Source organism: Giraffa tippelskirchi, chromosome 4 (assembly GCF_054371585.1).
Source record: "Giraffa tippelskirchi isolate mGirTip1 chromosome 4, T2T-mGirTip1v1.2.pri, whole genome shotgun sequence".
Taxonomy (NCBI): Eukaryota; Metazoa; Chordata; class Mammalia; order Artiodactyla; family Giraffidae; genus Giraffa; species Giraffa tippelskirchi.
This window is the reverse complement of record NC_137278.1, coordinates 109,067,452-109,174,627: the sequence shown is the minus strand read 5'-3', so window position 1 is coordinate 109,174,627 and position 107,176 is coordinate 109,067,452. Positions and strand designations below refer to the sequence as shown.

The window sequence follows — 107,176 nt, the reverse complement described above, 5'->3', positions numbered from 1 at the left end:
TAGATTTCTTCCAGCTTTTTTGGCTATTGTGAATAATGCTCCTAGCTGCTATGAACATGGGTGTACAAATATCTGTTTAAGTCCTTGCTTTCAATTCTTTGGGGTACATACCAAGAAGTGAAATTGCTGGATCATATAGTAATTTTATTTTTAATATTTTGAGAAACTGCCATATTCTTTTCCACAGTGGCTGCAACATTTTATGTTCCCAACAGCAACACACAAGGGTTACAATTTCTCCATATCCCTATGGACACATGTTATGTTCTGGATCTTTTATAATGACCAATCTAATGGGTGTGAAGTGATATCTTACTGTGATTTTCATTTGCATTTCTCTAATTATTAGTGATGTTGAGCATCTTCCATGTGTGTATAGGTTATTAGTAACTCTTATTTGGAGAAATGCCTACTTAAGTTATTTGTCTGTTTCTTAATCGGGCTGTTTGCTTTCTGTTGCTGAGTTGTAATGGTTTTTCATATATTCTGAATATTAATACCTTAATCAGATATATGACTTGCAGGTACATTTTTCCCACTCTTTGGGTTGCATTTTCACTCTGTTGATGTGCAAAAACCTTTAATTTTGATGAAGTCCAATTTATTTATTTTGTCTTTTGTTGCCTGTGCTTTTTGGTATAATTTTTACAAAACTATTGCCAAATCCAATGTTATGAAGCTTTTCTTCTATGCCTTCTTCTAAGTGTTTTAAAGTTTTGAGTCTTATGGGTCTTTGATTCATTTTTTTGTTAATGTTTATGGTAAAAGAGTATAAGGTCAAACTTCATTCTTTTGCAGGTACATATCCACTTTTCCCAATACCATTTGTTGAAAACACTGTCCTTTCTCCATTGAATGGTCTTGGCACCCTTGTCAAACATTATTTGACCATTTAAGCAAGAGTTTATTTCTGTCTCTATTCTTTCCCATTGGCTCAGATGGTAATCTGCCTGCAATGCAGGAGACTTGGGTTCAATTCCTGGGTCGGGAAGATCCCCTGGAGATGGGAATGGCAACCCACTCCAGTATTCTTGCCTGGAAAATTCCATGAACAGAGGAGCCTAGTGGGCTGTAGTCCATGGAGTCTCAGAGTTGGACATGACTGAGCGACTAACACTTCCATTGCACTTCACTGTGCTAGTACCACACTATTTTTACCTTAGTTATGCAGTAAGTTTTGAGACCAGGAAGTGTGAGACTTCCAACTTTGTTTTTCTTTTTCAAGATTATTTTGACTATTCGAGGTCCTTTGAGACTACATACAAATTTTAAGATAAACTGACATTCTTATAATTCAATGTGTGATCAAGTCTTTGTTGACTCAGAAAAATCAGCTCTTCGTGTGTGTGTTGGTGACTCAGTCATGTTCAACTCTTTGTGACCCTATGGACTGTGCCCATCAGGCTCCTCTGTCCGTGGGATTTCCCAGGATAAAACACTGGAGTGAGTAGCCATTTCCTTCTCCAGGGGATCTTCCTGACCCAGGGATAGAACCCAAGTCTCTTGCACTGTAGGCAGATTCTTTACCATCTGAGTCACCAGGGAAGCCTTTTTCCCAAAATTCTCTCTAATACTGATGTTCTCTTTCAAAGGAATTTGTTCATATAAAATTTCAGTTTATGTATATCACATTCTTTCAGTGTCTGCTATATACCAGTGAAAGGTTTTTCCTTTAAATTTATGATTCCCTTTGCAATCCAGTAGCATTATGCAATATTCAAATTTTTTCTAAGTTATTACTTCCCGGTGAAAAAGAAATCCATTAACTGAAGTTTTAAAGAAGTTTGCCATTACCATTATATGCACTAGCAGCAATGTTGTTGATATATATGTTATCATGCTAAACCAGAATATAATTTCCATAAATAGTTCTTGTTTATGTACTAACTGACTCCAGGAAATATCTAGACCTTTCCAGATGCAGTATCAAAGCAACACAGGGGAATAATCATTATCATCACTCCCAGCCTTCTCTGTCTCAATAATGGCACTTCAGTCCACCAGTTACTTAAACCAGAAACCTGGGAATCATCCTTGACATCTCTTTTTTCTTCATCCCTACATTCAATTTATCAATGAGTTCTGTCCACTCTGTCTTTATAATACATCCCAGGTCTTTCCCCTTCTCTCCATTTACACTGTCAACTCTAAATGGAAGTCCACTACCATTGTTGTCAGCTGGACAATGTATTAAGTGTGTTAATTGGTCTGCCTGTTTCCTCTTGTCTCCCTTCAATCCATTCTCCACACAGCAGCCTGAAGGCTCAGTCTCCCTCCTCATCTAAAACTCAGTGGCTGCCCATGTCTCTTACAATAAAATCCAATCCCCTGAGCATGACTGAGGTTTGAGAGGCCCGGAACTGAACTAAGCTTCTCAGACCTAAGACAGTCTATGACCATGCTCCACTTGTTTCTTAAGCTACAAGCACATCAACTTCCTCTAGGTGCCTCAAACATGCCACATCCTCTCCCACAAGGGCCTCTAGAGGTGTTGGGTCCTTGTCTTGGCCCAGCCTTCCCCCTTTCTTCTCTTGAAATTGGCCATCTCCTATTCAGTCTTCAAATCTCTGCTCAAATGTCACTTCCCCAGAGAGACTTTTCTAACCAGCAAAGCCAGGATTGGTTTGCCATCAGCCCCCTGGTTCTCCCTCAAAGCATCCTGTTGTTGTTGGTTGTTTCTGTTTAGGCACTGAGTTGTGTCTGACTCTTTTGTGACCCCATGGAGTATGGCTTGAAAGTGAAAGTCGCTCAGTCGTGTCCAACTGTTTGTGACTCCATGGACTGTAACCTGCCAGGCTCCTCTGTCCATGGAATTCTCCAGGCAAGAATACTGGAGTAGGTAGCTGTTCCCTTCTCCAGGGGATCTTCCCAACACAGGGATTGAACACAGATCTCCCACATTGCAAGCGAATTCTTTACCGTCTGAGCCACCAGGGAAGACTGTAGCTTGTCAGGCTCCTCTGTTCATGGAGTTATTTTCCTCCAAAAATCTTCTGCAGTCTGATACATTTTTGTTTATTTCTTTCTCCCCCATTATATAAATTCTAATAAGGCAGACTGTTTCTGATTTCATCACTTTATAACCATGCCTAACACACTGTTGTTTAATCGTTCAGTCATGTCTGGCTCTTTGCAACCTCATGGACTGTAGCCCACCAGGTTCCTCTGTCCATGGGATTTCCCAGGCAAGAATATTGGTGTGGGTTGCCATTTTCTTCTCCAGGGGATCTTCCTAACCCAAGGATTGAATCTGCATCTCCTGCATTGGCAGGCAGATTCTTTACCACTGAGCCATCTTGGAAACCCCTAACACATTTTAGGCCCTCATAAAAAAATTGTTAAATGAATCAAAGGACAAAAGAAGACATAAAGGCTTGAAACTAGACAGTATTTATTAAAGATAAGAGTTAAATAATTGTCTGAGCCAGAAATAGAACCATAATACCCTCCATTTTCATCTAGCACTGGAGATATTGAATCATACTTTTCCTAAAGGATATAAAGCATTGTTTTTTCTCATAATACATGGAATGAAACTGCAAAAACTAGACTTTCAGAATCCAAAATGCTAATTCCAAAGCTGCTGCATTCCATGACTAATGTGAACCATATACTATCAGTACTATAGATTCAGCTATTTGAATATGGCTGATAATTCTTAATCAGTAATTATTCACAGCTATTTTCAAACTGCAAAAGAATATTTGCCACTTTACTGTATGTTTCACTGATACATAACATCAATATCATGCCTTATTTTACTGCTAAATTCAAAATAATGAAAGTTCAAATGAGGAGTTAATATAAGCAGCGTTCATCATAACATCATAAATATCTCTTCTAATGACTCTGGGTACTGTGGATCATTTGTACCTACTAGTCTTCTAGTTCTCTCTTTGTGTTTAAATTTGAGAAATCCTGAAAAAATGACTTTTATAAGTTCTGCCAGAAATGTCAAAGATTGCATGGCAAATTGGCTTGAAGGTTTCCTATTTTATATCACTTATTAATCACAGACTGTACAAGTCGGAAAAACTAAAAGCTGTAATGCTTGCATGAAGTCATAAACATGTCTAATAAGCGTTTGAATTCAATAGACTTCTTTGATTTCCAACTTTATAGAATTTCTTCAAAACTCTTCTCAGAATTGATTACTTTTCCATATTCAGTCTATGAGGAATGTCCCCACTTAGTTCTGACAACTCTTATAGTCTCCAGATGTGTATCTATCCCTTATATAATCATTGTTTCACAGGGGTGCATATATAATCTCTTATTATACGTGAACTCCTATTCTCCCTTATTCTTATACATCATGTCCATCTTCTTCGTTGAATAATAGCCCTCTTGGGATGGAAGTCACATCTACACTTATTTCCTTTGGAACTTTCCACCCAGCCTTGCAAAAACACTCTTCCCATTGTAGTTACTTGATAAACATTGGCTCATTGCCTCAAGCAAGCAATTGACAACCCAGTCATAAAAAATTCACAGTGGTGCATAAATTTATCAATTTAATATTTTTATGTTCCTCTGAGAGGTGATTAACAAAGTATTTTCTAATCTTGGCTGAGATCAACTCTGGAAACCAGACAAGAAAGGGAACAAAGTGTCACTTACACTCATGGCTGGCTAATTTTGTGACAGCAGGCTTTTCAGGGTGTAAAAGTTAAACGTATATAAACAAAAGCATAAAAGAATGTGCTTGTTGGTGTGGATTTTTTGAATTTGCTTCTTTCTTTACTGTCCAGATTTGTAATATATGATATCAATTTGGAAGACATACTAACAATCATACTTCCTAAGAAAAGGAAAACATTTCCTCAAATAATACAAAAATGCAAAATATTAATAGCATGTTGCTCATTGTCAGAGGGAGGGTGGGCTTTGAATCTGGATACTCCTGGATTTAGATCTTGGTTCTGCCACTTCCTCATTATGTGACCTTGCATGAGTCACTTATCCTATCAGAGTTTTGGTTAATTCAACTGTAAAAAACATTTAAAGAAAAAAATCTACCACACAGCATTGTTATAAGGATTAAACAAGTTAGAACCTGTAAAATGTCAAGTACTATTAGTGTGAACCAACCCCTAGCTAATATTTTTATTAAATTTTCTTCCACAACAGCTTCTGTTTTGTTACAGATATTGGTTGCTAGAGGAGGAGCTGGCGAGGGGAAGAAATTATGTAATCTTTTCATGATCAGATAATAGCTGTGCTGCTGCTGCTGCTGCTAAGTCGCGTCAGTTGTGTCCGACTCTGTGCGACCCCATAGACGGCAGCCCACCAGGCTCCTCCATCCATGGGATTCTCCAGGCAAAAGTACTGGACTGGGTTGCCATTGCCTTCACCGATAATAGCTGTAACAGGGAGCAATACTCCTCACACAAATTTCTCCCCCGCCACTGCTCCACCTCCTCACTACAAGCAAGGTTCATCAGCAACAGCAGTCAAAATATCAATCTGCAGCATGCCCTGCACAACATTTATTTGCATAGTTTTCCTCTCTGTTCTTATAATACTTTCATTGTAAAACAGAAGATAGGATTATGGCAAGCTCTAGGGACTGCCCGCCAAAATCTTCGATCATTAAGGTTCATCAGTCTCAAGTCAGGTTAAATGCCCCCCAAACATCTCTTCCCAGGCCTCATACAAGTCACCAGAAATCTTTATCATACAGCTTGTGTGTGCCCAGCACACCACCAGTTCTTCTACTCGGTGTCCACAAATCTATTTGCTGAATGAATAAACCTCTCTATGAAGCCTGCACTATTCTCCCCCAGATCCTAGTCAATAAATCTTTTTTTTTCCTGTGGGCCCAGCTTTCTGTTTGGGTTAAACCAACCTCATGATTCCTTGCTGTGTGGTTATGTGTTTCCTTGTCTTTTCGTTTCTAAAGATCAGAGAGCTCCATGAAGGTGAAGGGCTTTTTCCGAGGAGGGCTCGCGCCAGTCTCTCACAGTAGTGCAGAGTGAGGACTAACAGTATTGGAGTTTTTAATACGTGAGAAAGGCCATCAGAAGTGGGACTTGTGACCCCACTTTGAAAACACGGTCAGTCATAAGGTTAGTGCCACATTAAGTCTGCTTTTTAATTCCCTAAAATAAGACAGCTCCACCAAAACTCTCTAGTCCGGGAGTGAAAGAATGATTCGCTTTGGCGTAAAATGTGCTGTGTTGCTCAATCATGTCTGACTCTTTGCGACACCATGAACTGTAGCCCGCCAGGCTCCTCTGTCCATGGGATTCTCTAGGCAAGAATACTGGAGGGGGTTGCCATGCCCTCCTCCAGGGGGTCTTCCCGACCCAGGGATAGCACCCAGGTCTCCTGCATTGTGCGAGGATTCTTTACCTTGTGAGGCATCAGGGAAGCCCTTGGTGTAAAATAATAAAGGATAATGGTGATTAGGACAAACCGGTTAGAATTTTTGACCACTGTCAAATACTGTTGCCAAAGCTTCCAAGTTTTCAAAAGAAGTGTATTTTATATAATAAAGTGTATTTTACATATATTTTATATAATATCCCCAAATTTTTAAATGTTGGAAACCAATTCATTTAAAAAGAATCAAAAACATTGTTGAAGCCAAACTAAAACCATTTTGGGTCAAAGGAGGCCTGTAAACTGTCGGTTTTTTTAAACTCCCCTGTCTGGATTGATAGAAATCCTTCCTAATTATTGAAGGATAACTTTAAGCAATGCCCCATGCTAGGAATTTTGCAATAATTATATTTGTGAATATGCCTTCCTACGATCAGAGTACCACTAATCTGGAAAACATTAAGACACCCATTTCTCAGATGAAGAAAGTGAGACTTGCAGAATTTAAGTTACACACATTAGATGACAACATGAAACATGTCACATTTCCACAGGCACACGCTGATTTTTGTTTGGCCACAACATAAAAATGGCTTTGCGTCATGAGCCATTCCAAGCATGCTATTAGTTCACATCTTGCTCTCCCACTGATTTCTGAAATACCTGATCAAAGCAAAGTCAAGGTTGGAAACTGCTGCTCTATATTCTGAAATTGCTTAAGTTTGCTATATACCCTATGGAAATTCCACCTTAAGTTTACAACTATTAGTCTTCCAAAAGACAGCCCACCACAAATACTGAATAGAAAAAAATCTTAACTCTTTATCCAAATATGAGATTGGAGCCGGGAAGAATATACACAAACAAGAGGAAAGTGAGAAAGACGGTGCAGACATCGGGAAAAGATTAAAACTAACATGCTGCATTCAGCAAACGTTTTTGAATACAGACCACATTCAAAGCTCTGTGCAAGAAGTTATTTTAATACCCTGAGGCTAGGATGATTTCAGATTTGAAAGGCATTTTAAACTTAGACTCAATAGGAATTGGTGACTACTATGAAGTGGAGGGTATGGGAGAGGGAGTAATCAAAGATGACGCCACAGAAAGCAAGAAGAGGCCAGTGGAGCCATTAACCAGGATGAAGGCACACAGGGGAGAGAGCACAGCTTGGTGTCAAGAGCACGGGGGTGTGCACTGACAACAGAAGAGGGGTCCAGAGGGTGCGCGAAGCTGTCAGATGAGCCACCAGTAAGACAAGAGGCAGGCGTGGTGACGCTGAGCTGGATAGACGGCACTGAGAGTCTGGAAGAAGATAGTAGTTCAGGCATCTCTGCTTTCTGGGCGATAATTATGAACCACAAAAAGAAGAGTCAGAAAATTACCAAATTTTCTGGAGGGACATGGCATGATGGCGGGAAATGGCACATTTGGAGTTGAGTTCCTACATCCCGAATGGTACTTTGCCGTCACAGTTCCATAGTGTCCTTCTAAAACACTTTCCTAAGGACTTCCCTGGTGGTCCAGTGGCTAAGACTCCACACTCCCAAAGCAAGGGGCCTGGGTTTAATCTCTGATCAGGGAACTAGATCCTACATGCTGCAACTAAGAGTTTGCATGCCACAACTAAAGATCCTGTGTGCCCTGAGACCCAGCACAGCGAAATAAATAATACAAATAATAAAATATTTTAAAAATAAAAAAAAACACTTTCCTAGATGCTTCATACTGAATGAATTCTCACTGTAGTTCAATTTTATGGATCATTGTTTGTAGCTTAAAATGTAATCAAGGACAATGGGTTTTCAAACTGTGCTGTTCAAAGCCCTAATGATTTTATGGAGGGGCTAGGATTCAAAGACCACTGAAGGAACAGAGTTCTGTGCCCTTAACCCAACCAGTGAGATTCCCTCTTGATCTGTTTTACAGGATGGGCTTCTCAGGTACAGGTCCCAGCTAAAAAGAATTCCAGTGTTAAGACATTTTTTAAAAAAAGAAAAAAAGCTTTAAAATTCACTGAAGTATCTTGGTCAATTATAAACTGAAAAGTAATTTGTCATGCCTCATAATATAATGCAGTTTATAAATTTTCCATAAATTACAGTAGATTTAAAGGCATCCAATTAATAATGTCACTATAACTAACATTTCTAGTTGCATTCTTGAGTGAGAGAGACAAGAATAAAGATGTAACTAGTATGTTATGAATTTCACAAAATCTGGCTACATTCACGGGAGTGTGTTGTTTACCTGAAAGTTACCCTTCATAACTGTTGACAGAAATAAAGGTTGAGAATTAGTGATCTCAATGATATTCAAAGTCCTTAATCCTTATAGAATGTCCAATCCTCTTACTTCCAATCCAGAACCAGGGAAGAACAGATGTCACCTTTCAGAAAACAGCAACAAGTCTGGAGACCCAGTGGTATCCCTCTTGTCATGCCCTGAAATAGTCATCGGCTGTTGACTCATTTTTGTGATTTGGTTTCCCATCTCAGCATATATTCAATTTTTTTTTCCCTCTACTACTACTTTTGCTATGCTGTGTGCTTAGTTGCTCAGTCGTGTCCAACTCTTTGTGACCCTGTGGACTGTAGCCCGCCAGGCTCCTCTGTCCATGGGGATTCTCCAGGCAACAATACTGGAGTGGGTTGCCATGTTCTCCTCCAAGGGATCTTCCCAGCCCAGGGGTGGAATCCAGGTCTTCCCCATTGCAGATGGATTCTTTACTGTCTGAGTCACCAGGGAAGCCCTTTTGTTATATCACCTTAAAAATTCCCCAAAAGACAGGATCCAATTTGGTTGCTAGGTCACTATCCAAAATGAAATTCCCCTGTGGTATGTTACAAAACATTTGAGGGAACTCTCTGATATGAAAGACAGGGCACGATAGACAGATAGAGGAAAGCAAACCGGAGAGGCAATACAGGGCGAAGAAAACCTCAAAAATATATGAGTACATTCACAGAGATGAAGAAAAGAAATTATACATACCCATGAAACAATGGGGTGATATAAAAGGATATTTAGAAATCAAAAAAGAGTTCTTGAAAAAAAATGAAAGGTGGTAGTAGAGTTACAGTGAATAAGCCAACAGTGAAAATAAAATAGACTACTAAACAATCTCATTGGTTCCAAAAGAAAGCAGAAAAATATGAAAAGCAAATTATGATTAAATAGGACAAAAAGGAAACCAAGAGTATAGTGGTCAACTTAAATTCAATCAGTTAGATAATTACATTGAATGAAAATGGTCTAAACACTCCAATTAAAAGGCATAGATTATCAATCTGTATAGGGGAAAGACACAACTATATGCTAATATACAAAAGGCACATTATTACAAGAGATCCAATTTCATTGTAATAGGTGTGTTCCATATGAGAATGTAGAAAGTAAAATTCGAAATTAACTTCAAAAAGTGTCAGCAGAACTGAAAAACATATTTCCAGATGAATGCCTAACAGCAGATGAAAATAGACCCACATTAATGGTGCATTCTCGAAAAGTATCAGGACACTGGGAAGAGCAGATATACAAAATCAGAGAAAACAAGTTTTGCACACAAACCATCAAAAATAATGATGATATTTTGTTTTTTCATCAACAACAGTAGAAACTATGAGACAACAGAGCAACATCTTTAAATTGTAAGGGAAAATGATTTGCCATCTGAATTTGTATCCAGCAAACTACCAATCCAAACTGTTAATTAAGTGTGGAGGTGGAATAAATACATTTTAGAGTATGCAAGTCTCAAAAAATTGACCACTTATCCTTTCTTTCTCAGGAAACTACTGAAGGATATGATCCACTAATATGAGAGAGGAAATGAAGAAAAAGACTCATAACTAAAGAAACAGAGGCTTCAACACAAAAAAAGAGATGAAGGAAATCCCAAGATGCAATCCTAGAAGGACAGCAGATTTTAAAAGACACTATCTAAATTCTAGTGGGTTAGAAGTCCCTGGGAAAGAAAGTTATCTCCAAAAGGTGAAATTGATAGAATATCTATCATGTTAATAAGAGATTTAAACAACAGGATGAGAATTTGTGATAAGTACATAAAAAGAATTAGCATTAGCAAAAGAAAGGTACTTGTTAATTCTAGGAAAAATAAAATGTGCAAGCAAAGAAAAATAATTACCGTATACTGCATTACTCAAGTGTAGCGAACATTTGTATAGTTACAGTTGTTTAAATGCTGCATATGGATCGCTTGAGATTTTTGAACACTATAAAGCTTTACTGAGAGAATGGAAGAGTGAGTGGATGGGAAGTGTATGTGTGTGGTTTGGGTGGACAGGGTGTCCATATGTAGAATAACTACAACAAAATATCCAACAACATGGGAAAGTGTTTGCCTCATGGTAAAGAGGAATGTGAAACGTGGGGAAGCAGAATTGGAGGGGTGGATTTTTTTCGTAACAAGCCTATTCACTCTGTAAACAATGTGAGTGTAGTACTTTGACACAATACATTAATTTTTAAAACACTAAGAAGCCTAAGAGATATTTTTAAACAGAGCTAGAAGAAATTGAGAGAGCAGCAGATGAACATAGGAATGGATATCATATGACCTCTCTCTGAACCTCTCCTTAACTCCTTTTATTAAGTAGAGGTAACATAAAAATATGACCAGCAGCAGTAAAGCCACATCCCCTCATAACTAGTTATATTACTGGTGAGACTGACATTCTTTCCCCTAAAGAGCTCAGCAGCTTCACTGAGAATATTAAGCATGGAACATCTTAACACCATGAAATTAAAAACAAAGGAAGTGTATGGAATGAAAAGTAAGATTGAGAGATTACAAAGAGCAAATGAAATCAAATCTTCACTAGAAAGTAATTAAGACCAAGCCCCTGAATAATTCTGCAACTTCCCCAGAATGCTAATAGTAGGAATTGGGAGTGTTAGTAGTTTCTTCATGTATCACTTCATTTATCACTATTTATCACTTCTGCCTTTTGTTTTCCTGAAAACACTTACATACCCTTTGACCATCTGAAATTATCAAAAACCAATCTACACTTCATTTTACTAAGATTACCTGAGTCTTCTTTGGAGAATTAACTAGGCTAACTGAGGCTTGATGCTCTCCTATTTGTGCTTTGCCCTGCCCTTTGGAAGGCCAAATAACTGCTTAAAATCATCTGGTCTAGCTCAGTTCTGGATGCCTGGAACTTTTCTTTCTGATTTGGCCTCTACTAGTAGACATACAGGCATGGACTTGTGAAGAATTAGGAATACCTGGTTAGCTCTTTGAGCTCAAAAGGTGTCTACTATTGAACAGAATGGCTAAAAATCATTAGCCAGAGCCAAGAACACCTCACTCTCATTATGAGCTAGTCTGTTGATTTTCTACTCCCTATTCTGAGACTCAAAAAAAAAAAAAAATTAGGCCTGGAAGGAGGGAACAATTATAATTAATTTTATTCTGACTTTAAACTCAAAGAGTTTAATCAGAGAGGACCTGACATTAATTTCCTTTTATTGTGCACTCTCTCTGTGCTAGCCATTATATTAGACCTTTTACAGACTGAGCCTGGCAGGCTACAGTCCATGGGATTGCAATCAGTCGGACATGACTGAATGACTACGCACACATGCATAGTCCTCTATATACCTCTTCAAGATATGTATTCTATCTGCAGTTTACAGGTGAGCACACCAGGGCTTTGAGCATCAAGTCTTCTCTAGATCACCTGAAGAGCTTCAGCAGCATCAGGACCAGTTGGAGTCTCAGCTTCCCATCATTATTACCCACCACTGCCTTCTAGGGAGGGGTGTTCTTGTAACAGAAAATTATACCTAACCCATAGTTGCTGCGAGGATTAAATAAATAAAATAATACAACTAACTCACATGAAATTAAGAGATGCTTGCTCCTTGCTATGACAAACCTAGACAGCATATTAAAAAGCAGAGACATCACTTTGCCAACAAAGATCCATCTAGCCAAAGCTATGGTTTTTCTAGTAGTCACGTATGGATGTGAGAGTTGGGCTATAAAGAAGGCTGAGCGCCGAAGAATGATGCTTTTGAACTGTAGCACTGAGAAGACTCTTGAGAGTCCCTTGGATAGCAAGATCAAACCAGTCAGTCTCAAAGGAAATCAACCCTGAGTATTCATTGGAAGGACTGATGCTAAAGCTGAAGCTCCAATACTTTGGCCACCTGATATGAAGAGAAAACTCATCGGAAAAGACCCTGATGCTGGGAAAGATTGAGGGGAGGAGGAGACGGAAAAAACAGAGGATGAGATGGCTGGATGGCATCACCAACTCAATGGACATGAGTTTGAGCAAACTCCAGGAGATGGTGAAGGACAGGAAAGCCTAGCGTGCTGCCGTCCAGGGGGTCACAAAGAGTCAGATATGAATTAGAGATGAACAACAACAAAGCACTGAGACCAGTGCCCTAAGCATAGTGAGCCCTTTATACATACTAGCTCTTAATGTGATTCTGTCATTAGGTATTTAAAACTCTAGTAACCCTCCTTTCTTCTTCTTTTTATTTTCTCTTCTTTCCTGGCCAAAAGGAATTAAGAGACACAATATGCCTGTAAGTAGAAAGTGGTGGTTCCATGACTTAGGATATTTATATAAATGCTCTTCCTCCTCCAGAAGATCTTCTCTACCGATCAGGGCACAGTTCCTGCAGGACACAGCCTGTTCTCTAAGGCACAATCTGGCTATTTAACAAGAGTTGGCACCCAGTATGAAACATATTTTCCTTTGGTCAGACCAGGACTGAAGGACCTATACTGCTCCCTGTGACTTCCAAGACCAGCATCATAAATAAAGTGATGCTTATTGAAATGATTTACTCTTGCTGATTCCCTTCTCTCACATGCAGACTGAGTGGTGATGAGCCCCAAATGGGGTTTGCATGGATTTCTAACACTTTGATTAGCAGGCTATGGCACTGTTTTATGTGGATGTAAGCACAGCAGGCATCTTACTTTGAGCAGATAGTAGGCTAGAGCTAACAACTGCTTTAATGCAATTATTCCCATCAAGAGCCTCTCATTATATTGCTTTACACCCTCCACCAATCACTGTTTCACGCACTTATCACACAATTTTCCCTATGCGCTCCCTTACATATCCCCATATATTCTAAACCTTCTTGTAAACTCCTTCCGTTCATCCTTTCCCAACAAATACCACCCAGTTACAGGTGAGTTTTCTCCCTCCTTTTTCTCCTCACACGGCTGGGTCTTTAGTTAAATCTCGACTGCTTTTCGGAGTCGATTCTTATCTCCCGTCTCCAGGCTGTTGGTGGCTGCACAGATGCTGGGAAGCTGCTCATCTCCCCTTCTCATCTTTAGGCCTCTCTCAGAGTTTCTTCCAACAATATGTGAGAAGGGAGTTCTCTGGTCCCTTCCTCAAGTGTCTGCCCACAGGAAAGATGAAAGAAGGCCCCAAATCTAGGACACATTCTGTTACTTATCACTCGGCACAATTCTTTGCCTCAGTCCTGACAGCACGTGAGTATAGACATACTTCTTCTGCTGTGGCCTAGTAGCACGACAGCAGTGCCCCTCATGAGCCCTGCATGAGCATGCATTCATCCATGTAAGAATCCATCCAGTAAAACACCTTACTTGCCTGCCACGTGTTAATCACCTTGGTAAACGCCAGAGGTACAAAGGTAAATCAGAAAGAAACTGGACTAGAGGAGGAAGGAAGCCAATTAAAACAATATGGCAGTTCAGGCAAGAAATGATAAGGTCCAGAGTGAACCCAAACGGTGCCAGTGAAACTAGGAAGCAGAGTCAGAGACATGAGATATAAGAAGGGTGTCTCAGAAGGATGTTTTTACAGTAAGTCCCCTATACACAAATGAGTTCCGTTCCAAGAGCACTTTCATAAGTCCAGTTTGTAAATCCAACAAAGTTAGGCTCTGTACCCAACTAACACAATCGACTATATAGTACTGTAGTGTAATAGGTTTATGATACTTTTCACACAAATAATACATAAAATACAAACAAATGCACAGAAGACATTTTTAACCTTACAGTACAGTACCTTGAAAAGTAGAGTAGTATGTTGTATGTTGTACCTTGAAAAGTACGTTGGTACAACAACTGGCATAGAGGGGCATGATTGTATCTTTGAAAATTCACAACTTGAAAGTTTACATATAGGGGACTTACTGTATTGTATGTGAGGAACAAGGGGAAAAGCAATGAAAGCCTAGGATGACTCCAAGATTTCTTGATGAGACTGAGCCAACAATATTGTCACTCCTGGGTCAGAGGGCCAGGAGAAACTGGTTTGGAGGGAAGTAATGAGTCCAGTTTTGGAAACCGAGATACCTGTGATCTCAAGGTCTGTGATCTCAAGGTACTGATAGCTGTGAAGTATTTAGACTAGAACTAGAAATATAAGTCTGTGAGGTTGAATACTCACCTCAAACTAGAATCTCACGCTTGATGTCCTCAAAAGGAGTCAGACACTTTTTAAAAAGAATATTTAATGAGAATTGCTTGCAAGAACACAATTATCTTCACTTCAAGATACTCTACAACATTTCTTTAGGAACATGAACCATATTGTTTTGGCTTCATATTGTCACAGAATTCCTGTAACTAAATTGAATCTTGTTCTGATGACATTGTCTAAACGGAAGGTGTTTAAAAGATACAGACCCTGGGAACTCATGAACACATCTTCTGTAGTGACTTTAAGGATCTGACCCTTATGTTTTGGAGGCTTCCTCACCCCATTATGACAGAAATTCTTGTTCCTTCCAGTAGCAGCAATGGTTGCATTTCTTAACAGTTGGTTTGTGTTGCTTGCATTTTGCAACCATGATGAGATTTCACTCTCATCTGTTTTATCAAAAGCTTTGAACCAAATTTGAGACTTAGAACATATTTAGCCTCACCCCTCCTGGGTGATGTTTTCTCCCTTTGCCTCATAATTATTTTGTGCTACTCAATTGGATTCTGTTTTTATATCCTTACTAGCAGTTTTAAAAATCATTCCTGAGACAAGATGTATTATTTAGAAAGTAATGACTCATTCATTCATGATCCTTTAGAGTTCACGAATCCTCAGCCTATAGATGAAAGTCACAGAAGAGGATGAGATGTCTCGCGAGCACAGGCACAAAAAAGAAGAAGACGGATCATTCACATTTCAGAGTGGAAACGGGCGGAACTGGTACAGGAGACTGCAAAGAATTCAGGAGATGATCCTGAGAGAACTGTGGCATGGAAGCCAAGGAAGGAAAACAGACTGTGGTCAAATGCTGCAGACAGACCAACGAAAATCAAGTCTACAAATGGCCCATTGGATTTGGTGATCAGGTGATGATGAACAGAAATAGAAATTTTATTGACCTGGAGATTTTGTTTCTTTGCCTAATTCCCAGAGAATGCATCAAGGCAGAAAATAAAGATAATTCTTGTGAGGCATCTGACTCAGAAGAGAGAAGGAGATATTAAGAGACAGTTAGAGGTTAATTTGGAGAAGGCAATGGCACCCCACTCCAATACTCTTGCCTGGAAAATCCCGTGGATGGAGAAGCCTGGTAGGCTGCAGTCCATGGAGTCGCTATGAGTCAGACACGACTGAGCGACTTAGCAGTAGCAGCAGCAGAGGTTAATTTGTGATCAAGGATGAAGTTGTATTTCATTAATGTATTGAAGAGATTTGGGCATGTTAAAACTACAAGGAAGAACGAGTTGAAAGAGTAGAACAAAAGCACAGGAAAGAGCAATAAGAAGCCGTGGATCAAGTTTTGGGTGACTGAAGGTTACCGGCAAAGACTGAGTTAAAGATTTCAGAGGTGGTGCTGACTGGGTCCAGCTAGTAGCCATGTGGGTAGTAGGAGCATGAGAAGGTTGAGGTATTTTGAAACTGAAGTATTGAATTCATCATCCATGTAGATGGTAAAGTGACCCAGGATCATGGCTTGATTTGGATTACTGTGATCCAGATGCCAAAGTGAAAGTGAACGTGAAGTCGCTCAGTCATGTCTGACTCTTTGCGACCCCATGGACTGTAGCCTACCAGCTCTCCATCCGTGGGATTTTCCAGGCAAGAATACTGGAGTGGGTTGCCATTTCCTTCTCCAGGAGATCTTCCCGACCCAGAGATTGAACCCGGGTCTCCCGCATTGTAGGCCGATGCTTTACCATCTAAGCCACGAGATGCCAAAACCCTCAACAAATGAGGAGGAGAGACCTCAATGGATAACGGCCAGAACAGGGTTAGATGGTGATATGATCAGAAGGCAGAGTCCAAAACGGAAGGAGATTTTGATTAAAGATGGAAGAGAGGTGGTTTGCCAGAAGTAATGGCAATTTGGGGGTAGTCCAGTGCTGCCTCAGAGCCTATGAGATATGCCTGTGATAGGATGCAACATTTTACAATTATCTATGTGAGATGTCTGTAGTGAGGAGGGACCCAGCTGGAGGAAAGCTAAACTTCAGTTAGGGCAAGGAGGTGAGAGGTTAGCTGCCACTCTGATGTGTATTTGGAGGAAGGTTAGAGATGAGGGTTAGAAGGGAAAAGTTCATTTCCATCCATTTCCTGTTTCTTTGAAAAAGTAGAGATGACCACAGCACACACAAGCCTCCAAATGAATACCTACAGTTTAGGAATGTCAAGCCAGGAAAGCAGATCTGAAATATTGATGAAATGGAAACTTTCTCCCAACACTCAAATGGTAGCCACTGCCACAGCATTTACTGTGATGTGACCCATGCTAGGAGACTTCTATTTATTTGGAAGAGGAAAGAGACAGAGGGGGACCACATCATCAGTGAGTGTCTAATTTGTCAGAGTGGGGGTGGGGGAAGCAATGATTTTAAGGCATTAGTAAATGAACAGACCTAATTAGAGACACAGGGAATCCAATTCTTTCCCTTTAGAACTCATGGGAGTGAACTGGGTAGCTCTACTCTCACTCGGGGAAAAGAAAACCTGGGCTTGTTCATGTCTTTTCAACAAATCAAAGAAATCAAGTATACATGATTGTCTTGCTCATAAGTTTTATTTTAGAAAACAGTTTGTTTCATGTTGTGTGTTAAAGAAAATACCTGGCAGTAGCTATAGTCACTTTGATGTACTAATAATTCCCAGAGAGCGCTTTTAAGTGAAATATAGAAGTCCATAGATGGTTCACATGGGCTTCAAACCTAGGCATTTGGGCAAGGGGTGAGAGAATGCAAGTAATCAGATTTTTATGTGAAGATCATTCTGTATTGTATGCTATCACACTTACATCTTAAAGAGTTTTAACTCAGAGCTTTGAATATGGCACAGGTTAGGTAGCTGCCAGATTTATACAATAAATCCTAGTATCTCTAAATTAAAAAGTCAGTAGCTATTTGCCAACTAAATTTCCAATCTGCTACATCAAGTTTTTGCATAAAAACTATACCCTACAGAATTCTACATTTTTATAGCTCTCTTCCTCATAATAGTGTATATTCAGTGCAGTATCAAGCTTACCCTTTTTGCTTTAATTTTTTACATTTATGTTATTTTCTAAATGAATAACTTTCTATAAAGCTTAAAAAAGGACTGTTGCAATGGTTATTTCCACTAGATCAAATGTACATTATAAAACAATTATGATATTAAAAAATATCGCTGTCTTCTTTTCACCAAAACACCCACTTCAAATTTAGAATCTGAAACAGTCAAATTGCTCTAATATTGCTACCTTATACATTTTATTTGCAGTCATTATATTTTCCCCATCATCATCTAATTTTTGAAACCATAAGCATCTATTGAATACATGGTTCAAAGTAAAAGCAATAATTTAAAACAAACTTGCTTAAAACAAATATTCCTGAAAAATTAAAAGTTCATTGATATTTTCTGCTACCAAAGGGCAGCACTACAAAACGGAAACCTGAATCATATATGAACACAGTTTACAAAAGAAATGAGACATAAAATTCTTTATTGTATTAAATAAACTTTTTCTGATCTCTCACCTGCCCAATTACTCTCTCTCACACTACTACCATCCCACCCACCACTTTAGCTCAGTTTCCTTTTAGATTGGCAGTAAAATTTGACACTGTATACTTGTATAGTTTATTGCATTGGTATCATACTAAAAATAATACATCAAAAGACCATCCACACTCCAAGAATACTTTTGAAATTCTTCCTCTTTTTCCTAATACTTTTATGGGGATTTTTATAATTAAATATTTAATCTATACTATTTAATTTAGAATGAATGCAAGCTAGAGTTCCAAATATCTTTCTTCTTTCCCTCCTTTCTCTCTTTCCAAATGTAAGCCAATTACTCCAACACCATGCATTAAAAAATATACTCTTTTTCCCCATTGATTTTAATGGCACTTTTACCTTATATTAAATCTTGGCATTAATAATAGTTTCAACTTTTACAGTGCTTACAACAGGCCAGTCATTGTTTTAAATACTTTACATATAATATCTTTACAATAACTCTATGCAGTATGAACTACTTTACCCCCTTTTATAGATGAGAAATTTGAAAGACAGAGGATTTAAGAATTTGCCCAAGGTCACATGCTATACTGCTCTCATCTGTTATATACACCTAATCCTGAACTCTGCTCTAGCCCATTATCAACCCCTCAGGGGTTTTCAATTTCTTTTTTTTTGATTGATGAATGTTAAGCTTTAATTCTTGCTATTTTTATCATTATTTTTTTATTGGAGGACAATTGCTTCACAATATTGTTGTGGTCTCTGCCATGCATCAATGTGAATCAATCATAATCATATACATATCCTTTCTTGAGCCTCCCTTCCCACTCCCATTCCACCCCTCTACATCATCACAGAGTGTTGGGCTGGGCTCCCTGTGTTATACAGCAGCTTCCACTAGTCATCTATTTTACACATGATAGTGTATATATGTCCATGGCACTTTCTCAATTTGTCCTACCCTCTCCTTCCTCCACTGTGTCCACCAGTCCATTCTCTATGTCTGCACCTCCATTTGTTCTCTGGTTCATCAGTACTTTTTTCCTAGATTCCATATATATGTGTTAATATATGATACTTGTTTTTCTTTTTCTGACTTACTTTACTCTGTATAACAGGCTCTAGGTTCATCCGCCTCACAACTGACTCAAATCCTTTCCTTTTATGGCTGAGTAATATTCCACTGCAGGCTGGTGTGCTGCAGTCCATGGGGTTGCAAAGAGTTGGACACAATTGAGTGGCTGAACAACAACAATATTCCACTGGGTATTATCATACTTTTAATTACTGTAACTTTACATATATTTTGGTGTCTCCTGAGGAACCTGCCCCTCATTGTTCTTTTAATGCTTTCTTGCTATTTTCAATCTTTAATGTAAATTTCACCATTAACTTAACAAGTTAAAAAAATGTATTTTGAGTAGAATTGTGTGAAATTTACAATTTTGAGGAAACTAATGTCTTTATAACACTGAGTCATCCCATCTGGGAACATGCCAAGATTCTTCATTTATCCGGATCTTCTTTTACAATGTGTTCTTCAATATAGTGTGTGGCTTTCTTCAAAAAAGTTTCATGCATTTCTTGCTAAATTTATACAAGGGCGTTATATTTTTCCTTGCTTTTTCCATTAATTTCCCATCACTCACAGGTTAAAAGATCAATCAGAAAGTTCTTAATTTTTTATGTTTCCCATAGCATACTGGACTCTCATATTCACTTGTAAAAGATTTTAAGTTGATTTAATTGAATTTTGAGGCATTTAATTTTATCTTCTGAAGTAAAAAATAATTATGCTTGCTTAGTGCTTCTTTATCTTCCCATTTTATTGCTATGATTAAAACCTTTAGAACAATATTAAATAGCTATTAAGACAGAAAGTATTAATTGTCCCTCAGTATCTACTCTCTTCTTATCCACAGGAAACCCTAGTTTTTAGAACAGCACAAGCCTCCTCAGAATAAAAGCTACAGTTTCCAGCATCCCTTACACGAAAGTGAAGCCATGTGACCACCGACTGGCCAGTATCAGCAGAAGTATTCTTGTGGCAACTTCCACGAGTATTCTTTAGAAACAGCAAATGCTACACTGGTCTCCTTTCTTCTTTACCCATTGTTGTCCTTTTCTCCATCCTTCTGCCTTAAATACAGACATGATACCTGGAACTTGAGTTGTCATCTTAAAATATGAGAATGAAGATCACACCTGATGGGATTTTTTGTTTCCATACTTGGTATCATCAGGTACCAGGAGTGATAGAATGAATATGGGTACCTGAAGAGGACACTTTACCAACCTTAACTGTCTTTCTCCAGTTTTCTTAAACAGAAGGAGAGAAATAAAACCTAGGAGAGAACAAGATGGCAGAGGAGTAGGCGGACGTGGAGTACTCTCCACACGTACGTCAGGAGTATACCTTTGGACACAGAAGTGCATCCAGAACACCAGCTGAGAGCAGACAGGAGTACCCGAGCAGTGGAAAAGAATATATAGAACCACACAAAACCCGCTAGGACAAAGGAACTAGGGGGGAAAACAGAAGTGTTACCAGGACTAGACCTTCGCTCAGCTGGTGGGGGAACTGAAGCAGGGGTCTGACCCCCACATCAGGGCAATTGTCTATGAGTCAGAGGAGAAACATTTAAGACTGAAAGTGAAACAATTGATCTGTGGCAGCCTAAATGGAATGAGAATCAGACAGTCCTTGCTGCAGCCATACATACCCTGGACAGGGATGCAGGTCCCCTAGAAGGTGCAGCGCTGGGAGCTGGAGTTTAGGGACTGTGGAGCAATCCCAAGGCGAGGGCTGCTATTGACTGTGGAGAGACGGATCAAGGGGATGTGAGGGAGGAGACTGTGGTGGGGAATACCTGTGGAGGAAAACCAGGCAGCCATGGAAGCAAGGCAATACTGCTGAGTCACGCATAGAGGGTGGAGCCATCACCACAGCCTCTCTTACCCCACACGCCAGCATCAGCAGCTGAACAATAGAGAGGCTGGCCCATCAAACGCCTGATGCACTGAAAGACAGAATAGAACTCCACCTAGGCTGCCCCTTTAAGTGCCTGAAGAGCCAAACTACAGAGTAGGACCACACCCAGCGTGCTCTTTTAAGTGCCTGACAGGCCGATCTACAGAGTAGGACCCCAGCCACGGGGGCTCCTCTATGTGCCTGAGTCGCCAAACAATAGAGAGGGACACCCGGCAAGGGAGCCCTCCAAGTGCCTGAATGGGCGGAGCTACGGAGAAAGACTGGCCAAAGAGCCCTTCTGATTGCCAGCTACAAGAGGCTCCAGAAAGGACTCTAATAGGGCCATAACTCTTGCGACAGAGGCAGTCCACGTCCCTGCACCCTTGGTGCCGCCAGAGTCACCACACCTGAAGCGGCTGCACCACCCTCACGTTCAACCCTCAGTAGAGCAGAGCTGCCACAGGCAAAAAAAAGTCTTGCGTTTATGCACACAGGGTCACTTCAGTCGTGTCCAACTCTTTGCAACCTTGTGGACTGTGACCTGCCAGGGGCTTCTCTGTCAGGGGGCTTCTTCAGGCAAGAATACTGGAGCGTATTGGCCAGTACTGGTTGCCATACCCTTCTAGAGCACTTTATTTCTTACTGCCCTAGCCGCCAACCCCCCTGAGTACCTGGTGCTGCCAGAACCCCTGCAACCCAAGCAGCTGCACCACCTCCACACCTGGCCATCACAGGGGCAAACCCAAGCCCTCCAGGGCAGCCTCAGGAGCAAACCTCAGTGGACCCACATGCAGAGGAGGAAATAAAACCACAATTGAAACCCAGGGACAGGGTGGCTACGGAAGAAGACCCAAAACCTTCCCACCAGCTGTACAAGCTGCAGATTAAATCCACACGATCAACTAGGCAGACTCTGTGTCTATGGCATATGTAAAAGGACACTGAGAGCTCCCACAAAAGAAAACGCACTAGTTCTGATAGCTGTGGACATTAGAGGCAAGAACACACAGAGTATGACCAGATTAGAATCTGAGCTTCCCTCACAGCAGGTCCAGAGACCAGCACAGTGTTGGAGGGCATCCTAGGGAGGTGAGGTGGACTGTGACTCCCAGCGAGGGAAAGGACTCTGACAGCAGTGACTCAAGAAAAACATTTGTTATTCTTATGTTTTGACTTGTTCTGTAGATTCTTTTGGATTTTTTTCTTTTTTCTTTTTGTTTTTTACTTTTTTCTTTTTGTTTTTTTTCCCCCTTCCCCTGCACCCCGCATTGTAGTTGTTGATTTTATTGGCACTATGAAATCTAATTAAGCTTTTGAGTTGTTTTTTTTTTTTCAGTTACTTTTTATTGTTGTTATAAACTTCTGCCTCTGCATTGTGCTTTTGCAGTTCTGTGGAGTTTTCCTTTTTTTTTTTTTCCTTGCTTCTTGCTTTTTTTTTTCTTTCTTTTTCCTTTTTTCCTTTCCTTTTCTTTCTAATTTTAATTTTTAATTTTTTAAACCTATTTTTATTTTTTCTTTTTTTTTCTTTCTTTTTTTTTTGAAGGTATTATTTTCTTCCTTTAATAAATAAGGAAACAAAGTTTGGAGTGATTTAGTAACTTTCTCTACACCTCACAGCCAGTAATAGGACAGAGTTGGGAGTTTAATATCATTGTACTGATTTCAAACCCACACTGCTTGTTAGTTTTCTTCCTGAAACATCACCAATTTTACCTGAACATGGCTTAGGCTTGGCATTTGCATGACAGCAGTGTGGCAAAGAAATATATTATAAAAAGAGTAGAATGGACATCAAAGTGATCACACAGTAAGATTACATGCTGGTAAAACTCATGATTTAAAACCTACATTGTTTTGGAGAAAGTCTCATTCAAATGAGGTTGAAGAACAGTACATAGGAGCCTGGATCTAAAATGGTTTTCATTGTTGTTGTTCAGTCACCAAGTCATGTCCGACACTTCACGACCCTGTAGACCCCATACATTTATTCCTTTGTTTGCTTTTCCTACTGTTCCTTTCCCCTTTCAGTTAATCTTTAATGTATATAAAGCTTCTTGATTTACCTCTATTTAACTTTGCTTATCTATTCTTTCTTTTCTTTCCTCTCAACATATTTGTTAGTTTTGTTTTCATTGTTCTATTCCCCACTTGGCACCTTGCTCAGTTTTGTTTTCCAGTTTGTGCTTTAGTTAGTTTTGTTCTTAACTGGTAGATATAATTTTTGGTTTCGTTTGTTCTCTGGGTCAATCAATTGTACTTTATTTTTGTTGGACTGTTGTGATTTTGTTTATGGGTGTATAGGTATATGTGCATATTCCATTATTTTAATTATTATTTGCCTGATTTTGCAACTGTCATTTGTCTGGGGTTCATCTTTGGTTTCTCATTTTGGGGGATTTGTTTTAATCTCACTTAATGCCATAACAAACCACTTATGGAATCTCGTTCCTGATCAGAAATCAAGCCCTAAGCCTTGGAGCACTCACTCCAAGACCCTAGACTAAGAGAACTAACCCTAGGGAGTGTCAGATAGTGAGAACTCACACAAAGGAAACCACTTGAATACAAGACCCGGCATCACCCAACCACCAGTGCAACCACCACCCAACGTCCCTGTGCAGGACGCCTCATCCAAACAAAAACCAAAACAAAAATACAAAACTAATCATCAGCAGACAGGATTACCACCTCACTCAGCCTTGCCCGTAAGAAGAAAAACAAAACAAAACAAAAAACTCAGCACAAATCTCACCCTATACCAAGCTTACACAAACCACTGGTCAAATCTTAGGAGGGCAGATACCAAAAGGAAGAAAGAATTCAACCTTGAAGCCTGGGAAAAGGAGACCTCAAACACAATAAGTTAAAAAATATATTGAAAAGTCAGAGAAATACTACACAAATGAAGGAACAAACTGAAAAGACAGAAGTCCAAATAAATGAAGAGGAAATAGGCAAACTACATGAAAAAGAATTCAGAATAATGATAGTAAAGATAATCAAAAATCTTGAAAACAGAATGGAGAAAATACAAAAATCAATTAATAAAGACCTAGAAGAATTAAAGAATAAACATACAGAGACAAACAATTACTGAAATTAAAAATACTCTAGAAGGAATCAATGGCAGAGTATCTGAAGCAGAAGAATGAATCAGTGAGCTGGAAGATAAAATGGTAGAAATAACTTCTGAAGAACATAATAAAGTAAAAAGAATGAAAAGAACTGAGGATAGTCTCAGAGACCTCTGGGGCAATATCAAATACACCAACATTCGAATTATAGGGGTCCCAGAAGAAGAAGAGAAAAAGAAACCTGATGAGAAGATTTTTGAAGAGATTACAGTTGAAAATTTCCCCAACATGGAAAAGGAAATAGTCAATCAAGTCCAAGAGGCACAAAGAATCCCATACCGGATAAACTCAAGGAGAAACACACCAAGACACATACTAATCAAACTAACAAAGACTAAATACAAAGAAAGAATATTAAAAGCAGCAAGGGAAAAGCAACAAGTAACATACAGGGAAACCCCGTGTGCTTAAACAGCTGATCTTTCAGCAGAAACTCTGCAGGACAGAAGGGAATGGCAGGATATATTTCAAGTACTGAAAGGGAGAAATCTACAACCAAGATTACTGTACCTGGCAAGGATCTCATTAAAAATTGGTGGAGAAATAAAAAGCTTTTCACACAACCAAAAGTTAAAAGAATTCAGTGCCACCAAACCTGCTTTACAACAAACGTTAAAGGGACTTATGTAGTCAAGAAATACAAGAGAAGAAAAAGATCTACAAAATCAAACCCCAAACAATTAAAAAAATGGCAATAGGAACATGGTGGTGGTAGTTTAGACACTAAGTTGTGTCCAACATTTGCAACCCCATGGACTGTAGCCTGCCAGGCTCCTCTGTCCATGGGATTCTCCAGGCAAAAATAACTGGAGTGGGTTGCCATTTCCTTCTCCAGAGAATCTTCCTGACCCAGGAATTGAACCTCAGTCTTCTGCATTGCAGGCAGATTCTGTACCAACTTAGATATGAGGGGAGCCCTCTATAGGAACATATATATCAATAATTACTTTAAATGTAAACAGATTAAATGCTCCAACCAAAAGACACAGACTGGCTGAAAGGATACAAAAACAAGACCCATAAATATGCTGTCTACAAGAAATTCACTTCTCATCTAAAGACACATATAGAGTGAAACTGAGATGACGGAAAAATATATTCCATACAAATAGGAAGCAAAAGAAAGCAGGAGTAGCAATCCTCATATCAGACAAAATAGACCTTAAAATAAAGATTACAAGAGATAAGGAAGGACACTACCTAATGATCAAGGGATCAATCCAAGAGGAAGACATAACAATTGTAAATATCTATGCATCCAACATAGGAGCACCTCAATGCATAAAACAAATACTAACAGACATAAAAGGAGAAATTGACAGTAACACAATAATAGTAGGAGACTTTAACACCCCATTCACACCAATGGACAGATCATCAAAACAGAAAATTAATGATGAAATGCAAGTCTTAAATAATACATTAGATGAGATGGATCTCATTGATATCTTCAGGACCTTCCATCCAAATGCAGAAGAATACACCTTCTTCTCAAGTGCACGTTCTCCAAGGTAGACCACATCTTGGGTCACAAATCAAACCTCAGTAAATTAAGAAAATTGAAATCGTATCAAGCATCTTTTCTGACTGCAACGCTATGAGACTAGACATCAATTACAAGGAAAAAACTATAAAAAGCACAAACACATGGAGATTAAACAATATGTTTCTAAATAACCAAAAGGTTACTGAAGAAATCAAAAGGGAAATCAAAAAATTTCTAGAAAGAAATGACAATGAAAACACGACAATTCAAAACTTATGGGATGCAGCAAAAGCAGTTCTAAGAGGGAAGTTTATAGCAAAGCAATCCTACGTCAAGAAACAAGAAAAACATCAAATAGACAACCTAACATTACGCCTAAAACAACTGGAAAAAGAAGAACCAGAAAAACCCAAAATTAGTAGAAGGAAAAAAAATCATAAAGATTCAAACAGAAATAAATGAAAAAGAAATGAAAGAAACAATAGTAAAGATTAATAAAACTAAAAGCTGGTTCTTTGAGAAGATAAACCAAATTGACAAACCTTCAGCCAGACTCAACAAGAAAAAAAGAGAGAAAAATCAAATCAACAAAATTAGAAATGAAAAAGGAGAGGTTACAACAGACAATGCAAATACAAAGGATTATAAGAGACTATTATGAAGAGCTATATGGCAATAAAATGGATAATCTGGAAAAAATGGACAGATTCTTAGAAAAGTTCAATCTTCCAAGACTGAACCAGATAGGAATAGAAATTATGAACAACCCAATTACAAGTACTGAAATTGAAGCTGTGATCAAAAATCTCCCCCCCCAAAAAAGTCCAGGACCAGATGGCTTCACAGGAGAATTCTATCAAACATTTAGGGAAGAGTTAATGCCTATCATCCTAAAACACTTTCAAAAAGTGCAGAGGAAGGAACACTTCCAATCTCATTCTACAATGCCACCATTACCCTGATACCAAACCAGACAAAGACAACACAAAAAAAGAAAACTACATGCCAATATCACTGATGAACATAGATGCAAATATCCTCAACAAAATTTTAGCAAACAAAATTTAGCAACACATCAGAAAGCTCATACACCATGATTAAGTTGGGTTTATTCCAGGGATGCAAGAATTCTTCAATATATGCAAATCAATCAATGTGATACACCATATTAACAAACTGAAAGATAAAAACCACATGATAATCTCAATAGATGCAGAAAAAGCCTTTGACAAAATTCAGCACCCATTTATGACTAAAACTCTTCAAAAAACGGGCTTAGAAGGAATCTACCTCAACATAACCAAGGCCATATATGATAAGCCTGCAGCAAACATTATTCTCAATGCTGAAAAACTGAAAGCATTCCCCCTAAGATCAGGAACAAGACAAGGGTGTCCACTTTCACCACTATTATTCAACATTGTTTTGGAAGTCCTAGCTACAGCAATCAGAGAAGGAAAGGAAATAAAAGGAATCCAGATCAGAAAAGAAGTAAAGCTCTCACTGTTTGCAGATGACATGATACTGTACTAAGAAAACCCTAAAGATAGTATCAGAAAATTACTAGAGCTAATCACTGAATTTAGCAAAGTTGCAGGATACACAAACAATGCACAGAAATCACTTGCATTTCTATATACTAACATGAAAAATCAGAAAGAGAAATTAAGGAATCAATCCCATTCACCATTACAACAAAACGAATAAAATATCTAGGAATAAACTTACCCATGGAAACAAAAGAACTGTACACAGAAAATTATAAGACACTGATGAAAGAAATCAAAGAAGACATAAACAGATGGAGAGATATTCCATGTTCCTGGGTAGGAAGAATCAGTATTGTGAAAATGACTACCAAATGCAATCTACCTATTCGGTGCAATCCCTATCAAATAACCAATGGCATTTTTCACAGAACTAGAGCAAAAAATTTCACAATTCATATGGAAGCACAAAAGACCCTGAATAACCAAAGCAGTCTTGAGAAAGAAGAATGGAGCTGGAGGAATCAACCTTCCTGGCTTCAGATTATACTACAAAACTACAGTCATCAAGACAGTATTGTACTGGCACAAAAATAGAAATATAGACCAATGGAACAAGATAGAAAGCCCAGATATAAACCTATGCACCTATGGGTACCTTATTTTTGACTGAGGAGGCAAGAATATACAATGGGGCAAAGACAGCCTCTTCAACAAATGGTGCTGGAGGAACTGGACAGCTACATGTAAAAGAATGAAATTAGAACACTTCCTAACACCATACACAAAGATAAACTCAAAATGGATTAAAGATCTAAATGTAAGACCAGAAACTATAAAACTCTTAGAGGAAAACATAGGCAGAACACTTGATGACATAAATCAAAGCAAGATCTTCTATGACACACATCCTAGAGTAACAGAAATAGAAACAAAAGTAAACAAGCGGGACCTGATCAAACTTAAAAGCACAGCAAAGGAGACTGTAAGCAAGGTGAAAAGACAACCCTCAGAATGGGAGAAAATAATACCAAATGAAACAACTGACAAAGGATTAATTTCCAAAATATACAAGCATATCACACAACTCAATGCCAGAAAAGTCAACAACCCAATCAAAAAGTGGGAGAAAGACCTAAACAGACATTTCTCCAAAGAAGACCTATAGATGGCTAACAAACACATGAAAAGATGCTCAACATCGCTCATTTTTAGGGAAATGCAAATCAAAACTACAATGAGATATCACCTCACACAGGTCACAATGGCCATTATCAAAAGTCTACAAACAATAAATGCTGGAGAGGGTGTGGAGAAACGGGAACCCTCTTGCACTGTCGGTGGGAATGTGAATTGATGCAGCCACTGTGGAAAACAGTATGGAGATTTCTTAAAAAACTAGAAATAAGACCACCATATGACCCAGCAATCCCACTCCTAGGCATATACCCTGAGAAAACCAAAATTGAAAAAGACACATGTATCCCATTGTTCATTGCAGCACTATTTACAATAACTAGAACATGGAAGCAGCCTAGATGTCCACTGACAGATGAATGGATAAAGAAGTTGTGGTACATATAAACGATAGAATATTAGTCAGTCATAAAAAGGAGCACATTTGAGTCAGTTCTAATGAGGTGGATGAACCTAGAACCTATTATATATGAAGTAAACCAAAAAAGAAAGATAAATATTGTATTCTAATGCATTTATATGGAATCTAGAAAAATGGTATTGAAGAATTTATTTACAGGGCAGCAATGGAGAAACAGACATAGAGAATAGACTTATGGTCCTGGGGAGAGGGGAGGAGGGGGTGAGATGTATGGAGAGAGTAACATGGAAACTTACATTACCATATGTAAAACAGATAGCCAACAGGAATTTGCTGTATGTCTCAGGAAACTCAAACAGGGGCTCTGTATCAACCTAGAGGTTTGGGATGGGAAGGGAGATGGGAGGGAGGTTCAGAAAGGAGGGACATATGTATACCTATGGCTGGTTCATGTTGAGGTTTGACAGAAAGCAACAAAATTCTGTAAAGCAATTATCCTTCAATTAAAAAATTAATTAATAAAAAAAGAAAGAGGCACAAACTACTTAGTTTAAAATAAACTACAAGAATATATCATAAAATAGGGGGAATACAGCAAATGAGGAGTAAAACCTTTAAAAATTGTGAATCACTATTTTGTACACCTATAATTTATGTAGTATTATGTATCAGTGAAAAATAAATTACTTATTAAAAAAGAAAAAAAAAACTAATCTTAACAGACACAGTTGTTATAGTGATGATCACCCTTTTCCCTGAACATAATGAAAAATACTACTGAGTATGATATTTGCCATTGGCTTCTTATACATACTATTTCTCAATTTAAGAAAGTTTCCTTTTAACTCTAATTTACAAAAAATTTGAAATCAGAAATGTCTAATACTTTTGTCAAATGACTCTTTATTTAGATCAACACTGCCCAACAGAAGTTTCCACAATGATGGAAATGTTCATTATCTGTGTTAATTCCATAGCCACATGCCATATGTGACTACTGAGCACTTGAAATATGTCCAGTGGGAATAAGGAACAGAAGTTTTAATAATTTAACTTCAATTATTCAAACGTCTATTGGAATAGCTATGCATGACTAGGGTCTACCACGTTGGAGAGAGCACATTCAGATGGTCATATAGGTATTCTCTTGTAATCTATTAAAATAAGATATTGAAATACTAGATATACTGATATTAAACCACCTTTTATTTCTGGAACAAGATCTACTTGGTAATGCTAGATTTGACTTGCTAATATATTATTAATGTAGTAAGATGGAGAAAATTGCATTCACCAGGAATCTTAGAGAAAGTACTATATTTGTTGAGATGAAATGCTTCACAAGCCTCATAGGATAGGATATAAGTCCTGAGGGAATGTGAAAATAACAAGGATAATGGAGTTTTCCCTCCATAATGAAGGAGTATGGAATTTTATGTCCAAAACAGGAAAAAATGACAAGGGTAGAGTGGAGCCTGTGAGGCTGAGTACTGCATGAGGAATGAAGGAGAGAAAAATAAGACATTACTGACACCATGAAAAAAGAATGAGAAAGAGAGATTTCAGATCAAGAGTTTTCTGAAAGATTCTAATTATCATGTGATATAATTCTTTCTCTGGCCCCAACAAATTTTTGGTAAAGTCCACAAAGATCATTAAACTTGCAGTGTGTGTGTCTTATTTATTAAATGGGTTCACAGATATTATATTCCTTTGTTCTTCCAGACATGTGGTACAGCTAATTTTTTAACCTCTTAAAATTAGCTGTGACTTGCACTGACCAATAAATGTGAGAGGAGTTGGCATGGATCATTTCCAGACAGAAAGCTCTTGGTTCTGTGGTTTTCCACACTCCCTTTTTCCCTTCTATGTTCTTGTTTCAGATAATGGTATCTCTGACAGCCTATGTTCCTGAATAAGGACTCTATATAACAGAACCCACAGTCAACCTGTGATAGACATAGTGAGGGTAGGAAACAAGTTTTTGTCAACTTGGACCACTAAAATCTTTAGATCATTACTGTAACATAATCCAGTCTAACTGATATGGAAACTGATAGCTTCTAGAGGAGCATTTAAAAAACAAAAAATATCAAAATATTTGGCACTGGATCAAGGACTGGGAGGTGAACAGTGAACAAAATATTGTTTGAACACGAATAGATGAAAATCTATTTTATACAGTAAGAAATCATTTGGTACAAGGTAGAGAAAACAAAGACATACAGGAAAATGGAAATTATGTCCAGAAAAGAATTGTGGTTGCCCCTATTGGTACATGGAACTGACTGAAATCAGATAGGAAAGTAGTCACAAATGTTTTTGAGTGATTTGTACTGCAAAATTCTATCAACCTGGACTAAAAGCAATTATAGCTTCAATGATTAAAAATGATCCTAGGCTTAAGACAACCATGGTCCCAATCTTCTATTGAACACAAAGTGGACCATTAAACCCACCTTCCCCAATAAAGAACATAGTCCCTGATGCCTACTTCAGATATGACCAAAGAGAATAGTGGAAAAGGAAGAATCTCTGAGAAATAGAATCTAGGAGCAATGAATAATAGATGTTCAAGGAGCCAAGTCAGGACTTGGTCAAAGGTTAATACTCACTTCCAGCAAAGGGGCTCTTTTTCATGTTACCTAATCTGTGTGCATATTGAATGTGTGAGGGGCAAATAAAATTTTAGTTCATAAGTCTTCAGACCAAAAGAAGCCATACCCAGGCTTGATAGAGACTATTAATCATCATCTCCTTGCTGATAAACAGACCATCACACATCATCCAGCAATCCTGGACTTTATGTCTGGTTTTGTTAGACTATAGAAATTTTGGATAGTGTCCTTTGTAGAGGGGACAACTGTACTGTGAATGTCAAAAGGAATTTGAACCCAATAATTGGTCACCAGGAAGGAATTCTCTGGTAATTATTAGGACTGTTGGTAAATATTCCAGTCCTTTCCACTTCCAAGATGAAGGTAGGATTCTTCTTGACCTTTAAAAGCTAGAGGCAACTTTTAACTTGCCTTGGCCAAAGATATCTAAGCAGAATTATATCTATCATCTCTGGAACAATGCATGAAGAGCCAAGAATATGATTACCCACTAAATAATTTTCCAAATGATTGACATTCTGAAAGCCTGTATCCCTGTGTGAGGAAATCCCCAACTGACCCTGAGTTGAGTAAGTGAGAATAAGCTTTCAGTGTTTTAAACCACTAAGGATTTGGGGTCTTCTGTTACCACAGCAAAACCTTGAGGACCCTGACAGGTAAAATGTGACTGGGGAAAACCCAGCAAAAGGGTGAGCTCTGCACCGAAAGGTGCAGGGCCAAAGTCATCTTGTGAGGACAAGGAGATAAATGTTTTCTGGGACACATTAGGATACATACAGCTATAGTCATGCATATTCATTATTTTCATTTTGTGCTATAATTTTTCATATCTCAGAGTCATCCTAGTCTTAAAAAATTGGTAGACAAATATCATGAGTTCTTTTTCCCTAAGCTTTTGAAGAAGAAAAGGAACAAAATGATGATCTGTGCCTTAATTAACTTTTTAAGTTCACCTTTTAGTCAAAAATAATTTTGATCAGAAGTATTTCACTTGCAAGTGAAAGATTCTTCAATTAAACCAGAAAGAAAAGAAAAAAAAGAGAAGGGAGAGAGAGAGAAGGAAAGAAATTTATTGCTTCATATATAGGAAGGTCAGAAGTAGCACCAGGGACTCAATGCTAGAAACTTTCTCTTTTCTTTCTCTTTTATTCCCATGTCTGCATCTAAGTTCTATGACTGCATGTGTGCCCGTCTATCCCAGGCTCCATATCTCAATCGAAGAGATTCTGACTGGGTTTCTGTCTGTCCTGGGTCACCTTGACCCTGCCCCTCATCCTTTTTTCTCCCTCTCTTTCTTACCTTTTGCTGAAGATGGGCTTATTATACATGAGAGGGAATTGCCTCAACCCCAGGTAGTTATAGGCTCACATCATCACCATTAGCAATGAAGAAGAAGAGAACTTTCTCCACAGATGTAAATACAAAACTAGCAGGAAAATCTCTGATTAACTCTCTCTGGGTCATGTGCCCACCTTGGATACTTTTATACAAAGATATACACAAATATGGGCTTCAAATATGGGCTTCTGTGGTGGCTCAGTGGTAAAGAACTTGCCTGCAATGCAGGAGATACAGGAGACAAGGGTTCAATCCCTGAGTCAGAAACATCCCCTGGAGGAGGGCAGGGCAACCCCCTCCAGTATTGTTGCCTGGAGAATCCCATGGACAGAGGAGCCTGGTGGGCTACAGTCCATGGGGTCACATAGAGTGGGACAGAACTGAAGCAATTAAGTACGCACACATGCTTATACTCAAATATGGGTCAGCATGATTGGTTTACTTCTGTGGCCAGCAATCAGGGTACCATAACATGTCACCATCAGAATATCATACAAGGTAACAGAGGAGCAATCACCCTAAAGGAAGGAGTGGTACTGATTGATAAAAGAAAAAGAAGAGAGAGAAAGATAACAAGGAGACACAGAATTCTTAGGCAAATTAACACAGTAGATACACAACACCCCCCCCAAAAAAAAAAATGTGCTCAGCTTTTTGGGGACTATTTTGGCCACCTGATGTGAAGAACTGACTCATTGGAAAAGACCCTGATGCTGGGAAAGATTGAAGGCAGGAGGAGAAGGGGACGAGAGAGGATGAGATGATTGGATGGCATCACCAACTGATGGACAAGGGTGTGAGCAAGCTCCGGGAGTTGGTGATGGACAGGGAAACCTGGTGTTCTGCAGTCTATGGGGCTGCAAAGAGTTGGACATGACTGAGTGACTGAACTGAACTGAACTAATGGGGAATAAATCTTTGGCAACATTTTCCAACTCTGTTCATGGTCGTCGGTCTATATGGATTTTCTGAACTCCGCTTGAGTCAATTTTGTTAATTTATATTTTTATTAGAAAGTCACTTATTTCATCTAGATTCAGCAATGTATTGCCAAAAATTGAAAAAGATTTTCCTTCTAATGTTCATCAAAATGAAAGCCAATGGCATAATGCCAAGGGCAATTGCCTACAAGCAATTCTCTGGAGAACTAAATCAACAGTATTTTAGTGTACATCTCTTTCTTGGTTTGGTTAATCCAGGAAGAAAATTGAGTGTGTCTACAGAACAGATGGACTACATATCCTTCAGGCAGTTCTCCATATATATTAATTTTCACAGCTGAGCTTTTGATAGGTACTGGGCAGCAGAGATTTCTAGGTTAAAACTTCTGACAAGAACTTGGAGTACAGATTATTTTACAATGCTCAATTTCATATGTTTCAATGGTCAGTCAAAATGGAGAGAGTTAACATGCTCTTATTATAATTGAGACATCTAACTAGGACACATGTCTGAAGAGAGGAGTCCTCAGTACCTTACACAGGTAGGTCCGTGGAATAAGTTCCCACGGACTGGACAAGCTTTTCTCAGATCAACTGAACCACTGAACAAAACACGAGAAAGAACAACAGACAGCATTCTGTGAGAACTTGGAAACCGCCAGTGTGATATCATCAGAAGATATGGAGGGCTTCCCTGGTGGCTCAGTGGTAAAGAATCCACCTGCCGACACAGGTTCAATCCCTGATCTGGGGAGATCCCACATGCCACAGGCAGCTAAGCCCATGTGCCACAACTACGGAGCCTGGGATGTACAACTACTGAGCCCACACACCACGACTACTGAAGTCTAAGCATCCTAGAGCCCATGCTCTGCAACAGGAGAAGCTACTGGAATGATAAGCCTGTGCATTGCAACTAGAGAGTAGCCCCCGCTCACCACAAATAAAGAAAAGCCCTTGCAACAACAAAGACCCAGCACATCCAAAAATATATAAATAAAATTATTTTTTAAAAAAAGACGGTATGGATACAGCAAGTGGAAAAGAAAATTGTCGTATGGGTTTCATCACAAAAGTGGTAGTAGAGATGGACATTATAGGATGGGAGGGACTTCAAAAAGCAGAAGGTACACAGGAGGGGCAAGAGAGAACTTAAGGAACGAGCATGTCTCATGAAAAAAGTGTCTTTACAGTTTAGGGACTGGCTGGACGGGTAAAACAAAGGTTGGATGAGAAGATAAACCAGCCACTGTGATGTAAGAAGGTCCGAGCTAAACACTGAATGATGGTGGGAAGTGGCCCTGAGAGACAAAAGGCCTCCTACCCGAGTTGAGCTCCTAGCTGAATTCAGTCACATGAACTACCCCAAGCATGTTCAAAGGAAGCAGACTAAAAGTGCATGTGTGCCCAGCCTGAATGCAAACCAACACTAAGAAATAATAAGCTGTTGTGGTTCTAAGCTACTGCGTTAGGACGTGGCTTGTCCTTTTAGGTATATAGTCAGGTACGGAACGGCTTGCCCAGTCTGGTGCTACCCTTATACTGAGTAGTATAGTATACAACCCTTATACCAATATATATTAGCATTCTGAATGTAAATCATCCTGCACAAAGGACCATGAATTTCTTCTTCTTTGAGAAGGAAGAGTACAGAAGTCCACTGAGTATTGAAGAAAAGAGTAAATTTAATACCAGGGATGTTACTTATACTGTGTCTATTAACATTCATCTTGTGTGTACTTTTTTCCTTTTCCCCATAAGATAAAATGTTTCCTTTTATTAGGATTTTGACAGTGCTTTAAATTACTGTCTAGATGTTCAAAATCCAAGACCCTACATTTTTCCCAAGAATATGTCCATCTCAGAGGTTCTGAAAGCCCACCCCACTGGCTATGTAATCCTCTTGCCTCCATTCTTCAGTGTAGTCAATTTGGAGGATTTAATGTGGTGAAATATTTGTGAAATATTTGTGAAAATTTAGACAGAAATTTGAAATATCATGGAAAGTTCATCAGAATAACTTATTCCTTGATTCCACTTTCCCTGACAATGGGAGAAAAAACACCCTGATTCTTTTCTTAAGCCACTTTCCTCTAAGTAGTCCTTCTTTCGCTTTCACATCTAGATAATTCAACCTTTGACAGCAACTTGCTCTGTCTAATATTGTCTCAAAAGGCAGAATCAATTGTTCTTTCCACTGGTTCTCCCAGCCTTTTAATTGCACTTCTGTGACAGGGAACTGCATTTTATCAAGCTACTTCTGTATGTGTCTCTCTCACTGTGAGGACAGGTCCAGTTATCACTTTTATTTTCCCAGTTCCAGGATCAGCACACTGCAAATAGCAGGCACTTGATAATTCTCAGAAGAACTGAGATGAAATGTGAAAACTAAAAATGTTCCCCCATTTAACAGAATGTAAATAAACTTAAAGGAGAAGGCAATGGCAACCCACTCCAGTACTCTTGCCTGGAAAATCCCATGGACAGAAGAGCCTGGTAGGCTGCAGTTCATGGGGTCGCGAAGAATTGGACATGACTGAGCAACTTCACTTTCACTTTTCACTTTCATGCATTGGAGAAGGAACTAGCACCCCACTCCAGCGTTCTTGCCTGGAGAATCCCAGGGACGGCGGAGCCTGGTGGGCTGCCGTCTATGGGGTCGCACAGAGTCGGACACGACTGAAGTGACTTAGCAGCAGCAGCAGATAAACTTAAATGGAAGAAAATAATCTCATGATTAATTTTGGCGGGACATTTCAGTCATGTTCAACTCTTTGCAACCCTGTGGACTGTAGCCCTCTACGCTCCTCTGTCCACGGAATTCTCCAGGCAAGAATACTGGAATGGGTTGCCATTTCCTTCTTCCCTAGGGGATCTTCCCAACCCAGGGATCAAATCCGGGTATCCTGAATTGCAGGTAGATTGTTTACTGTCTGAGCCACCAAGGAAGCCCCTTTTAGAAAGACATGATTTGTGAAATGATGGAGAATAAAAGAAAAAATCAGAACCAGAGCAGCTCATATAAACATGTAAAAATCATCATTAATTCTAAAAGATAATAATGCAGTAATAGCACAACTGCTTTTCTAGCTTTCTAGTGTTCTCTAGTTCTTCTAAAACTTTATATTTGGTTTATAATTTGACTCTAGAAACAATTATTACATTCCAAGTCAAGATATTATCTAAGATATGGAAATCTTTCACCATTAATCTCAAAGCCAGGTCTTAGATAGCAGGAGAGTGGAAAGAAGGGAAAACAAAAATTTTACCAGTTAGTGTTCTATTTTTTTTTACTTAACTTTATGGCCACAGAGGAAATAGAGGTAATTCAGAGGCTGGAGAGAACTATTATAAAATTCCAATTAATACCATCAGATAATTTGGGAGCTATTACACTCACTGAAACAAGAACAGATGTCAATAAAAAGAGCAATCAGAGAAATTTCTGGAACAGAGCAGCTCTGCCAGTAATTTCAAAACCTTCCTGTCTGTAGTACCCAAATTAGAAACTGTTTCCAGAAATACACTCCACCGGTGGTGCAGAATAGCCATGTTAAACTAAGATGAGATCTGACATTGATTTATTTGCTATCTATCTTTTTAATCAAGTTTATTGAAGCATAATTTACACATGATAAACTACATTTATTTTAAGTACTCCATTAAAAGTTTTGACAATTTATAACTACCACAATTTGTAAGCAGCACCAAATTCCAGATATAGAACAGTTTCTCACCCAAAATTGTTGTGGTTCTTTACAGTCAACCCCATCTCACTCCCAGTCCTAGGGAAACACTTATTTGCTTTCTGTCCCAGTAGGTTACTTTTTTTCTGTTTTGGCTGCAACACGGGGCATATAGGATGTTAGTTCCCTGACCAGGGATGGAACCCCTGCCCCTGCATTGGAAGTGTGTGGTCTTAACCACTGAACCACCAGGGAATACATTTTACATTTTCTAGAATACCAAGTAAACAGAATCACACAGAATGTCCTCTTCTTTGGCTTCTTTCCTGCATATAGTATTTCTGAGATTGTTCCATGTTGTGTTCCTTTCTCTTTATCACTGAGCAACATTTTGCTTACAGCTAAACTGCAGTTTCAGAGAAGGCAATGGCACCCCACTCCAGTACTCTTGCCTGGAAAATCCCATGGACGGAGGAGCCTGGTAGGCTACAGTCCATGGGGTCGCACAGAGTCGGACACGACTGAAGCGACTTAGCAGCAGCAGCAGCAAACTGCAGTTTGTGTATTTATTCACTTCCTGATGGACCTTGGAGTTGTTTCCAGTTTGCTGCTATTATGGAAAAAACGTTGCTTTGAGCTCATGATTAAGGCTTTGTGTTGACATATGTTTTCATTTATCTCAGGTAATGTTCACACATGGAATTGCTGGGTAATACAACTGCATGTTTAACTTAAACTACAACACTGTTTTCCAAAGTATGTGTACCATTTTATACTCCTTCCAGCAAGGTATGAGTTACAGATGCTCCACGTCTTTGCCCACACTTGATATTATTAAACTTTTTCATTTTTTTAAGCATTCCAGGGGGTCACTAGTGGTATATCACTGTTTCAGTCTGCATTATTCTGCTAACTAATAATGCCGAGCATCTTTTTATGTGTTTATTGGTCCTTTGTATTTCTTTTTTTGCCAAGTATCTGTTCAAATATTTTGCTAATTTATTATTGGATTGATTATTTTCCAATTTTTGCGTTGTGAGAATTCTTTATGTATTCTGGATGCCAAAAATCTCACAAAAAGAATGAAAGCACATTTTCATATATATGTAAAGAGAATAATTTCTTTTAGTCTGTGGCACACCTCTCATTTCCTTTTCCTCTCATTTTAAAGAACAAAAGGTTTTAATTTTGATGAAGTCTAATTTAACCTTTTTAATGATTTTAAATTTGTTTTATCTAAAAACCTATAGTCTGCTCCAAAGTTACATAGATTGTCCCTTAGACTTTGCTCTAAAGTCTTACAGTTTTGGCTTTTGCATTTAGGTCTGTGATCCATTTCAAGATAATCTTTGTGTAGAGTGTGAAGTACAGGCCAAGAGTCATTTTATTCCAGGTGGATATCCAATTATCTCAACATACTTTGTTAAAAATATTATTTTTTGATTCATTGAATTACCTTGAAATCTTATCAAAAATCAATTAATGTGTACATTTTTTTTTCTGGACTCACTATTGTATTCCACTGATCTGTATGTCTACACTTATGCTAAAATTCATTACCTTAACTCCTGTAACTTTATGACACTTTGAAATTAGATAGCATAATTTTTCTAATTTGAGTCTTATTTTTCAAATTGTGCTAAATATTCTTGATCTTCTATATTTCCATATAAATTTGCCAATATCTATGAAAGAAAGGCTATAGAAATTTTGACTGGGACTATATTAAATCAGTGGCTTCCCAGGTGGCTCAGTGGTAAAGAATCCACCTGCCAATACAGGAAACACAGGAGATAGGGGTTCAATCCCTGGGTCAGGAAGATCCTCCAGAGTAGGATATGGCAGGCAACCCACTCCAGTAAACTTTTCTGGAAAATCCCATAGACAGAGGAGCCTGGCGGGCTACAGTCAATGGGGTTGTAGTTGGACACGACTGAGCATGAGGGATATTATGCTAAATCAATATAACAAGTCAAGGAATTATGAAATTTTAATAGAATTGATGCCTCCAATCCATGAACCTAATATGTACATTCTTATTTGTTTAGATCTGTTTTAATTTTCCTCAGCAATATATGGTAATGTTTTATATGCAGCTATTCAATATATTTTGTTAAATTTACTTTTAGGTATTTTATTTGTATGCTATAATATAGTATGTGTTTTAATTTGATTTCCCAGTTGTTTATTGTTAGTACTAAAATCTTCAATAAAGTTTTGCATATTGAACTTATGTTATCTGGCTAAATTCACTTACTAGTTCTAGCAGTTTTTTCACAGATACATTGGGGCTTTTTTACATATACTATCATATCTTATACAAATAAAAAGATTTACATCTTTCCTTCCAAACTATACACCTGTTATTTGTTTTTCTTGCATGTTACAACAGCTATGATCTCCAGGAAAATGTTGAATAAAAGCAGTGAAAGCATGTACTCCTGCCTGTTCCTAATCTTATAGGAAAGGTATTCAGTATTTCACTACTAAATATGATATTAGTTGCAGGTTCTTCAGATTCCCTTTATCAGACTGGAGAAGTGTTCTATTTCTAGTTTCCCAGGGATTTTTTTAGATCATTAATTGAAAGTGAAAGTGAAAGTCGCTCAGTCTTCTCCGACTCTTTGCAACCCAATGGTCTATACAGTCCATGGAATTCTCCAAGCCAGAATACTGGAGTGGGTAGCCCTTCCCTTCTCCAGGGGATCTTCCCAACCCAGGTATCAAACCCAGGTCTCTCACATTGCAGGCAGATTCTTTACCAGCTGAGCCACAAGGGAAGCCAAAGTGTTGAATTTTTCAAAGTACTTTTACTGTACCTATGGAGATAATAATATTTTCCCGTTATTATTCTTTTAATTATATTTCAATTACATTAATTGATTGTTGAATGCTAAACCTATCTTACATGTCTTACATAAATCTAATTTGGTCATTAGACTTACATTACATTTGGTCATATAAATTTGAGTTATCCTATTTATATATTGCTAGATTTGATTTGCTAATACTTTGTTAAGAACTTTTCTGTCTGTGTGCCTCAGGAATAATGGTCTTATCTTTTAATATCTTTATTCTTTCTTAAATTTTTGGTAGAATTCACTAGTAAGTCCATCCGAGACTAGTGTTCTTTGTGAGAAGAATTCTAAGTGTAAATTCAAATTATTCAAAAGATAAAATGCTATTCATAATTATGTTTCTTTTTGCATCCATTTTGATTATTTGTGACTTTCACTTATGTCCATTTTCACTTACCTCAATTTGAATTATGCATTTCTGTCCTCTTTGTTTATTTTATCTGCTGCAAATGTGTAACAATTTCTATAGGATATATACTTGGACATGAAATTTAGGGCTTTGCTTGTCCTTTCCACTGTATTTTTATTTTCTTTTACATTAATTTCTGCTTTTATTTTTATATTTTGCTTTCTTTGGATTTCTTTTGGTTTATTCCATTTTTCCTGACTGTATGTTTTGCTTATTGATTTTCAACCTATATTCTTTTTCTTTTTTAAAAAAAAGCTTTTATTACTATAAATTTCCCTCTAAATACTTTTCTTACCCATCCCTCAAATTTTATTCTTAGTATGTTTACTTTTATTGAGTTCTAGATATATTTTAATCTTCATTATTATCCTTTTTTGACTTAGAGTTATTTAGAAATATATTTTTAAACATTCAAAATTGTGGAGTTTTGCATTTTTTTATATCTCTGTTATTTTGATTGTATGTGAGATTGCATTACTGATAGAAAACATGAGCTATATGACACATAATCTTTGAAATTTGTTAAGGCTTGTTTTATCGCCTAGCACATGGTCAGGTTTGTTTGTTTTAATGTTTCTTATATTCTTCAGTATAATATGCATTCTTTAATCAGTGGTTTTAGAAACATGGTTCTATACATATGTATTAACTCAAAGTTATTAAATATGTGATTCATCTTCCATATTTTCATTAAATATATGGTCTACATGACCATCAGTAATTGACATTCGTATGTTGAAATATTCCATTTGAATATTGCATTTGTCCAGTTTTCATATAGTTTTATCAATTCTGTTCTATATATTTTGAAGCTTTATAAATTTTATATTGTACTTTACATATTTTATTGACTTCTGTAAAGTTTAGAATTATGAGAACTTCCTGCTAAAATAATCCTCTTATTATTATGTTATGAGTCCCTTATCCTTAACAATATGTTTTGTTTTAAATAACATAACTACAGAAACCTGAACTTTCTTTTGGTTCGTATTTTCCTGGTGTAAATCTTTTAAACATTCTTTTAGTTCTTTTCCTTTTCTTTAATTTTAACTTTCAACCTTTCTTAGTCTCTATGTTTCAGATGTTTATTATAAACATGTGGATGGATTTTGCATGTTTTAGATCTAACAATCTCTTTTAGCTGATGAATTCAGATGATTTACATATACTGTTAACTGGACTTGTTCCTATCATCTTGCTTTTTCTATTGTACTTTTTTATGGTTTTTTTTATTCTTTCTTTGAGCAAATTGTTGATTTGCTCTCATTTAAAAATAAAAAAAATAAAATATATAACAAATTTTCCATTTTAACCATTTTTAAGTGTACAATTCAGTGTCATTAGTTACACTCACAATGTTGTGCAACCACTGTGTGTGCTGTGCTTAGTCCCTCAGTCGTGTCCGACTCTTTGCAACCCCGCAAACTGTAGCCCGCCAGGCTCCTCTGTCCATGGGGATTCTCCAGGCAAGCATCCTGGAGAGGGTTGCCATGCCCTCCTCCAGGGGATCTTCCCAACCCAAGGATCAAACCCAGGTCTCCCACATTGCAGGCAGATTCTTTGCCATCCGAGCCACCAGGGAAACCCAAGAATACTGGAGTGGGTTGCCTATCCCTTCTCCAGGGGAACTTCCCAACCCAGGAATCAAACTGGGGTCTCCTGCATTGCAAGCAAATTCTTTATCAGCTGAGCTACCAGAGAAGTCCCTGTACAACCAATACCACTATCTATTTCCAAAACTTTTTCATCAGCCCAAACAAATTATGTAACAATTAAGCAATAAGTCACTCATTCCTCTCATTCCCCAGCCCCTGGTAACATTAATCTACTTCTGTCTCTATGAATTCGCCTGTTCTTGATATTTCACACAAATGCACTCATATAATTCTTGTCCTTTTGTGTCTGGCTTACTTCACATAGTGTAAAAATGCCAAGATTCATTCAAGTTGTAGCACATAGTGGATCTTCATTCCTTTTATGGTTGAATAATATTCCATTGTATGTATGTACCATAATCTGCTTATCCATTCACTGTTGAAGAACATTTAGGTTGTTTCTACCTTTTGTATATTCTAAATAAATATGCAATAAAAATTCTTGTGCAAATATCTGCTCAAGTCTTGGCTTTCAACTATTTTTGGTATACATCTAGATGTGGAATTGTTACTTGCTTTCTTATTTGATTTTTTTCCTTATGCTGGTTGAAGATTATGGATTCTCTGTCTACTCTTTACTGATTATCTTTAAAATAATATTTTGCATTCATAATAACTAACAAAGTCTATAGTTAATATTTTAACCCCCTCCAAATAATTCAATGAGTTTAGAAACTTTACTGATGACCTCCCTCTTGGCTTACATAGATTTGTTATCCAGAATTCATTTGTCTTCTTTTTAAACCTCATAAATTATTTATTTTCATTATTACAGTTACTATTACTGGTATGCTGATATGATACAAGTTAAATAAAGAATACAAGTAGGGTATATGACTTAAAAAAACAGAAGAAAAAATAAAATCTTGATTTTAAAAAATTTATAAATGTATCTAGATTTTTTAGCCACTAATAAAAAATAAAAATTAACAAAAAAAAATCAACAGGTGCAGAGAAAACAAAACATCAGGGTAGCAAATTTTTGCTCAAGTTAAAAATCTGTGATGTTCGGCTGATATTGCCACTATGTCTAACACTAGTTTGATAATATCTACAAGCAGAATATATCATTTACCTTGACATTACTAATGGGTTCTGAACTATGTCATCTCAAGTACCTAGATTGTTACCTATGGCCTAGCAGCCCAGTAAGGTTCAATCATTAATTTGGTCAGCATACAACCCTTCAGTATCTGGAATAGGACAGCACAGTTCCAGGCACTAGTAATATAGCACTGAATCCACAGATGAAAATGAATGTCTCCACATGTTAGTAAACATTTTTCCAAAGAAGATATACAAATGGCCAAAAACACATGAAAAGATGCTCAATATAACTAAACATTAGAGAAATGAAAATCAAAATCACAGTGAGATACCACCTCACACACATTAGGATGGCTAATATAAAATTAAAAACAAAAACAGGAATAACAAATGTTGTCTAGGAGTTGGAAAAATGGAACCCTATGCATTGTTGAGAATGTAAAATGGTGCAATCACTGTGAAAAACAGGATGGACTTTCCTCAAAAAGTTCAAAATAGAACTATCATATAATAAAGCAATTCCACTTTTGCATCCATATTCAAATGAATTGAAATCAGCGTCTCTGTGGGTTATTTAGGACATCAGGGATATATGTATACTAATAGTCATAGAAACATTATTCACAATAGCTAAAATTAAGTCATTCAGACCACAGATAACTGAATAAGCAAAATGTGATATATGCATGTATTGGAATATTATTTAGCCTTAAAAACAGAAAATTCTGACATATGCCTCAATATGGATGAACCTTAAGGACATTATGCTCCATAAAATATGTCAATCACAAAAAGACAAATGCTGTATGATTCTACTTATATGAGATACTTACAGTAGTCAAAATCATAGAGACAGAAAGTAGAACAGTGGTTGCTAAGAGACAAAAGAAGAGGGGAAAGGGAAGCTATTGTTTAATGGGTATAGAATTCCAGTTTTGCAAGATTTAGAGTTCTGGATACAGGTGGTGGCGATGGTTGCATAAAAATATGAATGTTCTTAATAACCACTGAATGGGTTTACTTAAAGTGGTTAAGATAATAAATTTTATGTTGTGTGTATTTTGCCACATCAAAGTTTTTTTTAATTATTTCAAGAAGTTGACACATAATGAGAAAGGAAGAAAATGAAAAAGAAACAAAATATATGACATGTCAATATGTGGAATGTTCTAGAGAAAAATAAAACAGGGAAGAAAGATAGGAAATGCTGGAGGTGGCATGTAGGTGGTTGTCGTGGTCAGGGAAGATTTCATCAAGGAAGTGATTTCTGAGCAAAGACCCTATGTCACAGAGGGCTGACTGTCCACAGGTATTTGCGTTCCCCTTATTAGAGTAGAATTGTTGTATGAGGTGACCTCTGAGCCAGGACGACATTTCCCAGGCCCTCTCACAACTGGACACAGCCGTGTAACTAATTCTCATCAATGGAATTTGAGGAGATGAGCTTTCTCTTACCTCTAAGCTGAGATTTTATGAATTTGACAGTGGCTCCTCCACTGTCTCTTTCCCTTTCTGCCAACTGATACACAAGATTCTAAAGCTTTAGAACAGGGCTGTCCAAGAGAAATACAATATGAGACATATATGTTATTTTAAATTTTCTAGTAGCTACACTAATATACATATTATTCCTCTTCCTGGTAGCTCAGACGGTAAAGAATCCGCCTGCAATGCGGGAGACCTGAGTTCGATCCCTGGGTCGGGAAGGTCCCCTGGAAAAGAGAATGGCAACCCACTCCAGTATTCTTGCCTGGAGAATCCCATGGATGGAGGATCCTGGTAGGCTACTGTCCACGGGGTCACAAAGAGTCAGACAAACTGAGTGACTTCACTTTCACTTTCTTACACAACATATATATTTTAGCTTTGTGTAGTGGCAGTATCATAGCCAAGCAAGTTTATCCAAGATGTGATTATTGCTATTATAAATGGGTAAAATTCATTTCAAAAATGCATTTTTGAGCCTATGCGTGCATGCGTGCGTGCTCAGTCACATCCGACTCTTTGCAATCCTATGGACTGTAGCCTGCCAGGCTCCTCTGTTCGTGCATGGGATTCTCCAGGCAAGAATACTGGAGTGGGTTGCCGTGCCCTCCTCCAGGCAATCTCCCTAACCTAGGGATTGAACCCATGGCTCCTGGGTCCTCTGCACTGCAGTTAGATTCTTTACCCAGCAAGCCACCTGGGAAGCCTGTTTTTGAGCCCAATAGGGCTCATATAGGAGGTTACACAGATATTTGGTGGCCAGAGGGCAGTCTGTGGCAGAAACAACTAGCTACCCCAGGAGTCCTTAGTCCATGTTCACAGCGTTAGATTCTTGCTGGGACATGCTACAGAGCCAGTGATTATCATCACAGCTCCCCTTGAATCCAGTGCAGCCCTGTCACTAACTGTTCTCTCAAGAGAAGCTGAGTACCAGTGATGTTTGCTATGTTCACTGTCTGATGTTCCTTCCACTATGGAGAAACAGGCCTCAGGGGCCTGGCCAAAGAGACTGTAGAGTCACACAGGGAAGGAGCCTGGGTCCCAGAGTTGCCACTTACAGGAAAGTCATCTGCCATCCAAGCACCATTTTCAGCTGTTTCACAAAGGGGAGGTAGACTTCTGCTTTGGTAACAACACTGTAAATTGAAGGTTTCTTTGCTGTAGTTGCAAACAGCACCCTAATTAATATGCTCCTGATAGAAGTGAAGGAGAGAGGTAAGCAGCTCTCTGGGCAAAGAGCATTCCAGGCAGAGGGATCAGTCAATGCACAGCCCTTGGGCAACAGAAGAAGTGTGTCCAGGGATCAGCCAGGAGCAAAGTGTGGCCAAAGCAAAGAAACAAGGGGAAGAGCTGACGGTGATAAGATCAGAGCCATAAAGAGAGACCAGATCCTCAGGACCTTGTCAGCCATTGCAAGGACTTTGGCTTTTACCCTGAATGCGTTGGGGAGCCACTGATGTGTTCAGAGGCAGAGGAAGACATGCCCTGACATTTCAGCCTGGATTGCTGTAGCGGGTGCTTAGGAACAAAGTCCAGAGGGAGAGCAAATAGAGAGATCTATTAGAAAAAAAAAATGATTGAGGGGGAAGGTGAAGTTGGTTTGGAATCAGGAGATGGCAGTGGAGGTGGGAAGCAGTGTTTGGATTCTGAGTATGTGTTTAAGGTAATGCCAAAGGCTCCTTGTCTGAAATTGAGGCATAAATGATATTTATGCTTCTGGCTGGCTCATGCTAGACAACTATATATGCATTGAGAACAGAAATTGGCTCTTGGCAGCTCATAAAGTATTTGGTGTCCTCTGTAGTGAAAAGGGCTCTTCTAATGCATAACCGCATTATTGTTTCACTACAGGTATTAATAATTGATGTGTAAAAAGTAAACAAAACCAACCGGAAGTCTTAGGAATGCTTTCTGAGCTACTCAGCCCATTAAAAACTTTTCATTGAGATTTAATGCTATTAAAATATATTCCCCCTCAGTGCCATCATTAATATAAACTATGAAACTGTCATCAACCTTAGAGACAAGATTGCTTGGGGTTCTTTCAAACAGCCATTTGTGATTGTTATGAAACAAACAAACATGGCAGGCTACTTGAAATAGGAAAACTATCAAGACATCAGTTTTATAGCCATGAAATTTAGTGAAGTTTTACTCACAGACTGTATGGAGGGTTATTACCCTCTCTTACTTCAAATGATGAGAGCAAAATTAATTTTTGCTACTATTGTACAAATTCTAACTCATCTCTTTTCCTTTTAAAACCTATATAATTTCTATCATTGTACATGTGGTATTCCTCACTAGCAATATGATCTGCTTTCCTCTCTCTATAATATGTTCTCAGTTATGCCTCAGCTGAGTTTGTCATTTTTTACTCCTTTAGAATTGTCACTGGAAAAAAGGTAATTCTTTTACATAGCTGTATTGTTCTTCAACTAGCAACTTCACCTGGTTTAGGTTGACACTAAGGCAGAAATTTCTTGAAATTTGTAATTTAAAACAAAATCACAAGATTACAAAAGATTTAGGGAAAGAGCAAACACAAATTGCCTGAGGATACTGTGGCGTTGTGTCAGTGTGATTGCAAACATCGATAAAACGTTTAACCATGAGACAAGAAATCGGTAAAATGGAGAAAAAATTTCATAGTAAATTTCACAAGCTTAAGAAAATAATAGAAATGGCCACATGGGAACACAATTAAACAGTAAGAAATCTAGTAAACTGGGTATTGGAAACAGGTAGGAGTCTCCCTTGAGTCAAAAGGATAGGCAGAATTATTATTAAGAGACCAGTTTACTAAACAAGTGTAAGGCCTCCATGATTGTTGTGCAGTCACTAAGTCATGTCTGACTCTTTGTGACCCCATGGACTACAGCACACCAAGCTTCCCAGTCCTTCACTACTTCTCAGAGTTTGCTCAAACTCATATCCATCAGGGGAGAAATAAATGCAACGAAACATTAGACATTATTTCCAAAAAAAAAAAAAGAAAACCACATGATGACTAAGAAAACATTCTCATTTTACTTAAACTACATAAAGTATAAGATAAAATAAAGAAAACTCTGCTTTCTTACAAAGAAGGACCTATAACTTTAAAAAAATGACATTAAACAAAAGAAACAATGATTTGGCACTCCTTTGCTCAAAACACAATCACTTTTGATGGGACTTTTATAACAGACAACATGTAGAGAGGAGAGAAAGAGAACTTAATTAAGGTAATTATGGCATCATTAAATTGTAGACCAAAAGAATATGTCCTAATTTGCTGGGCCTTATGGGTCCTTGTGCTAGATGGTATCATTCTCTATAATGGGTGCAGCCAAATAAAAGAACACAACAAAAGTCTGTTCTACAATCACAGAAATAGCTGTTTATTTGATAGGCATGCTCTTTCTAGAAATTTTACCCACTACAGATTTTATTCATATATTTTAAATCTTTGACAAGAATAATAATCCAGAGATCCCGAATAATTCTATGAAGTTGGTCATGCAAGCCTCTGTTTTCTCACACTCCTTTCTGAATCCTTCTCCCTTTATCAGGAGGCTCTTCCTCTTCCTACCCCGTTAGGAATGTAGCTGCTGCTGCTAAGTCGCTTCAGTCATGTCCGACTCTGTGCGACCCCATAGACAGCAGCCCACCAGGCTCCCCTGTCCCTGGGATTCTCCAGGTAAGAACACTGGAGTGGGTTGCCATTTCCTTCTCCAATGGGTGAAACTGAAATCGTTCAGTCATGTCTGACTCTTCGCGACCCCATGGACTGCAGCCTACCAGGCTCCTCCATCCATGGGATTTTCCAAGCAGGAGTACTAGAGTGGGTTGTAGAGTCACCTCCATTCAAGCTTTCTTCCTTGGAGGAAGGGACAACTCCTGTCCCCACTCTTAGCTGATTCTACTTATATCTGCCCCTCTCAACTATGCCTGTCCTGAGTTCTCTCTCCTTGTAGGTTTTACTGTCCACAGACACTCTGATAAATTTCTCTGAGTGTAGTGAGGCCATGAATACACACGCAAGAATTGACCCTCTTAATCTGCAACTAGAGGAGGAGAGAGGAGCATTTGGGAAATCACTCAACCAAAAAGACCAAAATCTGATCCAGTCACAATGTCTCAGTCACTGGAGGTAGGGAGGAACTATATATAACAAAGTGCCTACTTCCCAGATGTGGGCCCCAACCCAGGCCCCAAGACAATGCTTAGGAATAACGATAAGAAGTGAAAGGTAGCCACCAAGAGAGATTGTTCTCTGATTCCCTATCTTGGCACAGAAATGAACTGAACTGATAAGACTTTGCTTGAGGGAGTTGGTGAGAGGAGGGTGCAAGAAGGGGGCCAAACCCATCTCCCATCCTCTGTAGCAGCAGCACCAGCAAAGATCCAGATCTGGTTTTACTTGATGGTGGCAGCAGCAGTAGCTGGAGCCTTTGACAGAGGACACAATGGCATCACAGAGCATCCTTGACGTCATGGGGACCAACAGCTTCATTAGCCAGAGTAGCCAGGCTACATGGAGATATCTGGCATCACGCAACCTCAGTGGGGGCAGAAAGAAATCAACATATGGCAGTGGAGGCCCTGGGTGTCAGGGAGGTGGAAAGGACTTGTTTGAGAGTATGTGTGACGAGGCACCCCGAATTCAATGGGGAGGCAGAAGTGAGTCTCTGAACAAGGCTAGAAGGTTCAGTGTTTTATAGAAAGTATTACAGAGAAACAACATTTTGTACTTTAAGGTTAACACGATTTTTACCCCCAGGTATGATCTGAGGATAAATGTCTTAACATGCTACATGAGTGATGTTAGTTAAGTGATTACTCTTTCCAGGAACAGTTTGCATTTCAAGAGGGATTTCTTGTAGACAAAACCTTAATATTTGTATACCCACACTTCCCCCAATTGTTAACTGGAGTCATGGGCTAATGTACCTCCATTTAGGCTCAATACTCTACTTGTCAAGTTTGTTCTAAAGCTGAAGGCCCCTGCATAGGATGAGGTGGTTAGGTTAGGGAAAGCTGATATTTTAAGTATTTCAAGTTTCCAGTTCCTGAGCCCCTCATCCCAAACTCTTCTTTCCACTTCATAATGAAAACATTTTCATTTGGTCCTACAGAGTATTATTAATGAAAAAGTACTATCACAGGACTGGAAAAGGTCAGTTTTCATTCCAATCCCAAAGAAGGCAATGCCAAAGAATGCTCAAACTACTGCACAATTACACTCATCTCACATGCTAGTAAAGTAATGCTCAAAATTCTCCAAGCCAGCTTTCAGCAATATGTGAACCGTGAACTTCCAGATGTTCCAGCTGGTTTTAGAAAAGACAGAGGAACCAGAGATCAAATTGCCAACATCCGCTGGATCACTGAAAAAGCAAGAGAATTCCAGAAAAACACCTATTTCTGCTTTATTGACTATGCCAAAGCCTTTGACTGTGTGGATCACAATAAACTGTGGAAAGTTCTGAAAGAGATGGGAATACCAGACCATCTGACCTGTCTCTTGAGAAACCTGTATGCAGGTCAGGAAGCAACAGTTAGAAATGGACATGGAACAACAGACTGGTTCCAAATAGGAAAAGGAGTACGTCAAGGCTGTATATTGTCACCCTGCTTATTTAACTCATCGGAGAAGGCAATGGCACCCCACTCCAGTACTCTTGTCTGGAAAATCCCATGGACGGAGGAGACTGGGAGGCTACAGTCCATGGGGTCGCTAAGAGTCGGACACGACTGAGCGACTTCACTTTCACTTATTTAACTCATATGCAGAGTATATCATGAGAAACGCTGGGCTGGAAGAAACACAAGCTGGAATCAAGATTGCCAGGAGAAATATCAATAACCTCAGATATGCAGATGACACCACCCTTATGGTAGAAAGTGAAGAAGAACTAAAGAGCCTCTTGATGAAAGTGAAAGAGGAGAGTGAAAAAGTTGGCTTAAAGCTCAACATTCAGAAAACTAAGATCATGGCATCTGGTCCCATCACTTCATGGGAAATAGATGGGGAAACAGTGGAAACAGTGTCAGACTTTATTTTTTTGGGCTCCAAAATCACTGCTGATGGTGATTGCAGCCATGAAATTAAAAGACGCTTACTCCTTGGAAGGAAGGTTATGACCAACCTAGGCAGCATATTTAAAAGCAGAGACATTACTTTGCCAACAAAGGTCCGTCTAGTCAAGGCTATGGTTTTTCCAGTAGTCATGTATGGATGTGGTAGTTGGACTGTGAAGAAAGCTGAGCACCAAAGAATTGATGCTTTTGAACTGTGGTGTTGGAGAAGACTCTTGAGAGTCCCTTGGACTACAAGGAGATCCAACCAGTCCATCCTAAAGGAGATCAGTCCTGGGTATTCATTGGAAGGACTGATGTTGAAGCTGAAACTCCAATACTTTGGCCACCTCATGCGAAGAGTTGACTCATTGGAAAAGACCCTAATGCTGGGAAGGATTGGGGGTGGGAGGAGAAGGGGACGACAGAGGATGAGATGGTTGGATGGCATCACCGACTCGATGGACATGGGTTTGGGTAAACTCCGGGAGTTGGTGATGGACAGGGAGGCCTGGCGTGCTGCGATTCATGGGGTCGCAAAGAGTCGGACACGACTGAGGGACTGACGTGAACTGAACTGAACTATTAAAATTATGCTATTAGGGAGCATTATATATTTATTATATTCTATATTTATTAAATTATGTAATTTTATAAATATAATTTATAAAGTATATTATAAATATAAATTATAAAATATGTATTTGTAGAAATATACTTATATAAAATAATGCTATTTTAACTTATATACAAAGTTACATTCAGCCAATTTAATTCTAAACTTAGAAAAATGATGACAAACATCAGTCCTTGGCCTGATATTTTTTAACATTCTCATTATTAATGTATGTATGTACATAATGTAATATGACGAGTAGAGAAATGTGTCCAGATCACCAAATATGGAAACTAAAAAGTGACTTTAGCAAACATTCTTACATATCCACACTAAGTGATTAGTTGTCAGTAGCAACGGTTTTAGGAGAATATCCTAAGCATCCAATAAATAACTAGAACGACAGAAATGGATGACTCTCAAAGATCCTCCAAATCAGACTGACAATTTTAAACAGAAAATTAAGGCTAGGTAGGCAATATCTTTTGTTCCATGGCCAAGCTTAATCTGGAACCTATGCCCCTCCACAACTCAAAGTGAATTCTTTCCCTTCTAGCTAAGGCTCTGGAGATTAACCGGACACCTACCCCCATTTTATCCAGAATCTGGTTTCCAGGCTAGTGGTCAATTCCCACTTTAACCCCCAAACACTGTGGTCCCCCCAAACAACCACACCCAAACCTGCAGCATAAAAGTAGCATTACATAAAGGGGTGTCCTACTATACACTCTCCAATACCACAGTATTCCCAGAAACACCCAACTCAGCTCAAAATCCATCCTATGTGTTGTGGTCTGAAATGTTTGTTATAGCACAACCCATGCACAATCCTTGCCTAAAACATACACACACGCACACAAAATATGTTAAATTTTAATTGCTTGAGGACGCAAGTCATACAATCCTTAAGGAAACTGACTTTGCTCAATAGTGCCAAAGATGACAAGGACCCTGTAAAGACAAAGAGTGAATTTCCTCTGTTCCTTGTGGGACATGTAAGCACAGTTTAGGTGCCTCTCTTTGAATAGCTGGACATATGGATGTCATGAGATAGGAGCCATAATTGCCCTTTGGTATTAATATGATCTTTTTTTAAAAATTGTTACTAAGGCCATGAGCAGGAACCAATCATGAACTCACTCTCCTTCTGACATTGCTTATGGTCAGCCAAGAATAAGTTTTCTGCCTTCTCTGAACCACAAGCAGTTAGAGAAGCAAATGCAACACATTCCCAGACCCAGGAATATCTGAAGACAAAGCCCATTTTAAATGGTAGCCCTCAGTTTAAGAAAAACCATTAAACCAATCCACTCAGACACCTCAGAATTGCCAGGATGTGAAGTCAAGGTCCCTCTGTTATCCTTGTGGTGAAAAATCAGTTTTTAATTCCCTTCTGTGACTGAACTTTTGCAAATGGATGTTACAACAAGATGACTGTGCTTGCAGTAGTGGAAGGAAAGGAAAATATCAGAAGAAGCAGATATATTAACTGGACAATTCATACTAAACGACATGTATTGTATCTCACCACAGTATATTTTCCCTGCAAAGTGTGATCGATTGAGATTGGGAACCCCAAAAGGGCAAAAGACTATCTGCAAGTTTGAGAAACCACACAGTATGTCTTATATATGGAAGAATGTCAGTCATCTGCTGTGTTATCTTCCGATCACAGCCTCTGCTGCTCATTCTTCTGTTAATTTCTACCCGCCCATCAGATTTCTCATTTACAACCTCAACTCCTTCTGAAAACCAGTGATGACATAGCCATACTGTTCAGAGACAATACTCCAACACACTTATTTATACTGATGTTTTCAAGTCCCAGAATTTATAAATAATCTGTCAGTCACTCAGTTGAAGCTAACAGTGGCTGGGAACTCAGCTAGGGCATCAAGAATATGCGGTTTCTTTCTGCCTTCACTGATGGAGCCTGAGGATCCATTTCTGAAATCACTGAGTCAGAAGCATCCAAAGGAGTCAATGAATAACCACACAATTAGCATATACAAAGAACACAACACTAGGAATTGAAAAAACATGTAATACCCAGGTCCAATTCCAGATCAAGTAAACTAGAAATCTCCTGAGTGTGTGGTTCAGATATAGGTTTCTTTTTAATTTATTTATTTTGATTGGAGAATAATTACAATATTGTAATGGTTTTTGCCATACATCAACATGAATCGGCCACAGTTATACAGTGTCCCCCCATCCTGAGCCCCCCCCCACCTCCCCCACACACACCCTACCCCTCTACGTTGTCCCAGAGCATCAGTTTTTGTTGTCCTGCTTCACGCATCAAACTTGCACTGGACATCTATTTTATAATTGCTAATATATATGTTTCAATGCTATTCTCTCAAAGCATACCACCTTCTCCTTCTCACAATGAATCCAAAAGTGTCACAAGAGACCCACTGCAAACCTAGGGACACATACAGACTGAAAGGGAGGGGTTGGAAAAGGGTATAGGTTCTTTTTAAAAAAATCTCTCCAGGTGATTTTAAAGCACAGACAGGATTGAGAATGGGCTTAGCACAATCCAGAACCCTGAGGACTGTGGCCACAAACTTGCACAGAGCACAGTCTCCACTCTGTCAGCTGGGAAATGCGTTGTGGAGCCCTAAGCCACCATGTAAGTCCAGCCAGCTTGAATCGCCATGTTGTGAGGAAGATCAAGCCACATGGAGAAGTCACGTATTCTTGATGCCGTGGCTGAGTTCCCAGACACTGTCAGCTTCAGCTGAGTAACTGAGTGACTGGCAGATTACTTATAAATTCTGGGATGTGAAAACATCAATATAAATAAATGTGTTGGAATACTGTCTCTGAATTTGTCCATCAAACATTCATTTTCTAGTTTTCCTCTAAATCTAAGATCACTCTTGTTTAAGCAGTTAATGAAATTATAAGTGTTTGAAGCCACATACTGAGTTTTTCATGTTTTGAATAGAGATTACATTTTAATTAAAATAAGTGGATAAAATACTCTGAAAATGCTACGAGAAGGTCTAGAACATAAAGCTGCCTAATTTCAGAGACAACACAGTATTATTTTGAAATATCAGAGAAATGAATAAACTATAACCATTGGAATGGTGAGCTAGAAGGCTGAATAGGGGTCCCCCCAAAAAAGGCACACATGCATGCTTAGTCGTGTCCAACTCTTTGCGACCCCATGGACTGTAGCCCGCCAGGCTCCTCTGTCCACAGGATTTCTCAGGCAAGAATACTGGAGTGGGTTGCCATTTCCTACTCTAGGGGATCTTCCCAACCCAAGGACTGAACCCATGTCTCTTGCATCTCCTGCACTGCAGGCATTTTTTACCACTACACCACCTGGTGCATGTCCTAATCCCTGGAATCCGTGAATGTAGCCTCATTTGGAAAGGTCTTTGCAGACATAAGTACGGCTGTTGAGATGAAGTCATTCCGGATGACACAGATAGGACCTAAATCCAATGACAAGTATCCTTATAAGGGGCACATAGGAGAGATTTAAGACTGACAAGGAGGAGGCACTGTGACCACTGAGGCAGAGATCTGAGCAAGAAAGCCATACGTTAGTCAGGATTGCTTACAGCCACCAGAAACTGGAAGAGGTGAGGAAGAGATTCTCCACCATAGCATGAGAGGGAGTGTGGCCCTGTCAACAACTAGATTTCAGAATTCTGGCCTCTAGCATTGTGAGAAAATAAATCTCTGGTTTACCAACCAGTGTGCAGTAATTAGTTACAATAGCTACAGGAAATTAATATAGTTGTAAAACATTTATTCATCTAACTTTCTGCTTCCACTACAACTGCAAAATTTAATAAACTGCAATTTTATTCTTTGTATTTGTCCTTATGCTTCTACCCACAAGACAGACTTCAGTTTAAAATACCATTTGTATTATAAAAGTGTCAAATTTTTATTACTTTATTTTTTTTATTGTGGATTTTTTTTTTTACTTTACAATATTGTAATAGTTTTTACAAAATTAAGTAAAAGTAAAGTAAAGTAAAGTAAAAATACTTTCTTATTTTCCTTTATGTTTAATGTTTTCCATGCATTTTTTTGTCTTTTTAATGTATGATCGAAGTGATTTTCACACTGTATTTACCAGCAATCATTTTTTTAAGATTTTTTTTTTTTTAATGTGGACCATTTTTAAAGTCTTTACTGAATTTGTTACTGTAACACTTCTGTTTTGGTTCTTCCACGACAATGCACATGGGATCTTAGCTCCCCAACCAGGGATCCAACTCACACCCTCCACACTGGAAGGTGAAGTCTTAGCCACTGGACCACCAGGGACGTCCCCCTAGTGTACAAAGTTGAGCACTGATTGAGCATTCTGAATTCTGCTGAAAGCTTGTTTAAAAAAAAAAAAAAAATATATATATATATATATATATATATATACACACACACATATACATACATGTATATACATACGTACACACATATACGCAGCTTCCCGGTATCTCAGTGGTAAAGAATTCACCTGCAATGCAGGCGACTTGCAGGAGAGATGGGTTCTATCCCTGAGTTGGAAAGATTCCCTGGAGTAAGAAATGGCACCCGGCTCCAGTATTCTTGCCTGGAAAAAAAATCCATGGACAGAGGAGCCGGGAGGGCTACAGTCCATGGGGTTGCAAAGAGTCGGACACCACTGAGCAACTGAACAGCAATATATGTATATACACACACACACTTGTACAGAAAGGATAATAATGAGAATGACATCTTTGCTAGAAAGTGTATTGTTTGTAGGAAAATGTCTGTAGACATGCTTTAAAGCCTGGCAAATTCCAACAGTGGGATGTTCTACAGAATAACAGTAACTCTCAACATTGTCAAGGTCATCAAAAATGAGGAAAGTATGAGAAACTGTCAAAGGCAGGAGGCACCTATGGAGACATGAAGACTAAATGTAACCCTGTATCCTGGAACAGAAAAAAAGGACATTGGATACAAATTATGGAAAACTGAATGATTATTTTAGTGAAGAATAACATAGCAATACTGGTTCATTAACTTAACAAACGTGCTATATAAGTTTTAAGATGTTAACGAATAGATGAAACCTGGTGCCCCTGTATGGGAATTCCCTGTACTATCTTGTCAATGTTTCTGTAAATTTAAAGCTGCTGTTAACAGTCACGCCTATTAATACATACACACAAACACACACACACGCTCTATCAACATTCATATTTTAAGTAAGAAACTAAGGTCGAAGGAAGTGAAACATTTCATACAAATCAGCAATGTTGAGGAAATTTCCTCGATTGTCTCCCAGAATGCTAGTCCATACTGCAAAGAGTTATTTAATAAGGCTAAATTATTGGCGATGTTCTGAAAAGGGAACAACACCAATAAACTTTTCTGGACTTGGAAAGGAGAAAGAAAACACAGCTGGTTGTGCTGGCAGTCGAGTTTCCAGGGCTAACCGGCGTGCCATCTGCTCGCCGCCGCAGAGCGCGTAACCATGGTTCACGTGTCGCCCCGGCGTTCGCGTTAGAAGTCGGCCCCGACAAGCCCGGACAATTTCGCGGCCGCGCAGGTTGCGGGGGGAGGGGGTGGCAGCGGCAGCAGCATCCACTGTGTGTGTACCGATTTCCCAAACTCCATCTGCTCTCTCGGCCCCGGGCGGTGCCCGCGGTCTCCCCGCGCGGCCAGCCGAGGGGCGCGCGCGTACTTTGCGCAGAACAAAAGAGTCCGCGCCCGCGGCCCCCGCCCCGCCTCCCGCGGCCGCCCGGGCCCGCGGCCCCCCGGAGGCGCCGGCTCCCAGGCCCGAGGTTTCCAGGTGCCCGGAAGGGGCGGGGGCGGGGCGGCCACCATTGAGCGGGCGAGGTCGAAACGCGCGCCCAGGAGCGCCAAGACGCGGGGGGGCGGCGCGCCCGGGCCGAGCCGCCGCGCTATTGGCCGGGGCCGCCCCGCCGGCCGCCGCTGATTGGCGGATGCTCAAATTCGGTCTCAAGGCGCCAGAGGAGGTGTTTTAGCGGGGACCGCGGTCCGGAGCCGGAGTCGCGCTCGGCGGGCCGGAACGCTGGCGCTCCGCGGTCGCCACGGGGTCCCCGCCAGCGAAGGGTGCTGGGGGCGGGGAGCCGCTCGCCTAGCTTTCCCCGCCCGATGTCGCCGTCCGGCTGCTGATCGAGTCCCCCAGCCGATCCCGCTCCACCGTGGGGCTGCTGAGATCCCGGGAGAGGCAGGAAGCCTCCTTCGCAAAGTGGAAGTGAGTAGCGCCTGCAGGGAGGCGGGAATTGGGGGGAAAGGGGACCCTCCGCCTCCAGCCACCCGTCTGCTACCCCTCCCCTACCCGGCTGGCGAGGAATCGAGGCATTGCTGCCTCTGGACCAGGCGTGCGTGTGGTGTCTGGGCTCCAGCTCGCCCTCCGGCCGGGCAGTAAAGAGACGACCTGCCCTACCTCACGAGCTAGGGGTTTCCTTGGAAGAGTTTGACTTTGGGGTCTGCTCGGAGGCCTGGGAAGGGACTGCTCTAGGCAGAGTGGGTTTGGTCTAGCGATCAGGTTTCCTTCCCCCCATTCAAACCCCGGTCAAAGCCGAATTCCTCCCAGTTCTTTGCGCCAAAATTAACTGACCCAGGAGACCCTATGACAGATTTGCCCTACACCCTCTTGACTTGAAACTTAATTTTGTCCTGTTACTTTTCATTAAAAATTACTATTTTTATCGGTTTTTTTCTTCCCAGTTTCAGTATTACTAAGCACAACTTTTAAGTGTTTGTGTTCGTTCGTGTGCGGTTTAGAGACTTGGGGTAGCCGCGACCCTGGAAATTCCCAGAATGAGCTTAGGGAGAGGAAGTTCATGTTCATGAGCAAGTAATAGATATGTCTGTTGACGGAAAGAATATCCAACTGTAAAGTCACTTTCTAATGTAACTGTACATTACAGATGGAGGTAAACTGTCTAACACTAAAAGACCTGATCAGCAGGCAGCCCAGACTAGATTTTGCAACTGAAGATGGGGAAAATGCACAAAAGGTAAGTGAACTTAAATACCTTAAGCTCTATCATATTTAGGATGGTAATGTCTAATTCAATTAAGGATTCCAGCATCCCACTTGTATTTGTCTTATAAACATAATAATCTTGGTGAACATTTTAGAACTATGCTTTTTTTTTAATGGAGGAGACATCCAATCATTATCCTTAAGTTTCTCAGTCATTGTGCAGTGGAAAGAGGCTAGGTTACATGTAATGCTGGAACAAATTTATATGAATCAAAGATATGCTAGACACTACAGTCAAAAGCTTGTAATACTTATAGTTATCAAGAGTAGAATTAATGCATTAATGCAAATGAACTTACAAAACAGGCTCACAGACTTCCAAGAGGAGCTCATGGTTGGGGCTGTAGGGAGAAGGAAGTGTTTAGGGAGTTTGGGATGGACATGTACACAGTGCTGTATTTAAAAACAGATAACCAACAAGGACCTACTGTATAGTACAGGGAACTCTGCTCAGTGTTATGTGGCAGCCTGGCTGGGAGGGGAGTTTGGGGAGAATGGATACAAGTGTATGCATGGCTGAGTCCCTTTGTTGTTCACCTAAGCTATCACAACATTGTTTGTTAATCAGCTGTACCCCAACACAAAATTTTAAAAAAAAAAGTAGAATTAGCTAATGCTGGTCAGAAATGTTAAGTCTCAGTTCCCAGGAAAACTCTATGTGCTAGATTATTGAAGTATAGAGAGATGTTCTTCATACTGATGAACCAGCTCCTAGAGGCTGTTCCATCTTGCCAAGAGCATGACCAGTGCCTCCCGATAAAGTGACTGAGTTCTCCAAGACTGAATATTTTGCAGTGCTCCTGCTGGTTTTGCACTGAGCCCTCCCATGGTTTTGCATGCCTTGTAATGTGTAAAACAGTGGGGCTGTGTTCAAGAAACATTATGAAGTAACCAACCATAGCAGTGCCTAAACAGGACTCACATCATCACAATGCCCTTGCCAGCTGGTGCCCTACTGAAAAGGTGGAAGAGCTTCTTAGTAATGAACATCTCAGCATTTTTAGGCAGAGGCAAGTAGATATGACATAGCCGGGTTTAGAAACTAAATATCAATTTGAGCCCAGCCACTTCCTTAGGCATTGAACTTCTCTCAGTCCCTGAGCTTAATTTTGGGCTTAGCATCCATCATGAAATTGCCTGACTGCAAAGTGTCTGTTATCTGGGCCTTTGAAGAATACTTGACAACCATTAATTTTGGATAGGTGTGAAATTATATGCTTTTTCATGTATGATTTCCACCCCTCACCCCAGCATTTGATTTATTTTTGTTGGGAAAAGAAGTATACCAAAACATTAGTGTTTATAAAGAGGACTTTTAAAAAATTCCATTTGCCATATGAGATTGACAATGCCCAGACTTTAAAGTATATATTCAGAGTTTGGGGTTTGCAAGTTTCAGAGCAAAACTTCTTAATTTGGATGGGACACCCTTGAAAGAATGTGTATATCTTTAAGTAAGTAAGTGTTAGTCACTCAGTCGTGTCTGACTCTTTGCGACCCGATGGACTGTAGCCCACCTGGCTCCTCTGTGGGATTCTCCAGGCAAGAATACTGGAATGGGTTGCCATTCCCTTCTCCAGGGGATCTTCCTGACCCAGGGATCAAACCTGGGTCACCTGTACTGCAGGCAGATTCTTTACCATCTGAGCCACCAGGGAAGCCACGTGTATACCTTTATATAGAGACAAAGCCAAGCGGGGGAGAAAAGGCAAAGTTGGTATCCACTTCTTTCCTTCTAAGTAGATGACTTTTATCAAGTGCTTTCAACGAGGGTGCTTCTCCTACTCTAGCCCAGTAAGTACTGTGCCTGGCTGAGCTTTCATATTTTAGTGGATATAGAGAAAACTCCAGATGATTCCATAGAGATTTAGGAAAGTGACTAAAATGTTTGAAATAGAATGCAGGGCTTATTTCACCTGTCAAAGAGATGGCAAAGGAAGAGATGAGTGCTCCAGGAGATGCTCGAAGGGGCTTTCATCTCTTTTTTCACATTGCTGTAAAGTAAAGGAAAGAGGATTTCTAGGGATGCTGAGAATGTGGGATTTGGAGTCAGATCTGGGTTTGAGTTCCTGTTCTACCATATGTTAGCTCTGTAAGCTTGAATAAATTTATTTATCCAGTTTTTCAACAAATATTTTATGTTCCAGTTGCTGGGAATACAGTGTTTTAATAAATCTCCTAGCTTCCCTAAGCCTATTTTTTATTTTATGAATTGGAATTAGTAAGTAGACTCTCTTCTCTGGGTGTCTATAAAGCATCCAACAACCCATATTTTTCAACCTTACTCAATTGAATTGACAGCCCAAAGATAAATATGATGCAGGCCTGGCCCTCAGTTACCTGAGAGATGTTTCAAGGACTCAGATGTAAAACTCACCAACTAGCCTATGATTTGTTAAGTGCTATAGGAGTGGGAACCAGTTGCCCCAGCAGAATAGAAGAGTAAGAAAGAAATTCATGGGGAGTCTAGAGAAAGTTGGAAAGCTTCACAGGGGAGATAATACTTGGGCTGAGGACTTTGGCCTACAAGGGAACAAGAGGAATAAGATGGACTTTGTAGGCAGAAGAATCATATGAGTCTATGTGGTGTGGACATTCAAGAAATGTTCAAAATTTCCAGAGTGGCCAGAAGCTAGTGGTACTTCCTGACACCGTCTGGTGGGTGCCTGGAACAGTGTCCTATGGGTCAGTCAGCATGTAGAGGACTTATCTTTCTTGACTGTCTGATCTTCATTGCTCAAGGTCTATAGTACTGTATTAGGCATGCATACTTCTTACCACTTATGGAGAAACTTTTCTTTAAAACGTAAAGTTTACTGTGCCCAAGTTGTGAGATTATAAACAAGACTCTCCTTTTCAGTTGTCTGTATTGCATTTAGGAATGACAAAAGTAGAAAGAGGATGGTTTGGGATGAAGGAGTGGACAGTAAAGATTGAGCTTTGGGAGGGCTATGTGAAGGAGATAACACCTGAGCTAGGTCTTGAAGGAATAAATGCTAAGACTTAGGCAAGTGGAAAGGAAGGATACTAGTAAAGAAGTGGAAGCTAACATGGTAAATTTGGGGGCCTCACCTAGACTCAGTGGGCATGCATTTTTGAAGGTCATTCATCTTTTGCATGCTAAGTTGCTTCAACTGTGTCCAACTCTTTGCAACCCTATGAACTATAGCCCATTGGGCTTCTCTTGCCATGGGATTTTCCAGGCAAGAATACTGCTGTGGGTTACCATGCCCTCCTCTAGGGGATCTTCCCAACCCAGGGATCAAGCTCATGTCTTTGGGCGTGGTTAAAAAAAGAAAGCGAGTTCAACTGGAAGCATTTATTTATACCCGTGTGATTACAGGTAAATAAATAAATATGTGCAAGAGGCAGTTGGTTGCCTGATTTGGGAATTCATGGAAGGTTCTAGCCAGATACAACCTTGGGAATTATCAAATATGTGTTGGTTTTAAAGCCATGAGTGGGTGAGCTGCCCTGGAGAGCAAACAGGGGAGTGTGGAGGGCTGAGGTTTCTAAGAGCAGAAAACGAGGAGCCTTTGAGAAGGAAGAGTCACAGATAGAAAGAGAAGCAAGAGAGAAAAGTGCTAGCTCAGAAAAACGGAGAGTTTTATAAAGCAAATAGTCAACAGTCTTAACCATAGCAGTGAGGTCAAGTGTGGTATTTTGCCACTGACTTGTCGACTAAGATGGGACCTAAATGAGAGCAGATGGGTGGTTTGAGGAACCCCCAGGAGATGGGCAGGGGAAGTCCTGGATGTGGATTACTCATTCTGAAAAGTGTGTTCTGAGGGGGAGGAGAGCGTGTCAGTGACTAGGAGACACCTCCGGATGTGCCTGTCCTATTTGCAATGAGTCTTAAAGAGTAGGGTGTGTTTCAGCGGGCAAAGCTTAGCCTGTGGCATTAGAAACAACGTGATGGTGTGAGCAGCGACTCAGGTATGATAAGATGTGGGACAGCTTTGAAGAAAAGCGAGTGGACTGTTTGAGCAAAATGTGGGGCATGTATGAAGTGGGGCTGGAAAAGAGGTTGGCAAAATATCACCAAGGGCCTTGAACAGGCTGCTGCTGATGTCCTCTTTAAGGTAACATGATCAAGGCTGCATCTGAGAGAGAAGCAAGATTAGAACCCAGATCTCCTAATGACCAGGTCCTTTCTATGGCAGCTCAGTCATAATGCTGGTATAGTACATAATAATGATGATGAACGTTTGTATAGCACTTGGCAGATTACAAAGCACTTGCACCCTCAGTATCTGGTCTGATCCTCACAGCAACTGCATGGCAGGTAAGCCAATGCATCACCTGCTTTGCACACGAGAACTGAAGAATCTGTTTTCTGGGTGCTCTCTTTAGGACCACTCTCCCTGAAGAGGTCATTTCCAGGGTATTGCAGCTTTTTCCTGGCAAGCAGATCTGACGTGGATATTAGCGGTCAGGTGGTGTATCAGGGAGTGCCCTGGGGACAGTGCCCATTTAAGGGACAAGAAGGCAGCAGAACGAGACAGCGGGTGAAGTGAAGCAGTAGGACATCTCAGCGGAAGTCGGGTTCACCCTGAGGGAAGCTCCGGGATGACCCCCCCGGAGTGGTTCTGAGTCTGGGCAAAAGGACCCGGCTTCTCCATGTCAGTGTGGCCTCTCCCAGCCACTGAGGGTAGTACTGGTCTCTCAGGAAGGGGCGTGTCCTGGACGAGTCAGTCCTCTTCAGCCAAAGCATGAAGATGCTTACTGTTCGCATTAGTCCAGCAGCTGGGGTGATGAAGCATTCATTCCTCAAGAGAGTTGGATACATCCCAGTGTCCACCACACGGCTGGGCAGCCTTCCTGGAAAGCCTTGGAGATAGATACTTTGGTCTGAACCCTTATTTTATAGATCTGGAAACTTGAGTCCAGACAAAATGAACACTTTGTCTAGTATCAGCAAAATACAGAGTAGAGTCCAAAACCAGGTTTCTCAATCTAATCCCTTCCTTCACCTTCCACGGTGTCAGGATTTTGGGGTAGACAGACGGATGGAGCACAGTGTGATTAGGTTGCAGCAGACTTTCTGCCCACCTGAGACCTCAAAACAACTTTCTGTTTTATTTTCTGTTGATGTAGAGGTGTGGTAACGATCGTAACCTACCACGTGACCTGACTCCCCTCCTACTTACCCAGGGATTGAACTTGGGTCTCCAGCATTGCAGGCAGATTCTTTACCATCTGAGCCACCAGGGAAGCCCCAAGTATTACTTGAACTGTAGTGAAAATACATCAAAGTGCTAGAGGAAATGATTGATCTGAATTGTTCCTCAGTAGGGAAAAGTAGGAGGAGCTCAGTGTTCCTTGGAAGATAGCTACCATGGAGGCAGTGGAGAAGGAGGAAGAATCTCTGCACCTCTGCAAGCCTGGGCCACACCCTCCACCATGGGGAGACCTTTTGAAATAACTCGATAATCAAAGCCCGTTGTTACTTTTGCACCTATGAGGAGCGAGGCATTGTGCAAAAATAGTGAAGAATGAGACATGTGGAACTAGCTCCCTGACCTCCAGAGGTGCCCGGTCTCGTTAACGAGACAAGACACACGCCCAGGAAGTTAAATAGCAATACGGTGTGCCCTGTTCTATTAGCTCTGAGCTCAAGGATGGATGGTAATAAAGGACAAAAAAGTCGGGGGAGAGAATAGCTAAGTTTTATTGAGTGCTCACTGTATGCCAGGAACTATTCTCATACCTCTGGAGATCAGTATTTTTATGAACTTCATTTTCAGTTGAGAGAATTAAAATACAGTGAGGAGAAGGAAATTGCCTGCACTCACCCTGCTGATGAGCTGCAGAGGCAGGTAAGCTGGCCCTACCAGCCTGCATGCAGAACTGCTCCCCATGCCGCCTCTCCATAGATGCTTGTGGGGATCAGTGGCCTGCTGGGTACCCCGGAGCTGCGAAAAACATAACTCCATCCCAATTCATACTCCAGACAAGCTGATTTCTAGACAGAAACTTAGAATTTCGGAAACTTAGATGCAGAAATTCAGAAAATGCTATCAGCTATTTCTTACCCTACCCATGACTTTTATACTGAATGAGTTTGTATGTGACCTCAGGGAAGGTACCCTCTGTGTGCCTCAGCTTCTTCATCTCTCAGCTTGAAAAATAATAGTACCTAGGTTAGAGGATTGGATGAGGAGTTAGTGATGTAAAGCACATGAAACAGGACTTCTCTGGTGGTCCAGTGGTTAAGAATCCACCTGCCAATGCCAGGGACATGGGTTCGATCCCTGATCCTGGAACATTCCACATGCCACAGGGCAACTGAACCTGAGCACTACAGCTGCCAAGGCCACCTGCTCTAGAGCCTGTGTTCCACAACAAGAGGCCACTGCGCTGAGAAGCCCACTCACTGCAACTGGAGAACACCCATGTGTAGGAACAAAGATACAGCGCAGCCAAAAAAAAAGTGCACGAAACAGGTCTTGTCTGTAGCACATAATATGCACTCAGTACTTTCCCTTGAGAGTTCCCCTGTAGAAGACTCATCAGAATTGCGCACTAGTAGGAACTTGTTAAGAGATCTGAGGAGATTTAGGCTGGATGCTAACTGCTGCAGTGGTATGAGAAACTGTCACCCCCATCTCCCCTCCCTTCCCGTTACCCTAGGACAGAACTCACTCACCATGGCTAGCTGGCAGCTTCCACTGATCCAAGGAACAAGAGATGGCCTGCTACCACAAATGCCAGTTTCTCCCAAACAATTCTTTTACCCTTTTCACATGTTGCTCATTTATAGGAAAACACTTTTTTAAAACCACTTCTCAGCCAAAATCCAAGCATGCAAAAAGCAATAGAGTGATATTGTATGCAGGAATACCAAATATGCAACTCATCCACCTTGCTAATTATGTCAGGCACAATTGCCTCTAGGTGAATTCAACTATGGGAAGAGCAGAATCTTTTCTGGTTTTGAATGGCAAATCTTATTCTGCAGGAAAGAAATTCATTTCAGAAACTAACTTCATAGTGTCAAATGTGAGTTCTGAGTACTCAGTCCTTTCTCTTAATGGATTAATGGACCCATCATTAATCTTTTCTTATAATTAGCTAAGACATTTTTCTTAAAGTATGGTCTAGGGAAAGGTGCTAGTCCACAAACTTCTATCAAGCTGCAAAAAATCAATAGCAGAACTTGAGAGGTTAGCATTTAGAAACCTCTATAATAGTTGGATCTTGCCTCTATAACATCTAAGCCTGTGATCAGTGGTCTCTTCTTGTTGGACAAGCTTTAGGTTGGGTTGAGTGGCAAACTCAAGGGGAGAGTCACACGTGATGGGAGTTGCATGTGAGTCCTATGAAGGAAGACCATGTATCAGTTTGTGGGAGTTTGGAAGTGAAAGGTGCTGGTCATTCAGCAGGGGTAGTTTGAGAAGCACCACTCTAGGGGGGGGACCATACATCACTGGGTGGTTTGAAATGTGGCCTTCTCTGGATGCGCTTCATTAACTGCTGTGTTAGCACTGGTGAACATTGAACAAAAACATAATCGCTCTTCACTAGTTAGTGCAAACTTGTGAATAGTGTTTAAAAAATATGTCACTTAGAAGCAATATGGATTCAACCCACATTGGCTCTTATTATCATCCCCGACTATTATAAACATCCACCAGTGATAGATATACTCATGCCTTCTTTCACAGAGATGCCATAAAAAATATTTAAAAGGAGTAGCCAATTATAATCAGTTTCTCATTGGAACCACCTTTTGATTCCTATGGATCCTTCTGTTTATTTTCTTTCATCCTATCCTGATAATTTTCAGCCCTGAACATATGGTCTGTTTGCAGTTTATTGTCTTAGTGAATGATGGGAACAAGGTACACTCTTAGCTGATACCTGCCCTTTCTCATTTTTGCTAAAAGGTCTTTTTTTTAAAAATAGGAAAATATATTTGTTGATCGCTCAAGGATGGCCCCAAAGACACCAATAAAAAATGAGCCAATTGACTTATCGAAGCAAAAAATCTTCACTCCAGAAAGAAATCCCATCACTCCAGTTAAGCTTGTTGACAGACAGCAGGCAGAACCGTGGACGCCCACTGCTAACCTGAAGATCCTCATTAGCGCTGCCAGCCCAGACATAAGAGACCGAGAGAAGGAAAAAGGACTGTTCAGGCCCATTGAGAACAAGGATGATGCGTTTACAGACTCTCTGCAGGTATACAGGCTGTGCTCCTAAGGGCTTTCATAGAATTTAAAATTTTTAACCTAATTATTAAAAAGTCACAGAATTCTCAACTTTTTGGTTGCTATTGAGTTGAAAGCACTATTCAACTTAATCCTTTTATTTATTTACAGCTGAAATGGGACTCTCATTCTCTGTCTCATTTTTCATAATGAGAATGTTTTGTTTTCTTTTCTTCTGTTTTGTTTTTTTCTCTCTTTACCAGTATGTGTTTTTTAATGATAATTTTTTTAAGCAATGATATTTAATAATTTTGATTTAATGAAGAAATTTGGATTTTTTAATGCTGCCATGAATTATAATTTTCACTCTGATTTAATAATCTAAATATTTGTGATTTGGGAAATTTTATTATTCTCCCATGTATGTTTAGTTCACTGGTTTAGTGCTTTAACATTAAGTCGTCTTTAAATTACCTGTCCTGTAGGAACCAGAGCTCCTGAACAAGCAGCATATATATACATTTTTTTTAAAAGTCTTTCTTGGGACTTAAATTGAGCCTTTTTCAAATGTGGGTTGATAAGACAAGGGCACTAGTTTAATGTGCTTACAATAAGAAAGCGTAAGGAAGAGTAAGATTTAGCTGTCCTTGTTCAGGTCTATCAACTTTTGGTAAATTGTGAAAAATAAGAGCTTGGTGACACAATGCAGGCAAGTCCATTTCAGATCTTGATGTTAATAGGAATTACACAGGATCTTAGGAAAAGATAGATTCTGATACATCAGGTCTGAGGTGAGGCCTGAGATTTTTATAGCTCTTAACAGGCTCCTGGTGATGCTGATCTACAGAGCACACTAGTAGCAAGGGTGTAGCAACATATAAATTATTGCATTGTTCATTTTTTAATTTAACCAGTAGACTCAGCCTCAGGGCTTCCATGGTGGCTCAGATGGTAAAGAATCTACCTGCAATACAGGAGACCTGGGTTTGACCCCTGGGTCAGGAAGATCCTCTGAAGACAGGAATGGCAGCCCACTCCAATATTCTTACCTGGAGAATTCCACGGACAGAGGAGCCTGGTAGGCTACAGTCCATGGGGTTGCAGAGTCAGACACGACTGAGCAACTAACACACACACAGAGACTCAGCCTCAAATCACAAAGGAGGAAAAGTTCAGTTCAGAAAAAGCAGTAGGAAAAAGGTTAAGAAAATTAGGTTAGGAAGAGTGTTTTAACTAGAATCTGGGATGGTAAGGATTAGGATGTTCCCCTCAACTCGCCGGTCCCACCCCCTGCAATTTCTCCTTCAGGATGTTAACCGTGACATCTCCCGCCTCCCCTCTGTCTGCCCTCTGTAGCTTGATGTTGTGGATGACAGTGCTGTGGATGAGTTTGAAAAGCAAAGGCCAAGCAGAAAACAGAAAAGTTTAGGACTCCTGTGCCAGAAGTTTCTAGCTCGCTATCCAAGTTACCCTCTGTCAACTGAGAAAACTACCATCTCCCTAGATGAAGTTGCTGTCAGTCTCGGTACGTATCATGGGATCACCTGGAGGCCTGTCTGCAGTTACCGTGGGAAGCTGATTCCTCGGGCAAGCCAAAGGCGTCAGATCACCTCCTCTATAAGCAAAGAGCAGGCGCTCCAAAAGAGTGAGGACAGAGCAGCAGGTAGAGCTTTTCTCCTGTCGTTATCATTATGCATAGAATTCCAGGGAGCCTTCTAGGCCTGAGGGTCAAACAAATATTTGGTTTCTTTAACCTCAAAAAATGTGTTTGCAAAAGACTCACGTTACAAATTAATAGCTAATACCTTAATTCTATCTTATTTCAGACAGACTCAAAAGATTTTTAGAAATATCCTGCTGTTTATTTTTTTTTAATGCTTCTAAGAGTTCAGAACTGCTATTATTTCTGTTAAAAAGCCAAATTTGAAAGCAAGAGAGTTATGTTTGAAGCCCTGTACTGTGACCTTCACAGTAAGTCTGCCCAACTAGAAAAAGCACATATGGATATAATTCAAACAGCTAAGCCTTATAACAAAGAGGAATACATCCATTCACATGGTGTGACTGTGTGTCACTGTCTGGGCTATAAATTTGCAGGCAGCTGATCCGAGTAGAGACTCCTAGTGGACATGGATTGCAGTTAGTTTCACAATGAACATACTGTTGACAATGAACAAGTAGAAATCACAATGATTTGAAGATGCCAGAGTGTTGCCTTAACAAATTAGTACAGTTTACATATATGAAAAAAGAAAGTCAAAGAAATCAGCCCAGTAAGCTTTATGACCCTGGAGAAGGGCATGGCAACCCACTGCAGTATTCTTGCCTGGAGAATCCCATGGACAGAAGAGCCTGGTGGGTCCTTCGGGTTGCAGAGAGTCAGACATGACTGAGGCAACCTAACACGCATACACACATGCATGCAAGGCTTTATGATAGATTATATTTTTAGTTGGTTTATTAGTTCTGTATCTTCCCATAGCCCAAAGAATGTGACTCAGTTGATCCTTGTCAATCTGAATTATTCAAACGGATGGTTAAAAAGATTTGCTGGAAATTGAAGTAATAAGGAGCCAATGGTTGTGATGGGAAGACTGTGGGCTGGACTTTGGGTAAGACAGAACTGGATTTGAAGCCCAGCTTTCTAATGTATAGGCTGTGAGAGATTTAAAAAGTTAATTTATCTTTTCTCAGTCATAGCATAGAAACCATAGCACCTACCTTACAGAAGCTTAGAAAAGTTAGGGATAATGTCAATAACGTGCCCAGCTCAGGGCCTGGCTTAGTAACTTATTGCTCCATGGAACAATTTCTACTCAGCTGTTATGAGAGGTACCCCCTGCCCACTTCCACAATCCTCAAGCTGTCCTGTCAACCGGTACAGCTAGGAAGAGGAAGCAGAGGGCTTTGACAGGGGGGAGCTATTTTAGAACCCAGGAATAGGATACAGTATTCTGGCTTTGGTAGCAATGAAACAAGATAAGAGCCAGCTGGACAGAAGCTTGGTGTAAACATAGTCCTAGAAACTAGTCTTAAGAGGTTGAGGCTAAAAGAACAGATCATACAATCTCTTTCTCATTAGGGTTCCTCTATACACCCACCCCTTATCAAGAGATCTTGCTGATATCAAAGCAGAAGAAAAAAGATTAGACGTTGGAAGGCTGCCTTACAGGCCCCAGGGAGGACAGGAGAGCGGACTCTGGCTCTCATATGTAGGTCTCCTGTTATAACCGGCTGGAGCAGAATGCCAAAGGCTTTTGCAACAACGTCCTACTGTGTCATGATTTCCCAGGCCTGCCAAATGAACTTCCCATCTCTCTTCATGTGATATAAGATGGGGTCCCTTCCTAGAAGCTATATCCAGGGTAACCATCTCCTTGATTGAGTCTAAACTCCTGGCTCTATCCCAGGTCACAAGCTGTAAGACCCGCTTTTAACTAAGGATCTGCAGAGCATTCAGATTGCATTGTTTCCCAGTTTCTAGTCTCATGTAGATTTGATACTGATATTACAGGTAAGAAGTTAAAGAACTGGGAATGACTTTAGTAAATAGAAAATTACACAGCCTAGGAAAATTTACTGGGCTGAGATGCTCTTGATGAGCTCTGTGGGGCATTAGGGAAGCGTGGTAACAATGAGTAAATGCTTGTGGGCGTAACTAACGCCATGACTAGGATGAATAAGATTGCCTCGAAGACCAAAGAAAAAGAAGGCTCAGCGCCAGGGAGAATCTTCCTGACAGAGCAACCTGCAGGACTTGAGGTCTGTGAAATGGAACTTTTAGATGCCCCCAGCCAGTGGACAGTTAAACTCAGTCCAGATTGCAAAAGTGAGTGATCAGTCAGGCAGCACACCTATTGTCAAGCAGTATCTTATTGTCTAAGTGGTCTGAATCGTCCTTTTATTTCTTATTTTTTCCTTTATTTCTTGGGATGTCTAGCCACTAGATGGAGACTTAACAGCTCCTATCTAATACAAAATAACAAAACAGTCGGGCACATGGCTGGCCCTGGGATGTCTCAGTTGCATTCACATGACATTTCTAATGGGAAGGTTTCTGGCGAGTTACACTCTAAACGAGATGTGTTAATATATGGAAACAGACTGGACCTGGGGACCAGGCAGATCTGGACAAGGGGCTGCTGACTGCTTCTGCCAGCACCTTCCAGCAGGCATCTGGCAGCAGAGCCGGAGCTTTTGGAGGGTGAAGAGCCTTTCAGGGTCATGAGTCGAAATGTTCTGATTGACTGTGAAATGCCTCTTCAAGCGGGGATAGCGCTTCCTCTCAGCTCCAGCTTTCTTGTAATCTGGTCTATTTCTTGTGTTAAGTCTTTGGAAAGCCAAGAACTGCATACACTGAGTCTGCTCTGATTATACAACAGCTGTTGGCAAGCGAAGGGGAAGAAGGCATTTATGTTGCTGGGCCCTTTTGCTTGGAGATGCCTGGCAGCATTTGTTACGGATACTTAGGCGAGAGCAAAAAGGGCCAGTGAGTCCCAAAAGCCTACGTGTCTATTGCATAACAGGATGAGACACAGATGGGAGGTTTAAAAAATCTGTTTCTACTGTCACCTTGAATGCCAGCAGGAATTTTAGGTATCTCCATCGCCACACAGGAAGTACTTACAAAATAATATACAAAGAGCAGATAAATTAACACCTATCAGAATCCCTTTAAATTTATTGTCGCACTGAATCTTCATCATTTTATATGATAAATACCCAGGCACAGAAACAGTAAGTAACTTCCCAGGCTCACCCAACTAGTAAGGGATAATGCAGGGATTCCAGTCCAGGCAGTCTGACCCTGAAGACCCCACACTTAACCCATGAAAATATTTTTAGTAAATTCAATAGACTGCTCATAATCCTGGCTATTTAGGGAGTGTTGTGTAAGTGGATAGGGAATCCGTGAACTGGATGGTCAGCCTGTGCTGGAGTTTCTGTGCTTTATTGATGGGCTGTGTGGCAGGACACGGTGTGTGAGAGCACAGGGAGAAGTGTCCACAGCTATGATGAGCACACGGAGACCTCTATGTCCCAGCCCCAGCCCTAGCTTCCTCCTGCAGCCTGAGAAGGGTGCCCAAGCTCTTGACTCCTAAGTTTCCAGCACAAAATAGGAAACAGAACATTTACCATCTTTTTCCCTACTGGCCATTACAAGAATTAACAGGGTAATTTTTTCACATCATTCAAACTCTAGGAAGGAGAGTATGGTCCAATAATGAGGTTACAGTTATTGGACACAGTTTTATAGTCTGTATAATTAGGACTAACTAAAGTCAAAATCAACCGTCCAACCTTCATCCAGCATTCATCACTATGATGCATATTGCTCAATCCCACCAGTTTTAACATGTTGAAATGTTCATGTGGTTTACCTAACAGGTTCAAAGAAAAGTTGCTCTACTATTTATGTAATACAGATGGAACTATCATCCATCTCAAGGTGGATGTTTACCCTAGATCTTATCAAGAGTTGGATCCCAAGAAGAAAAAAGAAAAATAATTTCTGTTGCTTGCATTCTCATAGGATGAATTTGTTGAGCAATTATATTTGTTGGGCAAAGCATCACACAAAATAGTTCACAGACAAGGCCCAAGCCTTCAAGGAATTTATACTCATAAATGTTCTTCAGGGCTTCTCTGGTGGTCCAGTGGTTAAGATTCTGCACTTCCACTGCAGGGGGCCCAGGTTTGATCCCAGATCGGGGAAGTTCAGCATGCCATGCAGTGCTGCCAAAAAAAAAAAAAAATTAGAAAAATGTTCTTCAGCATGACAATGGTTGGCTTCTATTTTTCAAACAGGCGTTGAAAGGAGACGCATCTATGACATTGTAAACGTGCTGGAGTCGCTGCATCTGGTCAGCCGGGTGGCCAAGAATCAGTACGTCTGGCATGGTAGGCACAGCCTGCCGAAAACCCTGAGGAACCTCCAGAGATTAGGAGAAGAGCAGAAATATGAGGAGCAGATGGCACACCTCCAGCAGAAAGAGCTCGACCTGATAGATTATAAATTTGGAGAACGCAGAAGAGATGGCTGTCCCGATTCCCAAGATCCACAGTTACTGAATTTCTCTGAACCAGACTATCCCTCCTGTGAGTCCCCTGGGCCCACACCGGTCATGGCAGGGAGAGGGCAATGGTCTCTTCTGAAGATGGGAAGGGCCAGATGGGCCACCCTGGAGGGATGTGGCCTCTCAGTCTCTCTCATGAAGACGGGCAGACAGATGGCTTCCCAACTGGGCTGCCCACTTGGCCTCACAGAAAACTTGTCTAGTGGCAGTTTCACTTGGTATCTGGTGTGTTTGGATCATAGGTGGTGAATGGTGTTCCAGTTTCAGACTGACAGTCCCATGCTGCTTTCTGTTTGTGAGCCTTTAAGGAAAATTTACTTGGAAAGAATTTCTCTCTTCAAGATTCTATTTGTTCAAAATTATATATTGGAGTGGATGAGTTAGAAAGGAACCCGATTTGCAGAAAATGCTGATTAGGAAGACAGACAACCTTTCATTTGATACTGAATTTTTTTTTACTTACATTGTATTACATTGTTCTTCCCCCTTGTAGCTCCTATGTATGCTGTCCCTCTTTGATCTTTATTCTCATCCTAATCCTCCTTGCTAAGAAGATAAAGTACAAATATTCCTTATGTTTCACTTGCAAATATAAGAAATAGATAAGGAAGGATGGGCCTGGCTGTCATTCCATTTACATCCTCATGCCTTTAATTTCACCCCATGAACCAGTCTTTATCCGAGTAACCAGAGGAGACAGCCATCTGTCGGGGATGATTTGCCTGTCATCTATGGCAACACACATCTAAGCAGTGTCTCTTGCTTACTTATTGTTTATTTCTTTACTTATTGTTTATTTCTTTACTTATTTCCAAAATGCAGCGGAAGAGGTGGGCGCCTCCTCTGCAGATGGTGTATTCTAGCTCTTGTGGGCTCAGAGAAATACAAGTGGAGTCCTTGCCTTTGAGGGAAAAGTTGATGTTCTGAAAACAGTTCCTGATCCCCACTCTATCCTTTCACCCTTCTACTTTAATCTTTTCCAAAATTGATTCATAGATTCTATTCAGTGGAGTATGAGTATAAAGCATTTCAGATTTTATACCAACTATAGAATAATTTTAGGACCCCCCAAAAAAAATCTTACTTCTTTGTGAACCATCTTTTTGTGATGTGTGACCAAGTAGTAATCAAAAGTGATCTTTCCATCTGTTGATAGATTTAGGTAGGTCTGGCAAACTACAAATACGATCTTTCTTGTGGTAGATTATATGTTTTGATGCTTTTGTTTCATTCTCTTGGTAGCATCTGCAAACAGTCGGAAAGACAAGTCTCTGAGAATTATGAGCCAGAAGTTTGTCATGCTGTTCCTGGTCTCCAAAACCAAGATTGTTACCCTTGATGTGGCTGCCAAAATACTGATAGAAGAAAGCCAAGATACGCCAGACCATAGTAAATTTAAAAGTAAGCATCTTCACTTAAATCCAGTTATCAGCACAGAAAGGGTGGGGTTTCACATGTTGATGTTTGCAGCCTTGGAGATTTTTTAACAAATTATTTTGTTGAGATGTGCACTCCTTGCCTTCTTTAAGCTTCTTGGTGCTGTGAGAGGTAAGCTGATCACATACTAGAATTCCTGTGAAAGTTCTGCCTGATGCCTTTTCCTCCACAGAGTGGATGCTGGAGGCAGAATGGCATCCCACAGATGCAGGTCAGGGAGGGTGTGAGAGGCTTTGAGTTTCTCTTTAGTATCGCTGCATCCAAGATGGAATGTCTGAGTTTTCTTTCCCTTTTTTCCTCACCCCCCGCATACTCTTCTGATGGGTGGACATGAAAGTTGTCTACAGGTAAGAACCAGAAGAACAGCACGCGAGGGGGGCGGGGGGGGACGTGGACGCTGGACACGAGAGTGTTTCGAGTTTCACACCCAGAACATTTTCCTTTTCCGTCAAGCCTGGGTCCTGAGCCAAAGGCCCTGGCTGCTGGTAGCTCATTCAAGCCCTGGAAACCCTGAATTCAGCATTCTCTAGCTTTTGTTTGTTTCCAGCTGGAAGTACAGCCACCCTGTAGGAGAAATGACTAGATAAAATCCAATTCTATCAGGATTGGGAAGAATTTTGCATCTGGGGTGAAAGCTTGATGTTTCAGGCCGATAATCAGAGCCCTTTGCTTGTCCTAGCCCTGAGTTCAAGCGGATTTTCTCCCTGCAAGTTGACTTCTTGGATAGAGCTTCCTTTGCGGGCATCGTCCTGCCCATCTAACGTGTTACCGCCCGCCCCTCTGTATTTCTCCTCCAATGCATGTATCTTCAGATGTCTCTCCCTGAACCTCCCAGACTCAGGGAATGCCCGCCCAGCCTCCCCCACTGGTCCACCAGGCTTAGAGGTGAGGTGCCGACTGACTTCAGCACAGTGGTACCTCGTGACCTCGAGCCCTGGACAGTCTATGGGCCTGGCAGTGCAGCCTCGCTGGAAGCTCCAAGGAACCCCTGTCACTGTCATAGCCCAGCTGCCTGGGAGAGCGGGTGCCACCGTCTCCTGCAGGGAGAAACTCAGGCAAGCTTCTGACAAGCCATGGATCAGAATGACATTTCCTAAAGCCTTTAATTACAGCCCGTTTGCCTCCCTTGGTGTTTTTGCAATCACAGTGATCCCAGCTTGTCACCAGGTGTCTCTGGTACGAAGTGTGAAGCTGTGAAAGCAGAAGGACACGCTGACCTTCGCTGAGTGGTGTGATCAAACACTTAAATCCTGAGTGATTTCACGTGGGAGCCACTGGCCTCTCATGCTACCCTGCTGCTCTCTGCTGGAGGCTTCTTTGGTGGCTGAGAAAGTGACCCATCACATAAACTAAAAGGTAATGATATCCCAGACCAAGGTATGGTGTGACCACAACTGTTTTTTATGTCTTCAAGCAAAGGTACGACGCCTCTATGACATAGCCAATGTGCTGACCAGCTTGGCGCTGATAAAGAAAGTGCATGTCACAGAAGATCGAGGCCGGAAACCTGCCTTCAAGTGGATCGGCCCTGTGGATTTCAGTTCCACTGGTAAGGCGTGGTTTTGCTCGGGACCATCTTATGTATAATCCCCAGTTGCTTTTTCAAAGCGTACACCTACCACACGGGGAGACTGATCTTCACCTTCATCTCCCATCACCCTCGTCACATTCAGAATTAGACTCGTGCTATCAGTCTGGGAACAGGGAGCCTTAGTCTACACATGGTTATGCTGGCGGCTCACACGCAGAGAGCTTAGAACCTGGCAGTTTCTGAAACTATTAAATTACAGCTCGTTGGCTTTTTTAAATTTCATTCCAAAGTTCCTGGAAGTTTGGGCCTGAGGATTAAAAATAATGCTTCATTTTAACAAGTTTTTTTTTTAATTTTAAAAATGACCCTTCTTATGAACGAACTCTGGTTGTTTCTGCATTAGCAGAATAAAACATTGGTTTTCTTTGAAATTCCAGATAATGTATATCAGTTACTGTCACAAAACTCATAAGTGGTAAGAGGACACCTAAACATAGTATGGATGTAATGAACACCTTTTCTGTAATTTATTTAAAAGGTCACAAATGTCATAATTTTACTAAATTAGAGCAAAAGAGGGTATTATCTTCTACTTATTTTATAGGTAGTATTTGTGCAACTGGGGACTGGATCTTTCTGCACCAGCTACTTATGTATAGCTATACTGCCTGGAAAAAAGCCATTACAGTTATTTTTAAATTGCCCTTCCAATTTTAGTCTTAGTAGTATAAATTCCTGCACTTAACCCAGGCTTATAAAAGATATAGCTCTCTACCTCACTTTGTAACACATTATTTATTCACTTAGAAACTAGATGAAGCCACTTACAACCAAGTATAATTAATTCAGCAAGTACTTACTGCATGTGAACTATGCAGGCAAAGTTCATTTTATTGCACTGAGCAGGTAATGCATTTTTTACAAATTGAACATTTGTAGCAACTGTATGTTATCAGGTGATGCTTAGTATTTTTTAGCAATAATGTGTTTTTTAACTTAAGTGTGTACATTATTTAGATATGATGCTATTGCACAATATAATATACCTAGCTTTTATATGCACTGGAAAACAAAAAAATTCATGTGACTCGTTTTATTGCAGTGGCCTAGAACCAAACCCACAATATCTCTGAGGATTGCCTTTAGTAACGCCAAGGAAAACTGAGAGACATTTATGATACAGTCCCTGCCAGTATGAAATGTACAGCTTTGCCACTTTCTACTCCTGTTTTTTGGCTTACCCTTGGGTTTTCACCAGTGAAGCTCTCTTCCCCATTTCAACATAAAATATTCTACTCAGCCTTCAATCTGGCTCAAATGTTAGCTCTTGCGTGGTTTTCCCCAATCACCCAGAGCAAGAAGTGTCTCATCCGAATGACTGAAATTTAATATCTTGCCATTATACCTGGGGATAATATCATGGTATTGTCCCTGCTGTACACATTTGAGGCAAACACAGTTTTTATTCGCCTTTGATTAAACCGTAGCATCCAGACCAGTGCCTTATCTACTTCAGTTGGTTAATGAGCTTCTACTGAAGGTGTATAATTAATATACCTCTGAAAATCAGAGAATTCTTAAGCACTGCATATGATAGTACTGGCTCTGTAGGAATTCAGAGATGATATGGGTTAAGTTCTGATGGACTGTTAGGTTTTGGAGGGATGGAGAGCTTTTTTTTTTCCAGTTGAAGGAATAGATACCTAAGAACATATCTAGCTTGTGTCAGAGAACTCAGGCATCCTGACTTAAGTGGAGGACCTACGATAGGAATAATGAGAAGTAAAATGCGATCATTTGGGACCACATTTTGGAAGGCCTCAAAAGTTAAGCCAAGAAATCTGTGCTAGTGGGCAGAAGTGACAAGCGGTCTTTAGATAAAGAGATTGAAAGGGAGGAGAGATTCAAAGTTGGTGGTGTCACTGAGGAAAATAAGATAGCCAGAGAAATGAGCTGGTGTTGAGAAGGCAAGGAGTTTGTGGATTTATATAACCAGTGGGCCAGCACCTGGGAGCGCTCTGGTCTGTCATGGGAGAGAAGAGTTGGCACCAGGTCAGGAACCTCAAACTGAACTTGCTTCCTCTATCCTTTAGAAACCTGGTCCTCCTTCTGTATTCCCTATTTCTGTTACTGACAGCACCATTGTCACGAACCCAACAATTGAATTTGGAACATCAAGTTGCCTTTGATTTCTTAATTCACTCCCCTTCGCTCCTCAGTTAGCAATTCACCTCTTTACTCTTTTCCTTTCCCACAATCAGGACCTTTCCTTCCTTTTAACAGCTTTATTGAGGTATCATGACATTCAATAAACAGCACAGTGGTTAAAGTTACAATTTGATAAGTTGTGCGTTGTATGCATCAGTGAAATAATCACTGCAACCAAGGCAGTTAACCCATCACCCTCCAAAGCCTCTTTCTGTTCCTTTGAATACCTCCCTCCCTTTCCCCACTCCCAGCAACCAGAGATCTGCTTTCCTTCACTTGAGACGTGTTTGTATCTTCTAAAATTTTTAATAAGTGAATCATACACAGTCAGTGCTTATTATTGGCAGATTCCGTATTTGCGAATTTACCAGCTCACTAAAATTTATTTGAAACTCCAGAATCAATACCCACAGCATTTTCTGACTCATTCACAGATTGCAGTAGCAAAAGATTTTATTTGCCATTGCATGTGTTCCCAGCTGAGGCCAGAACAAGGCAACCCTCTGCCTTCTTGTTTCCCACACTTGTTTCTTTTGACTCATACTGTAAACAAGCATCCTTTTCATGGTCATTTTAGTGCCGTGTTTTCATGTTTTTGTGGTTTGTGTTGGTGATCTTGCCGTTTAAAATTGTTCCCAAGTGTCATACTGAAATGCTGTCTAGTGTTTCTAAGTGCACGAAGGCTGTGATATGTCTTACAGAGAAAATACACATTAGAGGAACTTAGTTCCGGCATGAGTTCCAGTGATTTTGACTGAGTGCAGTGCTACTGGATCAACAAGTTGTACTAAATGTGTCTTAAACAGACCCATGAAACAGGGTTATGTACTGATCAGTTTATAAAAATGTTTTGACTGGAGACTTGCAGAAAACTAACCCTATATTTCCTTTGAGAGTGATGGTTCAGTATTGACTAATTCAGTGTTCACAGTGACTTTATAGAACTTTACCACAAATAATGACAATTGGCTGTAGTGTGAATACTCTTTTTATCAGACTTCTTTCATTCAGCATAATTATTTTGAGATTAATTGTGTGGTAGTGTATATCGACGGTGTATTCCTTTCTATTGCTGAGGAGTATTCATTGTATGGATATACTGTTCTTTATTCATGCACTTAATAGTGGACTTTTGAATTATTTTCAATTTAGAGCTATTACAAACAGAGCTGACTCTTTGGAAAAGACCCTGATGCTGAGAAAGATGGAGGGTAGGAGGAGAAGAGGGTGACAGAGGATGAGATGGTTGGATGGCATCAGTGACTCAGTGGACATGAATTTGAGCAATTCCAGGAGATAATCAAGGACAGGGAAGCCTGGCGTGCTGCAGTTCGTGGGTGGCAAAGAGGCAGACATGACTGAGTGACTGAACAACAACAAACAAAGCTGCAGTGGGTATTCATGTACATGTCTTTATATGGAAATATGCTTTCATTTCTCTTGATTAATATCTAGGAGTGGAATAGGTGCATCACACGATAGGTGGATGTTTTAGTTTTTGAGAAACTTCCAAACTGTTTTCCGAAGTCGCTGTAACATTTTACATTCCCACCAGTGGTATATGAGAGTTCTAGGTCAGCCTTAGTTTTAGCTGTTCCAATAGGTGTGTAGTGGCATCATTGTTGTTTTACTTCGTGTTTCCCCCCTGTGGTGTTCAATCCAACCATCTGGTATCATTTGTCTCCTGTTTAATGGGCTTTCTTTAACATTTCTTAGAGTGCAGGTCAGCCAGTGGTGAAATCTTCCAGTTGTATGTCTGAGAACATCTTTATTTCACCTATGTTTTTGAAAAATATTTTCCTTGGGTAAGGATTCTAGGTTGGAGGTATTTTTCCTTTTGGTACTTTAAAGAACTGGTTCCACTGTCTTCCAGCTTGCATTGTTTCTGACAAGAAATCTACCATCATCCTGTTCTTCCACATGTAATGTGCCTTCTTTTTTCTTGGTTTCTTTTAATATTTTCTTTATGACTGGTTTTAAACAATTTGATATGTGTGCATTGTTACAGTTTTCTCAGTGTCTCTTTAATTTGTTGAGCTTCTTGGATCTATGGATTTCAAATTTTCATCAGGTTTGGTAAATTTTTTGTCATTATTTATTCTTTCCCCTTCTGTCCTTTGGCAACTCTAGTTATACTCATGTTTGGCTGTTTGAAGTGGTCCTACAATTCATTGATGTTTTGTTCATTTCTTTGTCTCTTTTCTGTCACTTTGGATAGTGTTTATTGCTTTCTTTAAGTTCACAATTTTTTTTCTGCATGCATGAATTTTTTTCTAAACCGCCATGCATTTCACCCACTGTGTTTTTCCATCTTCAACATTGTAGTTTTAATTGCTAGAAGTGTGACTTGGGCCTTTGTAAGTTTTTTAAGATATTTTATTTTGTGGCTGTGCTGGGTCTTCATTGCAGTCTACAGGCTTCTCATTGCAATGGCTTCTTGTTGCAGAACATGGGCTCTAGGGTACGCAGGCTCAGTAGTTGTGGCACATGGGCTTGGTTGCACTGTGGCATGTGGGATCTTCCCAGACCAGGGCTCTAACCAGTGTCCCTTGCATTGCAAGGTGGAATTTTAACCACTGGACCACCAGGGAATCCTGGGCCTTTATAGGTTTGATGTCTCTTCTTAACAAGTTCAATTTCTTGAATTTATGGAATACAATTATAATATCTATTTTAATGTGCTTGTCTACTAATTCTATCATCTATGTCACTTTGAGGTCCATTTCAACTAATTTTTCTGCTCATTGTGGCTTATGTTTCCCTGCTTCTTTGTGTATAATGTAATTTTTAACTGTATGCCATGCATGTGTGCTAAGTTGCTTCAGTCGTGTCCAACTCTTTGCAACTCTATGGACTGCACCAGCTAGGCTCCTCTGTCCATTGGATTCTCTAGGCAAGAATACATGCCCTCCTCCAAGGGATCTTCCCAACCCCAGGATAGAACACGCATCTTTTACGTCTCCTGCATTGGCAGGTTGGTACTTTACCCTAGAGCCACCTGGGAAGCCCAATTGTATGCCGTTATATGTACACTAAAAATTATAAATTGTTATGTGCTAAATAATTCTCTCTTCCTAAAAATGTTCTTGAGCTTTGTTCTCTGCTACGGCAAAGTTACTTGGAAACAGTTATCCTTTCAGCTCTTGCTTTTAGGCTTTGTTAGGCAGAACCTACCCTATCAACAATTAGTCTTGAGTATACTGTCCCCACTACTGAGGCAGCACCCTCTTTAGCATTCTAACCAAAGTGCATGAAGTATGAGATTTTTTTCCCACTGTGTTCTCTGCTACGGCAAAGTTACTTGGAAACAGTTATCCTTTCAGCTCTTGCTTTTAGGCTTTGTTAGGCAGAACCTACCCTATCAACAATTAGTCTTGAGTATACTGTCCCCACTACTGAGGCAGCACCCTCTTTAGCATTCTAACCAAAGAGCATGAAGTATGAGATTTTTTTCCCACTGTGACTATTGGCAGTCAGCACTATCCTCAGCCCTGTTGAGTGCAGACACTGTTCTGTCTACTCCTTTTGAGGGCTCTCTCCTTGGCCTTGGGTAGTTTCCACTCATGCATGAGTACCCACTGAATACAGTCAGCCCTTTGACTGCAGGTTCCACATCTGTAGAGTCAACCAACAATGGATCAAAAGTATTTTTTTAAAAATACAGAAAGTTCCAGAAATCAAAACTCAAAATTCACTGTACACTGGCAACTAGTGAGATAGCATTTACATTGTATTAAGTACTATAGTAATCTAGAGATGATTTAGTGTATAGTGCCTACAAAAGTTTACTCCAGTATCTACACAGGATTTAATCTATGCCATTTTATATAGGAGTCTTGAGCATCTTAGGTAAGATACTCAACTATCCATGTGGGGACTTGAAACCAATCTCCTGTGACTACTGAAGGACAACTCTACTCAAGGGGGACCCTCTGCAGACCTCCAGCATTCTTTCTGTATGGCTGTGCTCTTCAGTATCCTGCCTCACAAACGCTAGCTGCCTTGACTTTCCAGGTCTCCCAGCTCCATCCCCAATTTAAGGAAACTTCCAAGGCTCTGCCTAGAGCTCTTTCTCTACCCCCTAACCTGGAAGTGTTATCCAGGCAGTAAGCTGGGCTAATCAGAGCTTACAACTCTTTTCAATTCCTGTCTCTAGTGGATCACTGTTCTCCATGTCCTAGTGTCCAGTATCTTGAGAACCATTGTTTTATATACTTAGTTCAGTATTTTATTTCTTTCAGGAAGGAGGGTAAATAATATACTGTCTTGACCCACTTTCTTCTTTCTTTCTATAACTTCTCTTCTCTTTCTATAACTTCTGATTTTCTAAAGAGAGAATTTGTTAGGTTTTTATTATAAGAAAAAGAAAACCGTAGGTGGTTTTCTTTTTCAATATTTGTGTACGTAAGTCTAGCTAGGCCTTTCAGTTTATTAAATCAGTCTTATAATTAAAATGTGCATCCTTTGAACTTAAAAAATTGCACAGATGAGCAGGGTAGGAATGACTATCTGAACAATGGTAGGTGCTTCTTTATAGAATACAGACCTGATTCTATATAGAGATTTCTGTCCTGCTTTCACACAGGCTTATTTAAGCATAAAATTGGCCTCCAGGCACAGTCTTCTATTACCCTCACTGTTCTGCAGCATTTCAACCATGAGGTATCTGCTGACCTTCTGCCTTTGGTCACTTAGTAACTGAGCTTCCTGCTGCATAAGAAAGAAATAATAAGACATAATAATAGGAAATAGAGATTCTTATACTCATTGCCCTGGGATTGTGGCATAAGAGGCTGATCTCAATTAATGTTAAAATCTCTAAATATTCATGTTGGGCTGAGTACAATTGGGTTTTCCTTTGATATCTCTACCCAAAGAAAAGCATCTGAAATGTCAGGTCCATTCTAATTTTGGTTATAGAACATCCTGCTCTACTTTTGTTGCAGTTTAGATAATTTTAGAATATATATGGATTCAGTCTTTAAAGTCACTGACTAACTTTTTAAAAAGATTAGTACACTGAAAGAAATTGGGTTTTGAGACAAGGCTCATGAAATTCCTTTGTCTTCGTTTTTAATTTATAGGTATAGCTCCATTACAATGAGAGCTTCTCAAAGCCATATCCTAAAAAGGCTGAAATTATCCTGAATTATAGCTGTGTAACCACACTACCAGTTCTCTCTTTTATTTAGATGAAGATCTCGTGGATGTTTCTACACCTGTCCTATCAGAATTTAAAAAAGAAATAAACGGCCACGTTCAATTCTGTGCGAAACGGAAGCTTGCTCGACATGGCTCTTTCAACTCAGAGCAGGCTTCTGAGAGGGTACAGAGGAAAGTAAATTCAGAACCCAGCAGCCCTTACAGACAAAAGCAAGGTATCTGCCTTTACTTAATCCACGGACTCGATCAGTCACCATGTAATTGTAGCCTTACCTATGCACTGACGTTTTAAAGTGAGCTGACTGTAGGCTCTGCGTGAGATGGTGACTTCACAGGGTATAAACATGGCCCTAGGCCTGAAATTGATTCTCTCTGGCCTTGAAGATTGAAGTTTATTTGGTTTGCCGTGGTTGACCTGTTTGATGCATCGCAGCAATTCATCAGATTTATAAAGCAATACTTGCTTTGTTTTGTTTTCTTAATAATTTTTAGTGAGACCTACATTCACCACTTACAGCTAGCTTCTGGACATGTCTCTCTCTGAATCAAAACCAGGATGGATTTGAGATAGTCTTATAATCCTTGAGCTGTGAATAATGAATCATGCTGTATATAACTGGTGTGTATAAGTCCCTTGCTGTATTTGTTATAACTTTGTTTTCCTTTTTAGGATCAGGAGGCTACTCCTTGGAAATTGGAAGTCTGGCAGCTGTCTACAGACAGAAAATAGAAGACAATTCAGAGTAAGTAGTTTCTATCCTAATTTTAACTGTGAGTGAATTGAAATGCCACCCGTCAAAGGGTAAAGTTTAGCTGTCCTGCTCAAAAATCAGCCATTTGTTTATTAAGGATTTATGAAAAATTTATCCTCGGTACAGTTCTTCTGTGTATTCTTGCCACCTCTTCTTAATATCCTCTGCTTCCATACTGTTTCTGCCCTTTATTGAGCCCATCTTTGCATGAAATGTTCCCTTGATATCTCTAATTTTCTTGAAGAGATCTCTAGTCTTTCCCATTCTATTATTTTCCTCTGTTTTTTTGCACTGATCAGTGAGGAAGACTTTCTTATCTCTCCTTGCTATTCTTTGGAACTCTGCATTCAAATGGCTATATCTTTCCTTTTCTTTGCCTTTCACTTCTCTTCTCCTTTTTTTTTTTTTATATTCTTTTTTTTTTTTTTATAAATTTATTTATTTTAGTTGGGGGCTAATTACTTTACAATATTGTAATAGTTTTTGCCATACATTGACATGAATCAGCCATGGGTTTACATGTGTTCCCCTTCCTGGACCCCCCACCCACCTCCCTCCCCATCCCATCCCTCTGGGTCATCCCATTGCCCCGGCCCTGAGCCCTTGTCTCATGCATCGAACATGGAATGGTGTTCTGTTTCACATATGATAATATACATGTTTCAATGCTATTCTCCCAGAACGTCCCACCCTCACCTTCTCCCTCAGAGTCCATAAAATTGTTCCATGCATCTGTGTCTCTTATTCTGTCTCGCATATAGGGTTATCGTTACCATCTTTCAAATTCCATATATATGCATTAGTATACTGTATTGTTGTTTTTCTTTCTGGCTTACTTCACTCTGTATAATGGGCTCCAGTTTCATCCATCTCAGTAGAACCGATTCAAATGTATTTTTTTAATGGCTGAGTGATATTCCATTGTGTATATGTACCACAGCTTCCTTATCCATTCGTCTGCTGATGGACATCTAGGTTGCTTCCATGTCCTGGCTATTGTAAACAGTGCTGCGATGAACATTGGGGTACACGCGTCTCTTTCAATTCTGGTTTCCTCGGTGTATATGCCCAGCAGTGGGATTGCTGGGTCATATGGCAGTTCTATTCCCAGTTTTTTAAGGAATCTCCACACTGTTCTCCATAGTGGCTGTACTAGTTTGCATTCCCACCAACAGTGTAAGAGGGTTCCCTTTTCTCCACACCCTCTCCAGCATTTATTGCTTGTAGACTTTTGGATAGCAGCCATTCTGACTGGTGTGAAATGATACCTCATTGTGGTTTTGATTTGCATTTCTCTAATAATGAGTGATGTTGAGCATCTTTTCATGTGTTTCTTAGCCATCTGTATGTCTTCTTTGGAGAAATGTCTGTTTAGTTCTTTGGCCCATTTTTTGATTGGGTCGTTTATTTTTCTGGAATTCAGCTGCAGAAGTTGCTTGTATATTTTTGAGATTAATTGTTTGTTGCTTCATTTGCTATTATTTTCTCCCATTCTGAAGGCTGTCTTTTCACCTTGTTTATAGTTTCCTTTGTTGTGCAAAAGCTTTTAATTTTAATTAGGTCCCATTTGTTTATTTTTGCTTTTATTTCCAATATTCTGGGAGGTGGGACATGGAGGATCCTGCTGTGATTTATGTCGGAGAGTGTTTTGCCTATGTTTTCCTCTAGGAGTTTTATAGTTTCTGGTCTTACGTTTAGATCTTTAATCCATTTTGAGTTTATTTTTGTGTACGGTGTTAGGAAGTGTTCTAGTTTCATTCTTTTACAAGTGGTTGACCAGTTTTCCCAGCACCACTTGTTAAAGAGATTGTCTTTTCTCCATTGTATATTCTTGCCTCCTTTGTCGAAGATAAGGTGTCCATATGTGCGTGGGTTTATCTCTGGGCTTTCTATTTTGTTCCATTGATCTATATTTCTATCTTTGTGCCAGTACCATACTGTCTTGATGACTGTGGCTTTGTAGTAGAGCCTGAAGTCAGGCAGGTTGATTCCTCCAGTTCCATTCTTCTTCCTCAAGATTGCTTTGGCTATTCGAGGTTTCTTATATTTCCATACAAATTGTGAGATGATTTGTACTAGTTCTGTGAAAAATACCATTGGTAGCTTGATAGGGATTGCATTGAATCTATAGATTGCTTTGGGTAGTATACTCATTTTCACTATATTAATTCTTCCAATCCATGAACACGGTATATTTCTCCATCTGTTTGTGTCCTCTTTGATTTCTTTCATCAGTGTTTTATAGTTTTCTATATATAAGTCTTTTGTTTCTTTAGGTAGATATATTCCTAAGTATTTTATTCTTTTTGTTGCAATGGTGAATGGTATTGTTTGCTTAATTTCTCTTTCTGTTTTCTCATTATTGGAGTATAGGAATGCAAGGGATTTCTGTGTGTTAATTTTATATCCTGCAACTTTACTATATTCATTGATCAACTCTAGTAATTTTCTAGTAGAGTCTTTAGGGTTTTCTATGTAGAGGATCATGTCATCTGCAAACAGTGAGAGTTTTACTTCTTCTTTTCCTATCTGTATTCCTTTTATTTCTTTTTCAGCTCTGATTGCTGTGGCCAAAACTTCCAAAACTATGTTGAATAGTAGTGGTGAAAGTGGGCATCCTTGCCTTGTTCCTGACTTCAGGGGAAATGCTTTCAATTTTTCACCATTGAGGATAATGTTTGCTGTGGGTTTGTCATATATAGCTTTTATTATGTTGAGATATGTTCCTTCTATTCCTGCTTTCTGGAGGGTTTTTATCATAAATGGATGCTGAATTTTGTCAAAGGCTTTTTCTGCATCTATTGAGATAACCATATGGTTTTTTTCTTTCAATTTGTTAATGTGGTGTAGTACATTGATTGATTTGCGGATGTTAAAAAAACCTTGCATTCCTGGGATAAAGCCCACTTGGTCATGATGTATGATCTTTTTAATATGATGTTGGATTCTGTTTGCTAGAATTTTATTAAGGATTTTTGCATCTATGTTCATCAGTGATATTGGCCTGTAGTTTTCCTTTTTTGTGACATCTTTGTCTGGTTTTGGAATTAGGGTGATGGTGGCCTCATAGAATGAGTTTGGAAGTTTACCATCTTCTGCAATTTTCTGGAAGAGTTTGAGTAGGATAGGTGTTAGCTCTTCTCTAAATTTTTGGTAGAATTCCGCTGTGAAGCCGTCTGGTCCTGGGCTTTTGTTTGCTGGAAGATTTCTGATTACAGTTTCGATTTCCGTGCTTGTGATGGGTCTGTTAAGATCTTCTTTTGGAAAGTTATACTTTTCTAAGAATTTGTCCATTTCTTCCAAGTTGTCCATTTTATTGGCATATAGCTGTTGGTAGTAGTCTCTTATGATCCTTTGTATTTCTATGGAGTCTGTTGTGATCTCTCCATTTTCATTTCTAATTTTGTTGATCTCATTCTTCTCCCTTTGTTTCTTGACGAGTCTGGCTAATGGCTTGTCAATTTTGTTAATCTTCTCGAAAAACCAGCTTTTAGTTTTGTTGATTTTTGCTATGGTCTCTTTTGTTTCTTTTGCATTTATTTCTGCCCTAATTTTTAAGATTTCTTTCCTTCTACTGACCCTGGGGTTTTTCATTTCTTCCTTCTCTAGTTGCTTTAGGTGTAGAGTTAGTTGATTTATTTGATTTTTTTCTTGTTTCTTGAGGTACGCCTGTATTGCTATGAACCTTCCCCTTAGTATTGCTTTTACAGTGTCCCATAGGTTTTGGGTTGTTGTGTTTTCATTTTCATTCGTTTCTATGCATAATTTGATTTCTTTTTTGATTTCTTCTGTGATTTGTTGGTTATTCAGAAGCGTGTTGTTTAGCCTCCATATGTTGGAATTTTTAATAGTTTTTTTCCTGTAATTGAGGTCTAATCTTACTGCATTGTGATCAGAGAAGATGGCTGGGATGATTTCAATTGTTTTGAATTTACCAAGGCTAGATTTATGGCCCAGGATGTGATCTATCCTGGAGAAAGTTCCATGTGCACTTGAGAAAAAGGTAAAATTGATTGTTTGGGGGTGGAAAGTCCTGTAAATATCAATTAAATCTAATTTGTCTATTGTATCATTTAAAGTTTGTGTTTCCTTGTTAATTTTCTGTTTAGTTGATCTATCCATATGCATGAGTGGAGTATTAAAGTCTCCCACTATTATTGTGTTATTGTTAATTTCCCCTTTCATACTTGTTAGTATTTGCCTTATATATTGTGGTGCTCCTATGTTGGGTGCATATATATTTATGATTGTTACGTCTTCTTCTTGGATTGATCCTTTGATCTTTATGTAGTGTCCTTCTTTGTCCCTTTTCACATCCTTTATTTTAAAGTCTATTTTATCTGAAATGAGTATTGCGACTCCTGCTTTCTTTTGGTCTCCGTTTGCATGAAATATGTTTTTCCATCCCTTCACTGTCAGCCTGTGTGTGTCCCTAGTTTTGAGGTGGGTCTCTTGTAGACAGCATATATAGGGGTCTTGTTTTTGTATCCATTCAGCAAGCCTTTGTCTTTTGGTTGGGGCATTCAACCCATTTACATTTAAGGTAATTATTGATAAGTATGATCCCGTTGCCATTTACTTTGTTGTTTTGAGTTCGTGTTGAAACATCCTTTCTGTGTTTCCTGTTTAGAGAAGATCCTTTAGCATTTGCTGGAGAGCTGGTTTGGTGGTGCTGAATTCCCTCAGCTCTTGCTTGTCTGTAAAGCTTTTGAATTCTCCTTCATATCTGAATGAGATCCTTGCTGGGTACAGTAATCTGGGTTGTAGATTATTCTCTTTCATTACTTTAAGTATGTCCTCCATTCCCTTCAAGCCTGAAGGGTTTCTATTGAAAGATCAGCTGTTATCCTTATGGGGATCCCCTTGTGTGTTATTTGTTGTTTTTCCCTTGCTGCTTTTAATATTTGTTCTTTGTGTTTGATCTTTGTTAATTTGATTAATATGTGTCTTGGGGTGTTTCGCCTTGGGTTTATCCTGTTTGGAACTCTCTGGGTTTCTTGGACTTCTGTGACTATTTCTTTCCTCATTTTAGGGAAATTTTCAACTATTATCTCCTCGAGTATTTTTTCATGGCCTTTCCTTTTATCTTCTTCTTCTGGGACTCCTATGATTCGAATGTTGGGGCGTTTCATATTGTCCCAGAGGTCCCGGAGGTTTTCCTCATTTCTTTTGATTCTTTTTTCTTTTTTCCTCTCTGCTTCGTTTATTTCCATCATTCTATCTTCTACCTCACTTATCCTATCTTCTGCCTCCGTTATTCTACTGTTGGTTCCCTCCAGAGTGTCTTTTATCTCCTTTATTTCATTATTCATTCTATATTGACTCCTTTTTATTTCTTCTAAGTCCTTGATAAACATTTCTTGCATCTTCTCAATCTTTGTCTCCAGGCTATTTATCTGTAACTCCATTTTGCTTTCAAGATTTTGGATCATTTTTATTATCATTATTCTAAATTCTTTTTCAGATAGATTCCCTATCTCCTCCTCTTTTGTTTGGCTTTGTGGGCATTTCTCATTTTCCTTTACTTGCTGAGTATTTCTCTGCCTTTTCATCTTGTTTAGATTGCTGTGTTAGGCGTGGCCCTTCTGTATTCTGGTAGTATGAAGTTCCTCTTTATTGTGGAGGTTCCTCACTGCGGTTAGGGTTGGACAGGTGGCTTGTCAAGGCTTCCTGGTTGGGGGAGCTTGTGTCGGTGTTCTGATGGGTGGAGCTGGATTTCTGCTCTCTAGAGTGCAATGGGGTGACCAGTATTAATTTTTGAGATGTCTATGGATTTGGTGTGCCTCTGGGCAGCCTGTATATTGATGCTCAGGTCTAAGTTCCTGCGTTGCTGGAGAATTTCCGTGGTATGTCTTGCTCTGGAACTTATGGGCTCTTGGGTGGAGCTTGGTTTCAGTGTATTTATGGAGGCTATTGGATGGTCTCTTATTAATTAATGTTTCCCCTGGCTTTCAGTCTTATTCTTGCAGTAGCCTCAAGACTTCTCCTTCCATACAGCCTCAATAATAAAACTTTTAGGTTAATGGTGAAAAGATTCTCCACAGTGAGGGATACCCAGAAAGGTTCACTGAGTTACATGGAGAGATGAGGTGGGGGGGGGGGGTTGAGGTGACCAGGAGGGGAAGAGGGGAATTCAAATGTGGAGAGAGCAATCTAGCCAGTAAGCACTTCCCTCTGTGCTTTCCACAGTTTGGAACCCTCAGAGTGATTCACAGAGATACATAGAGAGGGGGGAGGAAGGTAACAGAGGTGAGCATGAGTAGAAAGGGAGGAATCAAGAGGGGAGAGAGAGATCTGGGCAGTATCCTGTTCCTGAAGTGTTCTCCGGTACCCAGAACACCCTCAGAGATTCCCAGAATTGGGTTGAGAAGAGAAGGAGGAGGGTGGGAGATAGAGGTTCCCTGGGGGAGAAGAAAGAGCATCAATAGGGGGAGAGAGTGATCAGGGCAGTGATCACACTCCTGAGTAAAAATGGGTCCTAAAGATTGGGTTCTTAAATGTACAAAATTGATATCAAATATGTAAAACAAAGATTAAAAATCTAGAGTAGAGGTTAGACTCTTATAAAACTTACAATCTAAAAAAAAAAAAAAGAAAAAAGGAAACAGTGTAAAAAGAAAAAAAAACAGTAAAACAGTAAAAAAAGAAACAGTAAAAAAAAGTAAAACAGGAAAAAAAAACATTAAAAAAAGAAAACACAAAAGGTATAAGATATATGTATGTAGTTTGCTTCAAAAATAGGGTTTTTTTTTTTGCAAGTTAATAGTGGGCTATGAAAATGAAAGTTAAAGGTGTAATAGAGGACTTGAAGAAAAAGGAAAGAAGAGAAAAAAATTTTTTTTAATTAAAAAAAATAAATAAATAATAGTAAAAAATAATATATCTCGGACTTTCTCTGGAGCTGTTGTGAGCAGTGTGGGATCTGCTCAGTTTCAGATAGATCCTTATTCCTGCTTATACTTTTCAAGATCTATAGGTCCTTTTCAGTGCAGTCGGTATTAACTACAGGGATTTTAATCTGTTGGCCTGTCCCTTCCAAAGCGCTTCCCTCTGTTTATTTGGCTTCTGTTTGGAGATCTCTTCAGTATCTAATTTCCGCCCTGCAACAAAGCGGTGGAGGTGATCTCTTTAGGTTCCCTTGTTCAATCGTGCTGTGGGGAGGAAGGAACACTGCGAATCTGGCGTGTGTGTGGTAAGCTCGCAGTGTCTCGGCCACACTGGGTTCGCCTCCGCTCACGGCGTGTGTGCTTTCCCCGTCTACCCTGCTCAGGCTTCAGGTTACTCGGCCGGGGAGCGGGCCCTGAGCTGCGTGCACTTCCCAGGTCTAAGCCGCTCAGGTTCAGGCTCCCGGTTACTCCACAAAGGCGCAGACTCGGTTTCGCCCGAGGCTTGTGCCGTTCCCGGTCGGAGCTGCCCAGGCGGCCAGGAGTTTGGCGAGCGCGCTCTCCCCTGTTGGGGCGGTGCGGCTTATCACCTGCCTGGTCCCCGCCTCGGTTTACGGGCGCGCCCGGCTCCGGTGTGCTTTGTGTCGGTTCTGGGGAGCTGGTCTCTGGCTGCGACCCTCCCGGCGGCTGTAGACCCTCCGGGATCTCAGGCAGTCTTTGCTTAGAAACTGGGAGCCTGTTTGCAGTTTGGTAGGGGGTGCCCTCTCTGGAGCCGAGTTTGCCCCTTTCCGGCTCTGGCGGGCCCCGCCTGCCCGCTGTGTCCGGCGGGGGATGGGGCGGTCCGCAGCCGGCTAGCTCTCCTCTGGTATCGCTCAGTCCTTTGTTCTGTGAGCGGGCCGGCAGTGCCTTAGAGTTGGGCTTTTCGCGGGATAGTTCTCTCTGGCTGTCCCACAGTTTAGGTTACTATCTCACGTTAGCTCCCTCAGATTGCCCTCGGGGCACTCGGGCCCGGTCCTTACCCTAGGCAGTGCCGCCCGCTCCTCTCCGTTCAGCCCCCACTTGCTGGTGGCGGATGATGCGAGCGTCTGGGGTTCTTTGCTGGGAGTTGCTTTAGGCACGTAATCTGTGGATTTTATTTATTTTTTCCTCCCAGTTACGTTGCCCTCCCAGATAAGAAATCCTCCCCCACACCCGCCGGTGAGAGGGTTTCCTGGTGCTTGGAAATTCCTCCTCTTTTACGACTCCCTCCCCGGGACGGGTCTCCGTCCCTAACTCTTTTGTCTCTCTTTTTATCTTTTATAATTTCTCCTACCTCTTTTGAAGATAACGCGCTGTTTTTGTGGAAGCCTGACGTCCTCAGCCAGCCTTCAGAAGTAGTTTTGTGAAGTTTGGTCAGCGTTCAGATGTTCTTTCGATAAATTTGTGGAGGAGAGAGTGGTCTCCCCGTCCTATTCCTCTGCCATCTTAGCCCTTCCCACTTCTCTTCTTTTCTCAGCTCTTTGTAAGGCCTCCTTAGACAACCATTTTGCCTTTTTGCATTTTTCTTGAAATAAATAAATAAATCAGTGGGAAAAAAAAATTTATCCCCTAGGCTATGAAAGCTTACAAGGAAAAATAAATAAAAAGACAAATACACTGAGAAAAGACAAGTCACTACTAATGTGACAGAGAAATGACATATCATAGTGCCATAAATCACTTTGTCATTATCCTAACTGATGTCATTTATGAACTACCGGATACTATTCTTAAAGCTTTATGTGTATTATCTCATCTGATTATAACAACAACCTTTTGAGGTTGGTGCTATTATCCTAATTTTACAGGGAGGCAACTGAAATCCTGAGAGGTTAAGTAACTCGCCCAAAGTTAATAAGTGAAAGAACTGAGATTTAAACCTACACTATCTGAATCAGATTTGGGGTTTGATTTTGAAGGAAATCACGTATTATCAGAGGAAACAGAGAAAATGCTGAAGAGAGAACAGAAGAGGTTTATAATGACAGACAAGGGAAGAAAAAGACTGTTGAGCCCGAGTCAGGGAGTGGATGGGAAGTAAGCCGTGGTGATTTGTCCAAATAAGATAGAGGAAGAGCTTGGGGTATTGGAGGTGAATAGGTCAAGTTGGCAGAATGCTTTGAAAGCCAAGTCGTAGAGTTTAGACTTACCAGATGGACAGTAAAGGGTTATTGTAGATTCACTAGAGACCATTCAGGCTGCTTTGAGCAGGTAGGGTTGGAATTAGAGAAGGGCTTCAGATTAGGAGATCACAGAAGAGAGCATTCCCACCTTTCTGCTCTGCTGTGGTGCTGGTCCAAGCCGTGTCAGCTGGCGATGGAAAGAAATGGAAATCAGTATAAGTCAGTGAGTCAGCAAGGCTTAATTTGAATGTGTGCTGTGCTGTGCTTAGTCACTCAGTCATATCTGACTCTTTGCGACCCCATGGACTAGCCCGCCAGACTCCTCTGTCCATGGGGATTCTCCAGGCAAGAATACTGGAGTGGGTTGCCCTGCCCTCCTCCAGGGGATCTTCCCAACCCCGGGATCGAACCCGTGTCTCCTGAATTGCAGATTCTTTACCGTCTGAGCCACCAGGGAAGCCCAAGAATACTTGAGTGGGTAGGCTATCCCTTCTCCAGGGGAGCTTGCCGACCCAGGAATCGAATGGGGTCTTCTGCATTGCAGGCAGATTCTTTAGCAGCTGAGCTCACCAGGAAGCTCAGTTTGAATGTGTGCTGCTTGGGAATCCTGTAGTAATACAGAGTGGAATCGGACGAGAACTCAGAGAATAATTTTGTAAATACATTTACTTCTTCGCTTGCTGCTTACTGCGTACATCTCACAGTGAACGTGAGATAAACAAGATATGTCCTTTAAATCAGCGTCTGGCCTCATCTCTGTCATCTGCCCAACATCTCTCAGGGATTCCATGTGTGGCTCCCACTGGGTGAACTTCCGCAGTTGGATGAGCCTCTGGGCTTCAGTGTTCCTCCCTCGTGGTGGGGGAGGGGGCTGAGAGTAGCTCGTGTTAGAGAATGATGTAAAGTTACTACCATACTCTGCTGGTCATTATAGCATCTGTGTGCCTGGGAAGAGGTACTTGCTGGGTAGCTGATGACTGCTGGATGTGGGAGAGGCGGAGAGGAGCCTCTGATAGCCTCAAACTGAGAGCCCTATCCCATTGCAAAGCATCCATCCAGGTTTTAATATGTGGTCATCTGCTTCTGGGGTTGGCTCATGATCTCAGGGAGCCCACTTTAACAGCAGGAGTGGGGGTCTTCCCTGGTGGTCTAGTGGTTGAGAGTCTGCCTGGCATTGCAGAGGACGAAGGTTCAATCCCTTGTCAGGGAAGTAAGATCCCACTAAGATCTTACATGCCAGGGAGCAGCTAAACCTGCAAAGCACAGCCTGGAGAGCCTGCAACTAACATCCAATGCAGCCACATTAATAAAAAAAATTTTTAAAGTAGAAGGAGCGAGCAGTGTTCCCTCAGTCCTGCTTTGGCTCATCTCTCTTTAGGAAAGCAGAGTTGGAGGTCGGTAGAATGTGATAACCGCATGGCCCCACTCTGTTCCTTTTATTACAGGGCAGAAGCTTTTGCCAGTCAGAGCGCGATGCCTCCATCGAGCAGCCTGGATCCCGCAGCCCCTCTCCCCAGCCTGTCTGTTGACTCAGAATACGGTGTTAACCCCTTGTCCCGGCAAGTCCTCTCTGTGGCCCAAACAGACTTGGAGGCCTTGTCCGCCCAGAACGGTATGAACAGCCAAGGAGGCGTCTCCCTGGCCTCTGTGGCCACGGACATGGAGCACCTGCCACCAGCCCTGCCGGCTGCCCAGCCCCTGCTGTTCGTGCCTCCCGCCTCTGTGTTCATGCTGTGCGGGGGCCTGCAGGAGGGCCCGTCTCTGGGCTCGGGCTCGGGACCAGAGAGCAGCAGTGGAGGCTCCGAGGTCACAGCAGCGGAGCAGCCACCCATGCCCTCAGGTCAGAAGCGCCTGAGCAAGGAGAGGAAGGCCCAGGAGGAAGAGGAGCCAGCCACCAAGAGGCAGAGCAGGGGCCACGAGGACGGTCCCCTCTCACTTGTCGTGCCCAAGGTGAGTGGTCGGCAGACGTGCCGGCTGGCGGCCCGTGGACCCAGGTTCTTCCTAACTGAGATGCACAGATAGTCACAAGCTCCTGAGTCTGGAATAGCAGGTGGTGCCTGTATCATTTTTATAATTAAGCCCAGGACTGCCTCTTCCAAGTAACCTGGCCATAAAGTTCAGTTCAGTTCAGTTGCTCAGTTGTGTCCGACTTTGTGACCCCATGGACTGCAGCACCCCAGGCTTCCCTGACCATCACAGGCTCACGAAGCTTGTTCAAACTCATGTCCATCAGGTTGGTGATGCCATCCAACCATCTCATCCTCTGTCATCCTCTTCTCCTCCCACCTTCAATCTTTCCCAGCATCAGGGTCTTTTCAAATGAATCAGTTCTTCGCATCAGGTGGCCAAAGTATTGGAGTTTCAGCTTCAGCGTCAGTCCCTCCAATGAATATTCAGGACTGATCTCCTTTAGGATGGACTGGTTGGATCTCCTTGCAGACCAAGGGACTCTGAAGAGTCTTCTCCAACACCACAGTTCAAAAGCATCAGTTCTTCGGCGCTCAGCTTTCTTTGTAGTCCAATTCTCACATCCATACATGACTACTGGAAAAACCATAGCTTTGACTGGATGGACCTTTGTCGGCAAAGTAATGTCTCTGCTTTTTAATATGCTGTCTAGGTTGGTCATAGGTTTTCATCCAGAGAGCAAGCATCTTTTAATTTCATGGCTGCAGTCACCACCTGCAGTGATTTTGGAGCCCAAAAAAATAGTCTTCCACATTGCAGGCAGATTCTTTACCAGCTGAGCCACAAGGGAAATCCAAGAATACTGGAGTGGGTAGCCTATCCCTTCTCCAGTGGATCTTCGCAACCCAGAAATCTAACCAGGGTCTCCTGCATTGCAGGTGGATTCTTTACCAACTGAGCTATCAGGGAAGCCCTGGCCATAGAGTAGTCCTGTAATAAAAGTAATTTTTAGAAAAATCACACTTGGCATAAAATGCTAAAAAGTATAAAGAAAAAAAAAAGAGGCATTCACTGTTAACATGTTTTGTATATCCTTTCCCAGTCTGTTTTGCCTTGTTTTTTAACACGTCAATGAAATAACCATCTGTTCCAGGGCACCCCTGAGGTCCAGAGTCAGGAATGGGGCACCACTGGCTCTGTGTCAGCGCACATGTCACTGCTCATAGAGCCAATTTTTCTAGAATAAGAGAACAAAACTCTGAGCTGTCTGCATCCCCTGCTTAGTAGCCTTTTGGAGGCTAACACGATATGACCAGTAAAACTTTCAGAGAGCAGAAACACTGTCGTCGCAGCCATTTGTAGAGGGTCAGCGAAGCACACTTCATGGACATCAGTCCATTAATTAAGACCCTTCCTCCTCTATGCGTTCCTCTTGCCAGAATGAATTTTTCTAGTTTTGTATATAGCCTGTGGCTGCAGAACAGAAGGAAAAGACTGACTGGTATGCCTATACCTGTGTGTCTCAAATAAACAGGACGGCTTTGGGTCAACCCTGCGATTCTTATCCAGCCCCTAAAAGCCTGCAGCGTCAACACCCTTTGTGTATTCCAACTCAGTAATTTATTTCACCTTTTAAACAACATGCTCACTTACCCATTATTAAAATCTCCATCATTTCTATGCTAAAGAAATCTTAAGCCTACAGAAGCCCCTGTCATGACATTGATCTTCAGACCATTCCTCTATATATGACAGAAATGACAGACACACAAATCAGGGTGGCACACAGGCGTCTGACCTTTTCATTTTACGGGTTAGCTATTTGAAGAAAACGGTTAGGATAATTCACTGCTGGGAATTTGATTTGCTTTTCTGTTCCTGGTTGGGTTGTGCTTAGAAACCTTCAGATTCCACAGACATCGCCTCTCCCAAGACCTCAGAAAACAGGGGATCTGCACCCCATGAAGACACTCACATGAATGGGCAACTTTCTGCTGCAAAAGCAGTTTCGGGAAAGGCTACCACAAACGGCTTCGTCTCTTCTGAGTGGGGAAATGCTTCTAGAAATACAGAGATAGAAAAGCCTTCAAAGGAAAATGAAAGCACCAAAGAGCCCTCTCTGCTGCAGTATCTTTATGTGCAGTCACCAGCAGGTAAGAGGTGTCATGTCTTCGAGTCCTTTGGGGTAGTCAGATTATACATTGCATGTTTGCATTTTTCTTTACATCATGTGACCACACTGATGTCTTGAGGAGCTGTCCCTGCATCATTTCATTCCAGCCCCTGGCTTACTCCATCAACAAAATGAAGATGGAGCCTGCTTTCACTTTCACTAACCTCACAGATAATGAGAAAATAATTAGGGCAGGTAATTTATTTTTAATGCATTCAACTTTCCTTGCTAAAAAAAAGCACAAATATTCAAATGACATTTCTGTTTTAATAATTCATCTGAGTCTGGCATTGGTTCAGTTTCACAATATGAACCTCTTGGCCACCATGTGCAGCTCACATGCTGATCACTTAAATATCCTGAAGTGCTGACATGTCCTTGTGGTTGAGTGCCAGGACTGGAGTGAGGGGGCTGGACATTAAAACCACTTCTGATCTGCGTGAACTTAAGTATCTAGCCCTCCCGAATTGGTAAAACAGCAATAATAAGAACACCTGCTTCTTGGGGTTGCTATGAAAACAAGATTAAATTTAATAAGCTAATACATCTGGAGCACTTAGAATAATAGTGCCTGACACTTAAAAGACTCAGTAAATGCTCTCTTTTGAAATAAAGCTGAAATATAACAGTTACCTAATTTTTTAAAATATGCACTGTGTACATGAAGCTGCTCTTGATACAAAAAGACTTAAAGTTAATTTCTTCAGTTTCTTGTTCCTGTCACAGGTTAGGTGGGTATCTGTTACTGTTCATTTATCTAGAACACATTCATTATTCCTTTAGCCAATATTTTGTGAGAGCTTCACCTAAGCATGATAGTGTTACTGATGTCTTAACAAAAAACAGACCCAGCTTCTTCAGAATGAAATGTCAGTCCAGCAAAGGGATCAGTAGCTTTTTCTGGGCCATGGGTCCTTGGACACTATGGTGAAGCCTGTGGACTCCTCCTTAGGTTGTTTACAAATGCAGAAAGTTAAATACATAGGATTACAAAGGAGGCAAATTACACTGAAATCCAGCTAGGAGAATTATTTTAAATTATAGTAATAAGAAGATCTGCCAAGCCTCTCATAACTTGTGGGGAGCTTTAGACTCTTAAGAAATCTACCATCAAGGTAAGATTATATGAATACACCTGTGCTTTTACTAGTGACAGTGTCAAAGTACTGTTCATTCAGTTGTGATTTGTTGCCTATGATCTTAATTGAGGGAAATATAAATTTCAGTTAGAAGTTGATCAAAAGAAAGATATTATTTTTCCCATCCAAATTTGAGTTCAGTGGCTGCTGCTGCTGCTGCTAAGTTACATCAGTCGTGTCCGACTCTGTGCGACCCCATAGACGGCAGCCCACCAGGCTCCGCCGTCCCTGGGATTCTCCAGGCAAGAACACTGGAGTGGGTTGCCGTTTCCTTCTCCAGTGCATGAAAGTGAAGTCGCTCAGTCGTGTCCAACTCTTAGCGACCCCATGGACTGCAGCCTACCAGGCTCCTCCGGTCATGGGATTTTCTAGGCAAGAGTACTGGAGTGGGGTGCCAGTGCCTTCTCCAGGGTTCAGTGGAGTTCATGTTAATAAACTCTCTTGGGAGAGAGTTCACACGAGTAAATGTGGAAACGGGGAGGCGGCCATTGCTGCAAGGAAGTGAGGGGGTGCTGGAAGAGCACAAGGGGGTGGCTTGGTCTGGAGGTGGATAATTTACTGTGGGCTTCCATTTTAAAAGGCCCTGAACGTGGGCACTTGGATGGTATCTTCACTTTGCACTGACTTCCACCTTGTTCTGCTTCTGTTGCAGGATTAAATGGTTTCAATGTGCTCTTATCCGGCAGTCAGAACCCCCATGCTGTGGGACTGCCTGTGGGTCCGCTGCCCCCACTCAGCGTTCCGTGCGTGGTCTTGTCCTCGCCGACTCTAGGTGCTTTACCTGTTCTGTACTCTCCCACGATGCCCGGGCCAGTGTCCTCTGCTCCTAGCCCTCTCCCGAATGCGGGACCTGTGAATTTTGGCTTGCCTGGCCTCGGATCAACAGCTCATCTTCTCATCGGCCCTGCCGCCCTGGTTAATCCAAAGTCGTCCACACTCCCCTCCACAGACCCTCAGCTTCAGGGTCCGTGCTCACTTAACCTGAGTCCAGTGATGTCAAGGTCACATGGCAGCATCCAGCCTGGATCCCCCGCTTATGGAGGTCACCCAGCCTCCGTGGTAAAATTACAACAGGTGAGTCCTAAGGGTCCATGTCAGCCTGGCACATGACAGCACATCAACCCGTGATGGGGTTTGCCTGCATTGCATCAGGCTTCCCAGGTGGCACTAGTGGTTAAGAACCCACCTGCCAATGCAGGAGATGTAAGAGACACGGGTTCAATCCCTGGGTGGGAATGGCAACCTACTCCCGTATTCTTGCCTGGGAAATTCCATGGACGGAGGAGCCTGCCAGGCTACAGTTCATGTAGTCGCAAAGAGGCAGACAAGACTGAAGCCATTTAGCACAAAAACAATCAGACTGTAGTCAAACAACTTTAGGATAGGGATCCAACATCAGATTCTAGCTAGCTTCCACTGTAGACCCAGAGGCATCTGCTCGTTTCATTAAATATTGAGACTGAAGGGAGAGATCCTGTGCTTTGAAGGCAAAAATAGTTTTAGGTGTCAATCTGTTTCTTAGAATCAGAAGGGACTTCATAGTTCAGGGGAATTTTTGATGCATGCTGACTATTCAGGTGATTTCTCCAAGCTCTCATTTCATTAGGTCAGTAAAGGAAACCATCCTGAATTTTAGTTGTGCAGCTATAGAAATAGTCAAGGGAAATGAAAGTCTTAATACTAGCTCAAAGATTGTTAGCATCTGTCATTTCTTAATTGCATTGTTTCGGAGGCAATGGATATATTAATACATATCCATTGTTTCCATGATATGTGTGTGTGTGTGTATATATACACACATACTCACAAAATATACATAGCTGTACATATGTAAATGTCTATAATCAGTATAAATTAATCAGTACTTTATTCACTCCCCCCAGCTTTATCCATAGTTCAGTCAATAAGCATTTGTTGAACTCCTGTTATGCATTAGGCATTGTTAAGAATAATTACTTTCTCTCCCAGAGAAAGGGTTATGCTATGGCCACAACTATTTTTAGACAAGTAACCCGAAGCTCAAAAGTTTGCTAGACGTTGAAGTCAACATGTTTTTAAACAAGGTGATTATAACATACCATATGCATTTTGATGATCGGTTATGTGTTAGGCACTGACCTAGGCAGTAAAGATACTGGTAAACAGGATAGTGTTTCCTGCCCTTTTCGGGCTTGTTAAAGGGGTAAATGTTTAACACGAGAAGATAATTATTAACAAGTAAACAAAAAGCAAAGACACATACACGTACTACTCGCTAGGGATGCTCTAAAGCGCTTTAAAGATATTCTCTCATTGCAGTCTCACAGTCCTGTTAACTCCGTACTTTGGTCCTCCCCCGCGTCTTTGGGTGAGGACACTGAGGGACAGACTGGTTAAGTTATTTGCCCAAAGTCACACAGCTGGTTATGGCAGAGCCCTGACCCTGGCTCCAGCTGCTTGTGACCACTTCGCTAGGCCACCTTTCTGCACACAAAATAAATCAGCTAATTTCTAACTGGGATGAGTGTTGTAAAGGAGACACATTGGATGAATGTGACAGAAAAGCAAAGAGGATGGAACGCCTGCATGGGGATCACAGCCCCACAGGTCAGGAGGGGGCCTCCAGTTCAGAGACTTGTGACAACGTGAGGTCACTTCTGTTTTTATGTACTTTTCTTTTTCCTATTTCAGTCTCCAGTTCCAGTGACCCCCAAGAGCATCCGGTGCACACACCAAGAAACATTTTTCAAGACGCCTGGTAGCCTCGGGGACCCTGTCCTCAGGAGAAAAGAAAGGAATCAGTCACGAAGCTCCAGCTCAGCACAGAGGAGACTTGAAATCCCCAGCGGAGGGGCTGACTAACCTGATGCTTTGCCCAGCAGAGGTGAGGATCCAGGCGCCCGAATTTCCCTTTGTCACAGGTCATGTCCTAATGCTGAACCGAAACCAGCATGCAAACCGTCTGGTCTTCAGCATGCATCCTTCCTCTCTCCTGCATCCCCTAGTTGTAATGTTAACTATCCATCATCATGAAGCATCTATATTCCTGCAAGTAATTGTTCCTAACTGTGCATTTCATACCAGTTAGTGTCCGACTCTGTACGTGGTATCACAGTGGAAGCATCAGCTGACTTCTGTCATTTTCATTCAGGAATCATCTTATTGCTGGAAGGAAATCGAATAGCCTCCTGGAATCTTGTGGTTTTTCTAAAGGGGAGGGGCGTGTCTAGCACTTAACTGGGGTGAATGTTCTTGACGTGTATTACCATTCACCCCGAGTAGATCTGTGGTGAGAAAAACTTCCTTTCTGCAGTTTAAAAAAAGCTACTGCTTCCTTCGGCTTCATCGGGAAGCCAGCTTCAGTTGTGAATCCTATGGTATTATTTATTTTGTCCGTGAAGTGGGATTTAGTGCAAAAAAGTTTACAACGACAGCAAAACACATATTTTTCAGGGTATGACGACTTGAATGTTTGTACTTTTTTCCTATAATTTGCCCTGCACTTACTTTACAACCTAGTAATAATGTGGATAAATATATATACACGACGGAATGTCAAGACCAAAATAACTGTGAATGACACACCTTGCTATAATGAACTGTGCTAACCCAACCTGGGCGTGAGAATTAAGATGAACTCTAGCAGCCAGATGATGGCTGCTGCTCAATAACTGTGTGAACAGTGAGGTTTTACTGATCATTTGTTTAAAAAAAAAAAAAACCCTACCATGTTCAGTTTCCTTCACTACATGCCCTTGTGGTTTTTTATTTAAATGTTAACTGTAGAGTATCAGGTATGGGATGTCGTCTAGCGATTGCTGTTTATTGAATAAATCAGGATGGTAGAAAGAAATTCTACAGAAAATTGAGACCTAATTGGGATATTTTAGTAGAATTCTGAAGAATGACAATTTGAAGATTGATATAGGACAATAAGTGATGCTTTTTTTTTTTACGTTTTTTTTCTTCATGTTAGGAAGAGTAAGAGGGAAAACAGACACATTATGTTTAGAATCGCAAAGTATTCAAACCAGAGTGATTTTTTCATAGAAGTTTGCAAAATCAGAGCAGAGAGTGCAGGGGATCGTTGTTTCAGCATACATGCAATTCTAGAGACTCACAGCATCCCTTTGCAAACTGTGTTACTTGAGAGTTTCATTAAGTAGCCAGATAGATCTTTGCGTGCCTAGATGTACTGATACTTACCTCATGGTCTCTTCAGAATAGGTGGCTTCCTCCTCCCCCCACAACCCCCCTCCCTCTCCCCCTTCATTTTTCCCTCCTTTCTTTCCTTCCTTCCTTTCTTTATTCCTTTGTCCTTCTTTAAACTTTTAAAATTTGGAATCTTGGTGCAGGATTTTGTTTTTATTTTTGGACCCAAAATGTTATATGAAAGAATAAAAATATTAATTTAAGAGACTCTGGGAGTCTGATAAAGTAGCTTTATATTAACTACAGGATGGTATTAGCCTTATCGCCCCCATGAGATTGTTGAAAACTTGAGGTAGGTAGCCAGATTAAATAAATTTGCTATATAAAATTTTTATCAACACTAAACTTTTAAAGTTTACAAGATGGGTTTTTTCCCCCCTTTTCACAGTCTTCTCTAGAGTGAAACAGATAAAAAGTCCAGTTCTCATCTTCTGCTAGTCTCATTGTATGGTAATGATTACCCTGAAGTAATAGGATGGATTTCCTATCGAAACAAAAATATGCCTTGTTCAAGTGGGTTATAAGACACACGGCATATAAATCCACACAGGATACATACATTTTAAATAGATCTTGCTTCAGACCGTCCGCAAAATATTTTCACTGGAGAGGGCTACATTTAGATGAAAATACAGACTGATTTTCCCCTCACTGTTCTTGGATGCCTGCCACTTTAACTTCTCAATCCTTTTTTAATTCTGTCCGTGATATGACCATATAAACCTCAGAAGATTTACGGTTCTTGAGGAGTGTTAACAGACAAACCCATAAATGAGATGATGATTCTGTGACCATACTTAGCAATAGAAAAACCAAGAGCAGGTTCCTTTTGAATTCAGTACCCACTTCTTCATGCAGCTTCGTGATGTGTAGAAATAATAATGCAGTGATCATTTCTCTCGGAATATGAATCTGTTTGTTATAGAGCAGCTGATGGTAGTGGAGCAGCTGAGCTAGACTTGGATATTAGGGGTTATGAAGAAGCCACAGTGGCAATCTTGAGCCTATCATTGTATAATTTCGTAAAAGGAAAAAAAAAAAATGATTGTCCGCAATCCTGCTAAGGAAATGCAGCTTTGAGTCAGCACTGACGGAGGGGTGTGTGTGTGCCCTACACTGTCCAGGGTTTGTGAAACCCTTTCATTCTGGTACAAGAGTTGGGGGTATAACTTTTATACTTGAATCTACCTACCAAGTTTACATTTCTCAATTCCTTTTTGTAAGGTGCTATTTCTGTATTTAAATAAGTTTTTTTCCCAGTGTAAAGCTGCTTTCTGCTTTATTGCACTGCTAGTTTTGTGTAGCTATTTTATTGCTGCTTACTGCTTTTTTTGTATTATGTAGCTCTGCTCTTTCTTCTAATGGCTATATTATCTATATAATTTTTTCTTTTAGTTTTTTCTTTTAGCAAAGTATTAAGCTTTATAAAATATCAATAAAAATTAATTCATTTTAACGAGAGGTGTTGGTTGTATTTGTTGGTGAGCTTTCTGTAGATACTGATTTCATGGTAAAACCATTCACTGTTACAAAGTAGCCAACCAGACCTTCATAAACCCCAGTCAGATCTTTTTACTGAGCCCTTCCAGCGGTTCCCAAATGCCAAAACTTACAGTAGCAGAATCATGTGGGAGCTTGGGCAGATTGAGAGACTATGCTGTTGAGGTTTTCATTTCTACCAGAGATAGAATCACTGTGGGTTTGAAGTTTCCAGATGATGTGAGGCTTAACCAATATAAGAATCACCAGTGAGATCACCTCCCTGGCTTCTCATGATCTCTGTTAGGTTAAATGGTATTTAGTCTAGCAAATGCTCACCCATTGTTCAAAGCCAGATTCCATGGTTAACCCTCACTTTTAAATGAACCTCCAAGAGACTTACTCTGACCTTCCTTAGCTCATATTATCTCCAGAGCCAACTGGAGATTCCATTGCTGTCAGTCTCCTCTGCTAGATTGTCAGGTGCTGAGGAAAACAGCTTGGAAACTCCAACCTCAAACCCAGCCCTTGGGGCACTGTAGAAGCCCCTAAAACAGTGAACAAAGGGACCACAGGACCTGCCACAACAGGGCTTGTCCCTTCCAAGCCTTCAGGTAGATTCAGCTTGTGCCTGAGACCTCTTCCTTCCAGCAAATCACTTGTCCCAGTCTTTAGCCCTCATCTTACAGGGGTATCTAAAATAACCCAGGACAGATCTGCTTCTACACACAATCAGGATTAGGATTTTGCATGAGTGCTCAGTCACTTCAGTCATGTCCAAAACTTTGGGAACCCATGGACCGTAGCCCACCAGGCTCTTCAGTCCTTATAACTCTTCAGGCAAGAGTACAGTGGGTTGCCGTTTCCTACTCCAGGGGATCTTCCCAACCCATGGATCAAGCCTGTGTCTCCTGGACTGGCAGGCAGATTCTTTACCACTGAGCCACCTGGGAAGCCCATTGGGATTTTACTAGCATCTATTTAGTGGCATGTTATTATAACAGTGTATTGCAGGCATCCACCAACATCTTTTTGCATGTACCCATCCTTGTTGTCTTAACAGTGTAAAGGGTATATTGAACAAGCAGAACTCATGGGATAATCGTGGAAGCAACTTGATTTTGTCTGCCAGTGTCCCTTTAAGCCTGGTCAATGGGGGTAACACACATACACTTGTATGAAGGTAAAGTCAGGGGCTGAGGCCTCCCTGTTACTGTTAATAGTAGAAGCTCTATAATTTTAAGACATTCTCAGTTCATGATGCAGAATGAGCATTTAAAATTTCTGCTGCCTGGGCTCTCTAGCCTGGTCACCAATGACAATCCTTTGTCTCTTCTCTGCTGGGTGTCTCTCCTTTTCCAGCGAGCTGGCCTAGATTTCTACGCCCAGGAAGATCAAAGCAGGGGCGGTGTGAGAGGTGAAGGTGGCGGTTAAGCAGAGGTAATCAGGCCTCTCATATGGTGGGCCTGGTACGTGTGGGAGCTGTTTCACGTGAACAACTGCTCAGAAGCCTCTGCCTGGGAACACTTCCGGAAGAAACTATCTTCCTCCAGCTGCTATTCTCTTTCAGTCATTGGTTTTCCAACATCTACTCCACATAGCCTACTGGGCAGGATTTAGAACAGTCTATCTGCCCATCTGCCACTAGCCCACATCCAGTGCCTGATTCTCGGAGAGAATGCCCAACCCAACTCACGTGGCCTCTCCCTCCCCACTGTAGCTTCAAGCCCACACAGATCCCCCAGACCAGAATCATGTGCCAGCACCCATCTCAACTGCAGGTGAGAATTGAACTTAGTGGCTCCCAGGAGGCAGAGGTGAGAAGCCACAGCATAAGTCTCCACAAAACCCATTTCTATTTCCACTTACTCAGCCCTCTCAAGGCTCTTTCAAGATCTTGTGGGTAAAAAGGTCTCATATTGTGTAACTGGTTTGCAAAACCTCCTTTATCAGTTTTACAGATGCAACTATAACTTGCTGCTGCTGCCAAGCTCACCATTTAGCATCCTGTTAAAACAGTTATAATTTTCCATTGTCCAAGATTTGCATTTTCCTAGGTGAATGTTAGGGAACTTAATATCTCATCTTTAAGAAATTAATTTTTGATCGCTGTTAATTTTTTAGTATTACGATCAGTTTGATGAGTTTGATGTTCTTTCTGTCCTGAAAATGATACTGAAATAAAGAAATCATACCTGAAGCTACAATAGTTTTCTTTCAATTCTCTCATATGTAAATCCTTTTTTGTAAATAGCACAATGGTAGCATTCAGTTGGGAGAAGGCAATGGCACCCCACTCCAGTACTCTTGCCTGGAAAATCCCATGGACAGAGGAGCCCGGTAGGCTACAGTCCATGGGGTCGCTAAGAGTCGGACATGACTGAGAGACTTCACTTTCACTTTTCCCTTTCATGCACTGGAGAAGGAAATGGCAACCCACTCCAATATTCTTGCCTGGAGAATCCTAGGGACGGCAGAGCCTGGTGGGCTGCCGTCTATGGGGTCGCACAGAGTCGGACACGACTGAAGTGACTTAGCAACAGCAGCAGCAGCATTCAGTTTGATTGGCTCTTTTATATAAGCAGTCAGTCATTCCCCAACTCTGCCCTGAAGAACTCAACTGCTGATAGATATTAAGAATCAAAAGTGGGTAATTTTGGTAAAACAATATTAAATATCTAATTTTTTTAACTACAGGATTTATTAGAGGCTAAAATTTGCAAGAAGAAACACATATGCAAATTCTTTAAACCTGGTTTGATAGCAGGATCATTTCTTTTTCCTTAGAGCATTTTACAAGTATTAAGTTCAGCAGAAGTTACTTTGAGAAATAATGAATTAATCTACCAAATAACCCTCTAAAACTTCGTCTTCACTGAATAGGAAAAGGACATTAGTTTCTAAAATCAGAGACTATAGGTGCTTTATATCTGTATTCACAATGCCTGCCACAAAATATGCACCTAATAAACATGGGAGAAGAATACTGGGTGATGAATTAGCACAAAAACAGTTGACCCTTGAATAATATGGGCATTAAGCACGCTGACCCTCCATGCAGCTGAAAACCTACATATAACTTAGAGTCTGCCCCTGACAGACTCCATGTATGAGGTTCTTTCACATCCTTGTGCTGCATCCACCAATTCAACCGACCCCATATCATGTAGTAATACTATCTGAAATAGTACCATCGCAGTAGTACTATTGAAAAAAAATGTGATAAGTTCAAACCATGTTTAACAGTCAATGATACATAATTTTTGAAAAACCTTAATTG

At 40.5% G+C, this 107,176-nt stretch overlaps 1 protein-coding gene across 13 annotated transcripts; it reads left to right on the top strand.

Annotated features, from left to right (window-relative positions):
* The first annotated feature begins 57,637 nt into the window (after positions 1–57,637).
* E2F7 (E2F transcription factor 7) lies at positions 57,638–106,092 on the top strand. Of its 13 annotated transcripts, none has more exons than XM_081483932.1 (14): positions 57,638–57,862; positions 58,542–58,631; positions 66,569–66,844; positions 68,170–68,476; positions 72,622–72,912; positions 74,133–74,291; positions 75,742–75,876; positions 83,259–83,444; positions 83,900–83,972; positions 94,452–94,956; positions 96,812–97,067; positions 98,879–99,300; positions 100,897–101,089; positions 105,259–106,092. In XM_081483932.1, exons 2-13 carry the CDS (start codon positions 58,542–58,544, stop codon positions 101,065–101,067), a joined length of 2,871 nt encoding a protein of 956 aa, XP_081340058.1. In that variant the 5' UTR covers positions 57,638–57,862; the 3' UTR covers positions 101,068–101,089; positions 105,259–106,092. The 13 variants fall into 13 exon arrangements, with proteins under 13 accessions (XP_081340058.1, XP_081340064.1, XP_081340057.1 ...); XM_081483938.1 differs by lacking the exon at positions 105,259–106,092 and adding an exon at positions 101,357–101,575 and having other exon boundaries at positions 68,170–68,338; XM_081483931.1 differs by lacking the exon at positions 105,259–106,092 and adding an exon at positions 101,357–101,575.
* The last annotated feature ends 1,084 nt before the right edge of the window (positions 106,093–107,176 follow it).

Bases quoted from the DNA above. Each gene is read 5' to 3' on its own strand.
- E2F7 (XM_081483932.1), top strand. From the start codon at position 58,542: ATGGAGGTAAACTGTCTAACACTAAAAGACCTGATCAGCAGGCAGCCC. The intron at 66,845-68,169 runs GTATACAGGCTG...TGCCCTCTGTAG, and splicing joins CGTTTACAGACTCTCTGCAG to CTTGATGTTGTGGATGACAG. The intron at 72,913-74,132 runs GTGAGTCCCCTG...TTCTCTTGGTAG, and splicing joins TGAACCAGACTATCCCTCCT to CATCTGCAAACAGTCGGAAA.